The sequence below is a fragment of the Pristiophorus japonicus genome, chromosome 7 (genome assembly GCF_044704955.1).
Source record: "Pristiophorus japonicus isolate sPriJap1 chromosome 7, sPriJap1.hap1, whole genome shotgun sequence".
Taxonomy (NCBI): domain Eukaryota; kingdom Metazoa; phylum Chordata; class Chondrichthyes; family Pristiophoridae; genus Pristiophorus; species Pristiophorus japonicus.
The window spans coordinates 233,219,208-233,363,386 of record NC_091983.1 but is presented as its reverse complement, the minus strand read 5'-3'; the positions used below and the strand labels follow the sequence as shown (position 1 = coordinate 233,363,386).

General features: G+C 49.4%; 1 protein-coding gene and 1 pseudogene across 1 annotated transcript; both read left to right on the top strand.

Moving 5' to 3' along the window:
- Nucleotides 1-31,735: 31,735 nt before the first annotated feature.
- Nucleotides 31,736-31,973, top strand: LOC139267583 (U2 spliceosomal RNA; annotated as a pseudogene).
- A 30,370-nt stretch (nucleotides 31,974-62,343) lies between these two features.
- Nucleotides 62,344-106,400, top strand: LOC139266696 (heme-binding protein 2-like). Its single transcript, XM_070884286.1, has 4 exons — nucleotides 62,344-62,475; nucleotides 63,430-63,559; nucleotides 64,531-64,705; nucleotides 106,235-106,400. Exons 1-4 carry the CDS (start codon nucleotides 62,344-62,346, stop codon nucleotides 106,398-106,400), a joined length of 603 nt encoding a protein of 200 aa, XP_070740387.1.
- Nucleotides 106,401-144,179: the final 37,779 nt, after the last annotated feature.

Below are 144,179 nucleotides of genomic sequence, written 5' to 3'. Positions count from 1 at the left end.
GGGAGTTAGATGCGGCCCTTACAGTTGCAGGGATCAAGAGGTATGGAGAGAAAGCAGGAATGGGGTACTAAAGTTGCATGATCAGCCATGATCATATTGAATGGTGATGCAGGCTCGAAGGGCCGAATGGTCTACTCCTGCACCTATTTTCTATGTTTCTATGTTTCTATACTCTCCAGATATACAGGGTGTTCACAGGCACAAAGCATTGACGGTGACAGAAAAAAATGATAAATTTGTTTAAGATGCATATGGGGTCCTTAATTTTATAAATAGGGGCATAATGGCTTTTTATTTTGTTTCTGGGATGTGAACATCACTGGCAAGGCCAGAATTTATTGCCCTCCCGTAATTGCCCTTGAGAAGGTGATGGTGATCCGCCTTCTTGAACCGCTGCAGTCCGTGTGGTGAAGGTACTCACATAGGGTTAAATTTTCCCCAATTATCCCCGCCGTTTTTTTGGCGTGCACCGTTTTTTTGGGAGAAAAATTAAAATCTCCAAGTTTCCCCAAAGTTTCTGCGCCAGCGTAATTCACTTAGGTCGGATTTTTTTAGGCTACGATATTTTAACCTCATTGGGGATGTAACCGCGCCAATTCTGACCATTTAAGCAAGTTTGGTCAACTACAATTTTTTTAAGATGGCGTATGTGACCGCTCTGAAAAACCTTCTGGGCAGTTAACAAAATCAGCGCAGGTAAGAGAATCAGCGGAGAAGATCCAGTTCCACGGTCGGGACAGCAGCAGCAGGTGAGGGGGCGGTGGGGCAGGGGGAGCATTCGGTCCAGGCTCAGAGCGGCACTGGCTCTGGGGGAGGGGAGGCCTCTCAGCCTAGGCTGGGGGCGGCACAGGGGGAGGGGGAGGGGGAGGTCTTTCAGCCTGGGCTAGGAGCGGCACCGGGGGAGGGGGAGGGGGAGGTCTTTCAGCCTGGGCTAGGAGCGGCACCGGGGGAGGGGGAGGGGGAGGTCTTTCAGCCTGGGCTAGGAGCGGCACCGGGGGAGGGGGAGGGGGAGGTCTTTCAGCCTGGGCTAGGAGCGGCACCGGGGGAGGGGGAGGGGGAGGTCTGTCAGCCTGGGCTAGGAGCGGCACCAGGGGAGGGGGAGGGGGAGGGGGAGGTCTTTCAGCCTGGGCTAGGAGCGGCACCGGGGGAGGGGGAGTGGGAGGGCCTTTCGGCCTGGGCTAGGAGCGGCACCGGGGGAGGGGAGGGCCTTTCGGCCTGGGCTAGGAGCGGCACCGGGGGAGGGGAGGGCCTTTCGGCCTGGGCTAGGAGTGGCACCGGGGGAGGGGAGGGCCTTTCGGCCTGGGCTAGGAGCAGCACCGGGCACTGTCAAGGCCGGGAGGGGGCTCTTTCCAATTCTTACAGTTTACAGGATAGACTTTTGGCACAAAGTCTCTGTAATATTTTCATGTTGGTAAACTGCTGCCTGAAATAACTGCAATGTGCAAGGTGCTTGTGCAGGTTGCTGTGAGCGAGCCAGAATGCCTTGTATGTTTCACTTTCCAGTCTCAGCCCTCAGTGTGTCCCTTGTTACCCTGGCAACCTGATCTTTTTGGCGCAGATCCTAGGTTCCACCCACAGAGCTTAAGGTCTACACCAGGCCATAGTCACAAGTTAAAATGGGGGAAATTGCAACTTTTTTTTGCGTAGTTTGGCACAAAAAAATCGGCCGTAACTCCAACTACGCCAAAACCTGCAATGTGGAAAAATGAGCCCCCAGTGCTGCAAGGGAGGGATTTCCTGGAATTTGACCCTCAACAATGAAGGAACGGCGATATATTTCCAAGGCAGGATGGTGTGTGACTTGGAGGGGAACTTGGAGGTGATGGTTTTCCCATGCGCCTGCTGCCTTGTCCTTCTAGGTGGAAGGTCATGGGTTGGGGAGCTGCCGTCTAAGAATCATTGCGGAGTTGCTGAAGTGCCTCTTGTAGATGGTACACACTGCAGGCACAGTGTGGCAGTGGTAGAGGGAGTGAATGTTTAAGGTGGTAGCTGGAATGCCAATCAAGCAGGCTGCTTTGTCCTGGATGGTGTCCAGTTTCTTGGGTGTTGTTGGAGCTGCACTCATCCAGGCAGGTGGAGAGTATTCCATCACACTCCTGACTTGTGCCTTGTAGATGGTGGAAAGACTTTGGGGAGTCAGGAAGTGAGACACACCGCAGAAGCCCTAGCACCTGACCTGCTCTTGTGGCCACATTATTTATGTGGCTGATCAAGTTAAGCTTCTGGTCAATGGTGACCCTCAGGATGTTGATGGTGGGGGATTTGGCGACAGTAATGTCGTTGAATGTCAAGGGGCGGTGGTTAGACTCTTGCTTGTTGGAGATAGTCATTGCCTGGCACTTGTGTGGCACGAATGTTACTCGCCACTTATCATCACAAGCCTGAGTGTCGTCCAGATCTTGCTGCATGTGGGCATGGACTGCTTCATTTTCTGAGGAGTTGCAAATGACACTGAACACTGTGCAGTCATCAGCGAACATCCCCACTTCTGACCTTATGATGGAGGGAAGGTCATTGATGAAGCAGCTGAAGATGGTTGGGCCGAGGACACTGCCCTGAGGAACTCCTGCAGTTATGCCCTGGGGCTGAGATGATTGACCTCCAATGACTACAGCCATCTTCCTTTGTGCTAGGTCTGACTCCAGCCAGTGGAGAGTTTTCCCCGATTCCCATTGACTTCAGTTTTACTCGGCCTTCTTGATGCAACACCCAGTCAAATGCTGCCTTAATGTGAAGGGCAGACATTCTCACCTCACCTCTGGAATTCAGCTCATTTATCCAGTTATTATGAGTAAGTGCCACTTGATAGCACTGTCGACGAGACCTTACATCACTTTGCTGATGATTGAGAGTAGACTGATAGGGCAGTAATTGGCCGGATTGGATTTGTCCTGCTTTTTGTGAACAGGACATACCTGGGCAGATTTTCACATTGCTGTATAGATGCCAGTGTTGTAGCTGTACTAGAACAGTTTGGCTTGAGGCACGGCTAGTTCAGGAGCACAAGTTTTCAGCCCAACAGCCAGGATGTTGTTGGGGCCCATCGGCTTTGCTGTATCCAGTGCGCTCAGCCATTTCTTGATATCATGTGGAGTGAATCGAATTGGCTGAAGATTGGCTTCTGTGATGGTGGGACTGTCAGGAGGAGGCCGATATGGATCATCCACTCTGCACTTCTGGCTGCAGATGGTTGTAAACGCTGAAGCCTTGTCTTTTGCACTGACGTGTTAGGCTCCGCCATCATTGAGGATGGGGATATTCATGGAGCCTCCTCCTCCCATTCGGTGTTTTATGGTCCATTCATGACTGGATGTGGCAGGACTGCAGAGTTTTGATCTAATCTGTTGATTGTGGGATCACTTCGCCCTGTCTATGGCATGCTGCATCCGCTGTTTAGCTTGCATATAGTCTGCATTGCAGCTTCCCCAGGTTGGTACCTCATTTTTAGGTACGCCTTGTGCTGCTCCTGGCATGCTGTTTTACACTCCTTACTGAACCAGGGTTGGTCCCCTGGCTTGCTGGTAATGGTAGAGTGAGGGATATGCCGGGCCGTGAGGTTACAGATTGTGGTGCAACAACATTCTACTGCTGCTGATGGCCCACAGCGCCTCATGGATGCCCAGTTTGAGTTGCTAGATCTGTTCTGAATCTATTCCATTTAGAAAGAAAGACATATTTATATAGCGTCGTTCATTACCACCGGACGTGTCAAAGCGCTTTACAGCCAAAGAAGCACTTTTGGAGTGTAGTCACTGTTGTAATGTGGGAGACACGGCAGCCAATTCATCCACAGAAAGCTCCGACAAACAGTACGGTGGTAGTTACTCACAACACGATGGAGGGTGTCCTCAGTGTGAAGATGGGACTTCATCTCCACAATGACTGTGAGGTGGTCACTGCCATCAATGTTGTCACGGACAGATACATCTGTGACAGGTAGATTGGTGAGGACGGGGTCAAGTAGGTTTCCCCTTGTGTTGGTTCTCTCACCACCTGCCGCAGGCCCAGTCTGGCAGCTATGTCCTTCAGGCCTCAGCCAGCTCAGTCAGTACTGGTGCTACCGAGCCACTTTTGGTGATGGACATTGAAGTACCCAGAGTACGTTCTGTGCCCTTGTTATTCTTAGTGCGTCTTTCAACACGGAGCAATACAGATTCATCTGCTGAGGGAAGGCGGTAGGTGGTAATCAGCAGGAAGTATCCTTGCCCATGCTGGATCTGAAGCTATTCATGAGGTCCAGAGTCAATGTTGAGGACTCCCAGGGCCGCTCCCTTCCGACAGTATACCATTGTGCCGTCTCCTCTGGTGGGTCTGTTCTGCCGGTGGGACAGGACATACCCAGGGATAGTGATGGAGGAGTCTGGGATATTGGCTGAAATGTATGATTCTGTGAGTATAACTGTGTTCCACTATTGCTTGACTAGTCTGTGCGACAGCTCTCCCAATCTTGGCACAAGTCCCCAAATGTTCGTGAGGACTTGGCAGGGTCAACTGGGCTGGGTGTGCCGTTGTCATATCCGCAACCAGTGCTGAGGTCAATGCCGGGTGGTTCATCCAGTTTTATTCTTCTTATTGTTTTTTGTAGCGGTTCTTATAACTGAGTGGCTTGCAAGGGAATTGGAGTCACAGATCCGTCAGACCAGGTAAGGAAGGCAGATTTCCTTCCTTAAAGGTTTTTATGACAATCCGACAGTTTCATGGTCACCATTACTGATACTGGTGTTTTAATACCAGATTTATTTAATTCTCTGAATTTAAATTCCCCAGCTGCCGTGGTGGGATTTGAACTCATGTCTCTGGATCATTAGTCCAGGCCTCTGGATTACTAATCCAGTAACATAATCACTATGCTACCGTTCCCTGCAAGTTTCGGGTAACAGATGGTCAGCTGGCCAGGAGAGCAATGGAATAGTCAAGTCTAGAGGTAACAAAGGCATGAATGAGGCTGCCTGCAGCACTTTAGGTGAAGCAGGGGTGGAGACGGTAATGTTATGGAGGTGGATGAAAGCGGTCTTGGGGATGGAGTGCACATGGGTCGGAATCTCATCTCGTGGCCCAATAAGTTTGGTTCGGTCTCACACAGAATAAAACGAGGACATTTTACTGTATGGTCGGAGAATCCACAGGTTGGAAAGTGAAGCAGCCTATCACCAGTCAGAAGTAATTGAACAAAGACATTATGGGCCTTGGTCCTTCCCCTTGAGTTTTCAATAAAAAACATGGAGAACATTAATAAAAGCTTCCCACACTGAATGAACGTTATGATCCCATGTCCAGGTGCACTGTTTCCCTGTGAGTCCTGTCCCACGTTATCGAAACAGAGAAATTTCATTGTTTCCAGCAGGAAACTAGGAAAAAAAGGACCAATTTTGCAACACATCTCGCACCAGATCAGCGCCTGTTTTAAGGACTCCACCATATTATTAAAGGCAGCTTTGTTGTTATCCCAGGCTTCCTCTAAAACAGGTGTTAGGCCTCTTGTGATATAAATAAGGGACCCAAGGCTCATTTTGAGCCCTCTTTCAGAAATTGGCCTGGATTGAATGGAGTCAGGGGAAACAGGAATGCTCCCCGAATCCACAATCCTCACGATCGCCCCGTGTTGCTGTTCTAACCCCCTTCCGGAACTTAACTTCGGGCCGTTGCCGGTGAGGCAAGATTCCAGAATTCCCTCCCAGTAAAATGTGTCGCTGCCTGTGGAGGTCCAGCAGGTGATGGCAGCTCATGTATAAAATGTTAGTGAGAACTCGGCCTCGGGCTTTGGATATGCTCTGTCGGCGCACCGCTGGTTATGGACCCAAAAACGGGCCCTAAATAATTTCCAGCCCAATATTTTGAGCATCAACCTCTGGGGACCAGTGCAGAAGCTTTGACTTGCCTGAGACGATTGAGCTCAGCTGTGGAACGAGTGGTAAAGTGAACAGCAAACTATCCTTTCCTCTCAAAGGATGGCTCTAACTGTTCACACATTGATAATGTGACTTAGGGTGGGGAAAGATCAAGTGGTGAGGGAAACGGAAGTATCCAACTGGTGGAGGAGTGATTGCTCTTGTGAGCTTTGGGCTGAGGTTCCATGTGGGACTTTACTCTGCAGCTGTCTGTGCTACACCCGCTCCAGGAGTACTTGATGCTGACTGGGGGTCATCTGAAATGTGGAGAATATTCCAGTCCCCAGCACTGACATCTCTTCCCCTGACTGACACTTTAACAAACGTGTAAATTAACTTCAATCCCTAAGAAGTCAATGTGTGAAGCAATGGGACTTCAATTTCCTGATACACATCACTAATTATGGGAATTATTGCTGAGGTAATTTAATTATATGACTGTATCAAGCCCCTCCTTTAATGGACAAACAGGAATGTCTTTATCAATAAGATAAAAGATCTTTTTGGAACAGGAGGTAGATTTTAATATAATTTCTTCAAGTAGTTTTGTTTCACCATCGGTAAAAAACGACTCATTTTTCCACAAGACATAAAATCAAATGTGCTCGTCAAACAGGCACTAACAAAATATCTTTCTGTCTCTTAGCAACTAAAGTAAAATGAGCTGGCACAGATACGGCAGCAAACAGTGAGCCTTTATCTCGCCACTCAGTATCTTTAATAATTCCCACAATGGTTTTGCTCCCTCTGCGAAGTGGGGAATGAAAGGTCGCTGGTACCCTACTAATCCGAGGAGTGACCTCAGGGTCTTTGAAACTGGTAGGGGATGTCTTTGAATAATGTTCACCCTGTGCTGATCAGGGCTGTGCACTTTCTGCGAGATGGGAATACTCCAAATCCCATTTACAATATCCAGGGTGGAGAACCACCTGGTTTGCCTTGGTATTTAGGACAGTAATATGGGTGTCTCTCGCACTATGTGGGCACATGCCGATGTTATCGTGTTTAATGTTCAGTAATCGATTGTGAGCCGCCAGTACTCATCTGGTTCCTTAACTGGCCAAATTGGTGAATTATTTGTAAAAGTGTCCCGTCATATAATGCCCTGCTGTAGCAATACGTCTAGTGTGGTTTGTAGCACTAACTGACTCTCAGTTGGAATGGGGCACTGTTTTACTTTAACATGGGCCGGCCCATTACCCACCTGCTCCTCTATCGAGGGCCCACAATCATGCTTGTGAGTAGCAAACGTGGCCCGATACTGAGTTAACAGAGCTTGTGTGTTCGGGTCTGTGTGTGTGTGTAACTACCTTGTATGTCTCAGGCTCCTCAAATCGCAGAAACAGCCGATACCACTCTGCCATGAGAATTTCTTTTCCCAAACAGATCATTTTCATAATCCCCAATTACATCGCATTTATTGAGGAAATTTGACCCCACAATACCTTCCCCGTTCATTAAGTGCATCACAACCGGCCCCTAACTTCCACCATCCCAAATTTAAACCGTCCCTCCTTTATCTCGGGTGCTTTTTGCATCGATCCTACAAAGGCAGTTAAAGAAATAATCCTCCTTGTGGCCAGAGGGTGGTGCTCAGGGCATGGGGTGTGTTTAATGGTAACAGCCCAACCAGTGTCCACAAGCATTGTCTGTTGCTGGCCTCCATTAATTAACACAGGATCTACCGGACGGTTATTACCATCACACCGGAACCTCATTACCCACTTCGGGGAGGCCCACGCCCATCAGTACAAATGTCCATAAAATGCTGGAAATCTCTGCGGGTCAGGCAACATCTGTGGGGAGAAACAGAGTTAACGTTTCAGGTCGATGACCTTTCGTTAGAACTGTCGAAAGTTTGAAATGAACAGATTGTTAAGGAGCACTGAAAGGGGGAGGGGAGGATAGAACAAAAGGGAAGGTCTGTGATAGGGTGGATGGCAGGAGAGATTTGAGAGACAAAAGGGATGATGGGCCAACTTGCGATGGTAATAGTAGACGTTAGAAAAAGATGAGTCTAGATAGGGTGTGAATGATGCAATAACTACCAGCTGCCATGGGAAACAGAGAGAGAAAAATAATACATAAGGTCAGGGGTCGGGGGGGCGGTGGTCAGGGGGGTTGTGTTTAAAAAAAGAAGGAAAGGGAACATGGGCAGAGGTTATGGTCTGAAATTGTTGAACTCGATGTTGAGTCCAGAAGGCTGTAAAGTGCCGAAACAAAAGATGAGGTGCTGTTCCTCGAGTTTGCGTTGAACTTCATTGAACAGTGTAGGAGGCCAAGGACGGAGATATCAGAGTGGGAATGGAGGGGGAAATTGAAATGACAGGCGACTGGAAGCTCGGGGTCATGCTTATGGACTGAACAGAGGTGTTCCACATAGCGATCACCCAATCTGCGTTTGTTCTCCCCAATGTAGAGGAGACCACATGGTGAGCCGTGAATACTGGATACTAAATTGAAAGAAGTACAAGTAAATTGCTGTTTGACCTCGAAGGAGTATTTGGGACCTTGGATAGTGGGAAGGGAGGAGATAACAGGGCAGGTGTTGCATCTCCTGCGCTCGCACAGGAAGGTACCATGGGAAGGAAGGGGTGCTGGGGGTGACTGCGGAATGGACCAGGGTCACGGAGGGAGTGGTCCTTGCGGAATGCTGAGAGAGGAGGGGAGGTGAAGATCTGATTGGTGGTGTGATCACGCTGGAGATGGCAGAACTGGTGAAGGATGATCGGTTGAAACTGGAGGCTGGTGGGGTGAAAGATGAGGTCAAGAGGAACCCTGTCGTGGTTCTGAGATCAGAGGTGTGGGAAATACAATGGACATGGTCCGAATGCACAAGGCCGTCGCCCGTGTCGATTCTATTTCACGCACATCTGTTCTGTTACATTGGGGAAACCAACCACAGATTGGGTGAGCACTTTGCGGAACCCCTCCATACAGTCCGTAAGTGTGACCCCAAACTGTCAGTCGCCTGTGACTTTAATTCCCCCCTCCACTCCCACTCCGATATCTCCATCCTTGGCCTCCGACACTCTTCCAATGAAGCTCGAGGAACAGCACCACACCTTTCGTTGAGGCACTTGACAGCCTTCTGGACTCAACATGGATTGCAACAATTTCAGGCCATAACCTCTGCCCATATTTTGTACTCTTTATGATAGGGGCAGCAAAGCTTTGGTTGAGCTCAAGTTTATGGAGGGTGGAAGAAGGGAGGCCGACCAGGAGAGCATTGCAATAGTCAAGTCCAGAGGTAACAAAGCCATGGATGAGGGTGTCTGCAGCAGCTAAGGTGAAGCAGGGGCAGAGACGGGTGATGCTGTGGAGGTGGAAGTAGGCGGTCTTTGTGATAGGGTGGACATGGGGTCAGAATATCATCTCATGAACCAATAGGACGTCAAGGTTACAAACGGTCCGGTTTGGCCTCAGACAGGAAAAAAGATGACATTTTACTGTATGGTTGGAGAATCCACGGTCTGGAAAGTGATGCAGCGTATCACCAGTCAGAAGTAGTTAAACAGAGACGATATAGAAATTGAGGACATAAATGGGGAAACCCAGATCAGATGTTGTCGGTTAAAGCAACAGAATAATGATTTGCGGCCCACTGTAAGAGTGCAGGCAGCAATGGCCTGGGGGATAAAAGGAGAGACTCAGTGTTCCGTGTCAAATGCCAGAAAGGAATACAATGGCTCCAAGAGGAAAGAGAGATACAATGTGTGCAATGACCCAAGCGGGTAGCAATGGAGACAAGGTAGACAGGGAAGGGTTGGCAGAGGAGGCTACGAACTATTGCTCCCCACACAACACAGTGACACAAGGAGCCGATAATGAGAATAAAGTAGATTATAAAGGATTGAATGAGAAATGCCAAAGGGAAGTTACAGAAGTCAAAGACACATTTCAGCAAACCCAAATCATGTTACAGGATAAAAGACCAGAAGGGAGAGAGGAAGTCGCAGAGGTTGTAGAAAGTGAACCGAGAAAGAGACTGGAACTGTGGGCTGGTTCCTCAGGAGCCCCTGTCCATTCACTGCACCCTGTCCTTCCAGCAATGGAGGAGGAGGAGAACTCTTTTAAACAGGAGCCAGTACAAGTCTGACAAATGGTCTTTCCCACATGGGATTTTAAATTGACAGGCTGAGTGTCTGATCAAATTATCAAATGACTGGTTTTCTGGGGAAGGCCAGTCCAGACAGTGAATTATTTAAACTATGTTGATGTTCCTTGGGTGTATAACCATTACAAGGAATTCATCTTTTTTTTAAGGTGGATGAGAACAAATAAGGATTAAATGTTTGAGTGTGATTAAGGTACTTGGGGCTGGAACATCCACTTTCGTGCTTATCGCCCAAAAATGGGCGTTATTTCTGGCGTGGGCATTAAAAAGGGGTTTTCTGATCGCCGGCTTCTCGCCCATTCTCAAAACACCTAATTTCCATTTTTGAAAATGGACGTTACCACGAGCGATATCAAATGGACGGTCGCGTGAAATTTTTTTGACCTTCTGCCGTAAAGTGTGGCCCTCCTTTGCAAAGGCATGGCAACCCTCACTTCCCATGATTCAGGAGTTCAAGGGTCATCATGATATGCGCAGAAGATGAGACAGAGAGAGAACGAGCTCAGAGGCACTGAAGGCATGTGTTGCTGTGGTGTGTGCTTGTCTGCCCGTTGTGGGAGGCACGTGGGAGATTCACCAGTAGCAAAAAGTCTACTAAGCACCAAGAACATAGTTGGCACCCAATTTTTTTCCAGCAAATCAGATATCACATGGAAGAGATGGAGGAGGCCCTTGAGCTGGTAGCCAGGAACACTGGTGGTTGAGGGCTCCCAGTGGTCCCAGAGCGCCGCAGTGCACCCCAAGGTGCCGCACCCCCATTGCCAACTACACGAGAGCCAGCAGCAATATCTTATTTCTGGCTCGGAGCACATTCCCACCTCGGGACCGTCCTCTCCCGTATCTGTCCAAGCAGCGCTTCAGCCATCACCACCCGCCTGAGGACCTCTCGGCCAGGCAGCTTGGAGTCAGGAGGGGAAGGGGAAGGGGTAGAGGTGGGGAGGAGAAGCGGGGGACAGGTGGGGGGGTGGGAGAAAGGGTTGGTTTGTACAGAAATACTGATGATTTCAGACTAATGTTCAGTTTAAATATTTTTTATTTCACAAAACTTGTAGCACATTGGCTCTGTTGGCTGCACCATTAAACGCTGGTGATTCTTTAACTTCAAAGAGTATAATCACACTTAACTTCAATCAACTTAAACTTTAACTGTCACCAAGTTGATGCTCACCATTGATGTATGACCTGCACGCCCAGCAGTGTGTCAGCCTTGTAAATATCACCAACGTTCTTTCAGGCAAAGCGATCATTGATGAGCTCTTGCAGCTATCATGCCACCATGGGCCCTTTCATGTGGTCTACAGGGGGGCGGGGGCATGGCTTCAGCATCAGTCTCATTGTCTGGGCCGATGTCAGCGTCCGCCTCCTCATCTTCCTCTTCCTCTCTCTGCTGAGGTGGACTGTCAGACTCATCAGGCAATTCTTGTCCCCTCCTGATAGCCAAGTTGTGCAGCATGGAGCACACCACCATGAATTGAGCTACCTGCTCAGGATGGTATTGGAGCTCGCCTCCTGAGTGGTCCAGGCATTTGAAGCGCTGCTTCAGCACTCCAATGCTTCATGATATTGCGAGTTGCTCTGTGGCTCTTGTATCGCCTCTTGGCCTCGGTGTGCGTGTCACACAGGAGGGGTCATCAGCCAGGTGGCAAGGCCATATCCTGTGTCATCAAGCATCCAGCATTGACCTTGTGGTTCATTGTTAAACAAGTCAGATACAGTGCTCTTACGCAGGATGTGAGCATCATGCATGCTGCCTGTAAATTGAGCACTCACTGCCAGTAAAATTTGCTGGTAGTTGACAACCAGTTGGACATTCAGGGAGTGGAATCCTTTGTGGTTCCTGAAAACATAGAAACAGAGAAAATAGGTGCAGGAGTAGGCCATTCGGCCCTTCGAGTCTGCACCACCATTCAATATGATCATGGCTGATCATTTTTGCAACTTTAGTTCCCCATTCCTGCTTTCTCTCCATACCCCTTCATCCCTTTAGCTAGAGTATTCCACAGGTTCATAATTCTCTGAGTGAAGAAGTTTCTCCTCATCTCGGTCCTAAATGGTTTACACCTTATCCTTAGACTGTGACCCCTGGTTCTGGATTTCCCCAACATCGGGAACATTCTTCCTGCATCTAACCTGTCTAATCCCGCCAGATTTTTATATGTTTCAATGAGATCCCCTCTCATTCTTCTAAATTCCAGTGAATATAAGCCTAGTCGACCCAGTCTTTCTTCATATGTCAGTCCTCCATCCCAGGAGTCAGTCTGGTGAACCTTTGCTGCACTCCCTCAATAGCAAGAATGTCCCTCCTCACATTAGGAGACCAAAACTGTACACAATATTCAAGGTGTGGCCTCAACAAGGCCCTGTAAAACTGCAGTAAGACCTCCCTGCTCCTATACTCAAATCCTCTCGCTATGAAGGCCAACATCCCATTAGTCTTCTTCACCGCCTGCTGTACCTGCATGCCAACTTTCAATGACTGATGTACCATGACACCTAGGTCTCGTTGCACCTCCCCTTTTCTTAATCTGTCACCATTCAGATAATATTCTGCCGCCTTGTTTTTGCCACCAAAGTGGATAACCTCACATTTATCCACATTATACTTCACCTGCCATGCATTTGCCCACTCACCTAACCTGTCCAAGTCACCCTGCAGCCTCTCAGCATCCTCCTCACAGCTCACACTGCCATCCAGCTTAGTGTCATCTGCAAAGTTGGAGATATTACGTTAAATTCCTTCGTCCAAATCATTAATGTATCATGTAAATAGCTGGGGTCCCAGCACTGAAACTTGCGGTATCCCACTACTCACTGCCTGCCATTCTGAAAAGGACCCATTTATTCCTACTCTTTGCTTCCTGTCTGCCAACTAGTTCTCTATCCACGTCAAAACATTAACCCCAATACCATGTGCTTTAATTTTGTGCAATAATCTCTTGTGTGGGACCTTGTCAAAAGACTTTTGAAAGTCCAAATATACCACATCCACTGGCTCTCCCTTGTCCACTCTACTAGTTACATCCTCAAAAAATTCTGGAAGATTTGTCAAGCATGATTGCCCTTTCACAAATCCATGCTGACTTGGACCGATCCTGTCACTGCTTTTCAAATGTGCTGCTATTTCATCCTTAATAATTGATTCCAACATTTTCCCCACTACCGATGTCAGGCTAACTGGTCTATAATTCCCTGTTTTCTCTCTCCCTCCTTTTTTAAAAAGTCGGATTACATTAGCTACCCTGCAATCCATAGGAACAGATCCAGAGTCTATAGAATGTTGCTAAATGACCACCAATGCATCCATTATTTCTAGGGCCAAATCCTTAAGTACTCTGGGATGCAGGCTATCAGGTCCTGGGGATTTATCGGCCTTCAATCCCATCAATTCCCCTAACACAAATTCCTGACTAATAAGGATTTCCTTTAGTGCCTCCTTCACGCTAGACCCTTGGTCCATTAGTATTTCCAGAAGGTTATTTCTGTCTTCCTTAGTGAAGACAGAAACAAAGTATTTGTTCAATTGATCTGTCATTTCTTTGTTCCCCATTATAAGTTCACCTGATTCACCAGATTCGGCATCCTGAAAAGGTGCCTACATCGTGATGTGTGTACAGTCTATTGCTCCCTGCTCCTTGGGGAAGTTTGCAATTCTGGAGAATCCTAGAGCCCTCTGCGCCTCCCTTGTCATAGGGAAGCTGATCAAATCCCTCCTGCTTGTGTACAGGGCTTCAGTCACCTGTCTAATGCCGTGATGAGTGGCATACTGAGAAAGTCTGCAAATGTCACCAGCTGTGGCCTGAAAAGAACCCGAGGCATAGAATGACAGTGCCGCGGTGACTTAGACCTCGACCGACATTGCAGTACTGATGGTGCTGGCATGCTGCAGATCTGTCCTTATCAGCTGGCATACCTCAGTGATAATCTCTTTGTGGAAGCGCAGTCTCCAAAGACAGGTGGTGTCGGGCAAGTCGAGGTAAGAATGCTTGCGGCGGGTGTAACCTCTCATCCTCCTTATCTGTCTGTCACTTCTTACATTGGGCACAAATTGCAGTGGAGCGTTCCTTCGGCGATGTCGAGTCTGCTGCATGTATTTGTTCACAAAGACAGGGTGAGAAAGGACAGGCCCCATTGCAGTAGCTCTCTGTTTTCCACCGATTGCTCACAAACAAGGAATGTCCCAACGAAGACACCTCTTCAATTCCAATCGGTCACAGTATGGTCAAGCTGTTTTTAGAGATGTTCACAGCAACTCCAAAGACCTGCAGAGTACATCCGAACTCCACCGAGGTTGAAGCACAGTAGCTTTTTAAAGGATGCGACATGTGATCTAGAACATGGTGTCCATAACGCTGTGATTCGTTCCGGTTAGTTCGACTTTTTGTGGCCGTTTTTTTGGGCGAGCGATATTGTGGGCGATATGTGTGCGAGGTGGTGAAATTGACAATGGGCGATCTCCATGGCCGCTAGTTTGGGTAAATATACTCTTTACGACAAAAAACAATGGGCGGGCGTTAATATTGAATCTCGGCGTTAATTGCGTGCGGAAAGTAACGCTGGGCGATATTATGGGCGTTGAATTGGCCCATTCTGCTGATTCCACCCAAGAAAAGTGGGCGGACAGTAATATTTTTTCTCGGCATTAAGCCCATGGGGAAAGTAATGCTCGGCAATAAGTTCCCGAAAAATGCCCGCCAGTTTCCATTTTGTGCCAAAATGGGCGATATATGGGCGTTATATGTCATTTCAGCGGTAAAATGAGCGGTCAGTGGGCATTAAGTACGCAAAAAAAGTGATGGTTCTAGCCCCTGGAGTGTTATGTTGAGAGCGTGAATATGGTTGTTAAGCTGAAATTAATGTCACAGACCTTCAAATGATGTCCCCAGTAATAGGAGAATTAAGGAAAACTTTTGTGGTATAAAGAAAAGTGAACATTTTAAATTAAAGACATGATGTGGACTTATTTTGACTGAAATTTATATTATACCACTGTTGAAATGCATGGAGTTTTTTTAAGTGGATAAAATGTAGGACTCAATTTTCCCCCAAACTTTTTTTTTAGCGTACTTGAAGAGTTACGCCCATTTTTTGCGGGGCACAAGAACGCTCCCAAAAAATGTTCAAAGTTTCCCCGTTTGATTTCTTCATTTTGGCGCAGCCAAACCTGTCCTTTAGTTTTGGAGGTGGAGCCATGATCTGTGCCAAAAAGCTTGGATTACCACGGTAACCAGGGACACAATGCGGGCTGAGGCTACAAAGTGAAGCATACTTCCAACACATTAAAATACATTGCAGCAACTTAAAAACACATGAAAATACATTGCAACAACATACCTCTAATTATTAAAGTGTCCCCCCCCCCACTTCCGATGCCGGTACCAATCCCCGCCCCTATCCCAGGGTGAAGTGCATCCCAGTCTGCATCACCGCCCAGCCCTAGCCCCGAGTGGCTTGCTGGTCTGCACTTTTTTTGACAGACATGCGACAAGCCCCGCCCTTGACAAGCTCGGCACCCCGCCCACCCCTACCAGCCCCCATCCCAAATCATTCCATCCACGTCGTGCCGAGAAGCAGGATCTAAGGCTCCGACTCTCTTCACTCGCTCAGGCCCTGGTCATCTCCTCTCTTCCCCCACCGAGTCTCTAAATCTCCCCGCCCTGGGGCTGGGAGCGGGGGTCCTGGGGCTTAGAGCTGCGGGCCTGGGGCCGAGAGCGAGGATCCTGGGGCCGAGAGCAGGGGTCCTGGGACCGAGAGCGAGGACAGGAAGGAGCTAATGTATGACCACTTTTTAAGAAAGGAGGTAGAGAGAAAATGAGGAATTGTAGATTGGTTAGCCTGACATCGCAGGTGGGGAAAATGTTGGAATCAATTATTAAAGGTGAAATAGCAGCGCATTTGGAAAGCAGTTACAGGATCGGTCCAAGTCAGCATGGATTTATGAAAGGGAAATCATGCTTGACAAATCTTCTAGAATTTTTTGAGGATGTAACTAGTAGAGTGGACAAGGGAGAACCAATGGATGTGATGTATTTGGACTTTAAAAAGGCTTTTGACAAGGTCCCGCACAAGAGATTAGTGTGTAAAATTAAAGCACATGGTATTGAGGGTAATGTATTGACGTGGATAGATAACTAGTTGGCAGACAGGAAGCAGAGAGTCAGAAAAAATGGATCCTTTTCAGAATGGCAGGCAGTGACCAGTGGGGTGCCGCAGGGTTCAGTCCTGGGACCCCAGCTATTTACAATATACATCAATGATTTACGTGAAGGAATTCAAGGTAATATATCCAAGTTTGCAGGTGACACTGAGCTGGGTGGCGGTGTGAGCTGTGAGGAGGATGCTAAGAGGCTGCAGGGTGACTTGGATAGGTTAAGTGAGTGGGCAAATGCATGGCAGATGCAGCATAATGTGGATAAATGTGAGGTTATCCACTTTGGTGGCAAAAACAGGAAGACAGAATATTATCTGAATGGTGACAGATTAGGAAAAGGGGAGGTGCAACGAGATCTGGGTGTCATGATACATCAGTCATTGAAGTTTGGCATACAGGTACAGCAGGCGGTGAAGAAGGCAAATGGTATGTTGGCCTTCATAGCAAGGGGATTTGAGTATAGGAGCAGGGAGGTCTTACTGCAGTTGTACAGGGCCTTGCTGAGGCCACACCTGGAATATTGTGTTCAGTTTTGGTCTCCTAATCTGAGGAAGAACGTTCTTGCTATTGAGGGAGTGCAGCAAAGATTCACCAGACTGATTCCCGGGATGGCAGGACTGACATATGAGGAGAGACTGGATCAAGTGGACATGTATCCACTGGAATTTAAAAGAATGATAGGGGATCTCATAGAAACATATAAAATTCTGACGGGATTGGACAAGTTAGAGGCAGGAAGAATGTTCCCATTGCTGGGGAGTTCCAGAACCAGGGGTCACAGTCTAAGGATAAGGGGTAGGCAGGCCATTTAGGACGGACATGAGGGGAAACTTCTTCACTCAGAGAGTGGCTAACCTGTGGAATTCTCTACTGCAGAAAGTTGTTGAGGCCGGTTCTTTAGATATAATTCAAAAGGGAATTAGATATGGCCCTTACGGCCAAAGGGATCAAGGGGTATGGAGAGAAAGCAGAAAAGGGGTACTGAGGTTGAAAGATCAGCCATGATCTTATCGAATGGCGGTGCAGGCTAGAAGGGCCGAATGGCCTGCTCCTGCACCTAATTTCTATGTTTCTATGATCCTGGGGCCGAGAGCGATGGCGGCAACGAGCAGAGAAGTGGCGGAGGGCCGAGCGGGAGAGAGAGAGAGAGAGGCTGGGGGAGAGAGAGAGAGAGAGGCTGGGGGAGAGAGAGAGAGGCTGGGGGAGAGAGAGAGAGGCTGGGAGAGAGAGAGAGAAACATAGAAACATAGAAAATAGGTGCAGGAGTAGGCCATTCGGCCCTTCGAGCCTGCACCACCATTCGATAAAATCATGGCTGATCTTTCCCTCAGTACCCATTTCCTGCTTTCTCTCCATACCCCTTGATCCCGTTAGCCGTAAGGGTCATATCTAACTCCCTCTTGAATATATCCAATGAACTGGCATCAACAACTCTCTGTGGCAGGGAATTCCACAGGTTAACGACTCTCTGAGTGTAGATGTTCCTCCTCATCTCAGTCCTAAATGGCCTACCCCTTAGCCTAAGACTGTGTCTCCTGGTTCATGGACTTCCCCAAAATCGGGAACAATATACCCGCATCACACATGACCCGTCCCGTCAGAATCTTGTATATTTCTATGAGATCCACTCTCATCCTTCTAAACTCCAATGTATAAAGGCCCAGTTGATCCAGTCTCTCCTCATATGTCAGTCCGGCCATCCTGGGAATCAGTCTGGTGAACCTTCGCTCACTCCCTCAATAGCAAGAACGTCCTTCCTCAGATTAGGAGACCAAAACTGAACACAATATTCCAGGTGGTGCCTCACCAAGGCCCTGTACAACTGCAGTAAGACCTCTCTGCTCCTATACTGAAATCCCCTAGCTATGAAGGCCAACATACTATTTGCCTTCTTTACCATCTGTACCTGTATGCCAACTTTCAGTGACTGATGAACCATGACACCTAGGTCTCGTTGCACCTCCCCTATTGTGTTCCTAACACAGATGAGACTGCATACAGGGAGGTTAAAGTAACAGTGACCTTAGTCTTTAATAAGACACTCCAGAGTGAGGAACAGTCCTTAGGGGCCGCTTATATACAATGGTCCCAAGAGATGCTGAGATCCCTTGGGACTTCAGGGGATGAGCTTCCTGGTGGCGGAACATGTGAGTGCATGCTTTACAGATACACAACATCCCCTTTTCCGAATCTGCCACCATTCAGAGAGGGAGGTCGGGGGAAGAGAGAGGGTGAGAGGCTGGGGGAGAGAGACAGAGAGGCTGATGGGAGAGTGAGAGGCTGTGGGGCGTGGCGGGGGGAGAGTTACGGGGGTTGGGGGTGAAATCAGAGGGAACTCAGGGAAGACGGGTCACGTTCTTACAGCCGCCTGGAACGAACATCGTTGGAGTGGATGATATCCACAAGTCACAACACTGTCAGTATTCACTTCATCCCCAATAAACCTGTTAACAATCTGTACACAATGCCTGCCCCATCTATAGTGGGGTGGGGGGAAGGATGCACTTGGACTGGGATAAGGCTCTTCGGCTGAGGGAGGCATGCACTTGGACTGGGATAAGGTTAAGTTCGTAGCACTAACTAACTCTCAGCTGTATTGGGGCACTGTTTTACTTTAACACGGGCCGGCTCGTTAACCACCTCTGCTCCTATCGAGCTCCCACAATCGTGCTTGTGAGTAGCGAACGTGGCCTGATACTGAGTGAACAGAGCTTGTGTATTCAGGTCTGTGTGTGTGTGTGTAACTATCTCGTATGTCTCGGGCTCCTCAATCGCAGAAACAGCCGATACCCATCTGCTGTGAAAATTTCCTTTCCCAAACAGATCATTCGCATAATCCACAATTACATCACATTTATCGAGGAAATCTAACCAACAACACCTTCCCCATTCATTAAGTACATCTCAACCGGCCTCTCGAGAGTAACATGCTCCAGCCCAAATTTAAACCGTCCCTCCTTTATCTCGGGTGCCTTTTGCATCGATCCGACAAAGGCAGTTAAAGAAATAATCTTCCCTGTGGCCAGAGGGTGGCGCTCAGGGCATGGGGTGTGTTTACTGGTAACAGCCCAACCAGTGTCCATAAGCATTGTCTGTCACTAGCGGCCGATGCCATCGAGTCGCTAAAAACAGCTCTGGGCCCTGACTCCGTTAGTTGTGTCGAGGAGGCTCAAGTACGTGGGGAGATCCCGTCCGAACTGACCCCCGTCCGGATGGAATTCCTCATCGGCGCCAAACCCCCGAACCTCCCTCGGGAGCCGGCACCTCACAACTTGAGCCACCTCGGGGAAATCCCCTCCATGCCTTTCAGTTCTGCGCGGAGGGGTTTCCTGTACGGGCTGCTCCTGCACACTCTCAACTTTGCCATCCTCGTCTGCCGTCCGGACACGCCATGGCATACTATCTTGCCATCCGGAGGAGACGGGGGTCCCCGATGGAGTGCACTCTATGCGGGAGTCCTCGCACTATTTATCGGGGACTTGGCCTGGAGGGTGGTGCACGGAGCAGTCCTGTGCAACAAATGTTTAAGCCGGTTCACGGACTCCCAGGCCACCTGCAATTTCTGCGGTCTGGAGGAGTCCGTGTTCCATGTTTTTATGGAGTGTGCAAGGTTGCAGCCCCTGTTTGATTATTTGAAGGGGCTGCTCCTCAATTTCTGGCTGCACTTCAGTCCCACACTCCTGATCTTTGGGCACCCTGTGCGGAGGGGAGCGGATAGGTCCGAGGGCCTCCTCGTAGGACTGCTCCTGGGCACGGCCAAGAGTGCCATCAGCCGGTCCAGGCAGCGGGCGGTCGAGGGGGTCGTTCAGTCTGACTGCCTGCCTCTCTTCCGTGCTTACATCCGGGCCAGGGTGTCCCTGGGGATGGAGCACGCGGTGTCCACCGGTACGCTCGCGGCCTTCCGCGAGAGGTGGGCGTCGGAGGGACTGGAGTGCATCATCACGCCCGGCAACCAAATTTTAATTTGATTTTATACGTTTCAAAGTTTAATTTGTTTGAAATGCTGGTTTTATTGTCCCCCTCCCCTTTTATAGGGGGCACTTGTAAATTATGGTTTTAGAGCCCCAAAAAAACCTCAAAAAAAATCTACAAAAATACAAAAAAAAACAAAGGGCCTTGGAAAATGTTTGGAGTGTCCCCCAGATCGTGGGGGGGGGGGGGGGGCACGATTTAATGTTTATGATTTAATGTTTATTGTTAACTCCAAAAGAGTTGTCTGTCGCTGGCCTCCATTAATTACCACAGGATCGACCGGACGGTTATTACCATCACGTCGGAACCCCATTACCCACTTCGGGGAGGCCCCCGCCCATCAGTAAAGATTCCATTAACTTTCCCACCACCGGCGTTAAGCTCACTGCTCTTTAGTTCCCTGGACTTGTTCTATCTCCCTGTTTAATATAGGAATCACAAGCCTGACAAATGGTCTTTCCCACATGGGATTTTAAATTGACAGGCTGAGTGTCTGATCAAATTATCAAATGACTGGTTTTCTGGGGAGGGCCACAACAGACAGCGAGTTATTTAAACTATGTTGATGTTCCTTGGGTGTACGATCTGTGAGTTCATAACCATTACAGGGAAATCAGATATTTTTTAAGGTGGACGAGAGCAAATAAGGATTGAATGATTGAGTGTGATTAAGGTACTGGGTGTGTTAAGTTGAGAGCGTGAATATGGTTGTTAAACTGAAATTAATATCACACATTTCAGATGGTGTCCCCAGTAATAGGAGATTTAAGGAAAACGTTTATGCTTTAAAGAAATGTGGACATTTTAAATTTAAAATACAGGTGTGGATATATTTTGACTGAAATTGATATTATACCACTGTTGAAATGCACAGAGTTTTTTTAAGAGGATAAAAAGTAGCTTTAGAGAATTACAAAGTGACAATTTGATCATTTAATTAACTTTTTTAATTTGACTTAACAGCACGTCAGATACGGCCGTGATGCTAGCTGACTCCTCCCCATCCTCAGGGGTTTTTCACAGTGAACAAGTAATTAACCCCTTACTTCTATTTGCCACATCGGATTGCTGAATGTAAAGACAGGCTGTATTAGGTTGTTAAGTATCAGCTCGAATGATACCATTACGTTGACTGCTGCAAAAGTTCTTGTGTTCTTCCGAAGTGGGGAGTTTGAGGTGATCGCTGGTGATAATGGAGCATGACTTGTGGGCTCGGTCATACGAGAAATTAGCTCAACGTTCGGGATTGAACAGAAATTCCACATCCCATAATACCCGCAAGTATCAGGCTTGGCGGAAGGAACAAATAGAACAATTAAACCTGTGTTGGAGAAAATCGTCAGTGAGCCTGAGATCTTACATACTCATGAGTTTGATACAATTGGAGGAACTGTGTTTAATAGTAGCACATTTTCCTTCCGGCAAGGAAACTGGGACAAAAGGGACCAATTTCGGAGCACATCTCGCACCAGATCAGCGCCTGTTTTAACGGCTCCGCCATATTACTAAGGGCAGCTTTGCCGTCATCCCGAGCAGCCGTCTAAAACATGCGTCAGGCCTTCTGCGATGTAACTGAGGGACCTAAGGATTGTTTTGAGTCCCCTTTCAGAAATTGGCCTGGATTGAATGGAGTCAGGGGAAACGGGAATGCTCCCCGAATCCACAGTCCTTGCGATCGCCCCGTGTGGCTGTTCTAACCCTCTTCCTGAAATTAACTTCGGGCCGCTGCCGGTGAGGCAAGATTCCCGAATTCCCTCTCAGTAAAATGTGTCGCTGCCTGTGGAGGTCCAGCAGGTGATGGCAGCTCATGTATAAAATGTTCGTGAGGACCGAGGACCAATTTCGGGCCGGCCTCAGGCTTCGGACACGCGCATTGGCCCCACTCGATAGTTATGGACCCAAAAATGGGCCGTAAATAATGTCCACCCCAATTTTGGGAGCATCAACCTCTGGGGACCAGTGCAGAAGCTTTGACTTGCCTGAGACGAGTGAGCTCAGCTGTGGAATGAGTGGTAAAGTGGACAGCAAACTATCCTTTCCTCTCAAACGATGGCTCTAACTGTTCACACATTGATAATGTGACTCAGGGTGGGGAAAGAACAAGTGGTGAGGGAAATGGAAGTGTCCCACTGGTGGAGGAGTGATTGCTCTTGTGAGCTTTGGGCTGAGGTTCCATGTGGGACTTTACTCTGCAGCTGTCTGTGCTACACCCGGTCCAGGAGTACTTGATACTGACTGGGGGTCATCTGAAATGTGGAGAATATCCCAGTCCCCAGCACTGACATCTCTTCCCCTGACTGACACTTTAAAAAACGTGTAAATTAACCTCAATCCCTGAGAAGTCAATGTGTGAAGCAATAGGACTTCAATTTCCTGATACACATCACTAATTATGGGAATTATTGCTGAGGTAATTTAAAGATGGGACTGTATCAAGCCCCTCCTTTAATGGACAAACCGGAATATATTAGTAAAATTAAAGATTTTTTTTAGAATAGGAGATAGATTTTAATATAATTTCATAAAGTAGATTTTTTGATAAAAACACATCTAATTTTTCCACAAGACACAAATTCAAACGTGTTCATCAAACAGGCACTGACAAAATGTCTTTCTGTCTCTTAGCGACTAAAGTAAAATGAGCTGGCACAAACATGGCAGCAAACAGTGAGCCTTTATCTCATCACTCGGTACCTTCAATAATTCCCACAATGGTTTTGCTCCCTCTGCGAAGTGGGGAATGAAAGATCGCTGGTATCCCACTAATCCGAGGAGTGACCTCAGTGTCTTTGAAACTGGTAGGGGAAGTCTTTGAATAATGTGCACCTTGTGCTGATCAGGGCTGTGCACTTTCTGCGAGATGAGAATGCTCCAAATCCCATTTACAATGTCCAGGGTGGAGAACCACCTGGTTTTCCTTGGTATTTGGGAGAGTAATGTGGGCATCCTTCGCACTACATGGGTACATGCCAGTGTTTAATGTTCGGTAATCGATCATCATCACAGGAGGTTCCTTGGAATCGAGGAAGACTTGCTTCCACTCTTAAAATGAGTTCTAAGGTGGCTGAACGGTCCAATATGAGAAACACAGACTCTGTCACAGCTGGGATAGATAGTTGTTATGGGAAAGGGTGGGTGGAACAGGTTTGCCACATGCTTTCCGCTGCCTGCGCTTGTTTTCTGCACGCTCTCGGCGATGAGATTCGAGGTGCTCAGTGCCCTCCCGGATGCACTTCCTCCACTTAGGGCAGTCTTTGGCCAGGGACTCCCAGGTGTCGGTGAGGATGTTGCACTTTATCAGGGAGGCTTTGAGGGTGTCCTTGAAACGTTTCCTCTGCCCACATTTGGAGTTCTGAGTAGAGTGCTTGCTTTGGTAATCTCATGCCGGGTATGCGAACAATGTGGCCTGCCCAGCGCCAGGCCCTCAAAACTACCACCCAGCTCATGGTCTACAGGGTTGTAGTGATACCCGCCCTCCTGTCTTGCTCAGAGACATGGACCATGTTCGGCAGACCCCTCAAGTCGCTGGAGAAATACCACCAACGATTTCTCCGCAAGATCCTACACATCCCCTGGGAAGACAGCCGCACCAACATCCCCAGCATTGAAGCGGTAATCGATAGTGAGCCACCAACTCCCATCTGGTTTCTTAACTGGACAATTGGTGAATTATTCGTAAAGATGTCCTGCTGTAGCAATGCGTCTTGTGTGGTTTGTAGCGCTAACTGACTCTCAGCTGGAATGGGACACTGTTTTACTTTAACATGGGCCGGCCCATTACCCACCTCCTCCTCTATTGAGCACCCACAATCGTGTTTGTGAGTAGCGAACATGGCCTGATACTGAGTTAACAGAGCTTGTGTGTTCGGGTCTGTGTGTGTCTGTAACTACCACGTATGTCTCATGCTCCTCAATCGCAGAAACAATATGCGTGTCTGATATCGTTCTGCCGTGAGAATTTCCTTTCCCAAACCGTAATAGATCATTCGCATAATCCACAATTACACCGCATTTATCGAGGAAATTTGACCCACAATACCTTCCCCGTTCATTAAGTGCATCACAACCGGCCTCTCTAGAGCAACATGCTCCAGCCCAAATTTAAACCGTCCCTCCTTTATCTCGGGTGCCTATTGTATCGATCCTACAAAGGCAGTTAAAGAAATAATCTGCCCTGTGGCCAGAGAGTGGCGCTCAGGGCATGGGGTGTGTTTCATGGTAACAGCCCAACCAGTGTCCACAAGCATTGTCTGTCGCTGGCCTCCATTAATTACCACAGGATGTACCGGACGATTATCATCACGCCAGAACCCCATTACCCACTTTGGGGAAGCCTCTGCCCATCAGTAAAGTTTCCATTAACCTTCCCACCACCGACATTAAGCTCACTGGGCTTTCGTTCCCTGGACTTTTTCTATCTCCCTGTTTAATATAGGAATCACATTAGCTGTACACCAGACCCCTGTCACTATCCCTATTTATCTGTGTGTATATATATGTGAATTTTTATCAATATGTAATAGTGCCTCTGCAATCTCTCTGTTTGCTTCTTTTAGTATTCGTGGATGCAATCCATCCATACAGGGGTTTTATCCTCCATAAGTTTAATTAGTTTATCAAATAACTCCCATCTTGCTGTCTCAAAACTCATTATATTTTTTGATCTCTTTTAATGTCCTATCCACCTTATTAGTGCCCCTGGTAAATACTTTCTCATAACCTCCGTGTTTCTGTATTCTCTGCCTCTATTTATAAAGCTATCGATCCGGTTTGTATTTCAGCAGTGTGACTAACTTGTTCAGTCACCTGCAAAGATATTTGTACATAAACCCCAGGTCCCTCTCTACCTGCACCTGCTTTAAAATTGTACCATTTAGTTTATAATAATTTAGTTTATATCGCCTCTCCTCCTTCACCCTGCAAAATGCATCACTTCACCCTGCTCTCCATTTCTGTGTGTCGGCCCATTTCACCAGTCTGTTTATTACTTTTCTGAGTTTCATCTCATCTGCACAATATGAAGTTATGCCCGGTCTATCCAATTCCACATCAGTGATAGCTATCAAAATGAACAGTGGTCTGAATACTGACCCCTGGGGACATCACTGGAAAACACCCGTTCACCACTGGTCTCTGCTTTCTGTCCCTCAGCCAATTTGTATCCACAAAGCCACTGGCTCTTCAGTTATGTTGTGTTCTCAGAACACATTCATATACTTCCCAAAACATATTTATATATCCAGCATGCATTTATATATCCAGAATACATTCATGTACCCAAAACACATCCATGCATTTCCCAGAACACATTTATATACTGCCCAGATATACAGGGTGTTCGCAGGCACAAAGCTTTGAATGAGGCAGAAAAAGTTTAAGAAAGCGTACGGACTCTTGGTTTTATACTAGGGCATAGTGTACAAATGCAAGGATGTTATGGTAAACCTCAATAAATCAACGTTTGGACCTCAGCTCGAATATTGTTCACAAATCTGCGCACCACAGTTCAGAAAGGGGTCAAGGCCTTGGAGAGGTCCAGAGGAGATTAACATGAATGGTTCTAGGGATGAGGGCTTTCAGTTACTTGGATAGACTGGAGAAGCTTGGATTGCTTTTCTTGGAGCAGAGAATGTTAAGGGAGATTTAGTAAAGAAGTTTATGAGGGGTTCTGATAGATGTGATAGGGCGAAACTGTTTCCACTGGGCAGGACGTTTGGTAACCAGAGGACACAGATTTAAAATAATCCTGAAATAAGCCAGGGGAGAGATGAGGAGTATTTATTTTTACCCTGAGAGTTGTTATGATCTGAAATGCATTACCTGCAAGGGTGGTGAAAGCAGATTCAATAGTGACTTTCAAACTGGGAATAGGATCTCGAGTTAAAAAGTTAAAATGGGGAAAGTGTGGAGAGTGGTACTAATTGGTACATTTTTCAGAGGCTGCACCGGCTCGATGTGCCAAATGGCCTCCTTCTGTTCTGCACGATTCAATGATTCTACAACACATTCACATACTTCCCACAATGCATTCATGGACTTCAACAACAGCAACAACTGGTATTCAAGGGGCTGGAGGAGGTTACAGAGATAGGGAGTGGCAAGGCCATGGAGAGATTTGAAAATAAGGATGACAATTTTAAAATGAAGAATTTGCTGGATCGGGAGCCAATGTAGGTCAGCGAGCACAGGAGAGATGTGTGAACGGGACTTGGTACAAGTTAGGATAGGGGCAGTGAGCATAGGGGTGATGGGTGAACGGGACTTGGTGCGAGTTAGAATAGGGTCAGTGAGCACAGAGGTGATGGGTGAACGAGACTCTGCGAGTTAGGATAGGGGCAGTGAGCACAGGGATGATGGGTGAACGGGACTCAGTGTGATTTAGGATAGGGTCAGTGAGCACATGGGTGATGGGTGAACGGGACTCAGTGAGAGTTAGGATAGGGTCAGTGAGCACTGGAATGATGGGTGAATGGGACTCAGTGCAAGTTAGGATGGGGTCAGTGAGCACAGGGGTGATGGGTGAACGGGACTTGGTGTGAGTTAGGATAGGGTCAGTGAACACAGGGATGATGGGTGAATGGGACTCTGCGAGTTAGGATAGCGGCAGTGAGCACAGGGTTGATGGGTGAACGGGACTTGGTGCGAGTTAGGATAGGATCAGTGAACACAGGGGTGATGGGTGAACGGGACTCGGTGCGAGTTCGGTTAGGGACGGCAGAGCTTTGGATGAGCTCAATTTTATAGAGGGTGGAAGATGGGAGGCAGGCCAGGAGAGCATTGCAATAGTCAAGTCCAGAGGTAACAAAGCCATGGATGAGGGTGTCTGCAGCAGCTAAGGTGAAGCAGGGATGGAGACAGGTGATGTTATGGAGATGTAAGTAGGCAATCATTGTGATGAGTGAACTTGGGGTCAGAATATCATCTCATGGTCAAATAGGACACCAAGGTTACAAACGGTCTGGTTTGGCCATAGATAGAATAAAACTAGGAAATTTTACTGTGTGATTGGAGAATCAACTGGAAAGTGATGTAGTGCTTCACCGGTCAGAAGTAGTTGAACAAAGACGATATAGAAATTGAAGACATAAATGGGGAAACTTGGATCAGATGTTCTCAGTTAAAGTAACATTATAATGATTTGTGGCCCACTGTAAAGGTGCAGGCAGAAATGGCCTGGGGGATAAAGGGAGAGATTCACTGTTCCAGGACCATGGGAAGAACGATTAGTTAACACTTCTCAGAGTTCGACTCTGGAAAATAATGACAAGACACCAATAAGTATAGTTCACACTTTGTGTGACCATCTTTACTGAGTCTGATCAACCTGTTATCAACATTACATCTATCAGTCTATCCCTTGAGATGCTAAGCTACGTTATAGTTACCAGTTCCTCGGTTCCCTGCGTGCTCACAACCGTCCCAGTGGTTCGCTGACGTGTCGTGATGCGCGTCTTCTGATGACTGACCAGGTCACCCTTCCTTGACTGCAGCCGTGTTCCCACTCGTCTTTACTGAGTCTCTGCCTTAGTTTCCCTGCTCACTCACAATCGACCCGGTTATCTGACAGGTTCGTGGAGCACAACTTCTGATGACTGACCAGGTCACCCTTCTCTGACTACTGCTGTCTCCTTGCTCCCTTCATCTGTGAGATTTGACCCTGCTTTTTCTCATGTGTTGTTTCCATGGCTACCTGCCACACCAACCTTCACTCTTTTGATCCATCGATGATGTATATCTTCCTTGAGCACACATAAGCACTTCAGAAACTGGTCACTATTGTCTATAGTCCAGCACTATCACAGACCTTACTGTGTCTCATTGATTATATTTCTTGCACTTTAAGTAGTCACTATCAGTGTCTACATTTCTACAAAGGTTTCTTACAGACAGGATTGCTTCTATTGTGTTGGGGTTTCTCTTAATGTTTGTGCTGATTACAGTTTGTGCGTTTTTACATTCCTACACACAAGGTTTCTTACAGTCCAAGTGTTGGGGTGTCTCTTCAGGGGTTTCTCATCGTTAGCACAGATCAACATTAAACATTTTAAGCCGAAGTCTCCAGAAGTTCTTACAGATTACAGAGAGTCAGTATTGACAGCTTTTGTGTTTTACATGTGCATTAATACAGAACGTTTAAAAAGGTTAATCACAGAATTTGGTTTCTTTGGCCTTACACTGGGAGCTTTATATAGAAGCTTCTTTTGAAAGTTATTACTGATTTTCAAAAGTGAGGTTTTCAAGCCCGTCAGTGTCCGGTGTCGAATATCAGAAAGGGATACAATGGCTCCAAGAACAGCTGAGAGGAAAGAGACACAATGTGTGCAATGACCCAAGCGGGTAGCAATGGAGACAAGGTAGACAGGGAAGGGTTGGCAGAGGAGGCTACGAACTATCGCTCCCCACACAACACAGTGACACAAGGAGCCGATAATGAGAATAAAGTAGATTATGAAGGATTGAATGAGAAATGCTAAAGGGAAGTTGCAGAAATCAATGACACATTTCAGTAAACCCAAAGCGTGTTACAGGATAAAAGACCAGAAGGGAGAGAGTAAGTTGCAGAGGTTGTAGAAAGTGAACCGAGAAAGAGACTGGAACTGTGGGCTGGTTCCCCAGGAGCCCCTTTCCATTCACTACACCCCGTCCTTCCAGCATTGGAGGAGGAGAATACTTTTAAACAGGAGCCAGTACAAGCCTGACAAATGGTCTTTCCCACATGGGATTTTAAATTGACAGGCTGAGTGTCTGATCAAATTATCAAATTACTGGTTTTCTGGGAGGGCCACGACAGACAGCGAGTTATTTAAACTATATTGATGTTCCTTGGGTGTACGATCTGTATAACCATTACAGGGAATTCAGATATTTTTTAAGGTGGATGAGAGTAAATAAGAATTGAATGATTGAGTGTGATTAAGGAACCGGGAGTGTTACGTTGAAAGCGTGAATATGGTTGTTAAACTGAAATTAATGTCACACATTTCAGATGGTGTCCCCAGTAATAGGAGATTTAAGGAAAACTCCTGTGCTTTAATGAAATGTGGAAATTTTAAATCAAAGATGCTGGTCAGAATTTTATTTTGACTGAAGTTTGTATTATACCACTGTTAAAATGCACCATGAGTTTATTTGAAGATGGTATAAAGGAGCTTTTTCTTGACTTAAACAGCAGGTCTGAAACGGCCGTGGTGCTGGTTGACTCCTCCCCACCCTCAGGAGTTTTTCACAGTGAACAAGCAATTAACCCCTTACTTCGCCACATCGGATTGCTGAATGCAAAGACAGGCTGTATTAGGTTTTTAAGTATCAGCTCGAAATGATACCACAACGTCCATTTCTGAAAAAGTTCTTGTTAAACAAGTTATTTCGAGGTGGGGAGTTCGAGGTGATCGACAGTGATAATGGAGCATGACTTGTGGGCTTGGTCATGAAAGAAATGTACACAATGTTCGGGATAGAACAGGTTTTGCACATCCCATAATACCCGCATGTGTCAGGCTTGGTGGAAAGAATAAATCGAACAGTTGAATCTATGTTGGAGAAAGTAGTCAGTGAGACACAGATCTTAAATACCCCGGAGTTTGATGGCAATTGGAGGAACTGTTTAAAAGTTCTGATGTGTCACAAATTTTCCTACTCTTGTTAAATTTTCTTTTGTACCTTTGCTTTCTGATTGAGGCAACCATATGATTGCAGAATTTCACCATCCAGTGCTAAGAGAAATGGGAACGATTTTACGAAGAGCAATTGAGGAAGAAAATCAGGTGAATTGACATAAAGAAAATGTGGGAACATGATAAACCATGCACAAGTAATTAAAGGGACTGTTTAAAGGAATAAATAGGCAGGCAGAGGATGTTATATCAGAACAACAAAGACTACAAGGAACAATTGATCGCAAAGGCAAATACATGTAGTATGTATGGAGGTTTATAAATAATCAGATCCAAAAGGGCTTAAATGATTGGTTCCCAAATTTTGTATTAGGTATACAAATGGAAATCTGGAAATCAAATGGGAATATGGTTTGGTGTAAGGTGTGAAGATTCCCATTGTATTATGCCAGGAAACCTTGCAAGCAAAGGGACATTATTTCACAGGCAATAAAACATCCATTTCTTGAGACTAATTGTGCAAGTTATTCCTGAGATAATTTAATGATAGGACTGTATCAAGCCTCTCCAGGAATAGACAGGCAGGAATGAATTGATCAATTAAATGAAAGATCATTTTTGGAACAAAACATAGAATTTAATATAATTTCTTAAAGCAGATTTTTCCCGCTCCATAAAACTTGACTCAAATGTTTCCACAAAAACAAGCACTGATAAAATGTCTTTCTGTCTCTTAGTTACAAAAGTAAAATGAGCTGGCACAAACAAGGCAGCAAACAGTGGGCTCCTGAATATACTTACTTTGAATGAAATGGACCCTAAAGGCTCAAGGCAGTAAACTTCATGGCAGAAATCAGCCATCTCCTGATCTGTTCCTGTTCCCACAATCACAAGCCACACATTCTCAAGGGAAATTAGGGATGGACAATAAATGCTGGCCTTGCCAGCAATGCCCTCAACCCATGAATGAATAAAAAATATCTCCCCTTGTTTAAATATGGGTCTCTGATAATCGGCGGTTGTCTCAGTGGGTAAGTTGTCCTGTGTTGTGGAACTGAACCATACAGATCAGGAAGGACCCAATGGATTAAACTTGTCTTGGGCGGCAGAGCAAATTGGGCGATAGCAGATCGGCCGCTAACGTTTTACATTCCGCCCGGTTCCATTGAATTCAATAGAAAAGAAAATCGAGCTTCCGCCCAGGACGGGTTTCACCCCCTGGTGTAATCTGCAGTCTGTGCTGAGTTATCGGATCTCAGACAGGTAAAACGGCCAACCGATGCAGTGACCCAGTGGTGGTGTAACAGGGGCACCCACCCTGGTGACCAGGTGGAATATGGGAACAGCTCCTTACTGGTCTATGAGGAGTGTAACAGCCTGGTGTGGCTGAAGAACTTGGTCCGTCAATGTCTTTCTGAATACTGGTCCCTCATTGGTGGGCCCAGAATTAAATGATTTCCTCGTTGGGGCCCAAAAAAGCACCTAACCAGCTTAATGCAGCGTATGTAAATACAGCTCTCTGGCGGGATATCCAGGCTGCCTGGGGAAACCCCCAGATTCAGCACAAACTAATGTCAGGATGTGGCCTGGCGGGGGGAGACTTGGTGATCCTGAGCAGCCATGCAGCCGAACCTGTTGGGGACACGGACATTCCGGGGCCAGTGGCTGCTGCAGCTTATTCTGGATCATCTGCAGCTTGCCTGTGTAAAGGTTTGGGAGCGCAAACAAAGGTACAACACGATCAGGCACCTACTGAAACTACAGAGGATCGTCATGGTAACTGCCGATATACCATCTCTACCTGTGTTATTGCTTTAGATCACCTTAATTAGGTGCTGCTGTGGGGAGGAGTAAGAAAGATACAAGTGGTCTTCTACCTCTGCCCTACCAGTGACATCTTCACCCACTTGTCATTCCCCGAACAAGGGCCATAACCAATTCCTACCCTGGAATTAGCTGCTCTTCTGTTCCTCCCACTTGCTTCTGCCACATCCAGTTTGCTTCTCGGCCTTTTGGCTAAGATCATGCGTAACTGACCTGACAGGGGAGTAACCATGACCCCAAAGTGGTTCTCCCTGGATCAGGAAGGTGGTTCTCCTATGCTTTTTGGAAATAGGAGGTGGGTGGGGTGGCTTGACCCATCCACCTCCACGGAGGTGTGTGGGGGGCCTGACCCATCCACCTCCATGGCACGAACCTGGTATTGCAGTACTTCCAGGAACGGTGCAGTGGCTCTAGGCCTTTTGGCTAAGAGCATTGGCGCAGAGTGATCCTTGATGTGTGCAAGGTGACCTCTGGTGTTTGTGATTTGACAAAGAATTGGAAAGATTGGCTACGAATTTAAAAAAAAAATCCAGTTCAGGAATGAGGACTCTTCTCTTTGAGTGCAGGCTGCCTTTAAATGAGCTTACTCTCTGCCTTCTTCCCTCTCTCCAGCAAGTTGTTTGACAGAGCTCTCCCACTGCGCTGCACTTTCCACTTAGTCTGGCAATTTTCTCCCTTTCAGTTATTTAACCAATACTTTTTGAAAGTTACAATTGAATCTGCTTCCACCATCATTGCTGTGCATTCCAGATCATAAAAACTCGCTGCATAAAAAACATTTTCATCTCACCTCTGACTCTTTTGCCAATTTCCTTAAGTTTGTGTCCTTTGGTTCTCGACACTTCTACAAGTGGAAACAATTGCTCCTTAGTTTCTTTATCAAAACCCTTCACGATTTTGAACCTCTCTATTTAACCTCCGTAAATCTGAGTTTGTTTTGGTGCAAGTGTTTCCGGTAAATGAGAACATTTGAAAGTTTGACCCGAAACACCCTGCTCCCCTCTTTGGCCACAATAGTATCGGGAAGCCACTTGGGACCTTGTCCATAATTCAATACAAATACAGGATCATTGATTTCAATCTCGCGTGACACATTTGTGCTATCATGTTATTGACTTTGTTGAAGCCGTCTGCTCTCTACCTGTTCATGTAGATCGGGGTGAACTAACGAGAGCCTTGCCTTAACTGCTCTTTTCATGAGCAGTTCAGCAGATGGGATTCCAGTGAGCGAGTGGGGTCTCGTGCGGTAGCTAAGCAGGACTCTGGTCAGGCGAGTCTGCAGTGAGCCTTCTGTTACCCTCTTCAAGCCCTGCTTGATGGTTTGCGAGTGGGGTCTCGTGCGGTAGCTAAGCAGGACTCTGGTCAGGCGAGTCTGCAGTGAGCCTTCTGTTACCCTCTTCAAGCCCTGCTTGATGGTTTGCACTGCTCTCTCTGCCAGATCATTGGATGCTGGTTTAAACGGGGCAAATGTAACATGTTTGATCCTGTTGCGGATCATGAATTCTTTCAACTCAGCACTGGTAAAACATGGCCCGTTGTCGCTCACAAGGACATCGGGCAGACCGTGCGTGGCAAACATGGCCCGCAGGCTTTCAGTGGTGGCAGCGGACGTGCTTGCCGATATTATCTCACATTCAATCCATTTGGAGTACGCATCTACAACCACAAGGAATATTTTGCCCAAGAATGGGCCTGCATAGTCGACATGGAGCCTAGACCATGGTTTGGAGGGCCAAGACCATAAACTTAGTGGCGCCTCCCTGGGTACATTGCCTGGCTGCGAGCATGTGTTACATCTGTGCACACAGGAGTCTAAGTCCGCATCAATACCGGGCCACCATACTTGGATCTGTCTATCGCTTTCATCATTACGATGCCTGGGTGGGTACTGTGGAGGTCATGAATGAAGGTGTCTCTGCCCTTCTTGGGAACCACTACTCGATTACTCCACAGAAGGTAGTCTGCCTGTATAAACATTTCATCTTTGTGCCGCTGGAACGGCTTTATCTCTTCCTGCATTTCCACTGGGACACTGGACCAGCTCCCATGAAGCACACAGGTTTTAACTCGGGACAGTAAGGGGTCCTGGCTTGTCCAGATTTTAATCTGTCCAGCTGTGACGGGTGATTACTCACTCTCAAATGCTTCCATAACCATGATTAAATCTGCCAGCTGCGCCATTTCACCTCCATGGTGGGCAATGGCAGCCTACTGAGAGCATCGGCACAGTTTTCTGTGCCTGGCCTGTGGCAGATGGCGTAGTTGTATGCGGACAACGTGAGTGCCCATCTCTGGATGCGGGCCGATGCTTTAGTATTTACCCCTTTACTCTCAGAAAACAGTGATATAAGTGGCTTATGGTCAGTTTCCAATTCGAATTTTAGCTCAAACAGATATTGATGTATTTTCTTTACCAAGACACACGCTAACACTTCTTTTTCAGTCATGCTGTAGGCTCTCTCAGCCTTAGACAGACTCCTGGATGCATAAGCAACCGGTTGCAATTTCCCCAAATCATTAGCTTGTTGCAATACACACCCGACGCCAAATGACGACGCATCACATGCTAGTACCAAACGCTTACATGGATCATACAACACAAGCAATTTGTTTGAGCAGAACAATTTTCTCGCTTTTACAAAGGCATTTTCTTGGCTTTTGCCCCATACCCATTCATCCTCTTCATGCAGTAAGGTGTGCAGAGGTTCTAAAAGTGTGCTCAGACCCGGTAAGAAGTTACCAAAGTAGTTCAGGAGTCCTAGAAATGACTGCAGCTCCATCATGTTCTGTGGCCTCAGTGCGTTCTCGATTGCTTCCATCTTCGAATTGGTTGGCCTGATGCTGTCTGCCGCGATCCTCCTCCCCAGGAACTCCACCTCAGGCGCCAGGAAAATGCACTTCTAGCATTTTAGTCTGAGCCCCTACGCGGTTGAGTCGACTAAGAACCTCCGCCAGGTTCTGCAGATGCTCGATTGTGTCCCGACCTGTGACCAAGATGTCATCCTGGAAGACCACCGTATGCGGGACCGACTTCAGTAAGCTTTCCATGTTTCTCTGGAATATCGCCGCAACTGATCGAATTCCAAATGGGCATCTGTAATAAATGAAGAGGCCTTTGTGCATGTTGATGCAGGTGAGGCCCTTCGATGATTCATCCAGCTCCTGCATCATGTAGGCTGAAGTCAGATCCAGCTTCATGAATGTCTTTCCTCCCGCCAACGTTGCAAAGAGGTTGTCGGGCTTTGGTAGTGGGTATTGATCCTGCAGGGAGAAACAATTGATAGTTACTTTGTAATCACCACAGATTCTGAATATGTCATCTCCCTTGAGGACTGGGACGATCGGGCTGGCCCACTCATTGACTTCGACCGGTGAATAGATGTCCTCTCGTTGCAGCCAGTCGAGCTCGATCTCTACCCTTTCTCTCATTATGCACGGTACTGCTCTCACCTTGTGATGGATGGGTCGCGCCCCGGAATTAGGTGGCTCTGCACTTTTGCTCCTTGGAATTTCCCGATACTTGGTTCGAACAGCGAAGGGAACTTGTTTAAGACCTGGCCACACGAAGTATCGTCAGCGATGATAGAGCTCGGACGTCATCCCAGCTCCAGTGTAACTTTCCCAGCCAGCTCCTACCGAGCAGCGTGGGGCCATCGGCCGGTACCACCCAGAGTGGTAGCTTATGCACCGCTCCATCGTAGGAGACCTTTACAGTAGCACTGCCGATTACGGGAATCAGTTCCTTTGAATAAGTTCTTAGTTTTGTGCGAATTGGTGTTAAGACTGACCTTGAAGCCTTGCTGCACCACAGTTTTTCAAAAGTCTTTTTATTCATGATGGATTGGCTCGCGCCCGTGTCCAGCTCCATTGACACCGGGAGTCCATTTAGTTCAGCATTCAGCATTATTGGGGGACACTTTGTGTGAATGTGTGCACCCCATGTACCTCTGCCTCCTCAGTCTGAGGCTCTGGTTCATCGTGATGCGCCGTGGATCTATCCTCCTCTGCAACATGGTGGTTTGCCGGATTAACAGGATTTGCAGCTCACCTGCACACTCGTTGGAGGTGTCCCATTGTTCCACAGCCCTTGCAAATGTACCGTTTGAAGCAGCATGAATGGAAACTATGATCACCCCCGCAGCGCCAACAAGATGTTAATGGCCTGCATTCATCACATTTGATGGTGGACTCTGAGACATTTGCGGACATGCAGCTACAGACATGTGTGACCTGCCCTGTACGTTGCAATTTGAAAACAACGTCACTTTGTTCACAGTACTTGTAGCAGCAATTGTGTGCTGAGAAAAATTGCTTTGTATTGTCATTGGTGGCAATGAATGCCTGGGATATCGCTATAGTCTTACTCAAGGTTGGTGTCTCTACAGTCAAAAGTTTGCTAAGTATTGTTTCGTGGCCAATGCCAAGTAAGAAAAAGTCTCTGAGCATGTGCTCCAAATGTCCTTCAAATTCGCAATGTCCTGCAAGGTGTCTTAGCTCGACGACATAACTCTCCACTTCCTGGATTTCAGACCTTTTGTAGGTGTAGAACCAATACCTTGCCACCAGAATGCTTTCCTTCAGGTTCAAATGCTCCCGGACCAGTGTGCACACATCATCGTACGATTTCTCTGTGGGTTTTGCTGGAGCAAGCAGATTTTTCATGAGGCCATACGATGGTACCCTGCAGACGGTGAGGAGAATCGCCCTTCTTTTGGCAGCATTCGCTTCTCCATCCAGCTCGTTGGCTACGAAGTATTGGTCGAGTCGCTCCACAAAGGATTCCCAATCATCTCCCTCTGAGAATTTCTCCAGGATGCCCATTGTTCTCTGCATCATTGGGTTCGCTGTCTGTATCTCGTCGACAGTTGTTATGTATGAAGAAAAAGTCAGACTCAATACTGTGAGCTCAAAGTAAAGTATGACCTTCCTCTTTTATTGCAGGTCTCCAGAGTGCCTCTCCAACCTGTGAGGCTTCCTTAAATACCAGTGCTCCCAAGGGATTATGGGATCCCTTGGGACTCCAGGGGATGAGCCCTCTGGTGGCTGTACAGTGTATATACAAGCTTACATATATAACACATACAAGGTGCATACTCGCCTGTGAAGGTTCCCGCAAGTTCCGTGTTTGCGCATGTGAAGCGTATGCACCTAAACCCGGCACTTGCAATCTGTCAAAAATTCTATTCACAGATTGCCGCATGCGAAACTAAAAGATCTCTTCAGGTGGAGATTTAGGCGATTTGCCCAAATCCTGCCTAGCGAATGTTCTTCAAATTCTTACAAATGGAAAAAGCAAGCGTAAGGCCTGCTTTTATCAACGTAAAAATTTTAAAGTACATTAAAGTACAAATGTAAAAAATACATTTTTTACACATAATTTAAACATTTAAAATCCTGTTTATTTAAGGTAAGTTTATTTTTAGACCCTTTAAAATATGTAAATTTATTTTTCAAAGAGTTAAATTTTTGTTTTAAATAATTAATTAAATTCCATTTTTATTAATTTGAAATATATTATTTTTTTAAAGTTATTTTCAGTATTTTTTTTATTTTCAAAATATACTTTATTCATATAAAAATTTGTACAGTACATTCAAAAGCAGTTCAGTACATTTAGCTGCGGTCAGCAATCCCATACATTACATTTGGCAGTTGCTGACGGCAGTTCCGTTCGATACATCTCCTTGCTTTTCAGTTCAAGTACAATTCGGTACAATACGGGATACATTGTAGTACATTCAACAAAATACATTACATGTGTCACTATACAGTACACGGAATGGGTGACCGTACATTTACATTTTTCTTTTCAACATGCGTTACGAAACAGACCTTGCATTATACATGGCACGACATAGGTGTTTACAGATCATGGTGCTCCATGTACACAAAAAAGAAGTTACAAGTACAGGCCGAGGGGAGTTTTGTACTGATTCCTGCCCCCGGGTTTACCGTAGCAGAAGGGCTTTAAACTGTGGCCCTTCTCCACCGTGCCTTTGCGGCGAATGCACCAATTTTAAGTGCGTCCCTCAGCACATAATCCTGGATCTTGGATTGCGCCAGTCTGCAACACGCAGACGTGGACATCTCCTTGCTCTGGAAGACCAGCAAGTTTCGGCAAGACCAAAGAGCGTCTTTGACCGAGTTGATGGCCCTCCAGCAGCAGGTGATGTCTGTCTCGGTGTGTGTCCCTGGGAACAGTCCATAGAACACAGAGTCCTGTGTTACGGAGCTGCTTGGGATGAACCTCGACAGCAACCACTGCATCTCTTTCCAAACCTGCCTTGCGAAGGCGCAATCCTGAAGGAGATGGGTGACAGTCTCGTCTGCCCCGCAGCCGACTCGGGGGCACCGTGCCGTTCTGCTGAGATGTCGGCTGTGAATGAATGCTCTGATGGGTAAGGCCCTCCTCACCACCAACCAAGCTATGTATTGGTGCTTGTGTGACAGCTCTGGCGATGAGACGTTCTGCCAAACGAGTTCGACAGTCTGCTCGGGGAACCACCCGACAGGGTCCACACTCTCCTTCTTTCGTAGGGTGTCCAGGACATTACGTGCTGACCACTGCTTTATGGCCTTGTGGTCAAAGGGGTTTTTTGTTATAAACTTTTCCACAAAGGACAGGTGGACAGGCATGGTCCAACTGGTGGGATCGTTTTGCGGCAGCGTGGACAGGCCCATCCTTCGCAACAATGGGAACAGGTAGAACCTCAGCACATAGTGACACTTGGTGTTTGCATACTGGGGGTCTGTGCACAGCTTGATGCAGCTGCACACAAAGGTGGCCATCAGGATGAGGGTCACGTTCAGAACATCGTTTCCTCCACTGTCCAGAGATTTGTACATTGTGTCTCTGCGGACACGGCCCATTTTGGACCTCCAGACAAAGTGGAAGACGGCCCGGGTGACTGCCGTGGCACAGGAGCGAGGGATGGGCCAGACCTATGCCACGTACAGCAACCCCGAGAGCACCTCACTCCTGATGACCAGGTTCTTTCACCAGCTTCCACCATCCCAGTTTTTGCTTCACTTTGGCAATACGCTCTTCCCAGTTTTCTGTGTTTTGGGGATATTCCCATTCATACTTATGGTGATTCCATAGATACCATCAGTATGGATGGGAGATGCCCCTACTCTGATCGGTTGTTCCGGCCCACGCGATATCATTGAATCGTACAAAACCCTTACGATCCTGAGATACATGTGCGTCTACGAAGGCCTTTGTGTAGAGGGCCAGGACCAGAAGTCTCCAAACCTCCGCAACCACCAGGTAGATTCATAGAAATTTTTCAGGTCAGAACCGCGGGATATATTCAAAAGGGAGTTAGATGTGACCCTGACTGCTAAAGGGATCAAGGCGTATGGAGAGAAAGCAGGAATGGGGTCCTAAGGTTGCAAAAATAATCAGCCATGATCATATTGAATGGTGGTGCAGGCTCGAAGGACCGAATGGCCTACTCCTGCACCTATTTTCAATGTTTCTATGAAGCCTCCAACTGCAATTTGTGATAATGATCAGATAATCTGTTTTCGTGATGTTGATTGAGGAATAAATATTGGCCAGGACACCGGGGATAACTCCCCTAATCTTACACAAGAACATAAGAACATAGGAAATAGGAGTAGGAGTAGGCCATATAGCCCCTCGCACCTGCTCTGCCATTCAATACGTTCATGGCTGATCTGATCATGGACTCGGGTCCACTTCCCCGCCCACTCCCCATAACCTCTTATCCCCTTATCATTTAAGAAACTATCTATTTCTGTCATAATTTTATTCAATGTCCCAGCTTCCACAGCTCTCTGAGGAAGCAAATTCCACAGATTTACAACCCTCTGAGAGAAGAAATTTCTCTTCATCTCAGCTTTAAATGGGCGGCCCCTTATTCTAAGATTATGCCCTTTAGTTATAATCTCCTACAATCAGCGGAAACATCCTCTCTACATCCAACTTGTCAAGCCCCCTCAGAATCTTATACGTTTCGATAAGATCACCTCTCATTCTTCTGAATTCCAATGAGTAGAGGCCCAACCTACTCAACTTTCCTCATAAATCAACACCCTCATTTCTGAAATCAACCTAGTGAACCTTCTCTGAACTATCTCCAAAGCAAGTATATCCTTTCGTAAATATGGAAACCAAAACTGCACGCAGTATTCCAGGTGTGGCCTCACCAATACCCTGATTAACTGTAGGACAACTTCCCTGCTTTTATACTCCATCCCCTTTGCAATAAAGAGCAATATCCCATTGGCCTTCCTGGTCACTTGCTGTACCTGCATACTATCCTTTTGTGTTTCATGCACAAGTACCCCCAAGTCCTGCTGTACTGCAGCACGTTGCAATTTTTCTCCATTTAAATAATAACTTGCTCTTTGATTTTTTTGCTGCCAAATTGCATGATCTCACACTTTCCAATATTATACTCCATCTGCCAAACTTTTGCCCATTTACTGAGTCTATCTATGTCTTTTTGCAGATTTTTTGTGTCCTCCTCACACGTTGCTTTTCCTCCCATCTTTGTGTCGTCAGAAAACTTGGCTACATTACACTCAGTCCCTTCTTCCTCGCTGTTAATATTGATTGTAAATAGTTGGGGTCCCAGCACTGATCCCTGCGGCACCCCACGAGTTACTGATTGCCAACCCGAGAATGAACCATTTATCCCGACTCTGTTAGTTAGCCAATCCTCTAACCATGCTAATATATTACCACCAACCCCGTGAACTTTTATCTTATGCAATAACCTTTTATGTGGCACCTTGTCAAATACCTTCTGGAAGTCCAAATAGACCACATCCACTGGTTCCCCTTTATCCACCCTGCTCGTTACATCCACAAAGTATTCCAGCAAATTTGTCAAACATGACTTCCCCTTCATAAATCCCTGCTGATTCTGCCTGACCGAATTTTGCTTTTCCAAATGTCCTGCTACTGCTTCTTTAATAATGGACTGCAACATTTTCCCAATCACAGATGTTTGGCTAATTAGTCTATAGTTTCCTGCTTTTTGTCTGCCTCCTTTTTTAAATAGGGGCGTTACATTTGCAGTTTTCCAATTTCCCCAGAATCCAGGGAATTTTGGTAAGTTACAACCAATGCATCCACAATCCCTGCCACTACTTCTCTTAAGACCCTAGGATGCAAGCCATCAGGTCCAGGGGACTTATCTGCCTTCAGTCCCTTTGAAATAGTGCAATGGGACCTTTTAGGTCCACCTCAGGGAGCCTCGGTTTAAGGTTTCATCTGAAAGACGGCACCTCCGACAGTGCAGCACTCCCTCAGCACCATACTGGAGTGTCAGCCTAGATTTTTGTGCTCAAGTTTCTGGAGTGAGACTTGAACCCACAACCTTCCGACTCAGAGGTGAGGGTACTACCAATTGAGCCACAGCTGACTCTTAACTAAATACATTGGTGTATCCAGGGAAGTATACGAATCTGTTCTCGGAATGTATATTGGGCAGTATATGTATGTATTATGGTATATGAATGAGTTGTAGTATTTTAATATGCTCTGGGTACAAGAATGGTTTTCAGGGAATACATTGGCCTGGATATTTACTGGGACGGTTATGTAGGCGGGGGAAGCAGAGTTTCGGACAGGTAACCTGAAGTCTGGGTTTCCCAGCATGCTGTGGAGATTTAACTCACAGCGGTGTCTATTGGCCCTGACAGGTTCCCCCCCGGAGGTTTGCCTGATTGACAGGCTTGGCTTCCAGTCGGGTGGGGAGCACTCCAGACCAGGTGGCAGGACCAGGTAGATCCGATCCATTACTCTGGCGGAGTTTGACCCTGAGTGGTCCGATCCGAAACCTGACCCCGGGCATGGGTCCGGTACTGGGGTTGTCCAATCCCTGACCCGGGGGTCTTTGTATTGTGGGGGAGTGTGATGTGTTCAGGGTGGGTATTGGAATCTGTTTTAGGAATGTATACTGGGATGTGTATTGATGTGTTATGGGAAATATATGAATGTGTTCTCGGTATATAAATACATTCTGCGACGTACATGAATATGTTCTGCGATGTATATAAATATGTTGTGGGAATTATATGAATATGTTATGGGATATATTTGAATGTGTAATGGGATGTATATGAATCTGCTCTCAGAAATATATGAATCTATTCAAGGAATATGTATTGTGAAGTATATCAATGTGTTACGATATGTGAATGTGTTCTGGCAAGTCAAAGATTCATCTCTGTTCCCCAATGGTTGATGCTCAGAAATATTGGAGGAGAATCGATTTTTGCAATTGTGTGAAATCTTGTGCGGTGAAGTATGTAGTTGGTCACTATCTACCTGTATGGACAATCCCCACCTGCTGATCACCTCACTCAGCACCAAGCGCCCTGCAGTAATTGCCCCGTCAGTTTTACATGGGAAGGTCCCAATCCACTTGGTGAATTTATTGATAATCACCAGGCAGTATTGATGCCCTGCATTGGACCGTTGCAGGGGTCCAATCAAATCGATTTGAAGGTGTGTCCACGGCCCCTTAGAGGGTGGGGCAGACTGGAGAAAAGTGCGATTAGTGAGCAGAGAAAGGTTATGTTGTAAACAAACTAAACATCGTTGACGCGTTTTGTAATTTCAGCTTTTATACTGGGCCACCAAACACATTACACACGTTTTGAGACGTAACCTCGGCTGAATAGTGACCTCTGTTGGATGGGAATGAAACATGTGGAAGGAATCCTCCGCCAGCTGTGGTGGGACACACACGATTGGTACAGACTCCCCCAGTACTGCAGGGGGTGGTGTGTGGGGTCAGTTTGCCTCCCCTGACCCAGAGCAGTTGCGAGTCGCTCCCACTCCCTGGTTCTCAAGCCTGGATTTATTAATCAGGGTGTGATAAAGTGCAGCAGACAACTGTTTTGTACAAAGAAGGTATGGATTTTATTCAAGAAAGCAAAGAACACAAATATACTCCAGTAAAACTGTAAAATCTTACAAAAGGTTCTAAACAATGGGGAATACTTTGTTTCGGTAATAAACACGACAGAAATACCTCCCACCTCCCACTTACTCTCTAGCTAAGTTAGACTCTAGGGCAACAGGGATAATGCTCACCAATCCTTCCTTTGACAGTTAGGGCTGTTTCGCGGTTTCGGGGTTCTTTGGTTATAGCCGGTTTGCCTTGTCATACCCTGGACGTGGCAGAAGACCCCTGCTGCGTATTGAAGCCAGTTGGGGCGAGTTATTTTCTCCGATGTTTCTTCCTGCATTTTCTTGCCGTGTGCTCTCAATCTTGTTGTTCCAAAGTGCTTGGTCAGAAAAGTTCTTTCTGTGATGGTCAGCATAGAGATAGCTCTCTTGGTACGATAGGCCCTGAATTATACTCGGAGAGACTGTTTAATCTTCGCGCCAAATCTAACGTTTCTTTTGTTTAAGTTTTGCTGCCCAGCTAACTGAAACTTGATTAAGTTTTAATCTGGCGTTGATAGATTTTTTTGAGTTGATGAGCTCTTGTCCATTGTGATAGCACTGCTTTTTTTGCTTCCAGAAGTGTGGCCTGAGCCAGATATTTATATGTCTGTTGAAAAGGTGTTGGAATATGTATGTGATATTTGGGTCCTCTGGGTGGGGTGAATAATGTTTCTTCCGTAGTCGTCTGTTTAAATGCTAATGTTTGCTAGGGGCAGATTTTGAGGATAAACAGTTCATTAGCTCCAATGTCCAAACTGGCCTTTTAGAGATTGACCCCACCCCTTTTCTTGCAGAGCCAACATTCACCTTTTAAAAATCCCAAACTTGGTTAAAAACTCATAGATTTCTTCCATAAACATTTTAGGATCCCAAACTTTCTGTTTGATAGTCCCAAATCGAATTTCCTTTCTAATGAGTCCAAACACTGAGGAAGGGGTTTCCACGAATTTTGGAATCTTACAGTTCCCCATTTGACACTCTTCGCCACAGAGTATCATCCTCAATGATCAAAATTCCTGATTCCCGAGAGCCAACCTTACCCTGTGGTTTACCTAGCTAAACCCAGACGTATGTATTACTGTTTACAGGGCAATTCAGTCATAAGTTACATTACAGCATAGAGGGTGTCCAACACCCCTCCATGACTCCAGTTTCACAAAAGTACACAGTAAAACACACCTAGTACAAACTTTTTAACACTTGACCTCTGCGTTTTACAGCAGGTGGAATCTGAACCCGACCCCACCGGGTGACTGTGATTTTCCTGCAGTGTCCTCTCATATTTTGTGTTTCCCTCCCTGATGCAACCCTCAAGTTGCGAGGGCTCGTCCAGCACCCTCTGGTGGCGGGACCGATGACCTCTGCCTCTCACCCTGCAGGTAGTACACCATAGATAAAGAGTAATCGCGAGCTATTCTGATCCCGGCTGGGACCTCTATATTTCTGAAAATATCCCACCAGGGTGGAACTGTGATCTCCGAAATCTCGCCCCCTATCTCAATTGTTTTTTGTTATAGAGTATAGAAATGTTTCTGCGATATTTCTACAGCTTTGAGTAGAGCGGTAAGATGTTCGGGGAGAGGGGGAATTTTGTAACCAAAATGTGAAACATAGTCTTGCAGGTTTGTTATGTTGTCACTAACAGTGAGATGAACAGTGGAGGGTTCAGGAATGGGGACAATCCGTTCCTGGGCCACTTGAACTTCTGCCTCGGGTTTAAAACAGAAATTGCTGTCACTTACCGGACACCAGTGTGCTGTCCATGCTGGGCGCACTTGCGGTGACACAATATGTCCCACCCCCTATGAATGCTACCTGTGGAGGAACATGGTCTTGTGCCATCACTTCCATGGCGCAATTGATAGGTTCCGCGCCTGCAGAAGCAAACTTACATTCTGATCGAGCAAAACCATTCAAGTGCTGGGGACACAGTATTACTTGTGCACCCCGGCTCTGGCATCCGGAGAGATCAATGCCTGTCATAGCATGCTCCCACTTTATGACATACGGTGGGACCGCTTTAAAACATGCACTCCTCTGCGAATGACCCCGATATTCTCAACCCTGTATACCGGTGCTGGCTGGGGTGACCTGCCCATTACCGGCATCCTTACTACAATTCCCATCATTGTATGGTTGGACCGCCCGCAATCTACAGGGACAGGGTAGGCTTCAGAGGCTAAACGAAGCTGGCACGGGCTCAATAAATTGCTATATGGGTGCAACGCAGCGAGATGCTTGTTGCTTATCCATGAAGGGACGCAACCTTGCCTCAGGTCCTCCAGGTTGCTGCGGCCCTCGTCCAGCAACCATGCTCCATACAGCAAGCACACCTCATTCCATGCGGCCTGCTCTGAGGTGCTCCTGTCCTCCTGTATCAAATTATTAACAGTTATTAGTGTGCCTCTCCAGCTCTGCAATTACCTCCTTTAAATGAACTCATGAAGCTCTGAACCCACTACTGTATTCTCTTCCCCTAAAATCTTATGCAGTTGGTTTTTTAACCCAGTGATCTGTATCTGGAGTTGCACATTATCCATGCTATTAACAATACCCATTCCTGTACTGAACACTGGGGCTACATCGTTCCAGGTTTCTCTTCTCTGCCTCCCGGACCCCACACTATTCCCAACATTCAGACCATAAAACTGTTCTTTATCTACATTTCCATAGTCCAGTTCATAAAATTCCTGAAACATCACTTTTAACATCACTTTGTCAGTAGGGATTAACACTAACTCGTTCCCTGGACCCCTGGTGGTGGTGGGACACCTATCTACAGTCGTCTGTACCATCAGGGCCCTGGGCGGGGGCTTCCTGGTGTATGAGATGAGCTCTGTGGCGTTGATGGTGTTCGGGGGATTTGGGATCACAGACATTGGGCCTCAAACCCACACCGACAAACAATGTATTCTGGGCCTCAAACCCATGCAGACAAGACATTGGGCCTCGAACCCACACAGACAAGTCAGACATGGATCCCTTGTTTCTCCTTCCACCACTATTCCCAACACAATCTCGTATCTTTGGCTCGATTCGTTCCCATTAAGACAAAAAGAAAAGAAAAATCTTTCGCTCTGTTGGGGCTGCCCCCTCACAGGTCCTTCTCCAGTTATTCAATTTTTTCATCTTTAAATCAATTTAGCTAAGTCAAATGTCCAGCCTTTGTGATCTAATTACTGGAGTTCACACAGCAATGTCCCATCCAGGTTCAAGTTCAGCTGCACCTTGAGGTCATTTCCCTATAAATGAATTATACCTCTCCGGTAATTGCCTATTTGAAAGAAACTAAAGAACATCCATTGTGGCTTTTCTGCCCGCCCAATGGGTTAATTCATCCAGCTATTTTCCCCTTACTGTTACTGAGGGAAAACATCCACTCAAAATATAACTTAAAATATAACTTCAACATTTTACAAATGCTCAGAATAATAATACACTCTTGACAAGGTGTTGCTTTCTGCTTGTGCAGAGGGTTACCTTTTTTTTCGACAAACTCACCGACTAATGCATGGTACCACACATACCAATAGCTTACACATTACAATGGTTCTCTCTTTCATGTCTAATAGCAGCACACAGCCTTTTCTCCACTGGTTACATTCTTCAATTGGTCAGAAAATTATTATTTTAAAATACCAAATATATGTGATTCCACCATGGCCATAATGAAAGTTTGGTTTTCCCAGGTTAATTAATCTCAATTCCAAATTAATTCAAACCAATTTCAAACTAACCAGTGCCAGTTGAAAAAAAACTATAGACACACACACACTTAAAGACAAGTTACAGACCATCCACATGCTTTTAATAATTATTCACACTGAAACATCAGAGATTTTTAGTCCAGTATTTCTCCACCTGAGCCCATAAGCTGCTGTAATGTGGCCACTAACATTTGTACCGGGTCGTCGGCTGCCTTCCTGTGGCTCTGTTTTGCCTCAGCACCCTCGTAACCTGGTGTCGAAATCTCGACCTCAGAAAAGAATGACTCCGACACTTACAGCTCCGATGGAAGTTTCCCTTTTAATTTACTTGCTCGCAAGGGGTAGGTTTCACTCAGTCAAGGGCCAAATGAACACCTCCGCAATGGTACAGCTTCACAAGATATTTATACAGTAAAACCCAAGTTCTGGCCTCTCCCTGTGTATTGCTCTGTCTCACAGTCAGTGAATACAGATAAAGAGTTAATTACTATATCCTGGTCCTGACATGGTGTCGAGATATTTCCTTTTGTCAGGGTTATCAGAAAGCCAAACGGCCATTACTCCATGAGTCATAGGTAATGGGCTATCACCTGTCTTGTATTGTATCAGGATTATCCAATTTCCTGGTCAGTTTACCTGTTTGCTTCAAATGGATGAGGTAAAGGAAAGAGATAATGGCTAGAAGATAAGGGTGGGGTGACATGGAACTCCTGTAGTGTAGACAATAGGAGAGCACCATGGGGGGTTACTTGTCTCAGCATGACTTGTCTCCTAGCTGTCTGATAACCATCAGCCATCTAACAGCAGGTTTGGCTGTTCATAATAAGCTGGCTGCTAAAATGCAGAAAGTTTTGGAAGGGCCAGGACTCCATTTTAATCAAAAGGCACACAAATACCGTATGGTATCAGCTTAGATAAAAATACATTTCCACACTGGCTTCCCTCCTTTCGGGAGCCTACAATTCCAGCTCCAGTGTCCCAAAATTCCACAGTTATAACACTCTTGGGATTGACCCACATTACCTCCCTCTTGTCTCCCTGTGCCCATCGTGTTCCCAGCCTGTAGGGTGTATAAATCTGCTTTGTCTACGTTGCCAAAATCGAACTCGTAAAATTTCTTGAACATTTCTCTGAGTAGGGCCTGGTATAGCTGCTCCGTTTCCTTCGGGCACCATGCAGGTAAGTGTACTTCTGTAAGGTTTAAGATAAATGAAGCTACTGTATAGTGTACCCCCTGGTATTCCTCGATGTCACCTCTGTGACCCATACTCGCCCCCATTAGGGCAAGCAGGAGCAAGGCCCCTCTCCTCATTCGGTTCTTTCTGTGTAGGGACAAAATAGATAGCCCTGTCCTTGAGAAAAACAGTTCTCTGGCTTGGCAAAGGTGATCCAGTTCTACAATTCAACTTGAACTTTAAAATTTTAAAATTTCTAAAATCTAAACTTAACTCCCAAAAATATTTAAAACACCCTTAAAATCGTACAGTAACACTACGTACATTCGCCACCCGTCTCCGGGTGGCCAGGCTAAATCCTGTTCTGCTCCTTCCTTTTGCGGCCTCTGGGCAGCTTGCATGGCTGGATGTAAGGTGGTCTATACCACAGGACCCCGAGAACTGGGGGTTTCCCTGAGTCCCAGATGATCGGGGGAATGGCCCCTCCGGTACTACAGTACACTACCCCCTTCTGTGTAACTGCTGGGTCCATGTCCTTCCCTGTGTGTTCTGTGCAGCCTGAGGCTGCAGGCTGCGGACTCTCAGTTGGTGGCTGGTCCACCACTACCTCTCCCGTCAATCCCTCACCGCTGAAGGCTGCTGGCTGGGGAGTCCCTGTCCGTAGACTGATCCCTGATTTTGGATATTCTTTTACGGATGGCAAACCTCCCGGGGCTGAACCACTGAAACTGGGGCACTGGTGATCACGGTATAGAAACATAGAAACATAGAAAATAGGTGCAGGAGCAGGCCATTCAGCCCTTCTAGCCTGCACCGCCATTCAATGAGTTCATGGCTGAACATGAAACTTCAGTACCCCCTTCCTGCTTTCTCGCCATAACCCTTGATCCCCCGAGTAGTAAGGACTTCATCTAACTCCCTTTTGAATATATTTAGTGAATTGGCCTCAACTACTTTCTGTGGTAGAGAATTCCACAGGTTCACCACTCTCTGGGTGAAGAAGTTTCTCCTCATCTCGGTCCTAAATGGCTTACCCCTTATCCTCAGACTGTGACCCCTGGTTCTGGACTTCCCCAACATTGGGAACATTCTTTCTGCATCTAACCTGTCTAAACCCGTCAGAATTTTAAACGTTTCTATGAGGTCCCCTCTCATTCTTCTGAACTCCAGTGAATACAAGCCCAATTGATCCAATCTTTCTTGATAGGTCAGTCCCGCCATCCCGGGAATCAGTCTGGTGAACCTTTGCTGCACTCCCTCAATAGCAAGAATGTCCTTCCTCAAGTTAGGAGACCAAAACTGTACACAATACTCCAGGTGTGGCCTCACCAAGGCCCTGTACAACTGTAGCAACACCTCCCTGCCCCTGTATTCAAATCCCCTCGCTATGAAGGCCAACATGCCATTTGCTTTCTTAACCGCCTGCTGTACCTGCATGCCAACCTTCAATGACTATGTACCATGACACCCAGGTCTCGTTGCACCTTCCCTTTTCCTAATCTGTCACCATTCAGATAAAAGTCTCTCTCTCTGTTTTTACCACCAAAGTGGATAACCTCACATTTATCCACATTATACTTCATCTGCCATGCATTTGCCCACTCACCTAACCTATCCAAGTCACTCTGCAGCCTAATAGCATCCTCCTCGCAGCTCACACTGCCACCCAACTTAGTATCATCCGCAAATTTGGAGATACTGCATTTAATCCCCTCGTCTAAATCATTAATGTACAATGTAAACAGCTGGGGCCCCAGCACAGAACCTTGCGGCACTCCACTAGTCACTGCCTGCCATTCTGAAAAGTACCCGTTTACTCCTACTCTTTGCTTCCTGTCTGACAACCAGTTCTCAATCCACGTCAGCACACTACCCCCAATCCCATGTGCTTTAACTTTGCACATTAATCTCTTGTGTGGGACCTTGTCGAAAGCCTTCTGAAAGTCCAAATATACCACATCAACTGGTTCTCCTTTGTCCACTTTACTGGAAACATCCTCAAAAAATTCCAGAAGATTTGTCAAGCATGATTTCCCTTTCACAAATCCATGCTGACTTGGACCTATCATGTCACCATTTTCCAGATGCACTGCTATGACATCCTTAATAATTGATTCCATCATTTTACCCACTACTGAGGTCAGGCTGACCGGTCTATAATTCCCTGTTTTCTCTCTCCCTCCTTTTTTAAAAAGTGGGGTTACATTGGCTACCCTCCACTCCATAGGAACTGATCCAGAGTCAATGGAATGTTGGAAAATGACTGTCAATGCATCCGCTATTTCCAAGGCCACCTCCTTAAGTACTCTAGGATGCAGGCCATCAGGCCCTGGGGATTTATCTGCCTTCAATCCCATCAATTTCCCCAACACAATTTCCCGACTAATAAAGATTTCCCTCAGTTCCTCTTCCTTACTAGACCCTCTGACCCCTTTTATATCCGGAAGGTTGTTTGTATCCTCCTTAGTGAATACCGAACCAAAGTACTTGTTCAATTGATCCGCCATTTCTTTGTTCCCCGTTATGACTTCCCCTGATTCTGACTGCAGGGGACCTACGTTTGTCTTCACCAACCTTTTTCTCTTTACATACCTATAGAAACTTTTGCAATCCGCCTTAATGTTCCCTGCAAGCTTCTTCTCGTACTCCATTTTCCCTGTCCTAATCAAACCCTTTGTCCTCCTCTGCTGAGTTCTAAATTTCTCCCAGTCCCCAGGCTCGCTGCTATTTCTGGCCAATTTGTATGCCACTTCCTTGGCTTTAATACTATCCCTGATTTCCCTAGATAGCCACGGTTGAGCCACCTTCCCCTTTTTATTTTTACGCCAGACAGGAATGTACAATTGTTGTACTTCATCCATGCGGTCTCTAAATGTCTGCCATTGCCCATCCACAGTCAACCCCCTAAGTATAATTCGCCAATCTATCCTAGCCAATTCACGCCTCATACCTTCAAAGTTACCCTTCTTTAAGTTCTGGACCATGGTCTCTGAAATTACTGTTTCATTCTCCATCCTAATGCAGAATTCCACCATATTATGGTCACTCTTCCCCAAGGGGCCTCGCACAATGAGATTGCTAATTAATCCTCTCTCATTACACAACACCCAGTCTAAGATGGCCTCCCCCCTAGTTGGTTCCTCAACATATTGGTCTAGAAAACCATCCCTTATGCACTCCAGGAAATCCTCCTCCACCGTATTGCTTCCAGTTTGGCTAGCCCAATCTATGTGCATATTAAAGTCACCCATTATAACTGCTACACCTTTATTGCATGCACCCCTAATTTCCTGTTTGATGCCCTCCCCAACATCCCTATTACTGTTTGGAGGTCTGTACACAACTCCTACTAACGTTTTTTGCCCTTTGGTGTTCTGCAGCTCTACCCATATAGATTCCACATCATCCAAGCTAATGTCTTTCCTAACTATTGCATTAATCTCCTCTTTAACCAGCAATGCTACCCCACCTCCTTTTACTTTTATTCTATCCTTCCTGAATGTTGAATACCCCTGAATGTTGAGTTCCCAGCCCTGATCATCCTGGAGCCACGTCTCCGTAATCCCAATCACATCATATTTGTTAACATCTATTTGCACAATTAATTCATCCACCTTATTGCGGATACTCCTTGCATTAAGACACAAAGCCTTCAGGCTTGTTTTATTAACACCCTTTGTCCTTTTAGAATTTTGCTGTACAGTGGCCCTTTTTGTTCTTTGCCTTGGGTTTCTCTGCCCTACACTTTTCCTCATCTCCTTTCTGTCTTTTGCTTTTGGCTCCTTTTTGTTTCCCTCTGTCTCCCTGCATTGGTTCCCATCCCCCTGCCATATTAGTTTAAATCCTCCCCAACAGCACTAGCAAACACTCCCCCTAGGACATTGGTTCCAGTCCTGCCCAGGTGCAGACCGTCCGGTTTGTACTGGTCCCACCTCCCCCAGAACCGGTCCCAATGCCCCAGGAATTTGAATACCTCCCTGCTGCACCACTGCTCAAGCCACGTATTCATCTGCGCTATCCTGCGATTCCTACTCTGACTATCACAGGGCACTGGTAGCAATCCCGAGATTACTACTTTTGGGGTCCTACTTTTTAATTTAGCTCCTAGCTCCTTAAATTCGTTTCGTAGGACCTCATCCCTTTTTTTGCCTATGTCGTTGGTACCAATGTGCACCACGACAACTGGCTGTTCTCCCTCCCATTTCAGAATGTCCTGCACCCGCTCCGAGACATCCTTGACCCTTGCACCAGGGAGGCAAAATACCATCCTGGAGTCTCGGTTGCGGCCGCAGAAACGCCTATCTATTCCCCTCACAATTGAATCCCCTATCACTATCGCTCTCCCACTCTTTTTCTTGTCCTCCTGTGCAGCAGAGCCAGCCACGGTGCCATGAACTTGGCTGCTGCTGCCCTCCCCTGATGAGTCATTCCCCTCAACAGTACCCAAAGCGGTGTATCTGTTTTGCAGGGGGATGACCGCAGGGGACCCCTGCACTACCTTCCTTGCTCTACTCTTCCTGCTGGTCTTCCATTCCCTATCTGGCTGTGGACCCTTTCCCTGCGGTAAGACCAACTCACTACACGTGATACTCACGTCATTCTCAGCATCGTGGATGCTCCAGAGTAAATCCACCTTCAGCTCCAATTCCGTAACGCCGTGGTGTGCGGGGAGTCCTTCTTAAGGCTCTGGCTACTGGGGGTGTGTCCGAGTCCCAAATGATTGGCGGGATAGCTCCTCCAGTAATACAGTTCACCGCCCCTATCGGTGCAATCTGTGAGTCTGCAACGTCCCCTGTGGGCTTTCCACAGTCAGAGGCTGGTGGCTGAGGATCCCTGTCCCTAGAACGGTTCACTGTTCCCAATGATAGTGGGATGGAGAACAACCCAGCCTGTTCGTTCCCTGTGAAACCTTCTCGACTGTACTGGACCCCATTAGATAGAGGTGAGGCGGCTGGGTTATCTGTGTATACAATGGTGCTTGAAGTTCCAGTATCTAGCAGATAGGTCCCTGTCACGTCCTCCACCTCCATCTTAATGCATGGAAAAGGGGAGGTGCAACGAGACCTGGGTGTCATGGTACATCAGTCATTGAAGGTTGGCATGCAGGTGCAGCAGGCGGTAAAGAAAGCAAATGGCATGTTGGCCTTCATAGCGAGGGGATTTGAGTACAGGGGCAGGGAGGTGTTGCTACAGTTGTACAGGGCATTGGTGAGGCCACACCTGGAGTATTGTGTACAGTTTTGGTCTCCTAACCTGAGGAAGGACATTCTTGCTATTGAGGGAGTGCAGCGAAGGTTCACCAGACTGATTCCCGGGATGGCGGGACTGACCTATCAAGAAAGACTGGATCAACTGGGCTTGTATTCACTGGAGTTCAGAAGAATGAGAGGGGACCTCATAGAAACATTTAAAATTCTGACGGGGTTAGACTGGTTAGATGCCGGAAGAATGTTCCCAATGTTGGGGAAGTCCAGAACCAGAGGTCACAGTCTAAGGATAAGGGGCAAGCCATTTAGGACCGAGATGCGGAGGAACTTCTTCACCCAGAGAGTGGTGAACCTGTGGAATTCTCTACCACAGAAAGTTGTTGAGGCCAATTCACTAAATATATTCAAAAAGGAGTTAGATGAGGTCCTTACTACTAGGGGGATCAAGGGGTATGGCGAGAAAGCAGGAATGGGGTACTGAAGTTGAATGTTCAGCCATGAACTCATTGAATGGCGGTGCAGGCTAGAAGGGCCGAGTGGCCTACTCCTGCACCTATTTTCTATGTTTCTATGTTTCTATGTCTCTTGTGTGCATTGTATTCTCGGGGACACAGGTACACAGGGGTGCCGGTTCTCGTCATGGGTCATGTAATGTCTGTTAGCTTGTAATGTTTGTAGCTCCACACTGTGGATCTGCATGTATTATGTACTGCAAGTGCATAGTTAATCATTAAACAGAACCAGGCAGTTTCCGGAGTCTTCCGAGAGAGCTGCCTCCATGTAAAGAAGCTGTGTGTGCTGTGCTCTGTGAAAATATCACAGTTGACGACTGAGATTGGATTTTTCGGATGATTTAAAGCTAAAATTTTGTTGGTGAAGGATTCAGCCAGCTGACAGAGAGACATTGGAAGTTTCTGTCTTTGGAAAAAAGCTACAAAATCCGAGGTAAAATACAGCACATGGTGAGAACAGCTAGAGATTAAAATGGCAGGTGTAATCGGATATTTGGGAGAATATAGACAAGACCGGGAACATTTTAAAGCGTATGTGGATCGGCTAGAAATGTATTTCACTGCAAAATAATATAATCGAAGTTCCAGACAATGCAGTCCAGAACCAGGCTGTGTTGGAATGTAAGATTACATATCGAAATACTCCTCATACAACTACTGGTAGAACACCAGCAGAGTTGTTTCTCAAATGACAGCCACGAACCAGATTCTCGTTGTTAAAGCCAAATTTGGCACAGTCCGTAGAAGAGTCACAATTAAGACAGAAAGAGAATCATGATAAAGGTAGAGTAAAAGAGAGAAGTGTGAAATTAAACCAGAAGGTGAGTGTGAAAAACCATCACCATAAATGGTTAAAGTTGTTACCAGGAAGAGTGGTGAAGATATGTGGTCCTCGCACATATTTGTCAAAGATGTTTGACAATGGACAGTGTTAGGTTTGTTCATATTGATCATATTTTACCTACAGACATGGAAGGAGTTGAAGGTGGGAATGATTTTAATTATTTCTGACTCATCAGACAGTTTTGATATACCAGTTGCAAATAATAAATCCAATGTACTGGAAACAAATCCAGGAGAGAATCAGAATGAAAGTCTGAGTCCGAGTCAGGAAAACAAAGAGCCTGAAGTTAGAGTGAGTTCAAATGAAAATCAAGGAAATTCCGTGGAGGAAAACGTTCCTCAGGATGAGCCTCGAATGAGTTTAGATTCGACACCATGTTTGGAAGGTACTGTTCGAGAGCGAAGGTATCCTCTTCGAAACAGAAAACAAGTGGTGAAGTTAAATTTGTAAATATAAAAAAAAATAAGTTTATATCCTGTGTTATGTAGAAACATGAAAGTTATGTATGATGTTTGTTGTGATGGCTTCTTCATTTAGGAGGGAGAAGTGTAATGTCTGTAAGCTTGTAATGTTTGTAGCTCCACACTGTGGATGTGGACGTATTGTGTACTGCAAGTGCATAGTTAATCATTAAACAGAACCAGGCAGTTTCTGGAATCTTCCGAGAGAGCCTCCTCCATGTTAAGAAGCTGTGTGTGCTGTGCTCTGTGAATATATCACAGGTCAGGATTTGGCGGGGCGGATGGGGTTCCCCTTCCGATGGCTGTAGCTACCTTCCCTGGGCCGTCCAATACGGACCAGAGCGCGGCCACGAACTCCTCGAAGGAAGAGGGAGAGTTCTGCGCTCCAGGTCCGGGTCCGGCCTTTTGGGCAGGTGCTGGGAGTTACTTAGCTACATTATCCTTCCAATGGTTCCTCCATCCCTTTCTCCAATGCCCACTTTTCTCGCATCCAAAGCAGTTATGCTTGGTGTCGGAAGTGATACCCCCTTCCTGGTGCCATTCCCTCTTTGCTTGGTGGGGCCTTAACTCATCTACCCTCCCCTTGGGTGGGTTCTCCTCTGTCCCTCGGCCGCTCCTAAAAGCCAGGGTTAGTTGCCTAATCACTGACTCCTCGGTGGCGTTGGGATCCCTAGGATCGAACCACAGCTCAGCTTTGGCCTTCACCCATGGCAAACTCTTTGCCACCAGGCTCCGGAACCAGTGAGCCTTCTCATCCCGGGTCAAGTGATCCCGGTTGAGGGTCCCACTGCAGGCACTCTTGTAGACGAGCCACAGCCTGTCTGTGAAAGCTTGTGGGGTTTCCCCTGCCTGTTGCAGTGTCCTCTCCACTCGGGAAAACGGGCTCCCATTGTTGAGGCCCATAGCCTCCAGGATTTCTTCCTGGATGGCCGCAGATATACTTTGCCCGCACTTGGTGTTTGTGGAGAGAGGCTGGTACAATCTACTTTCTCAGGAGAATAGGAGCATTTTTGCCGTTTCGGAGTCGTCGCACCCATTGATGCCTGTCGCTTGGTCTATTTCCATAAAGTGAACCGAAGGGTCCCCTTTATGGGTGAGCTTGTCCTTTATGGGTGGGTTACCATGGTTCCAGGCTGCTGGGTGCTGTGGGGGACCACGAAGTTACTTTCGAGGGGCCCTGCTGCCTCACCGAGAATGGGCGTACCGTACTTCTGCTGCCGGACCGGGCACATCGGCACCAGTCCCGGCCCTTGTCGTACTGGTGTCACTCCCACCTCACCCTGCTGCCAAGTCGCGTTACAACCCGATGTCACAGGTGGTGGTGCACCGTCCCCATCTGCCCCGCAAACTGTTCGCCCCTCCTGCTGCCAGACCGGGCTAAGCCCCAGTGCCACAGATACTGGGTGAATGTCCCTCTCCGTTCGCCCCTCCTGCTGCCAGACCGGGCTAAGCCCCGGTGCCACAGATACTGGGTGAATGTCCCTCTCCGTTCGCCCCTCCTGCTGCTAAACCGGGCTAAGCCCCAGTGCCACAGATACTGGGTGAATGTCCCTCTCCGTTCGCCCCTCCTGCTGCTAAACCGGGCTAAGCCCCAGTGCCACAGATACTGGGTGAATGTCCCTCTCCGTTCGCCCCTCCTGCTGCCAGACCGGGCTAAGCCCCAGTGCCACAGATACTGGGTGAATGTCCCTCTCCGTTCGCCCCTCCTGCTGCCAGACCGGGCTAAGCCCTGGTGCCACAGATACTGGGTGAATGGTCCTCTCCGTTCGCCCCTCCTGCTGCCAAACCGGGCTAAGCCCCGGTGCCACAGATACTGGTCGAACGGTTCCCCCTGCTCTTCCTGCCGTACTCGGGTTTATTAGGCAGAACATGTCTTTGGCCTTGGAAAGAGCAAGGCTCAGACTCTCAATTTGCTTTTGGCAGGGACCGTGGTCTCCAGTCTCGAACCCTCAGCTGCTTGCTACCTTATAAGTGGCCTGAACGTCCCTTAACTTCTCCTCCTGCGCTTTAATTATTCTGGTGAGGCGGGTGTTTACCTCCTGCAACACCAGTTCTTATCCCTTCGCTTCGGTGACCTGGTACTGAAGGTAATCCTGGCCGTTTCTATGTGTTTCCACTAACTGTACTTTTCCTTGCTTTTGCTTGCCTAACTCCTCAAATGATCACTCCCCCATGATAGCTCTGGCACTCGAGTGTTCCTCGGACTCCCTGAGGTCTGCCTCCAGAGACTCGACTTTCTTGTCCAATTGCTAGACTTGTCGGTGTAGGCAGACTAACCATATTGCTTTCTCCACAGAGCGCTTATGGTCCTTACTCTCAGTCCATTTGGCTGCAGCGTCCACAGGATGCTCAGCGCGCAATAGGTTCAGTACCATTTCTTTGTTATATTGACTTTCTTGAACATGTAAGAGGAAATCCTCTCTTCCATTTTGCTTCTTTTCTCAAAAACAGTGTCTACTGCATCACACCCTTTTGACCACGCTCCTAACTGGCTCGCCATTCTGTAGGGGGTGGTGTGCGGGGTCAGTTTGCCTCCCCTGACCCAGAGCAGTTGCGAGTCGCTCCCACTCCCTGGTTCTCAAGCCTGGATTTATTAAACAGGGTGTGATAAATTACAGCAGACAACTGTTTTGTACAAAGAAGGTATGGATTTTATTCAACAAAGCAAAGAACACAAATATACTCCAGTAAAACTGTAACATCTTACAAAAGGTTCTAAACAATGGGGAATACTTTGTTTCGGTAATAAACACAACAGAAATACCTCCCACCTCCCACTTACTCTCTAGCTAAGTTAGACTCGAGGGCAACAGAGATAATGCTCACCAATCCTTCCTTTGACAGTTAGGGCTGTTTCGATGTTTCGGGGTTCTTTGTTTATAGCCGGTTTGCCCTGCCATACCCCGGACGTGGCAGAAGACCCCTGCTGCGTATTGAAGCCAGTTGGGGCGAGTTCTTTTCTCCGATGTCGCGATGTTTCTTCCTGCGTTTTCTTGCCGTGTGCTCTCGATCTTGTTGTTCCGAAGGGCTTGGTCAGAAAAGTTCTTTCTGTGATGGTCAGAATAGAAATAGATCTCTTGGTACGATAGGCCCTTAATTATACTCTAAGAGTCTGTTTAATCTTCGCGCCAAATCTAACGTTTCTTTTGTTTAAGTTTTGCTGCCCAGCTAACTGAAACTTGATTAAGTTTTAATCTGGCATTGATAGATTTTTTTGAGTTGATGAGCTCTTGTCCATTGTGATAGCACCGCTTTTTTTGCTTCCAGAAGTCTGGCCTGAGCCAGATATTTCTATGTCTGTTGAAAAGGTGTTGGAATATGTGTGTGACATTTGGGTCCTCTGGGTGGGGTGGATAATGTTTCTTCCGTGTTTGACTGTTTAAATGCTAATGTTTTCTTGGGGCAGGTTTCTAGGGTAAACAGTTCCCAGGCAATTTGATTAGCTCTAATGTCCAAACTGGCCTTTTAGAGATTGACCCCACCCCTTTTCTTGCAGACCCAACATTCACCTTTTAAAAATCCCAAACTTGGTTAAAAACTCATAGATTTCTTCCATAAGCATTTTTGGATCCCAAACTTTCTGTTTGATAGTTCCAAATCGAATTTCCTTTCCAATGAGTCCAAACACTGAGCGGTTTCCACGAATTTTGGAATCTTGCTGTACTCGGTGGAACAGCAGAGGCTGCTCTGTCCCCATCACCTCTGTTTGCTCCACCCAGTCGGTGGGTGGAGGTGACGCAGTCCCATTTGAGGGACATTCATTGACCACTCGGTGAGGGCCAAATGTATCCTGCAGGGTCACCCAATCTAATTCATGTGGGGCCCCTGTTGTTATGTGGGTAAATTCCCAGGACCGACAAGAATAAAGAGTCAAAGAATTGCAGGAATATTTTGTGTCCCATGTTATAAAAGCTCCAATTAGTAAAATTCAGGTTTTTGGTTTGTCCAAAGGAACAGGTGCAGATGAGGTCACTTTACGAACTGTAACAATGTTTTTCTTCATCTCTCATTCGTTCAACATAAAAAGATGTAAAACCCCATGTAAATGTTACTGAGAACAGGAGCCAAGAGAGGACTTGCGTGTCTCTTATTGCAAAGTAGTAAAATCAGCTCGAAACTTCGCTCAAAAACAGGGTCATTGTAAATGTCGGAGAGATCTAGACCACCCAAAGTTCACTGAAGTAAAGCCGACCTCCAAAGGCAGATCTGAAGCCAAATCCCAATTCTTCATCCCGATATTTACAGGGTCGGCATTTCAGAGCAATACGTGGAGCTGATTTTTACATTTGTAAATTGTTAAAGTGCTCTTCGGTCACGCAGTAAAAATAAAGCTGTATAAACTTTAACCTGGGACATATTTAGCCGGATCATTGCACATTGAGCTCACTGTATTGTTTATTCCTCCTTGGGTTATGGGTGTCGCTGGCAAGGCCGGCATTTATTGCCCATCCCCAGGTGCTCTTGAGAAGATGACGGTGAGCATCAAAGTTCCTGTAATATTTTTTCGGGCCCTGCGTCTCCTTTAAGGGGCTCCGCGGCCCATTTAAAATACCGTGCATGTGTGTTTATCTATTGAAAAGCCGACTGCGTGGGACCCCTGGAGCACTGTGCAGACATGCGGCTGTGCGGCCACGGGGCTTACAGGGAACATTAGTGAGCATTCTTCTTGAACCGCTGCAGTCCGGTGGTGAAGGTATGTCCACATTGTTGTTAGGTAGGAAGTTGCAGGATCTTGACCCAGTGACGATGAAGAACAGTGAGATATGTCTTGGTGAGGAACTTGGAGGTGCTGGTGTTCACGTGCACCTGCTGCTCTTTTCCTTCTCGGTGGTGGAGGTCGTGGGTTTGGGAGGAGCTGCCGAAGAAATCCTAGGGACTTGTTGCAGTGCCCCCTGCATGTGGGAATATGCCGGTGTTACCGTGTTCAAGGTTCGGTAATCGATCGTGAGCCGCCAGCTCCCATCTGCTTTTTTAACTGACAAAATTGGTGAATTATTTGCAAAAATGTCCTGCCGTATAATGCCCTGCTGTAGCAATGTGTCCAGTGTGGTTTGTAGCGCTAACTGACTCTCAGCTGGAATGGGGCACTGTTTTACTTTAACATGGGCCGGCCCGTTAACCACCTCCTCCTGTATTGAGTGCCCACAATTGTGCTTGTGAGTAGCAAACACGGCCCGATACTGAGTTAACAGAGCTTGTGTGTTCGGGTCTGTGTGTGTGTGTAGTTATCTCGTATGTCTCAGGCTCCTCAATCACAGAAATAGTCGGGACCCCTCTGCCATGAGAATTTTGGTCTCCTAAACTGAGGAAGTTCTTGCTACTGAGGGACTGCAGTGAAGGATCATCAAACTGATTCCCAGGATGGCAGGACTGGCATATCAAGAAAGACTGGATCAACTGGGCTTGTATTCACTGGAGTTTAGAAGAATGAGAGAGGATCTCATAGAAACGTTAAAATTCTGACGGGGTTAGACAGGTTAGATGCAGGAAAAATGTTCCCAATGTTGGGGAAGTCCAGAACCAGGGGCCACAGTCTAAGGATAAGGGGTAAGCCATTTACGACCGACATGAGGAGAAACTTCTTCACCCAGAGAGTAGTGAACCTGTGGAATTCTCTACCACAGGAAGTTGTTGAGGCTAATTCACTAAATATGTTCAAAAAGGAGTTAGATGTAGTCCTTACTACTAGGGGGATCAAGGGGTATGGCGAGAAAGCAAGAATGGGGTACTGAAGTTGCACGTTCAGCCATGAACTCATTGAATGGCGGTGCAGGCTCGAAGGGCCGAATGGCCTACTCCTGCACCTATTTTCTATGCTTCTAATGTTCCCAATGTTGGAGAAATCCAGAACCAGGGGACACAGTCTAAGGATAAGGGGTAAGTCATTTAGGACTGAAATGAGGAGAAACTTCTTCACTCAGAGAGTTGTTAACCTGTGGAATTCCCTACCGCTGAGAGTATTGATGCCAGTTCATTGGATATATTCAAGAGGAAGTTAGATATGGCCATTATGGCTAAAGGGATCAAGGGGTATGGAGAGAAAGCAGGAAAGGGGTACTGAGGTGAATGATCAGCTATGATCTTATTGAATGGTGGTGCAGGCTCAAAGGACCGAATGGCCTACTCCTGCTATTTTCTATGTTTATATGTTTCTATGTTTTCTTTTCTGAACCATAGTAGATCATAATCCACAATTATACCACCCTTATCGAGTAAATCAGTAAAGACCCCATGAACCTTCCCATCACTGACTTTAAGCTAAATAGCCTTTCGCTCCTTGGACTTGTTCTATCTCCCACTTTAAATATAGGAATCACATTAGTTGTGTGCCAGTCCTCTGGCACTATTCCCTTTTATACATTTATCAATATATAATAGTGCCTCTGCTTTCTCTCCCTTTGCTTGTTTTAATATTCACAGATACAATCCATCTGGACCAGGGGTTTATACTCCCAAAGTTTGATTAGTTTATCAATCATCTCCCCTCCTTCTGTCTTAAATATCTTTGTATCTTTTTTGATCCATTCTTCTAATTTCATGTCCACATTGTTAGTCTCCCTGGTAAATACTTTACACTAACTTCCTTGGTATTTTAATCAATTCCTCTGTTTATAAAGCCAAGGATCCTGTATGCTTTTTTAACATTCTTAAAAACTTGTCTTCCACCTTCGAAGATTTCCATTCATAAAACTCCAGGGCCCAGAAATTTGAGTCCGCCACGAGAGTTGCCTTAGTAATGGGGTGGCTCGGGTTAACGGCCACTGAAAATGGTCATGGCGGTCAGAGAGAAAGATTCGTGCTGGGGATGAAAGATTTTTAGCCCAGCACTAACTCACTGTGTAACACCCTCCTGGTGGAGTTAGTGCAGGCATTTGAGGCAAAGTTGGTGTCCAGAAGCGGCGTTCCATCTTCCAACCATCTCTGGAAGCAAGGCAATAAATTCACTAGGAATTGTCGGATATTAAAAGGCCAATGTCTTCTGAACTGATCAAAATAAAAATGAAGGAAGAAAATGCAGTTTTCAGCCCTGACTGCCTTTAAAAAAAAATTAGCATTAAAAATAAATCCCAAATGGAAGTATTTAGCTCCTAAAGCTGAATTCCCTTCCACACCTCAAAAAATGGGAAAAGTGCTTCAGCACGAATACAAATGGGTGAGCAAGCCAGGGAAGGGCACCCAGGGTCTCGCACGCAGCACTCCAGCTTTGTACAGGGGGCCAACACTGCAGGAGAGGTCCTCCGCCCACAGGGGCCAGGAGGCCCTCCAGAAAGAACGATGTGGAACCACATCACCGAGGCCGTCACTGCCAGCAGTGTCGCCCCCACCACCTGGCTCCAGTGCCCAAAGAAGCTTCATGGCCTCAGACCAGGGGTCAAAGTCAGTGACTCCATCTTCAAAAGCCATTTCCTACCAACTGATTCACCAGCCTCACACACTGCTCAATGCACGACTCCGGCCATGCTGATCACTCACCTGCAGCAATCTGCACCAATCACAAGGCACATCTCCCATTCCTAGCCTCACCTCACCATCTGGGAAGAGACAGTGCAGGCCATTCTTGGTAGCAGCATGGCTAAGCCATTGGCCAGCTCCTGGGAAATCAATCATCCATTCCCGTAGATCCCAAACAGAGAGGGTTGGCAACCCGAAGGGTGTGAGCTGGAATAATTGCAAAATGGTTGCCCCAAATGTTCAGACTTCCCGGGAACCGACTCTCAGAGAGTTAATATTTCTAAATCCATCACATGGATGGAACAGAGTAACATTTCCATAATCAGTCAGCGACGGTATTTCTTCAACACAACGCTCCTACCTGCAGCTAAACTGTATTCAAAACCGTCTTCATAAAACACTATAAAAAGATGTGAACTCGCTGCTCAAACACCAGAAGGGACTGAGAGTCATTCAGTGCGTTCGACAGTGATCGGAGCGGACACCAAGATGCTGAGACTCTGCTTAACTGTGTCTGTCCTCTTCGGACGTCAGATCGCTGCAAAGGAACAAGATCAAGATTTGTACGATTTCTGTGGTGACTATGGCTGCCCTCAGCCCATAGAAGTGATTCAGTTCAACGTGAGTATAGTTAGCAGTTCACTGCGTTCTATGTTTGTACCTGTGGGAATGGTTTATGGCCCGTTTTTTAGTCCATAACGAGCGATGCGCCGACAGCACGTGTCCCAACCGAGAGGCCTGAGGTCGACCCGAAATTGGTCCTCGGGCCACATTAACATTTTATGGGTTTCTGTAACCCCCTGCTGTGTCTCCACGGGCAGCTTGTTCATTTTACTAAGAAGAATATCGGGCCACTTGTCTCTCCAGCAGCGGCTGTAAGCTAAACCCTGGGAGTGGGGGGTTGGTGTGGCCACAGAGAGGGGGCATTGGGGCGATGGCAGGGACTGTGGAGTCGGGGAGCACTCCTGCTTCTCCTGGCTCCACTCAATCCAAGTCGGTTTCTGAAAGGAAGCTTGTAACAAGCATAAGGCACCTACTTTACATATGTAAGAGACCCAACGCATTTTTTGGGCAGCCCCCCAGGATGCTGGCGAAGCCATATCAATATTGTGACGCCTTTAATGCAGGCACAGATTGGGCCTGAGGCTTTGCACTCTGAAATTATGCCTTTTTGTCCCAGTCTTCTTCACAGAAATGCGGACCAATTTCTAACCCAGTGGAATTTCCCTGTATATATAAAGTGGGAAAAGACTCACAGGGAAACACGGTACCTGGACAATGGGTCATTAGCACTGATTCAGTGTGGGAGGCTTTTAATAATGTTCTCCATGTTTGCTTATTGAAAACCCATAAGGACCAAGGCCCATAGTGCAGGACATCACCAAGGGTGAAAGAGTGAGAGAGACAGGAAGCTGAGGCCAAGAGCCCATCATAAAATCCTAACTCTCTTTCTAGCCCAGTCCATCCAGGACATGAATACTGCTGCCACACCTGGGCACCTCGGACAGTCCTCTCAACACAGATTTGTTTCAGTAACTGTACAGTTGTGCCATGTGTTAATATCTTTTCTCTTAGAATTATGACGAGATGGAATATTTACCCGTTCAATGGATTGAAATAGAGGTTAATGGAATGGATATCAAGAGTGCACTCGCGACTGGCCTGGACAAACTACAGAATTATTCATGGTTTTTGAATGCTGCAGGTACATGAGATATTCCTTCAATGTAACAATAGAATATAAAACAACCCTTCGCTGTTTGAAATGTTTTCTTTGAAACTTCCTGTATAGAGAGACACACTGACCAAATAATGCCACCATTTTCAATCCCAAGGGTTGTGCTAGGATTGTGCCCATTGTGCCCTCCATAACTGACCCAGCCTCAGTTTGTGAGATCATTGACATGTTGCTGGTGGGCAGAAGTGCCACATGGGCTACTTCTTTGGTGCTTGCAGGCCATGTGTGCCCAGAATCTGACGAGGCTGCCCACACATGGGGGTTTGGGATACCAAGCTCATGTTCCGACTCCAGCCATGGCCCTTGAATTGTCTCTGGATAATAAAGGTTCTTTGCCAGACCTGAACCAGAGTCCACATACACCCTTGTGGAAGCCCATACTCTTCATTTCTCTCAGCTCACTGGCTGCTACTGGAATGCCGGGTCCTGACTGAGGCTCAGTTCTGTTTAGAGAAGGTTAAGAGCAGATTTGATAAAGATGTTCAAAATCATGAATGGTTTTGATAGAACAAATAAGGAGAAACAGTTTTCAGTGGCAGAAGGGTCGGTAACCAGAGGAGGCAGATTTCAGGTGATTGGCAACAGAACCAGAGGCGACACGAGGAAACATTGTGTTGTACAGAGAGTTGTTGCCTGAAAGCAGAGTGAAAGCAGATTCAATAGTAATATTCAAAAGAAAATTGGATAAATAGCTGAAGGGAAAAAATGCAGGGCTGTGGTTACGAACATGGGAGTGGATTAGTTAGAAAGCTCTACAAAGAGCGAGCCACTTTCTGTGCTGTACCATTCTATCATTCTGTGATTCAGTGTATCACATGAGTGTCTTCCACACCCCAGCACTGTCCCCCTGCCCCAACCTGTAACTTCAGACTCACCATGAGCAATGCCGCAGGTGACCTTCCAGTAGAATGCTGTAACAGTGTTTTCTCTGTCTGCAGATACAATTGTTCCTGTCTCTGCACCTTGGGGACTTCAGGGATACTTGGTAAATGGCACAATACAACAGAAATTCGGGGTATTTGTTGTACTAGTTCCTGAACTCACCAGCCCACCTGAACCAACGGATCCAACCATTAAAATAGGAATGTCACATATCGGCTGGTTCTATGTCAGGTGAGTTTAGTTGGTGATATATTGTGATTGATATTTCTTTACATCAGATACTTAGCCAACATTATTTAACCTGTAGCAAGCCTGTGATTAATGGGCTGGTCCAGTCAGGTGGGTCGTTGGCCAACATTAATCGTGTAATAAGTTGGTTCGTGTCTCATAACCTTCAGTTCCTTCCTCTGAGGACACGGCTAGACCTCCACACTCACATCACTCAGGTTCATATCGAGCACTGGACATAGCCGAGCCACAATTCCTCGGGACGCGATCCCAGGATGTGAATTCTACACTTTGTAACTAAAGTAGTTGGGCTTTTCTCTGCTGGAATGTCCCAAGAGCATAGACTTCCCTATTGTAACAATAATGGGGCTGGCTCCTGTTTTCAGACATTCTCACACACACCACATTCTGGGGGTTATTTTGACCAAAGGGTGAAAACAGGCGCTAAATGGCTGCAGTGCTAATAAGACTAACCTATTTGAAAGTCTGGATTTAGCACACAATTTGGGTCCTAATTGCTGAATGCCAAAATTTGAACTTGCTGGAGATGGTACAACACAAACCTGCAGGTTTAACACTCAAGTGCTGATTAGACACCATTTTCATGGAGCAGTATATGTGGCCTTCTCGCACCCACTTCCACTGAAGGTGTGGAGTGCTCTGGCTGGTACACAGCGGCACATTGCAGGATGGCTCAGGGACCGAGGGAGAGGGTGCACAGGTTCTCGGATGTGGTACTGGAGACTGGGGTGGAGGAGTTCCAGAGGAGGAGGGACATCTTGTACCCTCAGGGGGGGAAGGACATCACCTCGCCCTCCTGTCCATCTCTTCTACAGCATCTGGTGCTGCTCTGCCAGGCCTCATGTCCTCCTCCCATTCCTCGTCCAACCCAAGAGGTGCCCTCGCAGATGACGATGACCAAGCACTCCCTTTCTCCTGGTGACTCCCATAAGGTGTCCAATAAGGTGGAGTAGCTCAGCACTTACTCATTTTAGGTGAAGTCCTCAGAAAAATTATGGAATAAATGTTACTCAAGTGTTGGTGAGGTCTTGACAAAGTATCCCAGAAAGTCTGCTGATGTGCCTCAAAAGTTCTCTTCACAACTGCAGCAGCAATGAATTTTTGATGAGGTAACCAGGAGAGTCGATGAGGGTAGTGCATTTGATGTAGTGCATATCAATTATAGCAAGGCTTTTGATAATGTGCCACATGGCAGACTGGTCAGGAAAGTGAAAGCACATGGGATCCAGGGCAAAGTGGCAAGTTGTATCCAAAATTGGCTGAGAGGCAGGAAGCAAAATGTAATGGTTGATGGGTGTTTTTGTGACTGGAAGGCTGTTTCCAGTGGGGTTCCGCAGGGCTCAGTACCAGGTCTCATGCTTTTTGTGATTATATAACAATGATTTACACATGAATGTAGGGGGTACGATTAAGAAGTTTGCAAATTATACTAAAATTGGCTGTGTGGTTGATAATGAAGAAGAAATCTGTAGACTAAACGGTGGAACAGTGGAGGACTTTTAAGGAGCTCTTTCATAGAGCTCAACAAAAATATATTCCAGTGAAAAAGAAGGGTGGTAAGAGAAGATATAACCAGCCGTGGATAAACAAGGAAATAAAGGAGAGTATTAAATTAAAATCCAATGCATATAAGGTGGCCAAGATTAGTGGGAAACTAAAAGATTGGGAACATTTTAAACGACAGCAAAGAATGAATAATAAAGCAATAAAGAAAGGAAAGACAGATTACGAAAGTAAACTTCCGCAAAACATAAAAACAGGTAGTAAAAGCTTTTACCGATATATAAAACGGAAAAAAGTGACTGAAGTAAATGTTGGTCCCTTAGAAGATGAGAAGGGGGATTTAATAATGGGAAATGTGGAAATGGCTGAGACCTGAAACAATTATTTTGCTTCGGTCTTCACAGTGGAAGACACAAAAACCATGCCAAAAATTGCTGGTCACGGGAATGTGGGAAAGGAGGACCTTGAGACAATCACTATCACTAGGGGGTGGTGCTGGACAGGCTAATGGGACTCAAGGTAGACAAGTCCCCTGGTCCTGATGAAATGCATCCCAGGGTATTAAAAGAGATGGCGGAAGTTATAACAGTTGCATTTGTTATAATCTACCAAAATTCTCTGGAGTCTGGGGAGGTACCAGCGGATTGGAAAGCAGCTAATGTAACGCCTCTGTTTAAAAAAGGGGGAAGACAAAAGGCAGGTAACTATAGGCCAGTTAGTTTAACATCTGTAGGGGGGAAATGCTTGAAGCTATCATTAAGGAAGAAATAGCGGGACATCTGGATAGGAATAGTGCAATCAAGCAGACGCAACATGGATTCATGAAGGGGAAATCATGTTCAACTAATTTACTGGAATTCTTTGAGGATATAACGAGCATGGTGGATAGAGGTGTACCGATGGATGTGGTGTAGTTAGATTTCCAAAAGGCATTCGATAAGGTGCCACACAAAAGTTTACTGCAGAAGATAAAGGTACGCGGAGTCAGAGGAAATGTATTAGCATGGATCGAGAATTGGCTGGCTAACAGAAAGCAGAGAGTTGGGATAAATGGGTCCTTTTCGGGTTGGAAATCGGTGGTTAGTGGTGTGCCACAGGGATCGGTGCTGGGACCACAACTGTTTACAATATACATAGATGACCTGGAAGAGGGGACAGAGTGTCGTGTAACAAAATTTGCAGCTGACACAAAGATTAGTGGGAAAGCGGGTTGTGTAGAAGACACAGAGAGGTTGCAAAGAGATTTAGATCGGTTAAGTGAATGGGCTAAGGTTTGGCAGAGGGAATACAATGTCGGAAAATGTGAGGTCATCCACCTTGGGAAAAAAACAGTAAAAGGCAATATTATTTGAATGGGGAGAAATTACAACATGCTGCGGTGCAGAGGGACCTGGGGGTCCTTGTGCATGAAACTCTTTTGAGTTTACCTGCAAAACATAAAAACATTAAACGGTGCCACCCGACCTGGGTGACACTCCAGACATTTACAAGGCCCTTTTTTTTCCCCCCCCTTTTTTTTTGTTTTTTTTTGTGTTTTTCTTTTTTGGTTTTTTTTTTTGGGCACTAAATTCACAATTTTCCCCAGTGCCCCCTATAAAAGGGAAGGGGGACACTAAAAGCACCGGCAATTAAAACAAATTAAACTTAAAAAACGTAAAATCAAATTAAAATTTGGTTGCCGGGCGTGATGATGCACTCCAGTCCCTCCGGTGCCCACCTCTCGCGGAAGGCCGCGAGCGTACCGGTGGACACCGCGTGCTCCATCTCCAAGGACACCCTGGACCGGATGTAAGAGCGGAAGAGAGGCAGGCAGTCAGGTTGAACGCCCCCCTCGACCGCCCGCTGCCTGGACCGGCTGATGGCACCCTTGGCCGTGCCCAGGAGCAGTCCTACGAGGAGGCCTTCGGACCTACCCGCTCCCCTCCGCACAGGGTGCCCAAAGATCAGGAGAGTGGGACTGAAGTGCAGCCAGAATTTCAGGAGCAGCCCCTTCAAATAGTGGAACAGGGGCTGCAACCTTGTGCACTCAATAAAAACATGGAACACGGACTCCTCCAGACCGCAGAAATTGCAGGCGGCCTGGGAGTCCGTGAACCGGCTTAAAAATTTGTTGCACGGCACTGCTCCGTGCACCACCCTCCAGGCCAAGTCCCCGATGAATAGTGGGAGGACCCCTGCGTAGAGTGCCCTCCATCGGGGACCCCCGCCTCCTCCGGACGGCAAGATGGTACGCCATGGCGTGTCCGGACGGCCGGCGAGGATGGCAAAGTTGAGGGTGTGCAGGAGCAGCCCGTACAGGAAACCCCTCCGCGCGGAACTGAAAGGCACGGAGGGGATTTCCCCGAGGCGGCTCAAGTTGTGAGGCGCCGGCCCCCGAGGGAGGTTCCGGGGTTTGGCGCCGATGAGGAATTCCGTCCGGACGGGGGTCAGTTCGGACGGGATCTCCCCACGTGCTTGAGCCTACTCGATGCACCTAACGGAGTCAGGGCCCAGAGCTGTTTTTAGCGACTCGATGGCATCGGCCGCGTGGCGGACGTTGGCAGAATTTAGGCGCCGCGCCAGCGTGTCTGGCGCCATCCAGCCCGCACCTCCGCCATCGAGCAGGTCCCTGACCCTGGTCACCTCACCAGCCACAGCCCTCTCTTCCGACCGCCACATAAAGCCTCGGCCGTGGAGGTACGGATTCCCGAGCAGCGGTTCCTGCAGGACGGCCGCCACTCCAGCCGGCGGAGAGCTGCGCTTGGTGGAGACTTTGTTCCAGACCCTGATGAGTTCCCTGTAAAAGACAGGCAGCTCCCGGAGGGCGGTCCTGGCACCCCCCAAGTTCACAAACAGGAGCTGCATGTCATAATTGAGGTCGAGCTGCTGGCGGAAGAAATACCTCGCCAGAGCGCACCACCTAGGAGGGGGCTCGACGTAAAGGTATCTCTGCAGGGTCTGAAGACGGAAAGTCGCGAGCTGGGCGCTGACGCACACCAACGACTGACCGCCCTCCTCAAGCGGGAGACTCAAGACCGCAGCAGAGACCCAGTGCTTCCTGTTGTTCCAGAAGAAGTCCACCAGCTTCTTCTGTATCTTGGTGACAAACGCAGGGGGAGGGGTCAAAGTGACCAGCCGGTACCACAACATTGCGGCCACCAGCTGGTTTATGACTAGCGCTCGACCCCTGTAGGACAGCACTCGGAGCAGTCCTGTCCAGCGCCCTAGGCGAGCGGCGACCTTGGCCTCCAGCTCCTGCCAGTTCGCCGGCCAGGCTCCCTCGTCGGGGCTAAGGTAGACTCCCAGATAGAGGAGATGGGTCGTGCTCCAGGCAAAAGGCCTGAGCTCCTCCGGCAGGGAGTCCACCCGCCACTGACCCACCAGGAGTCCGGAACATTTCTCCCAGTTGATCCTGGCGGAGGACGCGGCCGAGTAAATCTCCTGGCACTCACGCATCCTCCGCAGGTCAGCGGGATCCTCTATCACGAGGAGCACGTCATCGGCGTAAGCCGAGAGGACGACCTCCACGCCCGGCCCTTGCAGAGCCAGTCCCGTCAACCTCGTCCGCAAGAGGCGCAGGAAAGGCTCCACGCAAACGGCGTATAACTGGCCGGACATGGGGCATCCCTGGCGCACCCCTCTCCTAAAGCGAAGGGGCGCCGTCAAGGACCCGTTAACCTTAATCAGACACTCCGCGGCGGCGTACAAAAGTCGGATCCGGGCGACGAAATGCGTCCCGAACCCGAAAGCGCGCAGAGTTCCGAGCAGATAGTCGTGATCCACCCTGTCGAACGCCTTCTCTTGGTCGAGGGATAGGAAGGCGACCGACAGACCAGCCTCCTGGGAACAATGGATGAGGTCCCGGACCAGATGGATGTTATCGTGCATTGTCCGGCCCGGGACCGTGTATGACTGGTCGGGGTGGATCATGTGGTCCAGCACGGCACCAAGGCGAGCAGACATCGCCCTGGCGAAGATTTTGTAGTCCGTGCTGAGGAGGGAGACCGGGCGCCAGTTCTTAAGGAGGCGGAGATCGCCCTTCTTAGGCAGCAGGACGATGACTGCCCTGCGCCAAGAGAGGGGCATCTCCCCGGTCGCCAGACTTTCCCCCAGGACCCGCGCGTAGTCGCTCCCCAGGACGTCCCAGAACGCCCTGTGGAACTCCACGGTCAGCCCGTCCAGCCCCGGGGATTTTCCCCTCGAGAGCCGGGCGAGGGCACCGGTCAGCTCCGCCAGGCTTAGCGGAGCTTCCAGATTTTCGGCGCCCTCCGGGCCGACCTTCGGCAGGTCCTCCCACAAAACTCTACGCGCTTCCTCGCTGGACGGATCCGGAGAGAACAGAGCCCCGTAATATTCACGGACCCTGTTGTTGACGCCCTCCGGATCCGAGACGAGAGAGCCGTCGTCGGCCAGCAGCGTCAAGAGCTGCTTACGGACACTCTGCCTTTTTTCCAGCGAGTAGAAGAAGGGGGAGCCGCGGTCCAGATCCCGCAGGAACCGGATCCGCGACCTCACGAACGCGCCTCGGGACCCGACGAGCTGCAGGTCCTTCAGCGCGGCCTTCTTCGCTTCGTACACCGTCCGCAGGGCCGGGTCCTGGACGACTTGACCGAGACGGGCTTCCAGGTCGAGCACCTCTTTTTCTAGGCGCCCGACTCTGGCCGCCCGCCTCTTGGTCGACCCCCTCGCGTACTCTTGACAGAAGACGCGGACGTGAGCCTTGCCCACGTCCCACCATAGCCTCAAGGAGGGGAAGCCCCCCTGCTTCCTTCTCCAGTCGGACCAGAATCGACGGAACGAGTCCTGGAACCGCACGTCCTCCAGCAGCCGGTTGTTAAAGTGCCAGTACGCGGACCCCGTCCTCGCGCGGAGCGAAGCGAGCTCCGCCCACACCAGGTGGTGGTCCGAACACGGCACCGGCCGCATGGAGGCCGCCGGGACGCAGGAAACGTACGCCCGAGACACGTAAAGGCGGTCGACTCTAGACCATCCAACTCCAGGCCTCACCCAAGTAAAGGCGCTGGAGTCGGGGTGGAGATTTCACCAGACGTCCACCAAGTCGAAGGACCCGACCAGGTCCCTCAACTTCTCCATCGCCGTCATGCACTGCGGGGCACCGGAGCGGTCCCTCGCCTCGAGGGTGCAGTTAAAATCCCCCCCGAGGACAATGCAGTCGCCGACGTCGACGGAGCCAAGAAGAGCGGACACCTCTTCAAAGAAGCGCGTCTGCTGCGGGCCGGGATGAGGGGCGTACACGTTCACGAGATGGAGCGGCACGTCCCCCAGGCGAACCGTTACGTGCAGCAAGCGGCCTGGCACGGGCTCCTCGACCCCCAAGATCTCCGGCTGAAAATGCGGGCCCAGCAAGATGGCCACCCCACTAGAAATGGCGGTGAGGTGGCTCATGCGGACCTCTCCTTGCCATTCCAGGAGCCACGTGGCCTCGTCTCCCGGAACGGTGTGGGTTTCTTGCAGGAAGCACACCGCATATTTCCCCTCCCGCAGGAGCGAAAAATTGTCAAATCTACGGCGTGCCCCTCTGCCGCCGTTGATGTTGAGGCTGGCTATGGTTATCTTCATGGCAAAAGCATAGTGCAACCTCTACCTTAACCTATTGTGGGGGAGGGAGCGGAGTCTTTTGTTGAACTCCGCTCCCTCCGCAGCCCAGCGAGGAGTCCCTCGAGCTCGCGCAGCTCAAGGTGCTGCTCCTTTGTCAAGGGCCCGCCCGCGGCCAAGGTTTTAACGGCGGCGCGGACGGACCCCTTGATCAGCTCCGGCTCGGACCATTTTTCCAGGGCCAGTCGGGCTTGGTTGCGGCGACCCCGGCTCTGGGCCAAAAAGTCCCGGAGTTCCTTTGCAGGAATGAGGAGGGCCTCAGCGGCGGCCGCGAGCAGATCCACCGCCTCACTGGCGGTGGTCTCTAGGTCTTCATCCGCGTCCCCCACCGAGTCCCCGTCCTCCTCCGGGAGGTGGCCGCCAGCAGCCGGCCCATCGACCGCACAAGGTACGGCAAATGAACCGGACGCTCCAACCGGCCCTGGCACTGCCCCGATCCCACCCCCAGGATCGTCGGCAGAGGAGTCCCCACTGGGCTCTTTTAAAAATGGTGCTGGGTCGGGAAATGACAGCGGAAGGGGTTCCCCCTCCGCCCCAGGAACCGGAGAACAAGGAGAGACCCGGCCATAGGAGATCCCCAGGCTCCCCAAGTGCTCCAGCTCCAAAGTAAGAGGCGAGGGTGGGTGTTCCTCCCCCTCCCCGCTGCCACCCCCCGGCCCAGCATCTATAGTTTCATTAAAAACAGTAAATTGTGTTTCTGCCGGGTCGAGCGTCTCCCGGGGGAAGTTGGGTATTGGCTGGGCGGGCTCAGGTTCGGCCTTTTCGGCCTCGCCCGCCTCAGTCCCCGGGACGCAGTGCCCGGCGGCTACGCATTCCTCCGCGGTCCCCACGCCCCCCACGACAGGCAGATCTTCCACTCCATCCCCAGGAGGCAGCGGCTGGGCAGCCTCGACTACCTCACCCTCCCCGGGGACAGACTCTTCGCGCCTGCAGCGCAATTTGGGAGCGCTGGTGGGGGACGCGGGACACGCGGCGGGCACCGACTCCTCCGCGGAGGGATGTTGTTCCCCCTCCGCCTCATCGGAGCCGCGCCTCCTTTTGTTCCTGGGGGTGCGTGGAGGCAGGGAGACCCCCATGTCTGCCGAGGCCTCCCGCTCCGTCCCCCCCTTTTCCTTTCCTTTCCCGCGCCCGGGCCCCTCTGTGGTGTTATTCAAGGGCTCGGGCACGGGCTCGGGGCACCACGCGCTCGCCGGTGACTGGGTTGGGCTGAGCGCGGTGGTCAAATTATCTGGCGCACCGAGGGGACCCGCCTCTAGATGTTTTGCCTTCTTCCGCGCCTTCTTTCCGGTCGGACGCTCTCCCTCCCCCCCGCCGGAGGCCCTGAAAACAAAGGCCTCCGACGATGCCCGCGCACCCATGGCTCCCGGCACGCGGACGCAACTTGGGGGAGGGGTGGCGGCGGCGCCAGCCTTGGCCGCCTTCGGTGGTTTGGCGGCCTTGGAGGCGGGGCAGTTCTTACGAACATGCCCCACCTCCCTGCAGGCATGGCACCGCACGCCGTCCGACGTCCAGAAGACGCGGTAGGCAGTCCCCTCGTGCACCACATTAAAATTCCCCTCCGTCGTGTACTCCCGCGCCAGCCGGACAAAGAGCTGGCGGCGGAAGGAGAACACGTGGCGCAGGCTGTTCTCCCTGAGGCCGAGCGGTATGGGGTTGATCCCCGACCTTACCTCCCCCAGTTGGTGTAGGTGAGGGAGGAGGAGCTCAGCGGAAACAAAGGGCGGGACGTTTGACACGATGACCCTCTGCGCGGTGGCCTCGAGAGGGTCCACCGGCAGGAACGTCCCGCCCACCGTGAGCCCCTTTTCAAGGGCCAGGGACACCGCCCGCTCCGACCCCAGGAAGAACACGGCCTTCCCAGACATCTTGGAGGCTGCGACAATGGCCGAGGGGCCGACTACCCCAGCCATCGCCCGCACGCACTCTTCGATGCTCATTGTGGGGTGAGTGTAGCTCTTGACCCCGTGTTTCTTCGTAATGAGTCTGAATGGTGGCAGGGCAGCGGGTGGCGCAGGAGGTGCCGTGGAAGCGGTTGCCACCTGCGCATATGTCTTCGCTGGCCCTGCCACCGGCGTGGATGGGGTCGCCATCACGGGGTCCCTTTAAGGGCTACACCCACCCCAAAGTCACAGGCCTTAATGGTCTTTAATGGCCTCGTATATTTAACTGAGCAGAGGAGCCCTTAACGAGGCACCTCTCCCCTCGTTGACAATTGGGGAGAGGCCTTGCTCCCTCTGCTCAGTTGTCTTAATTGGGTTTTGTTTTTTAAAATTAGGAAGAAAAGGGGCCTCAGAGAGAGAGGGGAGAAACAGAGGGTAACGGAGAAAGAGAGAGGGGGGTGGGAAGGGGGGGGGGCTGCGAGGGCAGGTCTCCCCTCGCAGCTGTGGGTGGGTGCACTCCCCAGATGGCAAAAACACAAACACAGTCTTTGGGATGGTCTTCAGGTGGGGGGAGAAGACGTCTTCACCTGGGGTAGCTGGAGCCACCAGGCACACACTCCTAAACGATCTTTAATAGGGAGATTAATGACAATCTTCAGCCTGGTAGCTCCAGCTATCCCAGGCTAGGCAAATGTGGGGGGTGGGGGGGGTTCCAATTGTGGGGGGGGCCTAGTTGTAAGCAAGGCCCCCACACACACTACCACACACACACACACCCCCCGCGATGTTCCGGCCCTCAGTGGTCTTCTTTCCTCCCCCCACCGATACAACAAAGTCTGTTTGGGGAAATGCACCCACACCCACCTGTAGAATGTTGAGTCTCCCTCCTTCCACACTGGATGTTGTTTGTCTTTTCCCCCTCTCTCCAACTCTTTGCAGAATGGTAAAGTTGTTGCAAAGTTTTCTTTTCTCCTCCTCTCCCTCTGGGTTAAAGTTGTGGTGAAGCCCCTTCCTTCCTTCTCTTCCTGGGCTGGTCTCAGGGCTCTCCAGGCAGGAGCTCAAGTTGCTAGCTGCTCTCCTCACTGCTCACAGCTCCAACTGAGCAGGACACGCCTCTACTGCTCCACGATTGGTCCCTTGTGCATGAAACTCTTTTGAGTTTACCTGCAAAACATAAAGACATTAAACGGTGCCACCCGACCTGGGTGACACTCCAGACATTTACAAGGCCCTTTTTTTCCCCCCTTTTTTGTTTTTTTTGTGTTTTTTCTTTTTTTTTTTGTTTTTTTTTTTGGGCACTAAAATCACAATTTTTCCCCAGTGCCCCCTATAAAAGGGAAGGGGACACTAAAAGCACCGGCAATTAAAACAAATTAACTTTAAAACGTAAAATCAAATTAAAATTTGGTTGCCGGGCGTGATGATGCACTCCAGTCCCTCCGGTGCCCACCTCTCGCGGAAGGCCGCGAGCGTACCGGTGGACACCGCGTGCTCCATCTCCAAGGACACCCTGGACCGGATGTAAGAGCGGAAGAGAGGCAGGCAGTCAGGTTGAACGACCCCCTCGACCGCCCGCTGCCTGGACCGGCTGATGGCACCCTTGGCCGTGCCCAGGAGCAGTCCTACGAGGAGGCCTTCGGACCTACCCGCTCCCCTCCGCACAGGGTGCCCAAAGATCAGGAGAGTGGGACTGAAGTGCAGCCAGAATTTCAGGAGCAGCCCCTTCAAATAGTGGAACAGGGGCTGCAACCTCGTGCATTCAATAAAAACATGGAACACGGACTCCTCCAGACCGCAGAAATTGCAGGTGGCCTGGGAGTCCGTGAACCGGCTTAAAAATTTGTTGCACGGCACTGCTCCGTGCACCACCCTCCAGGCCAAGTCCCCGATGAATAGTGGGAGGACCCCTGCGTAGAGTGCCCTCCATCGGGGACCCCCGCCTCCTCCGGACGGCAAGATGGTACGCCATGGCGTGTCCGGACGGCCGGCGAGGATGGCAAAGTTGAGGGTGTGCAGGAGCAGCCTGTACAGGAAACCCCTCTGCGCGGAACTGAAAGGCACGGAGGGGATTTCCCGGAGGCGGCTCAAGTTGTGAGGCGCCGGCCCCCGAGGGAGGTTCCGGGGTTTGGCGCCGATGAGGAATTCCGTCCGGACGGGGGTCAGTTCGGACGGGATCTCCCCACGTGCTTGAGCCTCCTCGATGCACCTAACGGAGTCAGGGCCCAGAGCTGTTTTTAGCGACTCGATGGCATCGGCCGCGTGGCGGATGTTGGCAGAGTTTAGGCGCCGCGCCAGCGTGTCTGGCGCCATCCAGCCCGCTCCTCCGCCATCGAGCAGGTCCCTGACCCTGGTCACCTCACCAGCCACAGCCCTCTCTTCCGACCGCCACATGAAGCCTCGGCCGTGGAGGTACGGATTCCCGAGCAGCGGCTCCTGCAGGACGGCCGCCACTCCAGCCGGCGGAGAGCTGCGCTTGGTGGAGACTTTGTTCCAGACCCTGATGAGTTCCCTGTAAAAGACAGGCAGCTCCCGGAGGGCGGTCCTGGCACCCCCCAAGTTCACAAACAGGAGCTGCGTGTCATAATTGAGGTCGAGCTGCTGGCGGAAGAAATACCTCGCCAGAGCGCACCACCTAGGAGGGGGCTCGACGTAAAGGTATCTCTGCAGGGTCTGAAGACGGAAAGTCGCGAGCTGGGCGCTGACGCACACCAACGACTGACCGCCCTCCTCAAGCGGGAGACTCAAGACCGCGGCAGAGACCCAGTGCTTCCTGTTGTTCCAGAAGAAGTCCACCAGCTTCTTCTGTATCTTGGCGACAAACGCAGGGGGAGGGGTCAAAGTGACCAGCCGGTACCACAGCATTGCGGCCACCAGCTGGTTTATGACTAGCGCTCGACCCCTGTAGGACAGCACTCGGAGCAGTCCTGTCCAGCGCCCTAGGCGAGCGGCGACCTTGGCCTCCAGCTCCTGCCAGTTCGCCGGCCAGGCTCCCTCGTCGGGGCTAAGGTAGACTCCCAGATAGAGGAGATGGGTCGTGCTCCAGGCAAAAGGCCTGAGCTCCTCCGGCAGGGAGTTCACCCGCCACTGACCCACCAGGAGTCCGGAACATTTCTCCCAGTTGATCCTGGCGGAGGACGCGGCCGAGTAAATCTCCTGGCACTCTCGCATCCTCCGCAGGTCAGCGGGATCCTCTATCGCGAGGAGCACGTCATCGGCGTAAGCCGAGAGGACGACCTCCACGCCCGGCCCTTGCAGAGCCAGTCCCGTCAACCTCGTCCGCAAGAGGCGCAGGAAAGGCTCCACGCAAACGGCGTATAACTGGCCGGACATGGGGCATCCCTGGCGCACCCCTCTCCTAAAGCGAAGGGGCGCCGTCAAGGACCCGTTAACCTTAATCAGACACTCCGCGGCGGCGTACAAAAGTCGGATCCGGGCGACGAAATGCGTCCCGAACCCGAAAGCGCGCAGAGTTCCGAGCAGATAGTCGTGATCCACCCTGTCGAACGCCTTCTCTTGGTCGAGGGATAGGAAGGCGACCGACAGACCAGCCTCCTGGGAACAATGGATGAGGTCCCGGACCAGATGGATGTTATCGTGGATTGTCCGGCCCGGGACCGTGTATGACTGGTCGGGGTGGATCATGTGGTCCAGCACGGCACCAAGGCGAGCAGACATCGCCCTGGCGAAGATTTTGTAGTCCGTGCTGAGGAGGGAGACCGGGCGCCAGTTCTTAAGGAGGCGGAGATCGCCCTTCTTAGGCAGCAGGACGATGACTGCCCTGCGCCAAGAGAGGGGCATCTCCCCGGTCGCCAGACTTTCCCCCAGGACCCGCGCGTAGTCGCTCCCCAGGACGTCCCAGAACGCCCTGTGGAACTCCACGGTCAGCCCGTCCAGCCCCGGGGATTTTCCCCTCGAGAGCCGGGCGAGGGCACCGGTCAGCTCCGCCAGGCTTAGCGGAGCTTCCAGATTTTCGGCGCCCTCCGGGCCGACCTTCGGCAGGTCCTCCCACAAAACTCTACGCGCTTCCTCGCTGGACGGATCCGGAGAGAACAGAGCCCCGTAATATTCACGGACCCTGTTGTTGACGCCCTCCGGATCCGAGACGAGAGAGCCGTCGTCGGCCAGCAGCGTCAAGAGCTGCTTACGGACACTCTGCCTTTTTTCCAGCGAGTAGAAGAAGGGGGAGCCGCGGTCCAGATCCCGCAGGAACCGGATCCGCGACCTCACGAACGCGCCTCGGGACCCGACGAGCTGCAGGTCCTTCAGCGCGGCCTTCTTCGCTTCGTACACCGTCCGCAGGGCCGGGTCCTGGACGACTTGACCGAGACGGGCTTCCAGGTCGAGCACCTCTTTTTCTAGGCGCCCGACTCTGGCCGCCCGCCTCTTGGTCGACCCCCTCGCGTACTCTTGACAGAAGAAGCGGACGTGAGCCTTGCCCACGTCCCACCATAGCCTCAAGGAGGGGAAGCCCCCCTGCTTCCTTCTCCAGTCGGACCAGAATCGACGGAACGAGTCCTGGAACCGCACGTCCTCCAGCAGCCGGTTGTTAAAGTGCCAGTACGCGGACCCCGTCCTCGCGCGGAGCGAAGCGAGCTCCGCCCACACCAGGTGGTGGTCCGAACACGGCACCGGCCGCATGGAGGCCGCCGGGACGCAGGAAACGTACGCCCGAGACACGTAAAGGCGGTCGACTCTAGACCATCCAACTCCAGGCCTCACCCAAGTAAAGGCGCTGGAGTCGGGGTGGAGATTTCGCCAGACGTCCACCAAGTCGAAGGACCCGACCAGGTCCCTCAACTTCTCCATCGCCGTCATGCACTGCGGGGCACCGGAGCGGTCCCTCGCCTCGAGGGTGCAGTTAAAATCCCCCCCGAGGACAATGCAGTCGCCGACGTCGACGGAGCCAAGAAGAGCGGACACCTCTTCAAAGAAGCGCGTTTGCTGCGGGCCGGGATGAGGGGCGTACACGTTCACGAGATGGAGCGGCACATCCCCCAGGCGAACCGTTACGTGCAGCAAGCGGCCTGGCACGGGCTCCTCGACCCCCAAGATCTCCGGCTGAAAATGCGGGCCCAGCAAGATGGCCACCCCACTAGAAATGGCGGTGAGGTGGCTCATGCGGACCTCTCCTTGCCATTCCAGGAGCCACGTGGCTTCGTCTCCCGGAACGGTGTGGGTTTCTTGCAGGAAGCACACCGCATATTTCCCCTCCCGCAGGAGCGAAAAATTGTCAAATCTACGGCGTGCCCCTCTGCCGCCGTTGATGTTGAGGCTGGCTATGGTTATCTTCATGGCAAAAGCATAGTGCAACCTCTACCTTAACCTATTGTGGGGGAGGGAGCGGAGTCTTTTGTTGAACTCCGCTCCCTCCGCAGCCCAGCGAGGAGTCCCTCGAGCTCGCGCAGCTCAAGGTGCTGCTCCTTTGTCAAGGGCCCGCCCGCGGCCAAGGTTTTAACGGCGGCGCGGACGGACCCCTTGATCAGCTCCGGCTCGGACCATTTTTCCAGGGCCAGTCGGGCTTGGTCGCGGCGACCCCGGCTCTGGGCCAAAAAGTCCCGGAGTTCCTTTGCAGGAATGAGGAGGGCCTCAGCAGCGGCCGCGAGCAGATCCACCGCCTCACTGGCGGTGGTCTCTAGGTCTTCACCCGCGTCCCCCACCGAGTCCCTGTCCTCCTCCGGGAGGTGGCCGCCAGCAGCCAGCCCATCGACCGCACAAGGTACGGCAAATGGACCGGCCGCTCCAACCGGCCCTGGCACTGCCCCGATCCCACCCCCAGGATCGTCGGCAGAGGAGTCCCCACTGGGCTCTTTTAAAAATGGTGCTGGGTCGGGAAATGACAGCGGAAGGGGTTCCCCCTCCGCCCCAGGAACCGGAGAACAAGGAGAGACCCGGCCATAGGAGATCCCCAGGCTCCCCAAGTGCTCCAGCTCCAAAGTAAGAGGCGAGGGTGGGTGTTCCTCCCCCTCCCCGCTGCCACCCCCCGGCCCAGCATCTACAGTTTCATTAAAATCAGTTTGTGTTTCCGCCGGGTCGAGCGACTCCCGGGGGAAGTTGGGTATTGGCTGGGCGGGCTCAGGTTCGGCCTTTTCGGCCTCGCCCGCCTCAGTCCCCGGGACGCCCGGCCCGGCGGCTACGCATTCCTCCGCGGTCCCCACGCCCCCCACGACAGGCAGATCTTCCATGCCATCCCCAGGAGGCAGCGGCTGGGCAGCCTCGACTGCCTCACCCTCCCCGGGGACAGACTCTTCGCGCCTGCAGCGCAATTTGGGAGCGCTGGTGGGGGACGCGGGACACGCGGCGGGCACCGACTCCTCCGCGGAGGGATGTTGTTCCCCCTCCGCCTCATCGGAGCCGCGCCTCCTTTTGTTCCTGGGGGCGCGCGGAGGCAGGGAGACCCCCATGTCTGCCGAGGCCTCCCGCTCCGCCCCCCCCTTTTTCTTTTCTTGCCCGCGCCTGGACCCCTCTGTGGTGTTATTCAAGGGCCCGGGCACGGGCTCGGGGCACCCCGCGCTCGCCGGTGACTGGGTTGGGCTGAGCGCGGTGGTCAAACTTTCCGGCGCACCGAGGGGACCCGCCTCTAGATGTTTCTCCTTCTTCCGCGCCTTCTTTCCGCTCGGACGCTCTCCCTCCCCCCCGCCGGAGGCCCTGAAAACAAAGGCCTCCGACGATGCCCGCGCACCCATGGCTCCCGGCACGCGGACGCAGCTAGGGGGAGGGGTGGCGGCGGCGCCAGCCTTGGCCGCCTTCGGTGGTTTGGCGGCCTTGGAGGCGGGGCAGTTCTTGCGAACGTGCCCCACCTCCTTGCAGGCATGGCACCGCACGCCGTCCGACGTCCAGAAGACGCGGTAGGCAGTCCCCTCATGCACCACATTAAATGATCCCTCCGTCGTCTCCTCCCGCACCAGCCGGACAAAGAGCTGGCGGCGGAAGGAGAACACGTGGCGCAGGCTGTTCTCCCTGAGGCCGAGCGGTATGGGGTTGATCCCTGACCTTACCTCCCCCAATTGTTGTAGGTGAGGGAGGAGGAGCTCAGCGGAAACAAAGGGCGGGACGTTTGACACGATGACCCTCTGCGCGGTGGCCTCGAGAGGATCCACCGGCAGGAACGTCCCGCCCACCGTGAGCCCCTTTTCAAGGGCCAGGGACACCGCCCGCTCCGACCCCAGGAAGAACACGGCCTTCCCAGACATCTTGGAGGCTGCGACAATGGCCGAGGGGCCGACTACCCCAGCCATCGCCCGCACGCACTCCTCGATGCTCATTGTGGTGTGAGTGTAGCTCTTGACCCCGTGTTTCCTGGTTATAAGTGTAAAAGGTGGCAGGGCAGCGGGTGGCGCAGGAGGTGCCGTGGATGTGGACACCGCCTGCGCATACGTCCTTGCTGGCCCTGCCACCGGCGTGGATGGGGTCGCCATCACGGGGTCCCTTTAAGGGCTACACCCACCCCAAAGTCACAGGCCTTAATGGTCTTAATTAGGCCTCGTATATAAACTGAGCAGAGGAGCCCTTAACGAGGCACCTCTCCCCTAGTTGGTAATTTGGGAGGGGCCTTGCTCCCTCTGCTCAGTTGTCTTAAATGTTTTTTTTTTATTAATTTGGAAGAAAGAGGCCTCAGAGAGAGAGGGGAGAAACAGAGTAGCAGAGAAAGAGAGAGGGGGGTGGGAAGGGGGGGGGGGGGACTGCGAGGGCAGGTCACCCCTCGCAGCTGTGGGTGGGTGCACTCCCCAGATGGCAAAAACACACAAAAAACACAGTCTTTGGGATGGTCTTCAGGTGAGGGGAGAAGACGTCTTCACCTGGGATAGCTAGAGCCACCAGGCACACACTCTTAACGATGTTAATTGGGTGATTAAAGAATCTTCAGCCTGGTAGCTCCAGCTATCCCAGGCTAGGCAAATGTGGGGTTGTGGGGGGGGGTTCCAATTGTGGGGGGGGGCCTAGTTGTAAGCACGGCCCCCACGCACACTACCACACACACACACACACCCCCCGCGATGTTCCGGCCCTCAGTGGTCTTCTTTCCTCCCCCCACCGATACAACAAAGTCTTTTTGGGAAATGCACCCACACCCACCTGTAGAAAGTGCAGAGTCTCCCTCCTTCCACACTGGATGTTGTTGGTTTTTCCCCCTCTCTCCAACTCCTTGCAGAATGGTAAAAAGTTGAAATGTTTCTGTTCTCCTCCTCTCCCTCTGGATAAAAGTTGGTGTTGAAGCCCCTTCCTTCCTTCTGTTCCTGGGCTGGTCTCAGGGCTCTCCAGGCAGGAGCTCAAGTTGCTAGCAGCTCCACTCACTGCTCACAGCTCCAACTGAGCAGGACACGCCTCTACTGCTTCACGATTGGTCCCTTGTGCATGAAACTCTTTTGAGTTTATCTGTGAAAACATAAAACATTAAACGGTGCCACCCGACCTGGGTGACACTCCAGACATTTACAAGGCCCATTTTTTTCCCCCTTTTTTTGTGTTTTTTTTTTGTGTTTTTTCTTTTTTTTTTTTGTTTTTTTTTGGGCACTAAAATAACAATTTTTCCCCAGTGCCCCCTATAAAAGGGAAGGGGACACTAAAAGCACCGGCAATTAAAACAAATTAACTTTAAAACGTAAAATCAAATTAAAATTTGGTTGCCGGGCGTGATGATGCACTCCAGTCCCTCCGGTGCCCACCTCTCGCGGAAGGCCGCGAGCGTACCGGTGGACACCGCGTGCTCCATCTCCAAGGACACCCTGGACCGGATGTAAGAGCGGAAGAGAGGCAGGCAGTCAGGTTGAACGACCCCCTCGACCGCCCGCTGCCTGGACCGGCTGATGGCACCCTTGGCCGTGCCCAGGAGCAGTCCTACGAGGAGGCCTTCGGACCTACCCGCTCCCCTCCGCACAGGGTGCCCAAAGATCAGGAGAGTGGGACTGAAGTGCAGCCAGAATTTCAGGAGCAGCCCCTTCAAATAATGGAACAGGGGCTGCAACCTTGTGCACTCAATAAAAACATGGAACACGGACTCCTCCAGACCGCAGAAATTGCAGGCGGCCTGGGAGTCCGTGAACCGGCTTAAAAATTTGTTGCACGGCACTGCTCCGTGCACCACCCTCCAGGCCAAGTCCCCGATGAATAGTGGGAGGACCCCCGCGTAGAGTGCCCTCCATCGGGGACCCCCACCTCCTCCGGACGGCAAGATGGTACGCCATGGCGTGTCCGGACGGCCGGCGAGGATGGCAAAGTTGAGGGTGTGCATGAGCAGCCCGTACAGGAAACCCCTCCGCGCGGAACTGAAAGGCACGGAGGGGATTTCCCCGAGGCGGCTCAAGTTGTGAGGCGCCGGCCCCCGAGGGAGGTTCCGGGGTTTGGCGCCGATGAGGAATTCCGTCCGGACGGGGGTCAGTTCGGACGGGATCTCCCCACGTGCTTGAGCCTCCTCGATGCACCTAACGGAGTCAGGGCCCAGAGCTGTTTTTAGCGACTCGATGGCATCGGCCGCGTGGCGGACGTTGGCCGAATTTAGGCGCCGCGCCAGCGTGACTGGCGCCATCCAGCCCGCTCCTCCGCCATCGAGCAGGTCCCTGACCCTGGTCACCTCACCAGCCACAGCCCTCTCTTCCGACCGCCACATAAAACCTCGGCCGTGGAGGTACGGATTCCCGAGCAGCGGCTCCTGCAGGACGGCCGCCACTCCAGCCGGTGGAGAGCTGCGCTTGGTGGAGACTTTGTTCCAGACCCTGATGAGTTCCCTGTAAAAGACAGGCAGCTCCCGGAGGGCGGTCCTGGCACCCCCCAAGTTCACAAACAGGAGCTGCGTGTCATAATTGAGGTCGAGCTGCTGGCGGAAGAAATACCTCGCCAGAGCACACCACCTAGGAGGGGGCTCGACGTAAAGGTATCTCTGCAGGGTCTGAAGACGGAAAGTCGCGAGCTGGGCGCTGACGCACACCAACGACTGACCGCCCTCCTCAAGCGGGAGAGTCAAGACCGCGGCAGAGACCCAGTGCTTCCTGTTGTTCCAGAAGAAGTCCACCAGCTTCTTCTGTATCTTGGCGACAAACGCAGGGGGAGGGGTCAAAGTGACCAGCCGGTACCACAGCATTGCGGCCACCAGCTGGTTTATAACTAGCGCTCGACCCCTGTAGGACAGCACTCGGAGCAGTCCTGTCCAGCGCCCTAGGCGAGCGGCGACCTTGGCCTCCAGCTCCTGCCAGTTCGCCGGCCAGGCTCCCTCGTCGGGGCTAAGGTAGACTCCCAGATAGAGGAGATGGGCCGTGCTCCAGGCAAAAGGCCTGAGCTCCTCCGGCAGGGAGTCCACCCGCCACTGACCCACCAGGAGTCCGGAACATTTCTCCCAGTTGATCCTGGCGGAGGACGCGGCCGAGTAAATCTCCTGGCACTCACGCATCCTCCGCAGGTCAGCGGGATCCTCTACCGCGAGGAGCACGTCATCGGCGTAAGCCGAGAGGACGACCTCCATGCCCGGCCCTTGCAGAGCCAGTCCCGTCAACCTCGTCCGCAAGAGGCGCAGGAAAGGCTCCACGCAAACGGCGTATAACTGGCCGGACATGGGGCATCCCTGGCGCACCCCTCTCCTAAAGCGAAGGGGCGCCGTCAAGGACCCGTTAACCTTAATCAGACACTCCGCGGCGGCGTACAAAAGTCGGATCCGGGCGACGAAATGCGTCCCGAACCCGAAAGCGCGCAGAGTTCCGAGCAGATAGTCGTGATCCACCCTGTCGAACGCCTTCTCTTGGTCGAGGGATAGGAAGGCGACCGACAGACCAGCCTCCTGGGAGCAATGGATGAGGTCCCGGACCAGATGGATGTTGTCGTGGATCGTCCGGCCGGGGACCGTGTATGACTGGTCGGGGTGGATCATGTGGTCCAGCACGGCACCAAGGCGAGCAGACATCGCCCTGGCGAAGATTTTGTAGTCCGTGCTGAGGAGGGAGACTGGGCGCCAGTTCTTAAGGAGGCGGAGATCGCCCTTCTTAGGCAGCAGGACGATGACTGCCCTGCGCCAAGAGAGGGGCATCTCCCCGGTCGCCAGACTTTCCCCCAGGACCCGCGCGTAGTCGCTCCCCAGGACGTCCCAGAACGCCCTGTGGAACTCCACGGTCAGCCCGTCCAGCCCCGGGGATTTTCCCCTCGAGAGCCGGGCGAGGGCACCGGTCAGCTCCGCCAGGCTTAGCGGAGCTTCCAGATTTTCGGCGCCCTCCGGGCCGACCTTCGGCAGGTCCTCCCACAAAACTCTACGCGCTTCCTCGCTGGACGGATCCGGAGAGAACAGAGCCCCGTAATATTCACGGACCCTGTTGTTGACGCCCTCCGGATCCGAGACGAGAGAGCCGTCGTCGGCCAGCAGCGTCAAGAGCTGCTTACGGACGCTCTGCCTTTTTTCCAGCGAGTAGAAGAAGGGGGAGCCGCGGTCCAGATCCCGCAGGAACCGGATCCGCGACCTCACGAACGCGCCTCGGGACCCGACGAGCTGCAGGTCCTTCAGCGCGGCCTTCTTCGCTTCGTACACCGTCCGCAGGGCCGGGTCCTGGACGACTTGACCGAGACGGGCTTCCAGGTCGAGCACCTCTTTTTCTAGGCGCCCGACTCTGGCCGCCCGCCTCTTGGTCGACCCCCTCGCGTACTCTTGACAGAAGACGCGGACGTGAGCCTTGCCCACGTCCCACCATAGCCTCAAGGAGGGGAAGCCCCCCTGCTTCCTTCTCCAGTCGGACCAGAATCGACGGAACGAGTCCTGGAACCGCACGTCCTCCAGCAGCCGGTTGTTAAAGTGCCAGTACGCGGACCCCGTCCTCGCGCGGAGCGAAGCGAGCTCCGCCCACACCAGGTGGTGGTCCGAACACGGCACCGGCCGCATGGAGGCCGCCGGGACGCAGGAAACGTACGCCCGAGACACGTAAAGGCGGTCGACTCTAGACCATCCAACTCCAGGCCTCACCCAAGTAAAGGCGCTGGAGTCGGGGTGGAGATTTCGCCAGACGTCCACCAAGTCGAAGGACCCGACCAGGTCCCTCAACTTCTCCATCGCCGTCATGCACTGCGGGGCACCGGAGCGGTCCCTCGCCTCGAGGGTGCAGTTAAAATCCCCCCCGAGGACAATGCAGTCGCCGACGTCGACGGAGCCAAGAAGAGCGGACACCTCTTCAAAGAAGCGCGTTTGCTGCGGGCCGGGATGAGGGGCGTACACGTTCACGAGATGGAGCGGCACGTCCCCCAGGCGAACCGTTACGTGCAGCAAGCGGCCTGGCACGGGCTCCTCGACCCCCAAGATCTCCGGCTGAAAATGCGGGCCCAGCAAGATGGCCACCCCACTAGAAATGGCGGTGAGGTGGCTCATGCGGACCTCTCCTTGCCATTCCAGGAGCCACGTGGCTTCGTCTCCCGGAACGGTGTGGGTTTCTTGCAGGAAGCACACCGCATATTTCCCCTCCCGCAGGAGCGAAAAATTGTCAAATCTACGGCGTGCCCCTCTGCCGCCGTTGATGTTGAGGCTGGCTATGGTTATCTTCATGGCAAAAGCATAGTGCAACCTCTACCTTAACCTATTGTGGGGGAGGGAGCGGAGTCTTTTGTTGAACTCCGCTCCCTCCGCAGCCCAGCGAGGAGTCCCTCGAGCTCGCGCAGCTCAAGGTGCTGCTCCTTTGTCAAGGGCCCGCCCGCGGCCAAGGTTTTAACGGCGGCGCGGACGGACCCCTTGATCAGCTCCGGCTCGGACCATTTTTCCAGGGCCAGTCGGGCTTGGTCGCGGCGACCCCGGCTCTGGGCCAAAAAGTCCCGGAGTTCCTTTGCAGGAATGAGGAGGGCCTCAGCAGCGGCCGCGAGCAGATCCACCGCCTCACTGGCGGTGGTCTCTAGGTCTTCACCCGCGTCCCCCACCGAGTCCCCGTCCTCCTCCGGGAGGTGGCCGCCAGCAGCCAGCCCATCGACCGCACAAGGTACGGCAAATGGACCGGCCGCTCCAACCGGCCCTGGCACTGCCCCGATCCCACCCCCAGGATCGTCGGCAGAGGAGTCCCCACTGGGCTCTTTTAAAAATGGTGCTGGGTCGGGAAATGACAGCGGAAGGGGTTCCCCCTCCGCCCCAGGAACCGGAGAACAAGGAGAGACCCGGCCATAGGAGATCCCCAGGCTCCCCAAGTGCTCCAGCTCCAAAGTAAGAGGCGAGGGTGGGTGTTCCTCCCCCTCCCCGCTGCCACCCCCCGGCCCAGCATCTACAGTTTCATTAAAATCAGTTTGTGTTTCCGCCGGGTCGAGCGACTCCCGGGGGAAGTTGGGTATTGGCTGGGCGGGCTCAGGTTCGGCCTTTTCGGCCTCGCCCGCCTCAGTCCCCGGGACGCCCGGCCCGGCGGCTACGCATTCCTCCGCGGTCCCCACGCCCCCCACGACAGGCAGATCTTCCATGCCATCCCCAGGAGGCAGCGGCTGGGCAGCCTCGACTGCCTCACCCTCCCCGGGGACAGACTCTTCGCGCCTGCAGCGCAATTTGGGAGCGCTGGTGGGGGACGCGGGACACGCGGCGGGCACCGACTCCTCCGCGGAGGGATGTTGTTCCCCCTCCGCCTCATCGGAGCCGCGCCTCCTTTTGTTCCTGGGGGCGCGCGGAGGCAGGGAGACCCCCATGTCTGCCGAGGCCTCCCGCTCCGCCCCCCCCTTTTTCTTTTCTTGCCCGCGCCTGGACCCCTCTGTGGTGTTATTCAAGGGCCCGGGCACGGGCTCGGGGCACCCCGCGCTCGCCGGTGACTGGGTTGGGCTGAGCGCGGTGGTCAAACTTTCCGGCGCACCGAGGGGACCCGCCTCTAGATGTTTCTCCTTCTTCCGCGCCTTCTTTCCGCTCGGACGCTCTCCCTCCCCCCCGCCGGAGGCCCTGAAAACAAAGGCCTCCGACGATGCCCGCGCACCCATGGCTCCCGGCACGCGGACGCAGCTAGGGGGAGGGGTGGCGGCGGCGCCAGCCTTGGCCGCCTTCGGTGGTTTGGCGGCCTTGGAGGCGGGGCAGTTCTTGCGAACGTGCCCCACCTCCTTGCAGGCATGGCACCGCACGCCGTCCGACGTCCAGAAGACGCGGTAGGCAGTCCCCTCATGCACCACATTAAATGATCCCTCCGTCGTCTCCTCCCGCACCAGCCGGACAAAGAGCTGGCGGCGGAAGGAGAACACGTGGCGCAGGCTGTTCTCCCTGAGGCCGAGCGGTATGGGGTTAATCCCTGACCTTACCTCCCCCAATTGTTGTAGGTGAGGGAGGAGGAGCTCAGCGGAAACAAAGGGCGGGACGTTTGACACGATGACCCTCTGCGCGGTGGCCTCGAGAGGATCCACCGGCAGGAACGTCCCGCCCACCGTGAGCCCCTTTTCAAGGGCCAGGGACACCGCCCGCTCCGACCCCAGGAAGAACACGGCCTTCCCAGACATCTTGGAGGCTGCGACAATGGCCGAGGGGCCGACTACCCCAGCCATCGCCCGCACGCACTCCTCGATGCTCATTGTGGTGTGAGTGTAGCTCTTGACCCCGTGTTTCCTGGTTATAAGTGTAAAAGGTGGCAGGGCAGCGGGTGGCGCAGGAGGTGCCGTGGATGTGGACACCGCCTGCGCATACGTCCTTGCTGGCCCTGCCACCGGCGTGGATGGGGTCGCCATCACGGGGTCCCTTTAAGGGCTACACCCACCCCAAAGTCACAGGCCTTAATGGTCTTAATTAGGCCTCGTATATAAACTGAGCAGAGGAGCCCTTAACGAGGCACCTCTCCCCTAGTTGGTAATTTGGGAGGGGCCTTGCTCCCTCTGCTCAGTTGTCTTAAATGTTTTTTTTTTATTAATTTGGAAGAAAGAGGCCTCAGAGAGAGAGGGGAGAAACAGAGTAGCAGAGAAAGAGAGAGGGGGGTGGGAAGGGGGGGGGGGGACTGCGAGGGCAAGTCTCCCCTCGCAGCTGTGGGTGGGTGCACTCCCCAGATGGCAAAAACACACAAAAAACACAGTCTTTGGGATGGTCTTCAGGTGAGGGGAGAAGACGTCTTCACCTGGGATAGCTAGAGCCACCAGGCACACACTCTTAACGATGTTAATTGGGTGATTAAAGAATCTTCAGCCTGGTAGCTCCAGCTATCCCAGGCTAGGCAAATGTGGGGTTGTGGGGGGGGGTTCCAATTGTGGGGGGGGGCCTAGTTGTAAGCACGGCCCCCACGCACACTACCACACACACACACACACCCCCCGCGATGTTCCGGCCCTCAGTGGTCTTCTTTCCTCCCCCCACCGATACAACAAAGTCTTTTTGGGAAATGCACCCACACCCACCTGTAGAAAGTGCAGAGTCTCCCTCCTTCCACACTGGATGTTGTTGGTTTTTCCCCCTCTCTCCAACTCCTTGCAGAATGGTAAAAAGTTGAAATGTTTCTGTTCTCCTCCTCTCCCTCTGGATAAAAGTTGGTGTTGAAGCCCCTTCCTTCCTTCTGTTCCTGGGCTGGTCTCAGGGCTCTCCAGGCAGGAGCTCAAGTTGCTAGCAGCTCCACTCACTGCTCACAGCTCCAACTGAGCAGGACACGCCTCTACTGCTTCACGATTGGTCCCTTGTGCATGAAACTCTTTTAGAGTCTACCTGCGAAAACATAAACATTAAACTGTGCCACCCGACCTGGGTGACACTCCAGACATTTACAAGGCCCATTTTTTTCCCCCCTTTTTTGTGTTTTTTTTTGTGTTTTTTCTTTTTTTTTTTTGTTTTTTTTTGGGCACTAAAATCACAATTTTTCCCCAGTGCCCCCTATAAAAGGGAAGGGGACACTAAAAGCACCGGCAATTAAAACAAATTAACTTTAAAACGTAAAATCAAATTAAAATTTGGTTGCCGGGCGTGATGATGCACTCCAGTCCCTCCGGTGCCCACCTCTCGCGGAAGGCCGCGAGCGTACCGGTGGACACCGCGTGCTCCATCTCCAAGGACACCCTGGACCGGATGTAAGAGCGGAAGAGAGGCAGGCAGTCAGGTTGAACGACCCCCTCGACCGCCCGCTGCCTGGACCGGCTGATGGCACCCTTGGCCGTGCCCAGGAGCAGTCCTACGAGGAGGCCTTCGGACCTACCCGCTCCCCTCCGCACAGGGTGCCCAAAGATCAGGAGAGTGGGACTGAAGTGCAGCCAGAATTTCAGGAGCAGCCCCTTCAAATAATGGAACAGGGGCTGCAACCTTGTGCACTCAATAAAAACATGGAACACGGACTCCTCCAGACCGCAGAAATTGCAGGCGGCCTGGGAGTCCGTGAACCGGCTTAAAAATTTGTTGCACGGCACTGCTCCGTGCACCACCCTCCAGGCCAAGTCCCCGATGAATAGTGGGAGGACCCCCGCGTAGAGTGCCCTCCATCGGGGACCCCCACCTCCTCCGGACGGCAAGATGGTACGCCATGGCGTGTCCGGACGGCCGGCGAGGATGGCAAAGTTGAGGGTGTGCATGAGCAGCCCGTACAGGAAACCCCTCCGCGCGGAACTGAAAGGCACGGAGGGGATTTCCCCGAGGCGGCTCAAGTTGTGAGGCGCCGGCCCCCGAGGGAGGTTCCGGGGTTTGGCGCCGATGAGGAATTCCGTCCGGACGGGGGTCAGTTCGGACGGGATCTCCCCACGTGCTTGAGCCTCCTCGATGCACCTAACGGAGTCAGGGCCCAGAGCTGTTTTTAGCGACTCGATGGCATCGGCCGCGTGGCGGACGTTGGCCGAATTTAGGCGCCGCGCCAGCGTGACTGGCGCCATCCAGCCCGCTCCTCCGCCATCGAGCAGGTCCCTGACCCTGGTCACCTAACCAGCCACAGCCCTCTCTTCCGACCGCCACATAAAACCTCGGCCGTGGAGGTACGGATTCCCGAGCAGCGGCTCCTGCAGGACGGCCGCCACTCCAGCCGGTGGAGAGCTGCGCTTGGTGGAGACTTTGTTCCAGACCCTGATGAGTTCCCTGTAAAAGACAGGCAGCTCCCGGAGGGCGGTCCTGGCACCCCCCAAGTTCACAAACAGGAGCTGCGTGTCATAATTGAGGTCGAGCTGCTGGCGGAAGAAATACCTCGCCAGAGCACACCACCTAGGAGGGGGCTCGACGTAAAGGTATCTCTGCAGGGTCTGAAGACGGAAAGTCGCGAGCTGGGCGCTGACGCACACCAACGACTGACCGCCCTCCTCAAGCGGGAGACTCAAGACCGCGGCAGAGACCCAGTGCTTCCTGTTGTTCCAGAAGAAGTCCACCAGCTTCTTCTGTATCTTGGCGACAAACGCAGGGGGAGGGGTCAAAGTGACCAGCCGGTACCACAGCATTGCGGCCACCAGCTGGTTTATAACTAGCGCTCGACCCCTGTAGGACAGCACTCGGAGCAGTCCTGTCCAGCGCCCTAGGCGAGCGGCGACCTTGGCCTCCAGCTCCTGCCAGTTCGCCGGCCAGGCTCCCTCGTCGGGGCTAAGGTAGACTCCCAGATAGAGGAGATGGGCCGTGCTCCAGGCAAAAGGCCTGAGCTCCTCCGGCAGGGAGTCCACCCGCCACTGACCCACCAGGAGTCCGGAACATTTCTCCCAGTTGATCCTGGCGGAGGACGCGGCCGAGTAAATCTCCTGGCACTCACGCATCCTCCGCAGGTCAGCGGGATCCTCTACCGCGAGGAGCACGTCATCGGCGTAAGCCGAGAGGACGACCTCCACGCCCGGCCCTTGCAGAGCCAGTCCCGTCAACCTCGTCCGCAAGAGGCGCAGGAAAGGCTCCACGCAAACGGCGTATAACTGGCCGGACATGGGGCATCCCTGGCGCACCCCTCTCCTAAAGCGAAGGGGCGCCGTCAAGGACCCGTTAACCTTAATCAGACACTCCGCGGCGGCGTACAAAAGTCGGATCCGGGCGACGAAATGCGTCCCGAACCCGAAAGCGCGCAGAGTTCCGAGCAGATAGTCGTGATCCACCCTGTCGAACGCCTTCTCTTGGTCGAGGGATAGGAAGGCGACCGACAGACCAGCCTCCTGGGAGCAATGGATGAGGTCCCGGACCAGATGGATGTTGTCGTGGATCGTCCGGCCCGGGACCATGTATGACTGGTCGGGGTGGATCATGTGGTCCAGCACGGCACCAAGGCGAGCAGACATCGCCCTGGCGAAGATTTTGTAGTCCGTGCTGAGGAGGGAGACCGGGCGCCAGTTCTTAAGGAGGCGGAGATCGCCCTTCTTAGGCAGCAGGACGATGACTGCCCTGCGCCAAGAGAGGGGCATCTCCCCGGTCGCCAGACTTTCCCCCAGGACCCGCGCGTAGTCGCTCCCCAGGACGTCCCAGAACGCCCTGTGGAACTCCACGGTCAGCCCGTCCAGCCCCGGGGATTTTCCCCTCGAGAGCCGGGCGAGGGCACCGGTCAGCTCCGCCAGGCTTAGCGGAGCTTCCAGATTTTCGGCGCCCTCCGGGCCGACCTTCGGCAGGTCCTCCCACAAAACTCTACGCGCTTCCTCGCTGGACGGATCCGGAGAGAACAGAGCCCCGTAATATTCACGGACCCTGTTGTTGACGCCCTCCGGATCCGAGACGAGAGAGCCGTCGTCGGCCAGCAGCGTCAAGAGCTGCTTACGGACGCTCTGCCTTTTTTCCAGCGAGTAGAAGAAGGGGGAGCCGCGGTCCAGATCCCGCAGGAACCGGATCCGCGACCTCACGAACGCGCCTCGGGACCCGACGAGCTGCAGGTCCTTCAGCGCGGCCTTCTTCGCTTCGTACACCGTCCGCAGGGCCGGGTCCTGGACGACTTGACCGAGACGGGCTTCCAGGTCGAGCACCTCTTTTTCTAGGCGCCCGACTCTGGCCGCCCGCCTCTTGGTCGACCCCCTCGCGTACTCTTGACAGAAGACGCGGACGTGAGCCTTGCCCACGTCCCACCATAGCCTCAAGGAGGGGAAGCCCCCCTGCTTCCTTCTCCAGTCGGACCAGAATCGACGGAACGAGTCCTGGAACCGCACGTCCTCCAGCAGCCGGTTGTTAAAGTGCCAGTACGCGGACCCCGTCCTCGCGCGGAGCGAAGCGAGCTCCGCCCACACCAGGTGGTGGTCCGAACACGGCACCGGCCGCATGGAGGCCGCCGGGACGCAGGAAACGTACGCCCGAGACACGTAAAGGCGGTCGACTCTAGACCATCCAACTCCAGGCCTCACCCAAGTAAAGGCGCTGGAGTCGGGGTGGAGATTTCGCCAGACGTCCACCAAGTCGAAGGACCCGACCAGGTCCCTCAACTTCTCCATCGCCGTCATGCACTGCGGGGCACCGGAGCGGTCCCTCGCCTCGAGGGTGCAGTTAAAATCCCCCCCGAGGACAATGCAGTCGCCGACGTCGACGGAGCCAAGAAGAGCGGACACCTCTTCAAAGAAGCGCGTTTGCTGCGGGCCGGGATGAGGGGCGTACACGTTCACGAGATGGAGCGGCACGTCCCCCAGGCGAACCGTTACGTGCAGCAAGCGGCCTGGCACGGGCTCCTCGACCCCCAAGATCTCCGGCTGAAAATGCGGGCCCAGCAAGATGGCCACCCCACTAGAAATGGCGGTGAGGTGGCTCATGCGGACCTCTCCTTGCCATTCCAGGAGCCACGTGGCTTCGTCTCCCGGAACGGTGTGGGTTTCTTGCAGGAAGCACACCGCATATTTCCCCTCCCGCAGGAGCGAAAAATTGTCAAATCTACGGCGTGCCCCTCTGCCGCCGTTGATGTTGAGGCTGGCTATGGTTATCTTCATGGCAAAAGCATAGTGCAACCTCTACCTTAACCTATTGTGGGGGAGGGAGCGGAGTCTTTTGTTGAACTCCGCTCCCTCCGCAGCCCAGCGAGGAGTCCCTCGAGCTCGCGCAGCTCAAGGTGCTGCTCCTTTGTCAAGGGCCCGCCCGCGGCCAAGGTTTTAACGGCGGCGCGGACGGACCCCTTGATCAGCTCCGGCTCGGACCATTTTTCCAGGGCCAGTCGTGCTTGGTCGCGGCGACCCCGGCTCTGGGCCAAAAAGTCCCGGAGTTCCTTTGCAGGAATGAGGAGGGCCTCAGCAGCGGCCGCGAGCAGATCCACCGCCTCACTGGCGGTGGTCTCTAGGTCTTCACCCGCGTCCCCCACCGAGTCCCCGTCCTCCTCCGGGAGGTGGCCGCCAGCAGCCAGCCCATCGACCGCACAAGGTACGGCAAATGGACCGGCCGCTCCAACCGGCCCTGGCACTGCCCCGATCCCACCCCCAGGATCGTCGGCAGAGGAGTCCCCACTGGGCTCTTTTAAAAATGGTGCTGGGTCGGGAAATGACAGCGGAAGGGGTTCCCCCTCCGCCCCAGGAACCGGAGAACAAGGAGAGACCCGGCCATAGGAGATCCCCAGGCTCCCCAAGTGCTCCAGCTCCAAAGTAAGAGGCGAGGGTGGGTGTTCCTCCCCCTCCCCGCTGCCACCCCCCGGCCCAGCATCTACAGTTTCATTAAAATCAGTTTGTGTTTCCGCCGGGTCGAGCGACTCCCGGGGGAAGTTGGGTATTGGCTGGGCGGGCTCAGGTTCGGCCTTTTCGGCCTCGCCCGCCTCAGTCCCCGGGACGCCCGGCCCGGCGGCTACGCATTCCTCCGCGGTCCCCACGCCCCCCACGACAGGCAGATCTTCCATGCCATCCCCAGGAGGCAGCGGCTGGGCAGCCTCGACTGCCTCACCCTCCCCGGGGACAGACTCTTCGCGCCTGCAGCACAATTTGGGAGCGCTGGTGGGGGACGCGGGACACGCGGCGGGCACCGACTCCTCCGCGGAGGGATGTTGTTCCCCCTCCGCCTCATCGGAGCCGCGCCTCCTTTTGTTCCTGGGGGCGCGCGGAGGCAGGGAGACCCCCATGTCTGCCGAGGCCTCCCGCTCCGCCCCCCCCTTTTTCTTTTCTTGCCCGCGCCTGGACCCCTCTGTGGTGTTATTCAAGGGCCCGGGCACGGGCTCGGGGCACCCCGCGCTCGCCGGTGACTGGGTTGGGCTGAGCGCGGTGGTCAAACTTTCCGGCGCACCGAGGGGACCCGCCTCTAGATGTTTCTCCTTCTTCCGCGCCTTCTTTCCGCTCGGACGCTCTCCCTCCCCCCCGCCGGAGGCCCTGAAAACAAAGGCCTCCGACGATGCCCGCGCACCCATGGCTCCCGGCACGCGGACGCAGCTAGGGGGAGGGGTGGCGGCGGCGCCAGCCTTGGCCGCCTTCGGTGGTTTGGCGGCCTTGGAGGCGGGGCAGTTCTTGCGAACGTGCCCCACCTCCTTGCAGGCATGGCACCGCACGCCGTCCGACGTCCAGAAGACGCGGTAGGCAGTCCCCTCATGCACCACATTAAATGATCCCTCCGTCGTCTCCTCCCGCACCAGCCGGACAAAGAGCTGGCGGCGGAAGGAGAACACGTGGCGCAGGCTGTTCTCCCTGAGGCCGAGCGGTATGGGGTTAATCCCTGACCTTACCTCCCCCAATTGTTGTAGGTGAGGGAGGAGGAGCTCAGCGGAAACAAAGGGCGGGACGTTTGACACGATGACCCTCTGCGCGGTGGCCTCGAGAGGATCCACCGGCAGGAACGTCCCGCCCACCGTGAGCCCCTTTTCAAGGGCCAGGGACACCGCCCGCTCCGACCCCAGGAAGAACACGGCCTTCCCAGACATCTTGGAGGCTGCGACAATGGCCGAGGGGCCGACTACCCCAGCCATCGCCCGCACGCACTCCTCGATGCTCATTGTGGTGTGAGTGTAGCTCTTGACCCCGTGTTTCCTGGTTATAAGTGTAAAAGGTGGCAGGGCAGCGGGTGGCGCAGGAGGTGCCGTGGATGTGGACACCGCCTGCGCATACGTCCTTGCTGGCCCTGCCACCGGCGTGGATGGGGTCGCCATCACGGGGTCCCTTTAAGGGCTACACCCACCCCAAAGTCACAGGCCTTAATGGTCTTAATTAGGCCTCGTATATAAACTGAGCAGAGGAGCCCTTAACGAGGCACCTCTCCCCTAGTTGGTAATTTGGGAGGGGCCTTGCTCCCTCTGCTCAGTTGTCTTAAATGTTTTTTTTTTATTAATTTGGAAGAAAGAGGCCTCAGAGAGAGAGGGGAGAAACAGAGTAGCAGAGAAAGAGAGAGGGGGGTGGGAAGGGGGGGGGGGGACTGCGAGGGCAAGTCTCCCCTCGCAGCTGTGGGTGGGTGCACTCCCCAGATGGCAAAAACACACAAAAAACACAGTCTTTGGGATGGTCTTCAGGTGAGGGGAGAAGACGTCTTCACCTGGGATAGCTAGAGCCACCAGGCACACACTCTTAACGATGTTAATTGGGTGATTAAAGAATCTTCAGCCTGGTAGCTCCAGCTATCCCAGGCTAGGCAAATGTGGGGTTGTGGGGGGGGGTTCCAATTGTGGGGGGGGGCCTAGTTGTAAGCACGGCCCCCACGCACACTACCACACACACACACACACCCCCCGCGATGTTCCGGCCCTCAGTGGTCTTCTTTCCTCCCCCCACCGATACAACAAAGTCTTTTTGGGAAATGCACCCACACCCACCTGTAGAAAGTGCAGAGTCTCCCTCCTTCCACACTGGATGTTGTTGGTTTTTCCCCCTCTCTCCAACTCCTTGCAGAATGGTAAAAAGTTGAAATGTTTCTGTTCTCCTCCTCTCCCTCTGGATAAAAGTTGGTGTTGAAGCCCCTTCCTTCCTTCTGTTCCTGGGCTGGTCTCAGGGCTCTCCAGGCAGGAGCTCAAGTTGCTAGCAGCTCCACTCACTGCTCACAGCTCCAACTGAGCAGGACACGCCTCTACTGCTTCACGATTGGTCCCTTGTGCATGAATGACAGAAGGATAGTTTGCAGGTGAAGCAGGTAACCAGGAAGGCGAATGGAATGTTGGCCTTCATTGCGAGAGGGATGGAGTACAAAAGCAGGGAGGTCCTGCTGCAACTGTACAGGGTATTGGTGAGGCCACACCTGGAGTACTGCGTGCAGTTTTGGTCACCTTACTTAAGGAAGGAAATACTAGCTTTGGAGGGCATACAGAGATGATTCACTAGGCTGATTCCGGAGATGAGGGGGTTACCTCATGATGATAGATTGAGTAGACTGGGTCTTTACTCGTTGGAGTTTAGAAGGATGAGGGGTGATCTTATAGAAACATTTAAAATAATGAAAGGGATCGACAAGATAGAGGCAGAGAGGTTGTTTCCACTGGTCGGGGAGACTAGAACTAGGGGGCACAGCCTCAAAATATGGGGGAGCCAATTTAAAACCGAGTTGAGAAGGAATTTCTTCTCCCAGAGGGTTGTGAATCTGTGGAATTCTCTGCCCAGGGAAGCAGTTGAGGCTAGCTCATTTAATGTATTCAAATCACAGACAGATAGATTTTTAAATAATCAGGGAATTAAGGGTTACGGGGAGCGGGCGGGTAAGTGGAGCTGAGTCCACGGCCAGATCAGCCATGATCTTTTTGAGTGGCGGAGCAGGCTCGAGGGGCTAGATGGCCTACTCCTGTTCCTAATTCTTTTGTTCTTATGTTCTTATGCCTCCAGGAAGATATCAATGTACTGGTCAGGTGGCCAGAACAGTGACAGATGGAATCCAATCTGGTTGTCGAAATCTCAACTCATACACCTTCAGCCTGGCAGATGTTCCTTTAATTTTACTTGCTAGCAAGGGAAAAGTCTCACTCAGTCAACGGCTAAGTGAATACTTTCGAAATGGTACAATTTCACAGGATATTTATACAGTAAAAACCCAAGTTGTGGCCTCATCCTGTGTATTGGCTGCATCTTGCAGTCAGTGAATACAGATAAAGAGTAATTACTGCATCCTTGTCCTGACATGGTTTCAAATATTTCCTTTTGTCAGGGTTATTAGTTGGCCATTCAGCCATTACTTGATGAGAGTGTGGTAATGAGCTATTACCGGCATTGCATTGTGTCAGGATTGTCCAGTTTCCTGGTCAGTTATCGTTTTGCATCAAATAGATGAGGTCTGTACAAGAGATAATGGCTGGTCATTTGAGTATTTTGAAAAGGGTGGGGCAGAATGGAACTGGTGTTGTATGGACAATAGGAGAGCACCATGGGTGGTACTTGTCTTAGCAGGTCTTGTCTCCGAGCTGTCTGGTGGCCATTGATTAGTTATCAGCCGTTTCAAGCCAGGTTTAGCTGTTTATGCAAACTGACTGTCTGTTGCACTAATTTCTGGAAGGACCAGGACTCCATTTTATTTTATATCAAAAAGGGCACAAAAATACAGTGTGATACAGCTTAGATAAAAATACATTTCCACATTCCCCCATTTTGTTCTTCACAAGGACAACTTAATCCATTCTGATCTTGCATAGTCTCTCTATTTCTATTTCCACGCAGGAACTTTCAGCTGTTGTTGCTCCCAAAACTCTAGTCGTGGCCTCGGTAGGTAACACGGTTTTTCCCAACCTGGCACAGCAACACTTAACCAAGACAAATAAAAGATATAGGGCAAAGACTATCAGCAGGAATATGATCAAACCCTGTACCACATTTCTCCCTAGGGGTCCCAACCATCCCGATGCCCAATCCCACAAGGTGGTACCGTCCTGGCCAACTGTCTGTTTATACTCCATTACCTTGTTCCTAATGTATTCAGCTAGACTGCCGATTTCTTCTGACTTATCCGGGATATACGTACAACATTCTCCACCTATTAATGCGCATGTCCCTCCTTCTTTGGCTGGAAGATAATCTAAGGCCGTACGATTTTGGAGAGCCACTGTTCGAATGGCTACCATTTCATCATTCACCCCTTCGAAGGCTTGGGAAGTTGCATTGGCTACTGATTCGACTAAATTAGCCCATTGCCGTAACTGCCATTCGGTTGATGCTATTCCATAGGGTGGCACCATTACCTTGAATATTCCATTTAGCCATGTCAAATCCCGTTTAAATCTATGACTTCCTTAGTCATCCCTTAGAGTCTTTGTTGATCTGATAAAGGGTACCACATATCCTAAGTAACAGGACTCTGTCCAGTTGGCTGGTAACCATGGGTAGGCTTTATGGCCACAAATAAATTAGGTGCAATTATAGGACGTCAGCTTCTGGTCCTTTCGTGCCATCCATACTCGAGTGGTCTCACCTGAGGCTTTGTTATGGACCATTGTCCAGCTAACGGTTGCTATCTTTCTTCCATCAGTGGGATTTGTTGTGGCTTGCCATTTAGTCATTTGGGAACACTTGCTGCGTCCCATTTCTGGTCCTTTAGTCTCATTGCTCACTAGACTTATTATACCTTCAGGATTTCCTATTCCGGGAGTAGTACTTAGGAAGGGTGGCTGATGGTTATTATTATAATTTGGCTGGTACCATCTCTGGAAGGTTGTAAGTTTATACCCTGGTGACGTCCATTCTGTTAGATCCTTCGTTTCTGACACCTTGGTTAGGTTTGTTCTATTTTGCACAATTAACCACTCTACCATTTCTGATTCGTTAAAGGGGACGGTTCTTAGTGGAATACCCCCTTCTGAGTGGACAGGTACATGGGAAAATATCCAACAACTAGACAAGTTTCTGTCCTGAGCATACTTATGACTCAGCGCCATAAATATGTTTACCTGCAGTTCCCTTCGTTTGCGTGTCTGTACCCCTGGTATAATCAATAATGCAAAGCAAAACCCTGTCAAGCCCAGCACCATCAGTCCCCATAGTCCGTACAGTTCCTTATTCAGTCTTCCTTTTCCTGTTCCTCTGGTTCCTTCTTCCCTTCCCCCTGGTCGGGTGCCCTTTTGCAATGGGACGCATGGATCCATGTTGGTCTTTCCTTTACCTTGATTGCAGTATTAGTCACCAGCAAGACCTGGTATGGTCCTTCAAATCTTGGTTGTAGACTGCTTTTTCTTTTAAAGATTTTGATGTAAATGAATTCCCCGGGCTCCAGGTTATGACACTTCCCTTCCGCTGGCTTGAGTTGAGCTTCTTTTACCTGCAAATGAAAGCTGGAAATACATTTGGTTAGTGCAATACAATAATTTAACATATTTTCCTCCATTTTGTGGATGTCCATTTGTTTTGCAGTAAATGGTGCTGTAAAAGGTAGTTGTTGGGGACATCCCATAATTATCTCATGCGGTGACAGGCCTGTTGTTCTGTTGGTTGCAGATCGCATTACCATCAAGGCTAAGGGCAGCAGTTCTATCCATTTCAGTCCAGTGTCATTACATAATTTTGCCAGCTTATTTTTAAGCATTCCATTATATCTTTCAACAAGTCCAGCAGACTGTGGATGATAACTGCAATGAAAATGTTGGTTAATCTGTAAAGCTTTACACATTTCTCTTATAACAGTTCCTGTGAAATGTGACCCGTTATCACTTGAAAGCTTAGCAGGGATTCCGAAGTGCTGTATGATTTCTTTTAACAAACATTTAGCAACAGTAGTCGCATCGGCCTTTTTACATGGAAAGGCTTCAATCCATCTAGAGAACACATCTACAATAACTAATACATACTTGAATCCCATACACATAGGTAATTCAATAAAATCCATTTATAAATGTACAAAAGGCCCCACTGGATTTGGGTGGGAGGCAGATTCTACTTTTTCCGTCTTACCCGGATTCATTGTCTGACAGGTAACAAAATTTCACAGATTTGTTTTGCAATTGCCGAAATACCTGGTGCATACCAAGTTGCCAAAATATAATCTGCCACCCCCTCTTTTCCCGCATGTGTGAATGTATGAACACATCGGGCAATCCATGGAAGTAAGGACTTGGGCGCCACCACGCGGCCGTCATGGTAAACCCATATTCCTTCTGCATTTTTATAACATTGATCCTTCGTCCAGGTCACCACCTCCTCCGTACTGGCCTGTGTCTGAAAGGCCAGCACGTCATTAATAGTGGGTGGCGGGTCTGAGCAATTATTTTTCCTTAGTGGGAACAATGACACCTGCATCCCCCCTTTTGACAGAGTTGCTGATTTAGCTGCATTATCAGCTCTGGCGTTCCCAAGTGCCACCTCATTCGACTGGTCTGTATGTGCTTGGCATTTGATAATGGCAAGTTTCAAGGGGCATTGAATGGCTCGCAGGAGATTTTCCACTTGTTCTGTATTTTTGATAGTGTTTCCTGAAGTCAGGTCCCTGCGAATTTTCCAAATTTGTCCATAGTCATGGATACCCCAAAAGCATATCTGGAGTCAGTGTAGATATTAACTGTTTGTCCTTCAGCCAGAATACAGGCTCGAGTTAACGCAAACAATTCGGCTTGTTGGGCTGAAAAGGAGTCTGGAAGAGAGGCTGTTTCGACAACATTAAACTGGGTCACAATTGCATAAGCCGCTCTAGGTTGGCCCCTATCATTTCGTAAGGCTGATCCATCAACATAGTACACTAGATCAGGGTTACACATTGGTACTTCTGTTAAATTGATACGTGGTTTAGTCACTAATTCGGTTACCATTTCACATGAATGAGGTTCGCCGTCTTCTTCCGTGGGGAATAGAGTGGCTGGGTTTAAGGTAGTACATCTTTTAATGATAAGGTTCGGATTTGATAACAGTTCAACTTCATATTTAGTGGTTCTTGCAGAAGTTAGGTGTTGGGTGGCACATTTAGCAAGTAAAATCTCGACAGAGTGTGGGATATATAAAACGGTTTGCTGATTTAGAATTATTGTCTGAGCCTGTTGTACAGGGTAATAAGCTACTGCCAATGAAGGAAGACATCCTGGTAGTCGCGTGCCACTGGGTCTAGTTGGGCACTGAAATACGCTACCGGTGGCTGCCTGTCCCCATGTAACTGAGTCCAAACAGATTGTGCAAAACCCGACTTGTGATGAACAAATAAGTTGAATGTCTTAGTGTAATCTGGTAATCCCAAGGCTGGTGCTGAAGTGAGCGACCATTCCAGGATACTTGATTCCAAATCCTTCTTTTAGCATTGTGAGAATATAGTAGATTCATTCACAGCTCGTAGGTCTTGAACAAACCTCCATTTGTCACTATTGGGCTTCTAAACCGGAAGAATCGGAGTGTTACACGAACTTCTCATTTATGCTTATAGTGATTCACAGATCACAGAATGCAAAGTACTTGTTTTATAATTTTATTAAAAGGCTTCCAAACCCAAGCTTTTTTCAATACACCCAAAATGTTGATCAAGGAGAATCACCTGAAATATCTCAAAATCCCATTTCAAATTTTATACTGCCAATCTTTTATTTAAAAATCTTCTTACTGAGCTAGAAGCTTTCGCGTCAAGGTTTTACACAAAGGACAATGGGAGCGTACTCCCCCAGCCTGCAACCTCGAGAGACCCACAAAGGCTTTTTTTAAAAAAGGCATTGAAACTTTCCTTCCCCGTTCTTAAACTCACTCCTAGACTAAATTTATGTCTTTCAACCCAATGTAATCAATGATTGCGTGTCTTCTTTCGACAATTAAGTGGGCGTGTCAAATAAATTCTCTTTCTTTTTAACCACCGGGACCATATCTCAACAAACCTATCCTTTGTGCATTTCCTAGCTCTGTAACTCCTCATCCGAATAAATCCACACCTGCGTTTCTAACTTAAAATGTCTTAAACTTCCCACATACAGGACAACACCACGAAAGGTTAAAAAAAAACCTTCACTCTGTTTGAAAAAGTGGGTGGAGCTAAAACAAACAGGCAGTTCCACCACCTTTCCAAACAGGCTTCCAGACACATGAAAAATTCCGCAGTCAAAAAAAAACACACACAAGCACTCTCATTCAAAGACAGACATTCACAAAAGTCTCTCTTCATTCAACAAAGCTTTTTGTTGGCCAGCTCTATTTTGGATCCATAAGTCACTATCACGTTCTCTTTTTTTCTTACATATTGATTTGCTTTCTCTGTTAATTTTACGTGGGCTTGAAGAATCGGAACCCAGGCCTTTTCTATTACTTTCCTTTTTTTTTTCTTTACCTCTTCTGGGTCTCTGTTTATAAGACACTCCTCGAGACATGTTGTTCTCTCTAAATTAAATGAACCATCAGGTGGAAATGGCCTGTTTTCATCCTTAGTCCACTTTACCCATTTTTTTTTTTTAGGTGTTCAATTGAAGACTGACCACAATTCTGGAGCATAAAATAGGCTGGTGTGCCCTTTTGTGGTGTTTTACTTGCTCCAGCATTCATTCTGAATGATTAAGATTTTCCACAGTTTCTGATCTCACAATCCTCTTGGCCAACCGAGTTCTCTACGCCCATTTCTCCTGGCTGTTACGTGGCCTGAAAAGGCTCTTAATTCGGGCTCAGTCTGGGTTGTGAGAGATGTTGGCACGAACCAACCGCAGTTGATCAATCAGTTACTGTTTCTTTTCTCAATCAATCCTTGTTTTCCTGAATCACAATTTTCCCGAGTGACTCTTCCCGTTTCTCTAATTGCAATGTCGCACAAAGGTTTTAAACACAACAGTATAACAAGGACAACTAGGACAAATAATATTCACGCGAGTATACAAATCATAACCTTAAACTCTATCTAAATAAATAATCAATTCTCAGTCTGCGTTGTACACCACTACAGACCGAGTCCATAACTTATCCTAATAAAACTTATAAAACTTATGGTCCCATTACCTTAACTCATATCACATAAGAACTGTCGATCGATTAGCGCTTTTTTCCCCCCGAATCTTATCACATAAGAACCGTTTCCTAATCTTATCACATAAGAACCATTTTAGAAAAATTAAAACATAGAAAATAGGTGCAGGAGTAGGCCATTCGGCCCTTCGAGCCTGCACTGCCATTCAATGAGTTCATGGCTGAATATGCAACTTCAGTACCCCATTCCTGCTTTCTCGCCATACCCCTTGATCCCCCTAGTAGTAAGGACTACATCTAACTCCTAATGAAAATCTCCCCGGGCTGTTTCAAAATATTTCCAGGACCAGATCCCTTCTGCTTGCAAGCTGAGAAAGAAATGATCACAAAAACAACTTTAGCTTTCAAATGTCGAGTCTTGTAGATCGTATTACGTCCCCTGTAGTCAACAGATTACATATGCGATTCAACAGTGAAGAAACCTCTTGTGAGAAAAAGGCTCACCTTATTCTGGCCAGTGAAACCCTTCACTGAAGAGGCACTATGCCCACATCCATTTAACTCACAGATTAGAGAGTAAGCAATCTCGGTGGAACCTCCAAGATGTAACTGTCGAAATCTCGACTCACAATATACAACTCAGACACCTTCAGCCCGGCAGATGTTCCTTTAATTTTACTTGCTAGCAAGGGAAAGGTCTCACTCATCAATGGCTAAGTGAACACCTTCGAAATGGTACAACTTCACGAGATATTTATACAATAAAAACCCAAGTTATGGCCTCATCCTGTGTATTGGCTCCGTCTTACAGTCAGTGAATACAGATAAAGAGTTAATTACGACATCCTTGTCCTGACATGGTCTCCAAATATTTCCTTTTGTCAGGGTTATTAGTTGGCCAGTCAGCCATTACTCGATAAGAGTGTGGTAATGAGCTATTACCGGCATTGAATTGTGTCAGGATTGTCCAGTTTCCTGGTCAGTTATCTTTGTGCATCAAATGGATGAGGTCTGTACAAGAGATAATGGCTGGTGGTTTGAGTATTTCAAAAAGGGTGGGGCGGAGTGGAACTGGTGTTGTATGGACAATAGGAGAGCACCATGGGTGGTACTTGTCTCAGCAGGACTTGTCTCCTAACTGTCTGGTGACCATTGATTAGTTATCAGCCGTTTCAAGCCAGGTTTAGCTGTTTATGCAAACCGACTGTCTGTTGCAGAAATTTCTGGAAGGACCAGGACTCCATTTTGTTTTATATCAAAAAGGGCACAAAAATACAGTGTGATACAGCTTAGATAAAAATACATTTCCACATGGTGAAGTGTGAGGTAAAGCGTTTGGGGAAGGCTAACAAGGCAAGGGAATACTCATTAAATGGTAGGACACTGAGAAGTGCAGAGGGACCTTGGTGTGCATATCCACAGATCCCTGAAGGTAGCAGCCCAGGTAGATAAGGTGATTAAGAAGGCAATAGGAATACTTGCCTTTATTAGCTGAGGCATAGAATAGAAGAGCAGGGAGGTTATGCTTCAACTGTATAAAACACTATATTAAGTCAGGCAATAGCTAGAGTACTGCGTGCAGTACTCATCACCACATTACAGGAATGATGTGATTGCATAAGAGAGGGTACAGACGAGATTTACGAGAATGTTGCCTGGACTGGAGGATTATAGCTATGTGGAAAGATTGAATAGCCTGGGTTTGTTTTCTTTGGATCAGAGGAGCCTGAGGAAAGACCTTATTGAGCTGTATAAAATTATGAGGGACCTAGAGTGGATAGAAAGGACCTATTTCCCTTAGCAGAGAGGTCAACAACCAGGGGACATAGATATAAAGTTATTGCTTGGAGGTTTAGAGGTTAGTTGAGGGGTGCATACTTAGCCAGAGGGTGGTGGGGGTCTGGAACTCACTGCCTGAAAGGATGGTAGAGGCAGAAAACCTCACCACATTTAAAAAGTACTTGGATGTGCACTTAAAGTGCCATAACCGACAGGACTATGGACAAAGAGCTGGAAAGTGGGATTAGGCTGGATAGTTATTTGTCAGCCAGCGCAGACACGATGGGCCGAAATAGCCTCCTTCCACGCTGTAAATTTCTATGATTATATATCTCTAAATCCTTGGAGTGAGACTTGAACCCATTACCTTCTCACTCAGAGGTGAGCATGCTATCCACTGAGCCACAGCTGACTAAAACAATTTGGACCAAAGAAAGATAAATCGGAGTATTTTCTAAATGGTGAGAAACTGGAAACTGTCGAGGAGCAAAGAGATCTGGGAATCCAAGCGCACCAATCATTTAAAGTGAGCCAACAAACAGAAAAAGCAATGAAAATGACCAATGGAATGTCGGCCTTTATCTCGAGGGGAGTGGAGTACAAAGGGGAAGAAGTGATAATTCAGTTGAACAGAGACTTGTCAGACTGTATCTGGAGTACTGCGTTCATTTATAGGCACCGCACCTCACAAAGGATAAATTGGCATTGGAGTGGCTTCAGGGCAGATTCACCAGAATTATACCGCGGGTTAGAGGGTTAAATTCTGAAGCCAGGTTGCCTCAACTTGTCTTCTCCTGAGTATAGGAGATTGAGGGGTGACCAGAATGAGGTGTTTGCAATGTTAAAAGGATTCAATCAGGTAGATACAGAGAAACTATTCCCTCTGATGGGAGAATCTAGAACAAGGCGACATCATGTTAAAATTAGAGCTCGGCCATTCAGCAACAAAATGAGGAAGCACTTTTTCACACAAAATGTGGAACTCTCTCCCCCCTAAAAGGCTGTGGATGCTGGGTCAATTGGATGGTTCAAGACTGAGATCGAGAGATTGTTGTTGGGTAACGGTATCAAGGGATATGGAGCTAAGGCGGGTAAATGGAGCTGAGGTGCAGATCAGCCAGGATCTAACTGAATGGCAGAGGATGCTCGAGGGGCTGAATGGCCTACTCCTGTTCCTATCTTCCTTTCAATCTGATTGGTTTCCAGACTGGATCTGCCAGGAAGAAAAAAGTAATCATTCTGAATTCTGTTGCAGGACTTTCGACACCAAAGTTGACGACCAACAATACGAAGGACGTGTCATTGAATTCCTCAATGACTTGGAAAAAGACAAGCAATCCTTCGATAGGAGTTTCTTTCACCTAGTTTTCTTTAACACAAATGGGCTGATGGAAGTAGCCTTTAACAAGATAGGAGAATGAAACTTTTCTGAAGGTTCTGTTACCTTTACAGACATCAAACAGTGAGATGTGCTTAACTCTATTCATAACCTCCTTTGACCTCCCACCTAGTACACATTGGATTTAACCCTGAGCATGTGCCAGTATTGGGATATTGAACGATTCCCCCCATGCCCCATCTCCAGAGCCCTGTGCATGGTGACCCTGTTTATAAATACTGCCCCCTACTGGCAGTTGCCAGTGTTTGTCTCCCACCCACAATGCTGCATTGTGAGGTGGAGCTTCTTTACTCAGAATTATTCAGCTACATTAACTCCAACACTGAGCTTTTCTTTGCCAGTTCCTGGTTTGTATTTTACATTCAGTGTTCACATTATTTGGTTTTGTGCGCTGAGTCTAAACAACAGCTCTTTCCAGGTGCCCAGTTCAATGTACCACCACTTATCGTCCTGTGGCAGAGAGTCCCGGGTTATCACCAGGGGGCCGACCTCCTTGTCATTCCCAGATGTAATATGTTGGGGAGCCACGTGGTCTTCCACCCACACGTTAACCAGACATTGGGCTCTGGCCCTGGCAGATCTGACTGTCCCTGGCAGAGGGGTCCTGGCTGCTGTTGTTCCTTTTAATATTGTTTATAATTAGGTGCCCCCTTCAATTCCAAGTTATTTGCCAATGTCCCAGATTCATTGCTGACTGACCACCTCTGAGGGGCAGCTTTGGTGATCGAGCAGTTGTGTAAGTGCGGAGAAACCGCACTGAAAGATAAAGGAGAATTACTCAGCCAGGAATAGGAAGATCCACATTTAAACATTTCTGGTTAGAAACCTGGGGTTTAGAAACAGAGCCATCAAGTCACAAAGATATTAGTTTAAAGTCCCCATACTGCACAGACACAGGGTAAACCCAGTTGTACATGGGTGGTGGGCCCTCCTTGGGGCAACAGGGATTAATCACTGCAGTAATTTCCCTTTTCTGTAAACTTTCTTTAAATGAATGGTGCACAGACTGAGATTGAGATGGTTCTGTTACCAGATATAGTTCCAGGATGTTCAATCTTCACACAGCGATGGATTATGTTTATGTTTATCCCAGTCATGCTGACCCGAACATTGAAAGGTGATGTGAAAAGAGCCAATAGAAAATGGGAAGTGTTGCCGAGCACAGAGCGTTGAAGTTGTTACATGTGAAATCATGGAGTGGTCAGATGTGGGATCGTACCTGGGCTCTCACACTCTGAGTTAGTTCCACATTGAATCATTTCATTACAAGGGAATGTTTAAACTGTAAGACCCAGTGTGTTCACCATTTGTAAAATGTTGAGCCTTTCATCACATCACCTTGAAGAATGTCCTCTGTGTTTAAATTGTTCTGTCCCCTGTACCCTGAAATATACTGGGAATGGACTGTATAACAGACTGTGTCGACTGCACGCTGTGCACTGTAGGAAGAGCAACACATTCACTGGAGAAACCTGCTAATGGGGACACTCTCTGTGGGAAGTAAAGTATTCCCTTTTCCTGCCATTCCTGATAATCAAACACTGGACATTGTGGTGGGGATGAGCAGAAAGGTTGTTTCTCAATCCAGTTTGGCCTCACTCAGATCAGCACAGGTTCAGAAAACAGATGGGCCCAGGTGAGGAGAGTGAAGCGGAAGGTTTTGGGAGCACAGGTGTTCATAGAATCATCGGAATTACAGCACGGACAGGCCATTTCGGCCCATCGTGTCCGCACCGGCCGACCAAGAGCTATCCAGCCTAATCCCACTTTCCAGATCTTGGTCCGGAGCCCTGTAGGTTACGGCACTTTAAGTGCACATCCAAGTATATTTTAAATGTGGTGAGGGTTTCTGTCTCGACCATCCTTTCAGGCAGTGAGTTCCAGACCCCCACCACCCTCTGGGTGAAGAAATTTCCCCTCATATCTCCTCGACACCTCCCCCCAATTACTTTAAATCTATGCCTCCTGGTTGTTGACACTTCTGCCAAGGGAAACAGGTCCTTCCTATCCACTCTATCCAGGCCCCTCATAACTTTATGCACCTCAATCATGTCTCCCCTCAGCCTCCTCTGTTCCAAAGATCTCCAATCTTTCCTCACAGCCAAGGTTAAAACTGCTCCTTAAAATAGAGAATGAATCCCAATCCAAAATTAGGATCCAGGGACTGAAGATGGACTAAAGTTCAGATTCTGATCTCCTCACACCTATACTGGGCACTCACACTTGGAATATACACGGACTGAATCTGTGATTGAGAAAATGATCTATTCAGATATTGCTCCTGTTAACAGGCGGCCCATTCACAGGCTTCTCTTGTTCAGAAAATAAGCCGTTGTCTTCTAGCCTTTGATTGTCTTTTGTTTTTCAAACTGCTGGGAATGTATTCTCACTGTGAAATAAAGAGGGTGATGCATCAAACACTTGGTCTCATGTTAGATTCTTACTCAGAAACAGAACTGGTTACTGATCACATCACTAGTTTCATATTAGTCCTCCCGGACTCCCCTCATACTCAGAACAACTGGAGAAGGTATGGGGTTCACCTTGGACACACCTCTCTGTGCTGTCCTATGGAGGAGGAGGAACAGCAGAATTTTCACACAATAAACCCTTGCTGCAGTCCCATCAGTGGATGTTCCATATGCCAATAGGAGGCCTCATGCCTGTAGTAAATTGTACCGGACGCCTCTGGTGTCGGGCCGGCTAAATTCTCTGGAACCTGCGGCCTAGCTGGCGGTCCTTAAAGGGACCACTGGAGGCTGCCAACAAAAAGGTTCATTTAAAAAACACTTACCTGAATGTGGAACCACAAGGTGCAGGAGATCCCCTCCCAGCCCCACTGCAGTGTCGAAGACCGTTACCAGTCTCCGATAAGCTCCCTCCCTCCCGTCCAATCATCTCCCTCCTCCTTTCCACTCGGTCTCCTCCCTCACGGTCATTTCCCCCTCACCTGGTCGTTCCCCCTCCCAACCGGTTCCTACCCCTCTCCAGGCCACCCCCTCCCTCCTGGTCAAAACAGAAGGCTGTGAGTTGAATTTCTCCTCCAATACAGAGTGTGGTCAGAATGTGGAATTCTCTGCCACAACACGGTGTTGAAGCAAAGTCCATGAATGCTTTTATTACAGAGTTACTCTCTGGAATAAAGAGGAATATTAAAGTGTGGGGAAATAGCCGGAGTGTGGGATAAAACTAGGGGCACGGTTTTCACTCAAACGGGAGTGAAGTTGGCGGTGTGTCCCCTCAATAGATTGAGTGAGAGGCCCCAAACCAGTGTTGGGTTCGGGCCTCATTAACATACAGTCAGCAAGCTGCCCTGTGCTCAATGTGTGCTAACGGGTCGCTCACCGAACTGGGAGGGCCAAAAATCCAGTGGCCCCATGGGTGGGCCGAGCCAGAGGTCAGCGGGAAACGGGAGGAAATTGCCCAGGCCCCAGATAATATATTTCAGGGCTCCATTGAGGGTGGATGAGGGCCGGAGTACTGGAGATTGGGCCGTGTAGGACTCATTTTTTAAATGGAGGCACCTGTGAAAGGAAGGGCAACAAGTTTACAGACCTCAAACCGTCTCACACACCCCCCCACCCCCACTATACCCTCCCACACACCCCCCACCCCCACTATACCCTCCCACACACCCCCCACCCCCACTATCCCCTCCCACACACCCCTCACCCTCACTATACACTCCACACACCCCCCACCCTCACTATACCCTCCCACACACACCCCACCCCCACTATCCCCTCCCACACACCCCTCACCCTCACTATACACTCCACACACCCCCCACCCTCACTATACCCTCCCACACACCCCCCACCCCCACTATACCCTCCCACACACCCCCCACCCCCACTATACCCACCCACACACCCCCCACCCCCGCTATACCCTCCCACACACCCCGCACCCCCACTATACCCTCCCACACACCCCCCACCCCAACAATATCCTCCCACACACCTCCCACCCCCACTATACCCTCCCACACACCCCCCACCGCCACTATACCCTCCCACACCACCCCCACCCCCACGATACCCTCCCACATATGGTCCACCCCCACTATATACCGTCCCAGCAATATCATCAACACATCAGTGGTGAAGACATCGGATAGGATGGTGTCATTGCTTCACGTCTAAGATAAGTTCAGGGAGTCTCCCATTTTACAGGGATTGAGGAGCTGCAGTTCATTCCCAAGATTTAACCTGCACTCCCACAGTTTCCAAGGCAACGGCTCCCTCTAGTGTTGGACTGTTGAATATAAAAATCAATCCAACAACCAGCCATTGACCACAGCATGTATTAATCATACTCAGAAACCAGAAACCCCGATACACAGCAAGTCTATTCGTGTGTTAACCATGAATCAGCTAAGAGAACATGCCTGAGAAGTTTGGTGGTGCGTTTCACCCAACCAATAACAATAACCGCAGGTAAAGGGTACACGGCCAGATAGGGGGTCATCCCCCTGCAAAACAGATATACCGCTTTGGGTACTGTTGAGGGGGATGACTCATCAGGGGAGAGCAGCAGAAGCCAAATCCATGGCACCATGGGTGGCTCTGCTGCACAGTAGGTCAGGAAAAAGTGTGGGAGAGCAATAGTGATAGTGGATTCTATTGTAAGGGAAATATAGACGTTTCTGCGGCCGCAACCGAGACTCCAGGATGCTATGTTGCCTCCCTGGTGCAAGGGTCAAGGATGTCTCGGAGCGGGTGCAGGACATTTTGAAGGGGGTGGGTAAACAGCCAGTTGTCATGGTGCATATAGGTACCAACGACATAGGTAAAAAATGGGATCAGGTCCTACAAGACGAATTTAGGGAGCTAGGAGCTAAATTAAAAAGTAGGACCTCAAAAGTAGTAATCTCAGGATTGCTACCAGTGCCATGTGCTAGTCAGACTAGGAATCGCAGGATAGCTCAGATGACTATGTGGCTTGAGGAGTGGTGCAGAAGGGAGGGACTCAAATTCCTGGGACATTAGAACCGGTTCTGGGGGAGGAGGGACCAGTACTAACCAGATGGTCTGCACCTGTGCAGGACTGGAACCAATGTCCGAGGGGGAGTGTTTGCTCTTGCTGTTGGGGAAGGGTTAAACTAAAATGGCAGGGGGATGGGAACCTATGCAGGGAGACAGAGAGAAGTAGAATGGGGGCAGAAGCAAAAGATAGAAAGAAGAAAAGTAAAAGTGGAGGGCAGAGAAACCCAAGGCAAAAAGCAAAAAGGGCCACATTGCAGCAAATATCTTAAAGGGTCAAAGACTGTTAAAAAGACAAGCCTGAAGGCTCTGTGCCTCAATGCGAGGAGTATTCGGAATAAGGTGGACGAATTAACTGCGCAGATAGGTGGATAGGCAAACATTTAAGGATCACATGGATGAACTTCAACAATTGTACATCCCTGTCTGGAGTAAAAATAAAACTGAGAAGGTGGCTCAACCGTGGCTAACAAGGGAAATTAAGGATTGTGTTAAATCCAAGGAAGAGGCATATAAATTGGTTAGAAAAAGCAGCAAACCTGAGGACTGGGAGAAATTTAGAATTCAGCAGAGGGGGACAAAGGGTTTAATTAAGAGAGGGAAAATAGAGTATGAGAGGAAGCTTGCAGGGAACATAAAAATTGACTGCAAAAGCTTCTATAGATATGTGAAGAGAAAAAGATTAGTGAAGACAAACGTAGATCCCTTGCAGTTGGATTCAGGTGAATTTATAATGGGGAACAATGAAATGGCAGACCAATTGAACAAATACTTTGATTCTGTCTTCACGAAGGAAGACACAAATACCCTTCCGGATGTATTAGGGGACCGAGGGTCTAGTGAGAAGGAGGAACTGAAGGATGTCCTTATTAGACGTGAAGTTGTGTTCGGGAAATTGATGGGATTGAAGGCCAATAAATCCCCGGGGCCTAATAGTCTGCATTGCAAAGTACTTAAGGAAGTGGCCCTAGAAATAGTGGATACATTGGTGATCATTTCCCAACAGTCTATCGAATCTGGATCAGTTCCCATGGACTGGAGGGTAGCTAATGTAACACCACTTTTTAAAAAAGGAGGGAGAGAGAAAACGGGTAATTATAGACCGGTTAGCCTGACATCAGTAGTGGGGAAAATGTTGGAATCAATCATTAAGGATGAAATAGCAGCGCATTTTGAAAGCAGTGACAGGATCGGTCCAATTCAGCGTGGATTTATGAAAGGGAATTCATGCTTGACAAATCTGCTGAAATTTTTTCAGGATGTAACTAGCAGAGTAGACAAGGGAGAACCAGTGGATGTGGTGTATTTGGACTTTCAAAAGGCTTTTGACAAGGTCCCACATAAGAGGTTAGTGTGCAAAATCAAAGCACATGGTATTGGGGGTAATGTATTGACGTGGATAGAGAACTGGTTGGCAGACAGGAAGCAGAGAGTCAGGACAAACGGGTCCTTTTCAGAATGGCAGGCAGTGACTAGTGGGGTGCCGCAGGCCTCAGTGCTAGGACTCCAGCTCTTTACAATATACATTAATAATTTAGATGAAGGAATTGAGTGTAACATCTCGAAGTTTGCAGATGACACTAAACGGTATGAGCCATGTGGAGGATGCGAAGAGGCTGCAGGGTGACTTGGACAGGGTAGGTGAGAGGGCAAATGCATGGCAGATGCAGTATAATGTGGATAAATGTGTAAAGTTATCTACTTTGTGGGCAAAAACACAAAGGCAGAATATTATCTGAATGGCGGCAGATTAGGAAAAGGGGAGGTGAAAGTTGGCATGCAGGTACAGCAGGCATTGAAGAAGGAAAATGGTATGTTGGCATTCCTAGCTAGGGGATTTGAGTATAGGAGCAGGGAGGTCTTATTGCAGTTGTACAGGGCCTTGGTGATACCTCACCTGGATTATTGTGTTCAGTTTTGGTCTCCTAATCTGAGGCAAGACCTTCTTGCTATTGAGGGAGTGCAGCGAAGGTTCACCAGACTGATTCCAGGGAAGGTTGGATTGACATATGAGGAGAGCCTGGATCAACTGAGCCTTTATACACTGGAGTTTAGAAGGATGAGAGGGGATCTCATAGAAACATATAATACTCTGACGGGACTGGACAGTTTAGATGCGGGAAGAATGTTCCTGATGTTGGGAAAGTCCAGAATCAGGGGACACAGTCTTAGGATAAGGGGTAGGCCATTTAGGACTGAGCGAGGGAATGGAAGACCAGCAGGAAGAGTAGTGCAAGGAAGGTAGTGCAGGGGTCCCCTGTGGTCATCCCCCTGCAAAACAGATACACTGCTTTGAGTACTGTTGAGGGGGATGACTCATCAGGGAAGGGCAGCAGCAGCCAAGTTCATGGCACCGTGGCTGGCTCTGTTGCACAGGAGGGCAGGAAAAAGAGTCGAAGAGCGATAGTGATAGGGGATTCAATTGTAAGGGGAATAGATAGGCGTTTCTGCGGCCGCAACCGAGACTCCAGGATGGTATGTTGCCTCCCTGGTGCAAGGGTCAAGGATGTCTCGGAGCGGGTGGAGGACATTCTAAAAAGGGAGGGAGAACAGCCAGTTGTCGTGGTGCACGTTGGTACCAATGACATAGGTAAAAAAAGGGATGAGTTCCTACGAAATGAATTTAAGGAGCTAGGAGCTAAATTAAAAAGTAGGACCTCAAAAGTAGTAATCTCGGGATTGCTACCAGTGCCACGTGCTAGTCAGAGTAGGAATCGCAGGATAGCTCAGATGAATACGTGGCTTGAGCAATGGTGCAGCAGGGAGGGATTCAAATTCCTGGGGCATTGGAACCGGTTCTGGGGGAGGTGGGACCAGTACAATCCGGACGGTCTGCACCTGGGCAGAATCGGAACCAATGTCCTCGGGGGAGTGTTTGCTAGTGCTGTTGGGGAGGAGTTAAACTAATATGGCAGGGGGATGGGAACCAATGCAGGGAGATAGAGGGAAACAAAAAGGAGGCAAAAACAAAAGACAGAAAGGAGATGAGGAAAAGTGGAGGGCAGAGAAACCCAAGGCAAAGAACAAAAAGGGCCATTGTACAGCAAAATTCTAAAAGGACAGAGGGTGTTAAAAAAACAAGCCTAAAGGCTTTGTGTCTTAATGCAAGGAGTATCCGCAATAAGGTGGATGAATTAACTGTGCAAATAGATGTTAACAAATATGATGTGATTGGGATTACGGAGACGTGGCTCCAGGATGAGCAGGGCTGGGAACTCAACATCCAGGGGTATTCAACATTCAGGAAGGATAGAATAAAAGGAAAAGGAGGTGGGGTAGCATTGCTGGTTAAGGAGGAGATTAAGGCAATAGTTAGGAAGGACATTAGCTTGGATGATGTGGAATCTATATGGGTAGAGCTGCAGAACACCAAAGGGCAAAAAACGTTAGTGGGAGTTGTGTACAGACCTCCAAACAGTAGTAGTGATGTTGGGGAGGGCATCAAACAGGAAATTAGGGGTGCGTGCAATAAAGGTGCAGCAGTTATAATGGGTGACTTTAATATGCACATAGATTGGGCTAACCAAACTGGAAGCAATACGGTGGAGGAGGATTTTCTGGAGTGCATAAGGGATGGTTTTTTAGACCAATATGTCGAGGAACCAACTAGGGGGGAGGCCATCTTAGACTGGGTGTTATGTAATGAGAAAGGATTAATTAGCAATCTCGTTGTGCGAGGCCCCTTGGGGAAGAGTGACCATAATATGGTGGAATTCTGCATTAGGATGGAGAATGAAACAGTTAATTCAGAGACCATGGTCCAGAACTTAAAGAAGGCTAACTTTGAAGGTATGAGGCGTGAATTGGCTGAGATGGATTGGCGAATGATACTTAAGGGGTTGACTGTGGATGGGCAATGGCAGACATTTAGAGACCGCATGGATGAACTACAACAATTGTACATTCCTGTCTGGCATAGAAATAAAAAAGGGAAGGTGGCTCAACCGTGGCTATCAAGGGAAATCAGGGATAGTATTAAAGCCAAGGAAGTGGCATACAAATTGGCCAGAAATAGCAGCGAACCTGGGGACTGGGAGAAATTTAGAACTCAGCAGAGGAGGACAAAGGGTTTGATTAGGGCAGGGAAAATGGAGTATGAGAAGAAGCTTGCAGGGAACATTAAGACGGATTGCAAAAGTTTCTATAGATATGTAAAGAGAAAAAGGTTAGTAAAGACAAATGTAGGTCCCCTGCAGTCAGAATCAGGGGAAGTCATAACGGGGAACAAAGAAATGGCGGACCAATTGAACAAGTACTTTGGTTCGGTATTCACGAAGGAGGACACGAACAACCTTCCGGTTATAAAAGGGGTCGGGGGGTCTAGTAAGGAGGAGGAACTGAGGGAAATCCTTATTAGCCGGGAAATTGTGTTGGGGAAATTGATGGGATTGAAGGCCGATAAATCCCCAGGGCCTGATGGACTGCATCCCAGAGTACTTAAGGAGGTGGCCTTGGAAATAGTGGATGCGTTGACAGTCATTTTCCAACATTCCATTGACTCTGGATCAGTTCCTATGGAGTGGAGGGTAGCCAATGTAACCCCACTTTTTAAAAAAGGAGGGAGAGAGAAAACAGGGAATTATAGACCGGTCAGCCTGACATCGGTAGTGGGTAAAATGATGGAATCAATTATTAAGGATGTCATAGCAGTGCATTTGGAAAGAGGTGACATGATAGGTCCAAGTCAGCATGGATTTGTGAAAGGGAAATCATGCTTGACAAATCTTCTGGAATTTTTTGAGGATGTTTCCAGTAGAGTGGATAAGGGAGAACCAGTTGATGTGGTATATTTGGACTTTCAGAAGGCGTTCGACAAGGTCCCACACAAGAGATTGATGTGCAAAGTTAGAGCACATGGGATTGGGGGTAGTGTACTGACATGGATTGAGAACTGGTTGTCAGACAGGAAGCAAAGAGTAGGAGTAAATGGGTACTTTTCAGAATGGCAGGCAGTGACTAGTGGGGTACCGCAAGGTTCTGTGCTGGGGCCCCAGCTGTTTACACTGTACATTAATGATTTAGATGAGGGGATTAAATGTAGTATCTCCAAATTTGCGGATGACACTAAGTTGGGTGGCAGTGTGAGCTGCGAGGAGGATGCTGTGAGGCTGCAGAGCGACTTGGATAGGTTAGGTGAGTGGGCAAATGCATGGCAGATGAAGTATAATGTGGATAAATGTGAGGTTATCCACTTTGGTGGTAAAAACAGAGAGACAGACTATTATCTGAATGGTGACAGATTAGGAAAAGGGGAGGTGCAAAGAGACCTGGGTGTCATGGTACATCAGTCATTGAAGGTTGGCATGCAGGTGCAGCAGGCGGTTAAGAAAGCAAATGGCATGTTGGCCTTCATAGCAAGGGGATTTGAGTACAGGGGCAGGGAGGTGTTGCTACAGTTGTACAGGGCATTGGTGAGGCCACACCTGGAGTATTGTGTACAGTTTTGGTCTCCTAACCTGAGGAAGGACATTCTTGCTATTGAGGGAGTGCAGCGAAGGTTCACCAGACTGATTCCCGGGATGGCGGGACTGACCTATCAAGAAAGACTGGATCAACTGGGCTTGTATTCACTGGAGTTCAGAAGAATGAGAGGGGACCTCATAGAAACATATAAAATTCTGACGGGGTTAGACAGGTTAGATGCAGGAAGAATGTTCCCAATGTTGGGGAAGTCCAGAACCAGGGGTCACAGTCTAAGGATAAGGGGTAAGCCATTTAGGACCGAGATGCGGAGGAACTTCTTCACCCAGAGAGTGGTGAACCTGTGGAATTCTCTACCACAGAAAGTTGTTGAGGCCAATTCACTAAATATATTCAAAAAGGAGTTAGATGAGGTCCTTACTGCTAGGGGGATCAAGGGGTATGGCGAGAAAGCAGGAATGGGGTACTGAAGTTGAATGTTCAGCCATGAACTCATTGAATGGCGGTGCAGGCTAGAAGGGCCGAATGGCCTACTCCTGCACCTATTTTCTATGTTTCTATGTTTCTATGTAAATGAGGAGAAACTTCTTCACTCGGAGAGTTGTTAACCTGTGGAATTTCCTGCCACAGAGAGTTGTTGATGCCAGTTCATTGGATATATTCAAGAGGGAGTTAGATATGGCCCTTATGGCTAAAGGGATCAAGGGGTATGGAGAGAAAGCAGGAAATGGGTACTGAGGGAATGACCATCATGATCTTATTGAATGGTGGTGCAGGCTAGAAGGGCCGAATGGCCTACTCCTGCACCTATTTTCCATGTTTCTATGTTTCTAACGGATATGATGTAATTGACATCACGGAGACATGGCTCCAGGGTGACCAAGGCTGGGAACTCAACATCCAGGGGTATTCAACATTTAGGAAGGAGAGACAGAAAGAAAAAGGAGGTGGGGTGGCGTTGCTGGTTAAAGAGGAAATTAATGCAATAGTAAGGAAGGACATTATCTTAGATGATGTGGAATCTGTATGGATGGAGCTACGGAATACCAAAGGGCAGAAACGCTAGTGGGAGTTGTGTACAGACCACCAAACAGTAGTAATGAGGTTGGGGACAGCATCAAACAAGAAATTAGGGATGCATGTAATAAAGGTACAGCTGTTATCTTGGGTGACTTTAATCTACATATTGACTGGGCTAACCAAACTGGTAGCAATGCAGTGGAGGAGGATTTCCTGGAGTGTATTAGGAATGGTTTTCGAGACCAATATGTTAAGGAACCAACTAGAGGGCTGGCCATCCTCGACTGGGTGATGTGTAATAAGAAAGGACTAATTAGCAATCTTGTTGTGCGAGGCCCCTTGGGGAAGAGTGACCATAATATGGTAGAATTCTTTATTAAGATGGAGAGTGACACAGTTAATTCAGAGACTTGAGTCCTGAACTTGTGGAAAGGTAACTTCGATGGTATGAGACGTGAATTGGCTAGAATAGACTGGCGAGTGATACTTAAAGGGTTGACGGTGGATAGGCAGTGGCAAACATTTAAAGATCACATGGATGAACTTCAACAATTGTACATCGCTGTCTGGAGTAAAAATAAAACGGAGAAGGTGGCTCAACCATGGCTAAAACGGGAATAGTGTTAAATCTAAGGAAGAGGCATATAAATTGAGAAAAAGCAGCAAACCTGAGGACTGGGAGAAATTTGTAATATAGCAGAGGAGGACAAAGGGTTTAATTAGGAGGGGGAATATAGAGTATGAGAGGAAGCTTGCTGAGAACATAAAAACTGACTGTAAAAGCTTCTATATTTATAAGAAGAGAAAAAGATTAGGGAAAACAAACATAGGTTCCTTGCAGGCAGATTCAGGTGAATTTATAATGGGGAACAAAGAAATGGCGGACCAGTTAAACAAATACTTTTGTGCTGTTTTCACGAAGGAAGACACAAATAACCTGCTGGAAATATTAGGGAACCGAGGCTGTAGTGAGAAGGAGGAACTGAAGGATATCCTTATAAAGTGGGAAATTGTGTTCGGGAAATTGATGAGATTGAAGGCCGATAAATCGCTGGGGCCTGATAGGCTGCATCCCAGAGTACGTAAGGAAGTGGCCATAGAAATAGTGGATGCATTGGTGATCATTTTCCAACAGTCTGTGGACTGGAGGGCAGCTAATGTAACACCACTGTTTAAAAAAGGAGGGAGAGAGAAAACGGGTAATTATAGACCGGTTAGCCTGACATCAGTAGTGGGGAAAATGTTGGAATCAATCATTAACTATGAAATAGCAGCGTATTTGGAAAGCAGTGACAGGATCGGTCCAAGTCAGCATGGATTTATGCAAGGGAAATCAAGCTTGACAGATCTTATAGAATTTTTTGAGGATGAAACTAGCAGAGTATGACAAGGGCAAACCAGTGGATGTGGTGTATTTGGACTTTCAAAAGGCTTTTGACAATGTCCCACACAAGAGATTGGTGTGCAAAATTAAAGCACATGGTATTGGGGGTAATGTGCTGACGTGGATAGAGAACTGGTTGGCAGACAGGAAGCAGAGAGTCGGGATAAATGGGTCCTTTTCAGAATGGCAGGCAGTGATTAGTGGAGTACCGCAAGGCTCAGTACTGGGACCCCAGCTTTTTACAATATACATTCATGATTTAGATGAAAGAATTGAGTGTAATATCTCCAAGTTTGCAGACGACACTAAGCTGGGTGGCGGTGTGAGCTGTGAGGAGGATGCTAAAAGGCTGCAGGGTGATTTGGACAGGTTAGGTGAGTGGGCAAATGCAAATTTCTCCCTCCAACTCCTTTAGAAGTTGGTTTACTTCCGTTTCTCTATCTTCTATCTTCTTTCGTAACTTAATGTTTGCACATTCCATGAACTTAACCTGGCTTCGATTGGCCAACAACCAGATGGCTATCTTCAACCTCAGCCGACAAGTGGACCCTTGGGTCCATAAATCAGCCTCCACCACCGGATCATCATCTATAATGATCAACACCCACCCCTCTCTGGTGGGGCAACTTCTTCATCACATTCTTTGTAACTGACTCTTCTATGGTCCTTGACATTTTTTGTTTGTCTATCACAAGTCCCTGATCAGGTACCAAAACTGTAAGACTTATTTTAATTAAGACAGATTTTAGTCTGTAAGATTTATCTACACTTTACAGAGTTCAGACTTGTGAGATAAAAAAACCAACACACACAGATTCAGGATGTTTCTTTTCTCACCCCTATCCAGGGGTTATCTTTACTTAGAATAATCAAAAGAAGTACAAGCAATTTACGACAGAATCAAATGCACAAGAATTTATAATCATTAGCCCGCACCAATCTATCCCATAATGGTTAAAATTGACTGTCCACTAAGTGATGAATAGAAAGCAAAGTCACTCACACAGGGTTCATTCCAGACGTGGTCAACGATCAGAAATTAACTCCGTGATTCCCTTTGTAACTGACCAGGTTACCAATTCTCTTGACTGCCACCCCTGACCTCATGTGTTACAGCAATTTTATGTTGTTTTCCTGGATGTCTGTCTACTGTGTACGCAATTGTCTAGGTTCAAAACAAAGGGACACTCTCTCACAATGAATAGGTCTTTCATTCTCTTTTATCCTGGACAGTGTTTTTCCACAGTTCTCAGATAAGTGTTTTGCAGCTGTGAGGTGTTTAAAACTCATGAGAAAGTCTTTGAATTCGCAAAGTCTTGTGGGTCACTAAAACATGGCCAAGCCAGGTTCAGCCATCTTGGAGCAGTTTTCAAGCACAGATATTAGCTGAAAATAACACAAAGAAAATGCTGTATTCTTCCACCCACCATCGAAGATGCCAGTGTCCAATAAATTCACTTCACTCCACATGATATAAAGAACGGTGGAGCAAACTGGATACAGCAAAGCCCCAACAACATGCCGGTTCCAGAACTATCCGTATCTCTAGCCAAGTTGTTCCTGTACTGGCATTTACCCGACAAATGGAAAATTTGACAGGTATTTCCTGCTGGAAAAAAGCCGGACTAATCTAACAGCCAATGACCACCCACGTACTTATGCACAAATAACATGCGTACCGATGCTCAATTTGGTTTCTGCCAGGACCACATTGCTCCTGACCTGATTACAGCCGTGGTCCAAACATGGCCAAAGGAGCTGAATTCCAGAGGTGAGGTGAAAGTGACTGCCTTTGACATCAAGGCAGCATTTGACCGAGTGTGGCACCAAGGAGCCCGAGCAAAACTGATGTTAATGAGGCTAAGGGGAGAAATTCTCCACTGGATGGTGTCACATCTGGCACAAAGGAAGATTGTTGTGGTTGTTGGAGAAATCATCTCAGCCCCCACTCAAGAAGCTCGACACCATCCAGGACAATGCAGCCCACTTGTTTGGCATACCATCCATCATCTTAAGTATTCACTCCCTCCACCACCGGTGCACTGTGGCTGCTAGGGCACACAATCTACTCTGGTTGGGGTGTTCAATGTCCATCAACAAGAGTGACTCGGTAGTACCACATTGACTGAGCAGCCGATTCCTGAAGGACATAGCTGCCAGACTGGGCTCACAGCAGGTGGTGAGAGAACAAACACGAGGGAAAACTTACTTGATCTCGTCCTCACCAATCTACCTGTTGCAGATGTATCTGTCCATGATAAGACTGTCATCCATCTCCTTTGGGACTGCCCCTTTGCAAAGCAGGTCTGGAAGGAGATGCAGTGGTTGCTGTCGAGGTTCATCCCAAGCAGCTCCGTAACACAGGACTCTGTGTTCTATGGGCTGTTCCCAGGGACACACACCGAGACAGACATCATCTGCTGCTGGAGGGCCATCAACTCGGTGAAAGACGCACTTTGGTCTTGCCGAAACTTGCTGGTCTTCCAGAGCAAGGAGATGTCCACGTCTGCGTGTTGTAGACTGGTGCAATCCAAGATCCAGGAGTATGTGCTGAGGGATGCACTAAAAATTGGTGCATTCGCCGCAAAGGCACGGTGGTGAAGAGCCACAGTTTAAAGCCCTTCTGCCACAGTAAACCCAGGGGCTGGAATCAGTATAAAACTCCCCTCGGGCTGTACTTGTAAACCTTTGTATACATAGAGCACCATGATCTGAAAACACCTATGTAGTGCCAAGTATAATGCAAGTTCTGTTTAGTAATGTATGTTGCAAAGAATTGTAACTGTACCCTCACCCATTCCGTGTACCATGTAGTGCCACATGTAACGTAATTTGATGACTATATTACAATGTATCCTGGATTATACTGAATTGTACTTTGAAATGTAAAGCAAGCAAATGTATTGAACGGAACTGCCGTCAGCATCCAAATGTATTGTATGGAATTTCTGAGCGTATCCAAATATATTGAACTGCCTTCCAGTGTATCGTGCAAATTTTTATATGAATAAAGTATATATTTTGAAATTTAAAAAAAAATCTGTCCATGACAGTGTTGGTAGCAGTGATCACTGCACAGACCTTGTGCAGAAGAAGCCCTATCTTCACACTGACGACACCCCATCATTGTGTTGTGTGGCACTAACACCGTGTCAAATGGTGATACTACCGAGTCACTGAGGACACCCCTTCAACGTGTTGTGTGCATTACCACCCTGCTAAATGGGATAGATTAAGAACATAACTAGAAGCTCACAACTGGGCACCATGAGGCACTGTTGGCAATCAGCAGAAACAGAATTGTATTCCACCATAATCTGTAACCTCCTGGGCTGGCATATCCCTCACCTTTTGTTTCGATTAAACCGACCCTTGTTCAATGAGGAGTGTTGAAGAGCATGCCAGAAGCTGCACCATGTGTACCTGAAAATCACGATACCAACTTGGAGAAGCTACAACACAGGACTCGAGGCATGTTAACCAGTGGAGGCAGCATGCTACAGACAGAGCTAAGTGATCCCATACCCAATGGATCAGATCAAAGCTCTGCAGTCCTGCCACATCCAGTCATGAATAGTGATGGACACTGAAACAATAACAGGAGGAAGAGGCTCCAAGAATATTCCCATCCTCAACGATTACGGAGAACAGCACGTGAGTGTAAAAGACAAGGCTGAAGCCTTCGCTACTCTCTTCAGCCAGAAGTACCGAGTGGATGACCGATCTCTGCCTCCTCCTGAGGTCCACACCATCGAAGTTGCCAGTCTTCAGTCAATTCAGTTCACTCCATGTGATATAAAGAATGGTAGAATGAACTGGATACAGCAAAGGCAATGGGCCCCGACAACATGCCAGCTGTAGACCTCAAGACCTGAGTTCCAGAACTAGCCACATCTCTAGCCAACCTGTTCCTCTACTGGCAGTTACCCCACAAATGGAAAATTTGCCAGGCATTTCCTATCCACAAAATGCCAGACTGATCCAACAGCCAACTACCATCCAATCAGCCTTCTCTCAATCATTAGTAAAGTGATGTTAGTTGTCAGCGGCAGTGCTATCAAGCGACAATTACACACAAATAACCTGCTCACCGATGCTCAGTTTGGTTTCTGACAGGACCACTTGATTCCTGACCTCATTACAGCTGTGGTCCAAACATGGATAAAAGAGCTGAATTCCAGAGGTGAGGTGAGAGTGACTGCCCTTGACATCAAGGCAGCATTTGACCGAATGTGGCATCAAGGAGCGCCAGTAAAACTGAAGTCATTGGGGATCAGGGTGAAAACTCTCCACTGGATGGTGTCATATCTAGCACAAAGGAAGATTGTTGTGGTTGTTGGAGGGCATTCATCTCAGCCCCCACTCAAGAAGCTCGACACCATCCACGACAAAGCAGCCCACCTGATTGGCACACAATCCACCATCTTAAACATTGATTCCCTCCACCACCGGCACACCGTGGCTGCTAGGACACACAATCTACTCTGGTTGGGGTGTTCAATTTCCATCACCAAGAGTATCTCGGTAGTACCAACATTAACTGACCAACGATTCCTGAAGGACATAGCTGCCAGACTGGGCTCACGGCAGCTGGTGAGAGAACAAACACAAGGGAAAAACCTTCTTGATCTCGTCCTCACCAATCTACCCGATGCAGATGCATCTGTCCATGACAGTACTAGTAGCAGTGATCACCACACAGAACTTATGGAGACAAAGCCCTGTCTTCACACTGAGAACACCCCTTCATCGTGTTGTATAGCACTACCACCGTGCTAAATGGGATAGATTAATAACTCATCTAGAAGCTCAAAACTGAGCATCCATGAGGCGCTTGGGCCATCAGCAGAAACAGAATTGTATTCCACCACAATCTGTAACCTCATGGGCTGGTATATCCCTCACTCTTCTGATCCATCAAACCAAACCTGGTTCAAAGAGCAGGTTTGAAGAGCATGCCAGGAGCTGCATCATGAAGATCAGATACCAACTTGGTGACAACACAGGACTCTAGACATGTAAAACAGTGAAAGCAGCATGCTGCAGACAGAGCTAAGTGATCCCAACCCAATGGATCATAGAAACATAGAAACATAGAAAATAGGTGCAGGAGTAGGCCATTCGGCCCTTCGAGCCTGCACCACCATTCAATATGATCATGGCTGATCATTCCCTCAGTACCGCTTTCCCACTTTCTCTCCATACTCCTTGATCCCTTTAGCCGTAAGGGCCATATCTAACTCCCTCTTGAATATATCCAATGAACTGGCATCAACGACTCTCTGCGACAGGGAATTCCACAGGTTAACAACTCTCTGAGTGAAGAAATTTCTCCTCATCTCAGTCATAAATGGCCCACCGCTTATCCTAAGACTGTGTCCCCTGGTTCTGGACTTCCCCAACATCGGGAACATTCTTCCTGCATCTAACCTGTCCAGTACCGTCAGAATCTTATACGTTTCTATGAGATTCCCGCTCATCCTTCTAAACTCCAGTGTACAAAGGCCCAGTTGATGCAGTCTCTTCTCATATGTCAGTCCAGTCATCCCTGGAATCAGTCTGGTGAACCTTCGCTACACTCCCTCAATAGCAAGAGCGTCCTTCCTCAGATTAGGAGACCAAAACTGAATACAATATTCCAGGTGAGGCCTCACCAAGGCCCTGTGCAACTGCAGTAAGACCTCCCTGCTCCGATACTCAAATCCCCAGCTATGACGGCCAACAGACCATTCCCACCAATTTCCCCAACACAATTTCCCGCCTAATAAAGATCAGATCAAAGATTGTAGTCCTGCTACATCTAGTCGTGAATGGTGATGGACAATAAAACAACTAACGGGAGGAGGTGGCTAATTGAATATTCCCATCCTCAACGATGGTGGAGAACAGCACGTGAGTGCAAAAGCCAAGGCCAAGTGGCCAGAAGTGCCAAGTGGAGTCATCCTGACTTCTGCCTGAGGTCCCCACCATCACAGATGCCAGTCTTCAGACAATTCAATTCACACCACGTGATATGAAGAAATGGCAGAGTGCACTGGATACAGCAAAGGCTATGGTCCCCATCACCATCCCGGCTGAAAATATAGAAACATGGAAAATAGGTGCAGGAGCAGGCCATTCGCCCCTTCGAGCATGCACCACCAATCAATATGATCATGGCTGCTCATGCAAGTTCAGTACCCCACTCCTGCCTTCTCTCCATACCCCCTGATCCCTTTAGCTGTAAGGGCCACATCGAACTCTCTTTTGAATATATCCAACGAACCGGACTCAACAACTTTCTGTGGCAGAGAACACCATTGGTTCCCAACTCTCTGGGTGAAAAAGTTTCTCCTCATCTCGGTCCTATATGGCTTACCCCTTATCCTTAGACTGGGACCCCTGGTTCTGGACTTCCCCAACATCAGGAACATTTTTCCTGCATCTAACCTGTCCAATCCCGTCAGTATTTTACATGCTTCTATGAGATCCACTCTCATTTTTCTAAATTCCAGTGAATATAAGCCTAATTGATCCAGTCTTTCTTCATACGTCAGTCCTGCCATCCCGGGAATCAGTCTGGTGAACCTTCGCTGCACTCACTCAATAGCAAGAATGTCCTTCCTCAGATTAGGAGACCAAAACTGCACACAATACTCAAGGTGTGGTCTCACCAAGGCCCTGTACAATTGCAGCAAGACCTCCCTGCTCCTATACTCAAATCCTCTCGCCTTGAAGGCCAACATGCCATTTGCTTTCTTAACGGCCTGCTGCACCTGCATGCCTACTTTCAATGACTGATGTACCATGAGACCCAGGTCTCGTTGCACCTCCCCTTTTACTAATCTGTCACCTTTCAGATAATTATCTGCCTTCCTGTTTTTGCCACCACAGTGGATAAGCTCACACTTATCCACATTATACTGCATCTGCCATGCATTTGCCCACTCACCTAACCTGCCCAAGTCACCCTTTAGCCTCTTAGCTTCCTCCTCACAGCTCACACTGCCTCTTAGCTTCCTCCTCACAGCTCACACCGCCACCCAGCTTAGTGTCATCTGTAAACTTGGAGATATTGCATTCAATTCCTTCGTCTAAATCATTAATATATATTGTAAATAGCTGGTATCCCAGCACTGAACCTTGCGGTACCCCACTAGTCACTGCCTGCCATTCTGAAAAGGACCTGTTTATTCCCACTCTTGGCTTCCTGTCTGCCAAGCAGTTCTCTGTCCACATCAATACATTACCCCCAATCCCATGTGCATTAATTTTGCACACTAACCTCTTGTGTGGGACCTTGTCAAAAGCCTTTAGAAATCCAATACACCACTTCCACTGGTGCTCCCTTATCTACTCTACTAGTCACATCCTCAAAAAATGTAAGAAGATTTGTCAAGCATGATTTCCCTTTCATAAATCCATGCTGACTTGGACCGATCCTGTCACTGCTTTCCATATGCGCTGCTATTACATCTTCATTAATTGATTCCATCATTTTCCCCACGACCGATATCAGGCTAACCAGTCTATAATTCCCTGTTTTCTCTCTCCCTCCTTTTTTAAAAAGTGGTTTTACTTTAGCTACCCTCCAATCCATAGGTAATGATCCAGAGTCCATGGAATGTTAGAAAATGACCACCAATGCATCTACTATTGCTCAGGCCACTCCCTTGATTACTCTGGGATGCAGACTATCAGGCCTTCGGGATTTATCGGCCTTCAATTTCATCAATTTTTCGAACACCATTCCTGACTCATAAGTATTTCCCTCAGTTCCCTCAGTTCCTCCTTCTCAATAGATCCTCGGTCCCCTAGTATTTTCGGATGGTTATTTCTGTCTGCCTTAGTGAAGGCAGAACCAATGTATTTGTTCAATTGGTCTGCCATTTCCTTGTTCCCCATTATGAATTCACCTGATGCTGACTGCAAGGGATCTACATTAGTCTTCATCAATCTTTTTCGCTTCACATATCTATAGACGCTTTTGCAGTCAGTTTTTATGTTCCCTGAAGACTTGTGCAACATATCAAGCTGTACCTTTATCCAAGCTATTCTCTTGTAGCTACAATACCGGCATCTACCCGAAAAAATGGAAAGTTGCCCAGGTATGCCTTGCCTACAAAAAGCTGGACTAATCCAAAAACAAATTACCGCCTGATCAGCCATCTCTCAAACATCAGCAATAGGATGGAATATTTCATCGACAATGCTCTCAAGCAGCACAACATGCTCATCGATGCCCAGTTTGGTTTCCGTCAGGACCATTCAACTCCTGACCTCATTACAGTCTTGGTCCAAACCTTGGACAAAGGAGCTGAATTCCAGCGGTGAGGAAAGAGTGACTGTCCTCAAAGTCAAGGCAGCATTTAACCGAGTGTGGCACCAAGGAGCGCTAGTAAAACTGAACTCAGTGGGGATCAGGGGAAAACTCTCTATTGAATGGTGTCATATATAGGACAAAGAAGACAGTTGTGGTTTTTGGAGGCCAATTATTTCAGCCCTAGGTCATTGCTGCAGCAGTTAGTCAGGACAGTGTCCTCGGCACAACACTTTCAATTGTTTCATTAAAGACCTTCAGAATTGTGCAAGTTTGCTGCTGATTGCACAGTGTTAAGTTACATTCACATTTCTTCAGATAATGAGGTAGTCTGTGATGGCATACAGCAACACATTTATTGATCACATGGATGAACTTCAGCAATTATACATCCCTGTCTGAAGTAAAAATAAAATGGGGAAGGTGGCTCAATCGTGGCTAACAAGGGAAATTAAGGATAGTGTTAGATCCAAGGAAGAGGCAGATAAATTGGCTAAAAAACGCAGCAAACCTGAGGACTGGAAGAAATTTAGAATTCAGCAGAGGAGGACAAAGGGTTTGATTAGGAGGTGGAAAGTTGAGTACGAGAGGAAGCTTGCCGGGAACATAAACACTGCCTGCAAAAGCTTCGATAGATACGTGAAGACAAAAAGATTAGTGAAGACAAATGTAGGTCCCTTGCAGTCGGACTCAGGTGAATTTATAATGGGGAACAAAGAAATGGCAGACCAATTGAACAAATACTTTGGTTCTGTCTTCACGAAGGAAGATACAAATAACCTTCCGGATGCACTAGGGGACCGAGGGTCAAGTGAGAAGGAAGAACTGAAGAATATCCTTATTCGGCGGGAAATTCTGTTGGGGAAATTGATCGGATTGAAGGCCGATAAATCCCCGGAGCCTGATTGTCTGCATCCCAGAGTATTTAAGGAAGTGGCCCTAGAAATAGTGGATGCATTGGTGATCATTTTCCAACAGTCTATCAACTCGGGATCAGTTTCTATGGACTGGAGGGTAACTAATGTAACACCACTTTTTAAAAAAGGAGGGAGAGAAAAAACGGGTAATTATAGACTGGTTAGCCTGACATCAGTAGTGGGGAAAATGTTGGAATCAATTATTAAGGATGAAATAGCAGCACATTTGGAAAGCAGTGACAGGATCGGTCCAAGTCAGCATGGATTTATGAAGGGGAAATCATGCTTGACAAATCTTCTGGAACTTTTTGAGGATGTAACTAGTAGAGTGGACAAGGGAGAACCAGTGGATGTGGTGTATTTGGACTTTCTAAAGGCCTTTGACCAGGTCGCACATAAGAGACTGGTGTGCAAAATCTAAGCACATTGTATTGGGGGTCATGTACTGGCGTGGATAGAGAATTGGTTGGCAGACAGGAAGCAGAGAGTTGGGCTAAACGGGTCCTTTTCGGAATGGGAGGCAGTGACAAGTGGAGTGCCGCAGGGCTCAGTGCTGGGACCCCAGCTCTTTACAATATACATTAATGATTTGGATGAAGGAATTGAATGTAATATCTCCAAGTTTGCAGATGACACTAAACTGGGTGGTGGTTTTGAGCTGTGAGGAGGATGCTAAGAGGCTGCAGGGTGATTTGGAATGGTTAGGTGAGTGGGCAAATGCATGGCACGTGCAGTATAATGTGGATAAATGTGAGGTTATCCACTTTGGAGGCAATAACACGAACGCAGAATATTTTCTGAATGGCGGCAGATTAGGAAAAGGGGAGGTGCAACGAGACCTGGGTATCATGGTTCATCAGTCATTAAAAGTTGGCATACAGGTACAGCAAGCGGTGAAGAAGGCAAATGGCATGTTGGCCTTCATAGCTAGGGGATTTGAATATAGGAGCAGGGAGGTCTTACTGCAATTGTACAGAGCCTTGGTGAGGCCTCATCTGGAATATTGTGTTCAGTTTTGGTCTCCTAATCTGAGGAAGGACATTCTTGCTATTGAGGGAGTGCAGCGAAGGTTCACCAGACTGATTCCAGGGATGGCTGGACTGACGTATGAGGAGAGACTGGATCAACTGGGCCTATATACACTGGAATTTAGAAGGATGAGAGGGGATCTCATAGAAACATGTAAGATTCTGACGGGATGGGACAGGTTAGATACGAGAAGAATGTTCCCGATGTTGGGGAAGTCCAGAACCAGGGGACACAATCTTACGAATAAGGGGTAGGCCATTTATGACTGAGATGAGGAGAAACTTCTTCACTCAGAGAGTTGTTAACCTGTGGAATTCCCTGCCGCAGAGAGTTGTTGATGCCAGTTCATTGGATATATTCAAGAGGGAGTTAGATATGGCCCTTACGGCTAAAGGGATCGAGCGGGGTATGGAGAGAAAGCAGGAAAGGGGTACTGAGGTGAATGATCAGCCATGATCTTATTGAATGGTGGTGCAGGCTCGAAGGGCTGAATGGCCTACTCCTGCATCTATTTTCTATGTTTCTATGTTTCTAAGACCTGGACAACATTCAGGTTGGGGGATGATATGAAACATTTGTACCACACATGTGCCAGCCAATCACAATCTCCAAAAGAGAGAGTCTAACCACCTCCCCTGACATTCAATGACATTACCATCATTGAACACCCCCTCCCCACCCCCACTGTCAACATCCTGAGGGTCACCATTGACTAGAAATCTAACAAGACTGGGCAAATAAATACTATGGCTATCAGGGCTAGTCAGACACTGAGTATTCTGCAGCAAGTGACTCATCTCCTGACTCCCTAAAATCTTGGCACCATCTACAAGGCACTAGATAGGAGTGTGATGGAATATTCTCCCTTGCCTGTATGGTTGCAGCTTGAACAATACTCAAGAAGCTTGACACAATCCAGATGAATGCAGTCCGCATGATCAGCTCCCCATCCTCCATCTTAAACATTTTCTCCCTCCACCACCAGCACACTGTGGCTGCTAAGGCACAGGATGTACTCTGGGTGGGGGACTTCAATGTCCATCATCAAAAGTGGCTCAGTAATGGTTTGTGTTTGTTTTCTCACCATCTGACGTGAACCCAGTCTGGCAGATCTGTCCTTCAGGACTCGGCCAGATCAGTCAATGGTGCTACTCCCGATCGACTGAGAACATGCCTCAACGTGTTATGTACACTCGCACCATGCTAAATGGGATAGATTAGAACACATCTAGTAGCACAAAACTGGGCATCCATGAGGTGCTGTTCGCTATCAGCAGCAGCAGAATTGTATTCCAGCACAATCTGTAACCTGGCATATCCCTCACTCTTCCGTTTCCATCAAAGCAAACCTGGTTCACTGAGGAGTGTTGAAGAGCATGCCAGGAACCACACCATGTGTACCTGAAAATCAGATACCAACTTGGTGAAGCTACAATACAGGACTCTAGGCATGTTAACCAGCAGAGGCAGCATGCTGCAGACAGAGCTAAGTGATCCCACACCCAATGGATCAGTTCAAAGCTCTGCAGTCTGCCACATCTTACCCATTCTTACCCAGTCTCTCACTCTAACCCATTCTTATCCAGTCTCTCACTCTAACCCATTCTTACCCAGTCTCTCACTCTAACCCATGAATGGTGATGGACAATAAAACAACAAATGAGAGGGGGTGGCTCCTTGAATATCCCATCCTCAATGATGGTGGAGAACAGCATGTGAGTGACCTCATTACAGCTTCATGACAGCCTTGATCCAAACATGGATAAAGAGCTGAATTCCAGAGGTGAGGTGAGAGTGACTGCGCTCAAATTAAAGGCAGCCTTTGAACAAGTGTGGCACCCAGGAGCCCTATTAAAACTGAAGCGAATGGGGGCTCAGGGGGAAACTCTCCAGTGGATGGTGTTATATCGAGCACAAAGGAAGATTGCTGTGGTTGTTGGAGGGCAATCATCTCAACCCCCACTCAAGAAGCTCGACACCATCCAGAATAAAGCAGGCCACCTGATTGCCACCCCATACACCACCTTAAACATTCACTCCCTCCACCATCGGCGCACCGTGGCTGCAGTTTGTTCAATCTACAAGATGCACTGCAGCAACTCGCCAAGGCTTCCTCGACATCACCTCCCAAACCCGCGACCTCTACCACCTAAACGGACAAGGGCAGCAGGTGCATAGGAACACCGCCACCACCAAGTTCCCCTCCAAGTCTCACAGAATTCTGGAACTCCCCACCTAACAGCATGTTGGGAGTACCTTCATGACAAGGATTGCAGCGGTTCAAGAAGGTGGCTCACCACCTTCCCAAGGGCAACTAGGAATGGGCAATAAATGCTGGCCTTGCGAGTGATGCCCACATCTCGAGAATGAATAAGTGAAAAATAAAAGCGTATTTTTTTATATGTTGCGCTCCTTGTTTTTCTTAATTATAATTTAATTTTGCTTCAACTTTTTCCTGCTCTCTTGTCCTCATTTCCTGTTTATTTTTTAGCCTCCACAGTCATTCCATGTCCAGGTCCCAGAGATTTCTTCCAACAAATCACACTCTGCTTCTACTGGGTCTGGACTGACACCTGGGTTCACAATTACAGAAAATAGATGGCAGGAAAGTCTGTAAAATAAGGAAAGGAATCAGAGGAAGACCAGTAAGGTCAACCCGAGTGTTTGATGCAGGAGATGGTAAAGGCAGGTTGTGCTGCTGATGGGAGAAAAAGACCCAGGGACAGTGTTGGTGCCATTCGAGGGGATCCTCCTCCCACTCATGAAGGGCACAGACTGGATTCTACATCAGTCAGATGAAGCTTTCCATGGCTATTGGGATGTCATAAGTTCTTCAGAGGGACAGGGCCTTATGTCCCCAAACTGGCCCAGCATGAACAGGAATGGTGACTAAGGGAGCCAGAAGTTCCCACCCAAAGAGTTATGGGTGAGATAAAAGATGAGAAAATGATCTCTATAATTTCCCCTGTGATTCAGCGTTGGCCAGAGTCTGTACATTGGTCAGCTCTGTACCATCAGCCTCTGGACAGGAAGCATAATAATAAACTGAATTGAAACAAATTGGATGTTAGAAACAAATGTTGAGATTGACTGTAAGCCCATCTAATGGGGCCGACCCAGTCCACAATCAGCAGTGGGACAGTGTATGAAAGGGGAAATGTTGGTCCTCCTATTCAGTCCATGGCACAGCACGTCAGTGCTTCAATGTCCCGGTTATTACAGATTAACACCTTCCTTCATTCTGTTCCCCTGCCTTCCTGCAGGGTCACATTTAATCTGTCTCTAATTCAGATCGTCCCATTGATCAATACTTCAGTGCTATTTATCTTTGTCCTGTTTGGTTTCCGATCCCTGTGTAACAGGCCTCATATGTGTTAGTCTGGAATTGACTGTTACTCCTCTTGAGCTGCAGCATTCAGGAGGAATTGTGGACAACAAACACTTTTGACACATGTATCTGGAATGAATATTCCGCCATGATCTGGTGAACCTCATTTTGTTCAGAATCCCGTTCCTCAAAGCTTTATATTTCCTGATCCTTTCTGTCACCATCTCTTGTGTCGAGTGACTGAATGTCTTTTGCAGCAGAGCTGCCGATGCCTTTCTCCACAGGGGATCTCCAGCATTTCTCAATCTGCCACAGCACAGCACCAGGTCTGGGCAAGGTGGATGTTGCTGAGTGTGACTGTACATGTCCTACCTCTTCAGTGACACTCTCTTGTCATTTGTCCAGCCAACCACAAGAAAATGATAAATTAGGCTGGGCGCGGACAGGGGTTCCTCTCTAGAGGTTGCTGATTTATCTGCAGAGGTAGTGTCACACCATCCCAGGGTCAGCTCCTGTGACTGGATCTTTTCTGCTCTCGTGCTGATCTCTGCGAGTATACGGAATGTATCCGAGTTCAGGCCATTACTGGGTATATGAATGAAATAGTCAATGAAGGTATCAGCCAGTCTCAGTTAAATGCAGAGAAAAACTCCCTCTAAACTGTCTCATCAAACACTCACAGAGCAGGTACACCATGGGTTAGATACAGAGTAAAACTCCTTCTACACTGTCTCATCAAACACTCCCAGGCCCGGTAGAGCACGGGTTAGGTATAGAGTAAAGTTCCTTCTGCACTGTCCTATCAAACACTCCGAGGGCAGGTACAGCACGAGTTAGATGGAGTGTAATGCTCTCCTTAAATTGTTTCTGCCAACTGAGATACACAGCATGTGTTAATTTAGCGTACAGCTCCTCTGACACTATCCAATGAAGCACACCAGCTCAGGTACAGCATGGGATGAATAGAGAATAAAAATCCATCAACATATAAATGTCATGCAGTCCCAGGTATGGGCCAGCTTTACATATGAGTTAAGCTCTGTTGGACTTGCTGCATCAAAGGTGGACCCTTATGGCATCGATCGAAGAAGCTCCCACTAGATGGTTAGACTCTCACCTTGGCAATATCCTGGACTGATGGGATCCTCAGTAAAGTTCCTGACCTTTACAATCATTGTTGAGGCTTCTTGTTTCATCCCATCTTTGACATTGAGGGTCTTGGTCCCACCAGATCTGCTCTGTGAATCCAGCGACATTTCTCCAGTCCCAGTTAGTGTGATGATGATTTGAATCCTCTCTCTCCACCTTCCTGAGAACTGCTCACTCCATGAACATTTTAATATAAAAATTAATATTAATTATAGAATCTGTAATTGGAATACAGTCGGACTATTTTAGTGACTATGATTATATTTAACGTGAATATATTGGTAATTAATAACATTTAGTTGACCTTACCTTAATATTAAATTGTTGTTTCCTTTCCCCTATTTATATGGACGAAACTCACTCGCAGTTTTAGCTGCCAAGTGCAGCTCCCCCCACAGTGACTCCCACTGATGCTGTGTAACCAGGGGCGGAAACCTGTCTCCAGGTGACATCACAAAGGATCCAGGACCCATGTCACAAAGCAGCCCAAGCCCCTCCCACTCTAGGTATTACAGGGTCACATGACCAGGCTCTGGTGGACATGACATTAGACAAAAAGATCAATAAAGAGGTACCAGAAGTTGGGGCAAAATCTGTTTCCGCCCCATGGAAGCAGGAACGGCAAATTCCAGTGGGGCTCGGGTGCTTCTTCCTCCTCCGCCTCCCAACCTGACGTTAGTTTTCCCAGGCAGCCTGAAAACCCCATCAGATAGCTGTATTTACTTACACTGCAGAAAGCTGGTGAGGCGCCTTCCTGTCTTCCTTTGGGTTCCACTGATATAATCATTTTATTCTGGGCCCACCATTGAGGGACCAGCATTCAGAAAGGCATTGACATACCAAGGTCGTCAGGTACACGAGTCTGTTATACATAGGCCAGCAAGGAGCTGTTCCAATGTGTCAGAATAAAAGTGTATGTTAGTGATAGAATTATGATGTGTGATGGACTCGAGACTATTGATATGGGATGTATGTAATCGAGATGAATATGGTGTGTATCTATGACCTTACAAACACAAAATGGATACAAAATGGCTCTGAACAGAAAAAAGACATCAAGTTCACGGCTCCTGTGACTCAAGGAACAAAAGATAGCCTGACTTTCGGGGTAAACAAACCCACCAAATCTCACCATACGATCAGAACCATTAGAAGGTGTTAATACGGAAACGATGAAACTGATCAAGAAACGGCACCAGTTTCTGCAGACAGTCACATGTGTGAGGAAAGCCAATTAAAGAACTGCCATGAAACTAAGACCAATCCTGGGGCTTTACCGACTTATGCCAAGAGACAATGGACTAAAAAGATATAAAAAAGGAACCCAAAGCCAGCTCACTTTCTCTTGATGACCACATGGAAAAACAGGAAACCTCCCTCTACAGAGCAGACCAAGGAGCAAGGAAGAAGACCACGAGCTTTGCTTGACTCAGAGAGAAGTATAAGTTCTGTTTAAATCTGTAACTCATGACGTCACCTGTTGTAATTAAGTCGAACCAATAGGATACAAGTAGGTTTTTGTTTTGTCCAATAGGCTGAGTGCATGTGTGTGTGTTTCATAAGTTTCTTCCAAATTGTTTTAATAGAATTGGTCTTGCTGTCAATTTAATGCCAAAGAGAGAAAATCTAACACATATTCCACCTGGTCATCAGGGTGGATGCCCCTGTCACACCACCACTGGGGGGGTTACCCACCCCTAATGGCATACAAATTGGCCAGAAATAGCAGCAAACCCGGGGACTGGGAGAAATTTAGAACTCAGCAGAGGAGGACAAAGGGTTTGATTAGGGCAGGTAAAATGGAGTACTAGAAGAAGCTTGCAGGGAACATTAAGACAGATTGCAAAAGTTTCCATAGATATGTAAAGAGAAAAAGGTTAGTAAAGACAAACGTAGGTCCCCTGCAGTCAGAATCAGGGGAAGTCATAATGGGGAACAAAGAAATGGCAGACCAATTGAACAAGTACTTTGGTTCGGTATTCACTAAGGAGGAGACAAACAACCTTCCGGATATAAAAGGGGTCAGAGGGTCTAGTAAGGAGGAGGAACTGAGGGAAATCCTTATTCGTCGGGAAATTGTGCTGGGAAATTGATGGGATTGAAGGCCGATAAATCCCCAGGGGCCTGATGGACTGCATCCCAGAGTACTTAAGGAGGTGGCCTTGGAAATAGCGGATGCATTGACAGTCATTTTCCAACATTCCATTGACTCTGGATCAGTTCCTATCGCGTGGAGGGTAGCCAATGTAACCCCACTTTTTAAAAAAGGAGGGAGAGAGAAAACAGGGAATTATAGACCGGTCAGCCAGTGGGTAAAATGATGGAATCAATTATTAAGGATGTCATAGCAGTGCATTTGGAAAGAGGTGACATGATAGGTTCAAGTCAGTATGAATTTGTGAAAGGGTAATCATGCTTGACAAATCTTCTGGAATTTTTTGAGGATGTTTACAGTAGAGTGAACAAGGGAGAACCAGTTGATGTGGTGTATTTGGACTTTCAAAAGGCTTTCGACAAGGTCCCACACAAGAGATTAATGTGCAAAGTTAAAGCACATGGGATTGGGGGTAGTGTGCTGACATGGATTGAGAACTGGTTGTCAGACAGGAAGCAAAGAGTAGGAGTAAATGGGTACTTTTCAGAATGGCAGGCGGTGACTAGTGGGGTACCGCAAGGTTCTGTGCTGGGGCCCCAGCTGTTTACACTGTACATTAATGATTTAGACGAGGGGATTAAATGTAGTATCTCCAAATTTGCGGATGACACTAAGTTGGGTGGCAGTGAGAGCTGCGAGGAGGATGCTATGAGGCTGCAGAGCGACTTGGATAGGTTAGGTGAGTGGGCAAATGCATGGCAGATGAAGTATAATGTGGATAAATGTGAGGTTATCCACTTTGGTGGTAAAAACAGAGAGACAGACTATTATCTGAATGGTGACAGATTAGGAAAAGGGGAGGTGCAACGCGACCTGGGTGTCATGGTACATCAGTCATTGAAGGTTCGCATGCAGGTACAGCAGGCGGTTAAGAAAGCAAATGGCATGTTGGCCTTCATAGCGAGGGGATTTGAGTACAGGGGCAGGGAAGTGTTGCTACAGTTGTACAGGGTCTTGGTGAGGCCACACCTGGAGTATTGTGTACAGTTTTGGTCTCCTAACCTGAGGAAGGACATTCTTGCTATTGAGGGAGTGCAGCGAAGGTTCAACAGACTGATTCCCGGGACGGCGGGACTGACCTCAAGAAAGACTGGATCAACTGGGCTTGTATTCACTGGAGTTCAGAAGAATGAGAGGGGACCTCATAGAAACGTTTAAAATTCTGATGGGTTTAGACAGGTTAGATGCAGGAAGAATGTTCCCAATGTTGGGGAAGTCCAGAACCAGGGGACACAGTCTAAGGATAAGGGGTAAGCCATTTAGGACCGAGATGAGGAGAAACTTCTTCACCCAGAGAGTGGTGAACCTGTGGAATTCTCTACTACAGAAAGTTGTTGAGGCCAATTCACTAAATATATTTAAAAAGGAGTTAGATGAAGTCCTTACTACTAGGGGGATCAAGGGGTATGGTGAGAAAGCAGGAATGGGGTACTGAAGTTGCATGTTCAGCCATGAACTGATTGAATGGCGGTGCAGGCTAGAAGGGCCGACTGGCCTACTCCTGCACCTATTTTCTATGTCTATGTTTCTAATGTGGTAATGACCCCATGAAATTCAGCGAGTTGTTTGACCACAGACAACATCACAACTGAACCCAGTCCTGTCCTCCCCCAACACCCACATACGTACATTTATCAGCAGGGCTCGCTGGGTAATCCCCTCAGCAGGAACAATGCTGATTTTTATCCCTTCCCAGACAAGGGAGGTGAGACTACCTGTTGTGCCCCGACTGCCACCTGGCTGAGATTGGAGAACTCAGCACAGACTGCAGGTTACACCAGGGGTATAAATCCATCTTGGGCGGCAGCACAAAACGTGCGATGGTGCATCGGCCGCCCGTTTGACCTGTCTGAGATCCGATAACTCAGCACAGACTGCAGATTACACCAGGGGGTGAAACCCGTCCTGGGCGGGAGCTCGATTTTCTTTTCTATTGACTTCAATGGAACCGGGCGGAGTGTAAAACGTTAGCGGCTGGTCTGCTATCGCCCGATTTGCTCTGCCGCCCAAGGCCAGTTTCACCCATTGGGTCCTTCCTGGTCTGTATGGTTCAGTTCCACAACACAGGACAGCTTACTACATAGTAAAACTTCATCTTTTGTTCTGTCTGAGGCCGAACCAGACCGTTTGTAACCTTGGCGTCCTATTTGACCGTGAGATGATATTCTGACCCTTGTCCACCCCATCACACAGACAGCCTACTTCCACCTCCATAACATCACCCGTCTCCACCCCTGCTTCACCTTAGCTGCTGCAGACACCCTCATCCAAAGCCTTGTTACATCTAGACTTGACTATTGCAATGTGCTCCTGGCCGGCCTCCCATCTTCCACCCTCCATAAACTTGAGCTCAAACAAAACTCTGCTGCCCCTATCCCAACTCGTACCAAGTCCCATTCACCCATCACCCCTGTGCTCACTGCCCCTATCCCAACTCGTACCGAGTCCCGTTCACCCATCACCCCTGTGCTCACTGCCCCTATCCCAACTCGTACCGAGTCCCATTCACCCATCACCCCTGTGCTCACTGCCCCTATCCCAACTCGTACCGAGTCCCGTTCACCCATCACCCCTGTGCTCACTGACCCTATCCTAACTTGCACCGAGTCCCATTTACCCATCACCCCGTGCTCACTGCCCCTATCCTAACTCACACCGAGTCCCGTTCACCCTTCACCTCTGTACTCGCTGACCTATATTGACTCCCAGTCCAGAAAATTCACCATTTTAAAATTGTCATACTTGTTTTCAAATCCCTCCATGGCCTCACCCCTCCCTATCTCTGTAACCTCCTGCAGCCCCTTGAATGCCTGTTGTTGAAGTACATGAATGCATTTTGGGAAATATGTGAATGTGTTATAGAATCATTGAATCGTGCAGAACAGTAGGATTTGACCAGTGCCATCATCAGTGTGTGTATGGGCCGGATGGGTTTTTGGACTTTTAAAATGGATCTGTACCCTTTTAAAATGGAGACACACTTGGGCTGCATTTCAAAATGGAGTTGGGACTTTTGGACTTTAAAAGGACTGATTTTTGGCTTCTGTGAAGTAGAGCAGGAGCTGTCTGTCTTTCGGGTTGTCATGGGACCAGTCTCAACGCTGACGTCATGAAAGGCAGAGGCCTTTTCATTTCGAACTTTGTGTGATTTATGGAAATATACCTTTTGTCCACGGGGCCGGGATGTCTGGATGGACCATGAGGTTTGCAGGCCAAATGTAACACCTCTGGACTCTTTCAATGAAGGAGCAGTCAAGAACTCAACAAACAGTTAGCACTTCGAGAACTGCTCATCTACAGAAATGGCCTACCATTGTTTTCATCAAGTTGACCAATCCAGGACAGAGACGTCACCAGGAAGACCAACTAGCATCTCTGTGACCATGGTAACCAGGAACAGCCAGTTTTGTGTATTATACGGGGTATAAAGATACTGAACTTTGGGGGATTCAGTGCTTACTTTTCCCTGCGTAGCTACGCATCCATCAACTCTCCAGGAACGCCCGAAGTGAGTGCCTCGCCGTACCTCTCTAGTCCTCATCGCATGCCTCTGTTAGGCACTGTTTTGTCTTTATAGTCGAATGGACCCGGGACCACATGAATCAACGACAAGGGCTGGTAATTATATTCAGCATGCACCTCTGGAATTCCCCAAGACAAGCAGCATGTTTAGATGCTGAGGAACTGCAAGTGTCCAAGATGCAGGCTAACATGCGTGTGTGTGTGAGGAGGCTTCCAAGTGTGGGTCCTGACCAAACCGGGAGAGGGCTTTAGTTCAAAGGGTTTCCATTATCTCGACTTAAATTCTAGGAAGAGGATTGGTTTGGCGTTACCGACAGGCTGGGTGTTTAGTCTTAGGTTTTAAGCTAGTGTCCACAGTCACCTGCTCTTTAAGCCGTAAGCGAGAGGAGTAGGGGGTTGTCGTTTTGTGAGTGTAATAAAAGGAATCGATCTTTGACCAACCCGAACTGTTTCATTTTGTCTGAGTCAATTATAATCTATTCATAGTAACTCCTTGGGTGCAAACTTGGGGGTTGTGGGGCTTATGGTTCGCGGTATAATTCGGAAGACCAACCGGGTGGCATCCGCTCACGGCCTGGTTACACAGTAATCTCGCTGGGGATGCTGCACATCAGGCATAGGAGAAGACCTATCTGACCTTTGTAGGGGAGGACGAAAACCCCCTCATTTTACCCAGAAGGCAAAGGGCTGTGGGATCAGTCTGTGCTGTGAATTGAAACCGATGGAAGGAAAAACTTTGGGGCACAAATGGAGACCCCCCCAGTGTTTGGACTCATAGGAAAGGGAATTTAATTTGGAACTATCTACCAGAAAGTTTGAAATCCTAAAGTGCACATGGAAGAAACGATGAACTTTAATCGAATTTGGGATTTTTTTAAAGGTCTGCAAGAAAAGGGGTGGAGTCAATATCAAAAGGGCCAGTTTGGACATTGGAACTAATCAAATTGTCTGGGAACTGTATACCCTCGAAACTTGCCCCTTGAAAACATTAAGCATTTAAACAATGCCACATACATATTCCAACACCTTTTTCATCAGGCATAGAAATATCTGGCTCAGGCCAGACTAGCACAATGGCTACAGGAGGCCAATGCAATCAACACCCACTCAAACCTTGAGTAGGTTAAGATCAGTGGAAAAAAAACCTAAAAACCTCAAACTGCTGCATTTTTCAAAATCAAAAGTCCACCAATGAGAAGAATCAACTTCAGCAGGAGAGGCGGACTGGATAATCTGGCTATAAAAAAGGGGTTTCTGATGTAATGAAGTAGAGGAGTGATGATTTTCCCTGCCCTCGTGATTCAACAACCACAACCACAGGCCTCTCGACACTGAAGGAAAACCAGTGTCCGAAGACACCAAAGATAGAAGAAACAAACCACCAGACTGCGGAAGGCACAGTAGTGAGTATAACCTCTAGTCCCCAGAACTCCCAACTCAGTTAGGCCAGGAAAGGTGGGAGGTTGGGCATTGTACTGCTAAACTGGTGTAAAGATTTTCGTTGTGTCCGTTTAGTGGGATTTAGGGGGATTGTTTTTTTGCTGTATTGCTGTTTGTTGAGTTGCACCTTGCCAAATAAATTGGAAGCCTAAAGTTCCTCTTGGAATCACCTTGTCTCAGTTCTATTGTATTACATCTCCTGATCGTGAGTCTTATGTCAGAACCGTGTAAGGGAAGCTAGGAGCGCCTCGAAAACGCTCAACTGTGTGTCACAGGCTAGGGAAGAAGGGGTTAGGAGTGTTTGACACTCACAGGTGCCTCACAGGCTAGGCATAAGCTGTGGGGACGCACGAGTCTCAAAACCCCCTTCATAAGCTGTGGCCACAGTCTCTCCAGGGGTGCTCTTGCAGCACTCAGGGTACCTCACAGGCCAGGCATAAGCTGTGAGGGCAGAAGCCCAGAGAGAGACACCCAAGGCACAACAACAACCCTGTGAAAACCCCTTACAGAACATGGCGACCACGAAGGGACTTAAGCAAACAGGAGATGTTAATATAACAGATGAGATGATAAGAGAGGAAACTAAAATGGAGGAGAGAATTTCCTCATACATTTTTGGCAAGGTGAACCTCACCAAACCTTGGGTACAAGCCCTCACTCGGGCAGAGTGCCCAGTGGATGCTGCTGCCCAGTGGACAGCAGGGAAGGACCACAACCACAAGGTGGAAAAGGCCATCTGGCTTATCTGCTTCACCCGCCAAGTCCAAAAGCTCGATCAGCGGGTGAAGGACCTGGAACAGAGTCTTTAGAAATCAGAGGAGCTCTCTGCTATCCGGGTTGTGGTTGAGGACAACCTGCTGGCCGAATTAGCTGGGGAGCAGCAAAGGAACCGACAGTTGGAGGAGACCTTCGGAAATAGCCGGGACTATCTTCAGTGTCAGGTCACTGAGGCCAAGGTTAGTGAGGGGTCCCTCCGGGAACAGAATTCTCGGCACACCCAGAAAATTTGGGAACTGGAGAATAAATTAAAAGACGTACAGGCAGCCTATAAAGTGGCCAGTAGCAGTGAGTTTGCAGATCACGGTCCCTGCCAGGAGAGGATTAAAACTCTCACCCACGCTCTATCCCAGGCAAAGGGGATGGTCGCCCTGATAGGACCTGGAGGGTCCACAGGGGACAAAGGAGAGTATTGGGGGGTAGAGGAGAATCCAAAGGCAAGAGACGCCCGACCACCTCCTGAAGCACCGGTGGTTTGTCCGGTGGGGTACCAGGAGGGGTGGGGCACGCAGGTAGTAGCATACCCAGGGCTGGGGGCAGGACCAATGTGTCCCGCTCGGCAGCAGGGATGTGAGGCTCCAGCCGAGGGTCAGTTAAAGGCTGGATCAGGCGACCAGGCACTGTCTGCTGCACCGGGTATGGTGGGACAGCCGGAGGTAGAGGGACCAGCGCAGAAAGATCCTGAACCAGGGCGGATGTGCCCGGTCAGGCAGCGCAAGTACGGTCCTCCACAGGGAGGTGGCCAAGGTCGGGGAGCGCTGGAGAGCGACTTTATTATTCCCCATGGAGTTCAATCACTCAGGGCCATGGTGGCCCATTTGGCCAAACTCACTCGCAGTGGGGACCCGTCTATCCACTTCATGGAGGTGATGCAGGCAGGGGAAATTAATGGGTGCGACGAGGAAGAGACAGCCAAGCTGCTGCTCTTCTCTCTGGACAGCAAATTGTACCAGGCCCTACCAGCAGAATGCCGGAGGGGACAGCGTACATTTACTGAGGTCCAGAGGGCCGTCCTTGAGGCTATGGGCTTCGATGACGGCAGTCCTTTCGAACAGGTCGAAAGGACAAGGCAGCTCGCAGGGGAAACCCCGCAGGCGTTTGCGGATAGGCTGTGGGTGGTATACCACGCAGTCTGTGGGGAGCTCCTCGACCGGGCGAATCTTTCCGCGGTACAGACTGGCCGCTGGCTGAGGATGCTGGTGGCAAACTGCTTGCCCCGGCTCAAGGCCAGGGCAGAACTGTGGTTCGATTCCCGGGACCCCAACCTCACCGAGGAAGCAGTGGTCAGCCAACTGGCACTGGTCCAATGGAATGGAGGAGGGGAGGAGGAGAAAACCTCCAAAGGTCGGGTAAATGAAGTAAAACCCAACTCGATTCCCAAAGGGGAATGGTACCAGGAGGGTGGCCGCTCGTCTGATAAGGAGGGAGTGTGCTACAGGTGCGGGAAAGCTGGGCATTTTAAAAGGGATTGCAGGAGCCCAGTAAAGAGATATGGGGGAGAAGTTCTTTAGGAGCCACCCAGAGTGGGGGAAGTGGAGGGAGCTCCTCACCATCCCTTGACCAGATAGTAGCTGCAGTGAGGACAGCGCTGGAGGGGACTGGGAAGGTAGCCACGGCAACAGGCAGGGAAGCACCAGCAATCCTGCCAGTACAGAGGCCGTGACTAGCCCAGACCCAGCCTGCATACCTGTGCCCACTAGAATATGACCCCTGGGGACGACCCTGGGTCAAGATGGAGGTTGAGGGTGTATTGGGTACCTACCTTTTGGACACTGGTGCTTCCAGCACGATAGTCCATTCGGAGGACCCCGCAACCTCACCTCTATCAAACGGGGTGCCGTATCAACTAGTTGGGTTCACAGGTAATGAGAAGGCTGGGTTTTTCTCAGTCCCGCTCGCGGTTCATTTATGGGCACTCCAAACACAATGGAAGTGCGTCCTAATGAACTGGGAGCAGGTGGGAAAAGGGATCTTGGGGGCTGATTTTATCATCGCTCGCCAGATCCTAGTAGACTTGAGGAATCACTGTCTATGGGGCACAGTGAGCACGGGAGCAGAGGGAGAAGTCATGGTTATTGATAAGAAACAGGGAAAAGGGACTCTGTGTACAATGAAGCCAAAAGGGGGTTACGACCTGGAGGTTCTGGTCTGTAACACCCCGGCCGAGTACCGGGCCTATGTGCAAGCAAATCTTGCAGCATTTGCCACCCATAAACACGACTGTGGGAGAGTCACAGAAGTGGAGGTTAGAATAGATGGGGATCCCATGTCCCGCCCGCAAAAGCAGTATGGCTTTCCCCGAGAGGCAGAAGCAGACTTGGAGACAGCTTTAAGCTCGCTTGTCGAGCAGGGTGTTTTGAGACCCATAGCCACCC

Excerpts from the sequence above, each read along its gene's own strand:
- LOC139266696 (XM_070884286.1), top strand. The coding sequence starts at position 62,344 with ATGCTGAGACTCTGCTTAACTGTGTCTGTCCTCTTCGGACGTCAGATC. Across the intron at positions 62,476-63,429 it reads TAGAAGTGATTCAGTTCAAC|AATTATGACGAGATGGAATA; the intron begins GTGAGTATAGTT and ends CTTTTCTCTTAG. Across the intron at positions 63,560-64,530 it reads ATGGTTTTTGAATGCTGCAG|ATACAATTGTTCCTGTCTCT; the intron begins GTACATGAGATA and ends CTCTGTCTGCAG.